Source organism: Amblyomma americanum, chromosome 4 (genome assembly GCF_052857255.1).
Source record: "Amblyomma americanum isolate KBUSLIRL-KWMA chromosome 4, ASM5285725v1, whole genome shotgun sequence".
In the NCBI taxonomy this organism is placed as follows: domain Eukaryota; kingdom Metazoa; phylum Arthropoda; class Arachnida; order Ixodida; family Ixodidae; genus Amblyomma; species Amblyomma americanum.
Window position 1 is genome coordinate 21,530,825 of NC_135500.1, and position 144,179 is coordinate 21,675,003.

General features: G+C 45.2%; 1 protein-coding gene and 1 pseudogene across 3 annotated transcripts; one reads left to right on the forward strand and one right to left on the reverse strand.

Annotated features, from left to right (window-relative positions):
* The first annotated feature begins 5,214 nt into the window (after positions 1-5,214).
* Positions 5,215-118,584, forward strand: LOC144127832 (transmembrane protein 117-like). 3 transcript variants are annotated; one of them, XM_077660790.1, is made up of 12 exons: positions 5,215-5,604; positions 14,608-14,683; positions 19,377-19,428; positions 27,498-27,587; positions 32,890-33,030; positions 37,377-37,636; positions 37,704-37,939; positions 39,033-39,293; positions 62,585-62,711; positions 70,066-70,221; positions 76,379-76,548; positions 112,702-118,584. In XM_077660790.1, the coding sequence occupies exons 2-12, from the start codon at positions 14,635-14,637 to the stop codon at positions 112,918-112,920; spliced, it is 1,761 nt and encodes a 586-aa protein (XP_077516916.1). In that variant the 5' UTR covers positions 5,215-5,604; positions 14,608-14,634; the 3' UTR covers positions 112,921-118,584. The 3 variants fall into 3 exon arrangements, with proteins under 3 accessions (XP_077516916.1, XP_077516915.1, XP_077516914.1); XM_077660789.1 differs by lacking the exon at positions 5,215-5,604 and adding an exon at positions 6,234-6,319; XM_077660788.1 differs by lacking the exon at positions 5,215-5,604 and adding an exon at positions 7,269-7,362.
* A 15,836-nt stretch (positions 118,585-134,420) lies between these two features.
* On the reverse strand, positions 134,421-136,198 carry LOC144127833 (uncharacterized; annotated as a pseudogene).
* Positions 136,199-144,179: the final 7,981 nt, after the last annotated feature.

Below are 144,179 nucleotides of genomic sequence, written 5' to 3' on the forward strand. Positions count from 1 at the left end.
GGGTAAGGAATTCCATAAGACTATTGCATGGGGGAAAAAGGAGGTACTCATTGCAAGGGTACGGGTGGAAATTCGTGCTAGAGACTGGCTGTGGCTTAAACGGGAAGATCTTCTTAGTGGTGTTGTTAGTAGCTCATGTCTGGACCGTGGGTGATAATAGAATGTGTGAAGAAGGCACAAACGAGATATGATGCGGCGTGATGTGAGGGACGGCAAGTCGGTCTCTTTTCATTGAGGTGACGCTGGAATTTCTTGAATAGTTCGAGGTGATAAATCGTGCTGCGCGGTTTTGAATGGCTTCGAGATTAGCGGCGAGGTATGATGGTGACGGGTTCCAGATGGCTGATGCGTATTCAAGCTTTGGTCTGACGAATGTGAGATATGCTAGTTTTTTAATGTCTGAGGATGAGTCGGAGAGACTACGCCGCATGTAGCCGAGAACGCGTGAGGCTTCGGAGCAAATGGTTTCAATATGTGTAACCCATGATAGCGATGGTGTCATGTGCAGGCCAAGATATTTGTATGATGATGTGTAGGCAACGGGTGTAGAGTTGAGGTAGTAGGGTGTCTTATACCCCTGTCACACGGACACTGTAAAGGTACTTTGAACTAATGCTCCATTACTCTAAGGACGAACGCGCGCTGCCACACGGACGCGCCAAAGGACACCTAGCTCAAAGGAGCTTCGAAACAAGGCAGCTCGAGTTCGTCCTTTGAGGCTTCAAGGGAGTACTCTCTCTCCCAGCGAGATAACAGCATAAATAAATTGAGAAAAGAAACGTTAAATTTTCATTTTATAAATTCACTTCATAAGATTAGTGGTGTTTTAAAATATAAGATCATTTGTTTTGTGGCAGTCTCACCACGCCATACTCTCGTTCCAGATATACGAGCCATTTGGGCTCAGTGTGGCCAGCACTGTGATGTTATGCTCTGTACTTGGAAAATCATGTCATTATTGCAGTTAAAATTGCATTGCTTTAACTAGAGTCACTAAATAAAGACTTAGAGTACCGGCACTCTTTTCTCTTATTGTTCTGTGCCGCCGCCACGATCATTGGTCAGTTTGCATCACGTGATATTTGTTTACACTGCGACGGTTCATGGGGGCTGCCATTTTGTGGCTTATGCGTTTTCAGTCGGGCAACTGTGGTAGTCCTAGTGCTGCGAGTGCTGCCGGTGACCGACTCAGTGACCAGGGATTCCGCGCCTCGCAGCATTTCAGCTGCACAAGAGCATACGAGGATGCCGTTTTGCTGCGTTGTTGGCTGTTTCAACTCGCAGAATGATGGAAAACGCTTCATGCGCTTTCCGCTTTCCATGCCGTACGGCTACGATCCCCGCCGCAGCGCAGGGTGGCTAACAGCGTTGTTTACAAAATGGCCGGGCCAAAGTTAGCGGCGAGGTCGCCGAAGCGGCAATCTACTTGTGCTTTTCCTCTTTCTAGGTGGTCTCTGTAGCGGTGTTTTCTTTGACAGATAGCTCGGCAGCAAAGTTGGCACCGCATCAGGTAAAAGTTCCGTTCCACGCGGGATGCGGACTTCTTTGCCGTCAATGATGTGTATAAAGTCCCTCACAATGCATGATGGCTCGAAATGTAGCTCACACATACAGCAGTTTTCGTCCAAAACCTTATCTTTTCGATGAAGGTTGCGTTCCCACTGCTTCCGTCGGTTCTCATCCTTTGGCACAGCGAAGAGCGACGGCTGATCGCCTTTCGTCCACTGGTATCCCGTTTTGCACCCGGGAGCAAAACAATGCCGTTGACGCCGACGATTCGGCATGACCGTAGTCTTAACGCCGCGAACTCACAAAGAGGAAAAATGCACCGCACAAAAAGCAACAAACAGCTGCAGGCAGCTTGGCGGGACTGCTAGCCGCGCGCGCGGGCGCGCCGAGCCTACAGCCCACGCTACAACAGCGCCACCGCTTACATCCGGGACCTGTCGACACTCGCCGCCTCACTGCATCGTATGGAGCGCGCCGGCTCCTGAACCCACTACCCATATTCTAGAGCACTGTACCGCCGTTACAGTGTACTAGAATAGGGGCAGTGTGTTCAGGAGCGCTTGCCGCTGAGGCGCTTCATGCAGAAAGCACGAGATGGCGCTACAGGAGCATGGGCTGTACGGAACCAACGGCGCAGCGCTGGCGCTGCGCGTTTTTAGAAGTGTTGTAATCATCCTCCGCCTCGAACAGACGTGCAAATGCTCGGAGGATGTGGAGATGCATGCTTGGAACTGACGTTCACATAAGAGATTAATTATATGTGTACTTTAGCGCATCACAACGCTCATTAGACGGATTTATTAACAAACCTGACAGCAAAGGGTTTGGAGACACCGAAATAGTGGGGTAAAGCCGTTAAATCTGTTGAGCCACGCTACAACGTAACCAGAAGTTATTCGAACGTAAAAAAAACATTGATTAATGGGTTTAATATCCGCAAGCAACACTCGCGCTTCAAGTAGCACCGTAGTAAAGGGCTTCGATTGAGTTGAAGCAACTCGGATTCCAGGTGCATTTTCTTGCGCAGTTCGCACTCATAAAAATGCAGCCGCTGTTGTAGAAAACAAAACTGTACACGGCCCAAAGCCAAAGGCCTTCCCTGCTTGGTATTTACCTTCTTTCGCGGTAAACATGGTAAACATTTGTCCCTCGTTCTATCCTCCGGTTCCGCGAATTACCCGCAATGACTGGATTTGCACAGTTTATTCGTGACTTTTATTTACGTCATGAAGAGCTCCCCAACGTCAGGCTCATGTACGAGTCTGAGACACACCAACATCACACATTTGAATGAAAGGAATAAAACAGGTAGGAAAGAGGCCAAGTAAAAGGGATTAAACACAGAAAAAGAGCGAGTACATTTCAATCCAAACAACGGAGACCTACAGCGGAATTAATAGCTTGCAGTATACAAATCCATTATGGCCCGGCACGTTGTGTGAACTCCAGTACACCGAAGGCACATCGAGAGAGCGAAGGCCTAACACAGAGGTTGCCTCAAACAGCTGCGGTTCAAGTGCGTCGCCTTGCAAATATGGCGTGTCAAGTGAAGCGAGTTCCTTTACAGCGTCATTGTGACTGTTTTGTTCAGTACAAGGCCTCTTGGGATCAGCAGAACACACCGTAGGGCTCTTCCGCTTTCTTGGCGCCCGAGGCGTCGGCGTCTTCTTCAATAAATAGCCCGGCGTGTTTGGTAGGAGCGTAGGTACGGCATCCGGCAGCAACTCTGGCTTTCCTCGCGGAATGCGTACCTCTTTCCCCTCTATAATGTGGACGTAATCCCGTAGGATACAAGAAGGATCGAAATGACGCTCGCAGACCGAGCAACTTTCATCAAGGACCTTATCTTTTCGATGCAGGTTTCGTTCCCAAACCTTTCTTTTTCCTTCATCTTTCGGCACGGCGAAGAGGGAAGGCTGCTCGCCTTGGGCCCACTTGTAGCCGGTGTCGCACCCCGGCGCAAAGCAATGACGTTGCCGTCGGCGATTAGGCATTGGCTCTCACTCGCGAACACCGCAGCAAAACATCACACTGCTAGCACTGCCCGTGCGGCCGAAACACCCCGTTTCTTCACAAGCAAGGTGGAGCGCAAGAAGCACGCTGCAAACCGCCGCAACACACGGAGAACGCGTCCGTACAGCCGGTGCGACTGCAGCGCCACCACATACATCCGGGACCTGTCTACGCTGCCGGCTTCACGACGGTGCGTGGCGCGCTCCGCCGCCTGAACACACTGCCCCTATTGTAGTACACTGTACCGCCGTGCTGCAGTGACGGTACTCTAAGTCTTTATTTAGTGACTCTAGCTTTAACATAATACGGTTATAAAACTAATTTACTAAAAAAATGTGACTTATGTATTTATATGTGCAGTGAGGTTTGCAATTTAAATAACGCTTTTCGCCGATGAGGGCGCTAAAAAGTTCTTGCGAAGGTCGTTCCGCGACCGTGTAGCACGGACGAACTCCCTTGAAGTAGTGCTCCTTTGGGAGCGTGTGACAGGGGTATTAATCTGGTTGCGAAGGCGGGAAAATGTCATGACTTTACATTTGGTCGTGTTTAAAGGCATGAGCCATGTTTCACACAAAAGTGAGATTTTTGAAAGTGTCAGCGATAAAAACGCACAATACTGTATTTGTTCTAAGAGTGTAAAGATAAAAAAGAATGCACGCGAAAGAGTTGGTGTAACTAATACAGCAAGAGAAGAGCACATTTTTTAACCGTCACGCCAGCCGTCTTAACGCCCGTCGAGGAAACCAACGACAGCGACGAGTATTCTCTAAAATCAAGGTGCTAATTAAGACCCGGCATCGTCAGATGCCGGATCACGTAAACAGACCTACAGCGTCCGCTGCTTTAGCAAAGCTCTCAACTGCACGATTTTCTCCTGCGTGATTCACTGCTAGGAATCGCACGTCCACGAAGATTAATTAGCCACTAGTTTGCGTACCAAATAACATAATGGAATGACTCACATTTTTCCTTTCCAGTACGACGCCCGCAAGAGCACGACTCGCTCACCCGCGTACATCAGCTCCGCCATCTTTAGACAGCAAGTTAGCCTGCATCGATGTGGACTTCGGCGAAGACTGCTTCGCTATAGTGTACTAGAATTAGGTACACTATAGCTTCGCCTTGAAATGGAACGCGTCCCAAGATGGCGGCTGTCCGGCTAATAAGACTTCTAAGTAGCCGTCTACTTGGGAGTATTGGAACGCAGCCATAGTTAAAGCCACTAACAGTGCGCTTTCGCCTTCAGGTGCCAGGGCAAAAAACTAGATAAAAATGCTTTAAGTCATCTGTGGCAGATGGCAGCACAACGTTGTATTTTTGCTGTTCTTTTTCGTTTTTGTCACACGTGCAAGAAAAATTACACAGCTTTGTCTGAAATGAAAAAAGCTTGTTTTATAATAATCTTTTTATGCACCTGTAGCGGGAGGCAACGTTGGAAGATTGTGGATAATTACAACGGGATAATAGTTTCATAAACTGTAGAACTGCTTTCGTTCACTCATGCTTGGTCTGCAATTAGTAATTGCCTTAGTGCCGCGTGTTTGGTGTATGAAAATACAAATTATTTCGTTCTGTCCGCTCAACCAGTGGGCCGGTGATGATTTAGAAGAAAAAATGTGTCGGCTTTCGGAAAGGCATAGAAAGCCATGGCGGTATTGGTGGCGCTGTGATCGAAAACTTTTGGAAGCGGTTGGCGACGCCGGCGGCGCCGCTGGAGTAGCAGAGAGTTTGCCTCGTCCGCTGGAACTTCCTGCGGTTCCGTCCTAACTAACGTTTTATAGCTACACTGCAACCGATCGTTGGAGGGGTGCCCCTTGAGCGTGTTGTGCACGGTATTTCTTTGCTGCAGGCTTTGTGAACTGTGCGAAAACTTCGTTATAAGCATGCGCCTTCATTACCTTCGAGCTACATCTCCACAGCAACACGTTGACGGTGCGCTTTGACCTCGCCAACTTTTGCGCCTAGGCAAAGTTCCGAACGGGACCAAAATGTTGAGAGACTTCGTTCTAGGTTCTGAAGACATGCTTGCCCACATCGCAAGGACGCCATGCCGGCGAAAGCACTACTCGGGGCCGATGCAATGTAAGTCCACTTAGTGCCGTAGGCGGTATTTGTTTTCGGAATAGGCTGTCGAGCAGCTAGTCTTCTGACGCAGTTTCTGTTCTGCGTTTTTGCGGCATCCAGAGAGGCATCGAAGCATTTTGTTAGCACTGCCGTTGGTCGGTAGCTGGTTTCCCAACATCAACCTTTGTTTTATGAAAGTGTCAGTTGAGAGCTTCAGGTCATGACCAGGCTTTAGCACCTTTGAGTATTGATGTTTACCTAAAGTAACTCCTGAGGTGAGTACGACCGCTTACGAGCCCATATTGGCCCTTGCGTGGGCGTTTGCAAAAAAAAAAAGGCAAGTCGCGGCACAGTTTGAATTAAAGGTCTGCAAAGACTATGCGTGCCGCTGACTTCACGGTGTTGCCACGATTCTTACCTCACGTGCCGCCGAGAAGCCGTCTTGACGCGCGTGTTGCTTCTGTAAGGGGGAAGGAAAGGCGCAGCAACCCTCTCCCTCAAGGCCTGTTCCCCTCAAGTGCGCTTACAGCACGTATGTACTGTATGGTCCATATCGGCGCGCGCATGTGTGTGATTCGGAGCTGGTGTGTTGCCGCGGCCGTGCAGTCAGCCGAAAAATGTGCGTTCGCGGTGAACCTGGCAGGACTTCCATAAGTCGGAGTACGTCAGCAAGCGGCGGCGACATCGCACTCAAGCACAGTGCCAGCACATACGTGTGCGTGCCCGAAAACACGTAAAAACCTGCTTGAATACTTGCTCCTCACATTTTCACCCTGCCAGGGAAGTTCTGGTTACGTCTTCGGCAAGAAGCCAGTTCAGAAAGCTCCACTATGTTGTCCATTGTTGACAGGTTGTCTGTATACACTCTTCCCCTCCTCTGTGTATCTATTATGTATTGCATGCACACTGTGCATTATGTCCATCGTCATGTCATTCTCATGTCTGGTCGACTTTGTAAATCCACTTCATTCTCTTCCTGCTTGCGTAGGCACTCAAAATGCCTGTGAATATAGAATGGCCATGGCACTAGTGCAGTCTTCCGCAACAATGGTCATACTGCAGTCTTATTGTGCCTTTTGTTCTCAACGCCTGAGCTATTTTGAGTGTTCCAGGGCCCGGCCTGTGCCTCATCTCGATCCTACAGCTTAGGCGCACAGCCACTTGAGCTGGCTGACGGCTGTGTGCAGCTAAGCAGCTTAGTTCAATTTGAATTGATTGTTTGCAAATGTCCAGCACCTAGTTCTGTGCAGCACTGCCAAGAGCACTTAGGAGCAAATGACTAACACAGTGGACATCCATGTCTCCATTTATTGGCACTGAGAGATGTGGGACTGGGCAGAAGACAGCAAGTGCATGTGTCAACTTCCAAGGAATTTTTATTCCGAAATGGCGTGATCTTATGCACTGCCATTCATTTTAATTGTGCAGCTTGAATATCCAGAGTAAATGTAACATGGTTAAGAGAGGAAAATGAAGTGACAAAAGTAGTGTGTATTCTGCATGTACTACCATGAGCAATATGAGCAGGAACACAGGAGCGCGTGGCAGATAGCCTCGAACCCTCCATGTTGCATGCACTGTGGCCGCTTTTCGCAACATTGTAGAAAGGGTTGTGCTGTGTTGCCAGCTTATGAAAAACTAATAATGTAACCCCCTTTCCACTTTGTTTCTGACAGCAGCCGCCACCGTATCGCTGCAAGTAGGGTTCGAGGCTATCGGGCATGCGCTGCTGTGTTCCTGCTCGTATTGCTGATGATAGTACCATACAAATTGCAGGTACAGCTCCTTTGCACAGTCTCCTTTTATCCTCGAGCTTGGATTTGCATCCTCATTTGTGGCAGTGAACACAGCTTTGTATGTATTGCTATGGTGCACAGGCAGTCTATTATTAAGGCACCTTCCTATCTGCCAGACACACATGTTACCGCATTTAATTTCATTTTTTACACTGTCGTGGTCTCTAAGGAGTTACAGAAAGGTGTAGGGAAACACAACCACATCAAGAGATGTCGTGAAGTCAAGCAATGGGTCACAGCAGATTTTAAAACTTGAGGGTTTCTAATGGGGACAACCGCAGCAGCCAGGATGTTTCAGTCTTGACTTGTCTTTGGCTCAAAGAAATGGCTCTGTCCAGCAGCCTGGCACTCCTGCTCTTGAATGGAGTGAGATGTGTGAGGGACCAGAGGTTAGCAATTCCTTAACAGCTTCATTACTACAGCAGACTATTTTATAAAAAAATGAACAGCCAAGGTATATAACGTCACGCTTTGGAAAGATGCGGCATATCTCCACCCATCAGTGTGCATCTTTCCGCATAATAGAGGTGATGTGTGCCCATCCTTTCTTCTCTTCATGCTACTGGTGGCTTCTTGGTGTTTTGTACCACAACCCCATTCTTGAGTGTCAGCTTTCTTGTTTAACATGCACATTGTATGATAATCCCTGGAGCAGAGAAAGGTAACATCAATACTAATCTGCTTGTTTTTCCTTTTTCAGTCTGTTCAAAAATCAATGGCAACATACAAGGCTGTAAAAGTGGCCATCATGTGGCTGTATTTTGCTTATCTTCATGTTGCATTGGAATCTTTATATGAGTAGGGATGTTTTCCATAGGATCTTCCGAATTTTATTTCTTTGGATATAGACCAGTATTTTTTGGATATAGACCACAGTGAGAGCTTACTTTTCAGCCAATCCGATTGCAAACTTAAGTGCCTTGACGTGGTTGGTCGCAGTGCAAAACACTGCAAAAGAAAGAAGACGACTGGCTTACAGTGTTGGGCATGCATGTCGAGTGGTAATTGTCATAGCAGACATTCTGTGCATACTGAAAGGAGGATGACAACACAAGTCTTTTAGTATGCCAAAAAAAGGCTCTCTATGTGCTCCTAGTGGGATTTGAACCCATGCTGGCCTGAAGCCAGTAGTAGCCCATGCGGCCATTGCCACCAGGATGCTGTTGATGCATCTAACCATCATTTGTATACACCTTCCAAAGCAGAAAATTTTCATCCGAACAGCCATTTCTTGGCTACACTTGAAAGCTGTATCTGCTACCGAGTGAGCATCGCTTCCTTCCTCCTTGTGAGCTTTCAAAAGGTGACGGACGGTTTACAGTGACAGTCAAAAGAGGGCAAGTGGATGCACATACATTTCAGCAAGTTCGTGAAGCACCTCTAAGCGCTTACAACAGTGCACTTACAGTTAAGCAACAAAGGGGCCTCTGATTCTCCTCTGTGCTTTAAAAATTTCATAACTTTGCCCACTTTGGGCATGTTCCCAACACGCAGCCACAAGTCAGAAATGCAGCAAGCGATATTCCAGTTATTTCTTAGAGCCCAAATTATATCCTACACTTCAGGCCACTGCAGCTGGTGGTGGGGCTTGGATGACTTGAGAGCGAGCAAGTGCCTTCGGAATATGGTGCGTGGCACAGGTTTGGTGTATCAACCACTCAGCAACTGCAGCGATATGTCCACCAAGTTATGTCTGACTGCTTTGATTGAAAAAAGAGCACATCAAATTTTGAAAAAAAAAATCATAAATGATGGGCCCTTCTTGAATGCGAGCAGTGACTGGGGCTACAACCAGCTGTCATTGTGTCGCGTGACGACAAGGAAATAGACTCTGCCTTGGCAGTACGTGCTACCCCCTGAAGTGTGTGTATGTCACCTGGCTCACCACAGGGTCTGCGTTCTATCAGGCCAATGCGCAAACATGCTAATGCTGCATTCTCAGAAAGCAGAGAGTGATCATGCACTCTCAGAAGTGTGATCTCACTTAGTTTTCATCTACATATAGCTATAATTTTAAAAATATGCTATAAAATCATTTCGAACAAATGTCCCAAAGTGTCCAAGGCAAACAAAATTGCATACTTTGTAAGCTGCTGACAACCGTTTTTATATTTCTGTACCAATTTAAGCATGTTATGGCAATCTGGATAAAGCAACAGCATGTCCGCATGCTTGTATGCATGTGTATGGCTGAAGTGCTCTACAAGTTCACTTGAGGACAAATAAGTGTTCCGTACATTTGCAAAGAAGTTGGGTTCCACCATAAGAGGGGAGCACAGATTGTACTCAGTTTGTGGTACCTAGCAGTCTTTTTGGCTGATCTATTTTATCCTCCATAAGCTCTTGCCATAGATGTGTTGTCATTTGTTAGGAGTTGCTGTCCCAGGTTCTCAAACTGGGCTTTGTAGAACTGCAGGGATTTGTGGACATCTTTTTTGTTTATTTATTTATTTAGAAATACTGCCAATTCCAATCAGGATCATTGCAGGAAGGGCAAAAACAGAATTGAACAAAGAAAGTACATAAAAAAGGGGGTGCAACTGTATGTGAACAGAGGCTGTTAAGTTAATAGCAATAATAATAATCGGTGAGGAATGTCATGGGAGTAACAATTAAAATAATAAAAAAAACAATAACGGCAGGATGTATTATACACTAGAAAGCACAATTTTCATTACTTAAGATAGAGCTCTGGAGCCAACGAAATGGTGTTCATAATGCACATTGTAGAGCTAGTAGATGTGCTTCATATGGCTCTAAAAATTTTTCTAAAGATGAGCTGGTTACGCTTAATGGTAGGTTATTCCATTCTCTAATGGGTAATGGAAAAAACAAATGTCTAAAACAGTCTGTGTTGAATCGATATTCTTCCAGTGATTTTGAGTGCTTATGTCTCATTGTTCTTGTTTCTGATTTTGAAACATACCTTGCACTATCTATGTTCACCACGTTGTGCATTAGTCGATAAAGTAGTTTCTGTCATGCAAGCCTGGAACGGTTTTGTAACGTGAGTGTCCCAGTGTTGCTTGTCAGTTTTGTGGGTAATTCAGTTTCAGATTTCAGTTTCAGGTTCAGTTCGCCAAGTATAGGAGGCCTTCTATATAACTGCAGCATGAAGAAAGATGAACACAATGAAAGGAAAGCACTCGCGACACTGACAATCGCTGCTCCGTGTCATTTGTCCAGACAAACGACACTGAGCAGTGATTGTTAATGTCGCGAGTGCTTTCCTTTCATTGTGTTCATCTTTTTTTGTGCTGCAGTTATGTTGAAGCTAAGCAACTAACTTGCCCAAAAGCTCGTCTTACTATAGGAGATCTGTTTTTCTTACTACCATGAATGTATTTTGCCGCTGTCATTTATATACAGAACTCTTAGGCAATCCTCGATGGATCGTTTGAATGCATTAGCATTTTTTATTCCTTCTGATTTTGTTGTAGCTAATGCCCATATATGCGGAATTGTTCATTTTATACTTTACATTCATTAATCGCAGGGAGTCCTCGAACCACTCCCGGCACAGTTGTGTAGCGGTTAAGTGATGCCCCACTGCCCAAGCAGGTGGCAGCCTGCTTGATAGCACGTTGTATGGATGGGATGAGGAAAGGGGTTTTCATTTTTGTCTCAATACAAAAAAAAATGGAATAGACAATGCAGTACAAAGCCTCGTCTCCTTAAAATTCTCAGTGTTAACTGTGGGAGTATTGTAAACAAGGCTACTGAGTTTGAAGGACTTCTGTTGGGTACATAACCCAGATATCTCTATTCCCACTGAAACTTGGTTGACCGATGTAATATACAACAGTGAATCTGTCCCACCTGAAATTAGTCTGTTTAGAAAAGATCGTGGCATCTTCCACAACCATTGTAGAGAAATTACGGGAATACATGAACTCATACATTAACTCATAAAGACGCTGATGAAATTATTTTGTTAGAAGATTTTAATTTATCTAATGCGAACTGGTCCTTTATGTCACACATCAGCTGATGCATCAGCTGATGCGCTCTCGGACATTGTCTTTGATTTTGACATAAGTAGTTGAAGGGCATATTGCGTATAGCTGTATGCGTTTTGTTCCAGTTGTTAAGAAACGAAAAGGTAAAAACCAGTGGATTTCCAGGGAGACACTCAAACTAAGTAGGCAGTTAAAGAGGTTTAAAAAGACAAAATATTGCTCGAACGCTTCACGTTATGGAAATGGAATTTCAGATTTGTCCTCTAAAGTTAAGAGTCAAGTGGCTGCAGACAAAAAACTTTACTGTGGGAAATAATATCGAATGCATTGAATGGCCATTTTAAAACTGTTTTTACTGAAAATGATGGCGCCCTACCATCTCTTGGTGTCTTCTTGTGACGTATGCGAGACCTCACAATTTCAGAACAAGGTATTTTTAACATGCTGTTAAAACTGAATGTAGACAAGTTATCAGGGCCAAACATCATCCTCAATTCGTTTATTAAAAAATATGCAGAGTAGGTTTTTAAGTATTTTCACGTTTTATTTACTAAATCATTACACGACGGTGAACGAATGACTGGGTGACAGCCAGAATCAAACTGTTGCATAAATGTGGAACGAAAGATAGCATTAACTGCTATCACTCGATTTCATTAACATCAACAGCTTGCAAATTACTCAAACACATTTGAATTAATCAAATGCTAAATTTTCTTGATAACCATAATTTTTTTAACGAAATATCAACGCTATTTTAGAAAAAGATTTTTGACGTGTACTCTGCTGATAGAAAAACAATCCACGATTTTCCAAGATCAATTAATAATAATACACAAATTGACGCTAATTCTTGGATTTCTTAAAGGCATTTGACGGTTCCTCACAGTAAGGTACTCCATAAGTTGAATAAAGTTTTCAAAAATAATCAGTTAACAGAATGGATCTCTGCGTTCCTAAGCCACAGAAAACAGTTTGTTTCCTTTCATGACAGTTTATCTGCATCAGTAACGGTGAATTCTGGTGTACCCCAGATTTGGTGTTAGGGCCAGTTTTGTTTCTCCTATATATTACTGATATTGTTCGAGGTATTCCAGTTCACATTGAACTTCCTGCCGACTACTGTGTTTTGTACTCCGAAATTGACACCAGATCTGACCAATGATTGCTGAACAGTCAGCAGCGCTTTAAAAGGGGCCAGTTGGTCATTCATTATTATAGGGGAGCGCTTAACTTCAGTACGGACAAAACAGGCAATACAACACCAGACACCGAGTGCAGACAATCAACTGAGTTTATTTTCGAAGGGGTTCATATTTATACACACCAAATCATAGGAAAAATCCAGGCGTAGAGCAAAAAACCAGCAAAAAAACCACAAGCGAGCATGATACCATGCGATCCGGAAGTGGCTCGACCTTTACCCACAAGTCATGCTTAACCATATTATGCTGCTAAAAGCTTAGAGCTTAGCTGCTTAGGTGTGTATAAATATGAGCCCGTTCAAAAATAAACTCGGTTGATAGTCTGCGCTTGGTGTCTCGTGTTGTATCATCCGTTTTGTCCGTTCTGAAGTTAAGCGCTCCCCTATCATAATACTGAACAGTGGACTTCAGAAGGTTCCTTCTTGGTTTCGCAAACGGCAGATGAGGATTAGCATTAAAAAAACTGCCTTTATGAGAATAACATATAAAAAGAAACCTTTGCACTTCGACTGCAGTATTACTAACACTTTCTCATCTGAAATTAGTAGCTGTAAGTGTTTAGGCTTGTGGATCTCGAATGATCTTAATTGGAGTACATAACTGCAGATGCTAAATGTAAACTTTTTTTCCTCAGACGAGCACTTGAGTTTTCTTCATCTGTTCGCCTCTTAACTTACACATTGGTTATGTTGCCTATGTTAGATTATGCAGTACTCATATGGGACCATTTCACAAAAAAGCTAGCATCGCCAAACTAGACTAGGTACAAAAAAAAACAAAGAAAAGCCGCACATTTTATTTGTAACACATTCACGAGAACCTCCGTTACAGAACTTTTAAAGAGGACTAAACTTCCTCCTCTGACACATAGAAATCGTTGTTCACGATTGAAGTTCTTAAATCACTAATTAAGGGGTATTGCATGATTGACATAACAGAAATCATATTCTTCTCATCCAGATACAGTACTTGGCAATTGCATAATCTCACTATAACTTCTTTTTCCTCGCATAACAACTCTTTCAAGTGTTCATTATTCCCATACACAATAGTGGACTGGAATCAGCTAAAAAATAACATTCTCTGTGCACCAACATTAATAACTTTTTTCTTATCATGTTCACAGTGACATTATTTTGTTTATATTGTGTTTGCAGTCACAATGTTTCAGTTCTTTGGTGTAACCTCATGTTTGATTTTTTTTTGTTAAGCCCAACCTGTACGCTTTGTATTTATTCAATATCAGTTTTATTACCCTGTGCATTTTTCTGTATATGCTGTTATATGTATTACTCATGTACCACACTATTGAAATCACCGCATTGTGAGTGCAGTATTTATAAAATAAATAAAAATAAATACAGCCACAGGTGGGGCTTGTGAGACCCACGTTGCTCTTCTCGAGCATCCTCTCGCCCCTAATCATTAATTTCACTGCCGCCTGCCACGGTGGGCAGTCACCCTGTCCATAAGGTGCACCAACCTGCCTTTTGGTTCGTTTGTGCCAAAACTTTGTGCCTCCATCACTGATGCCTACTTATTTAACCGTTTTACCACCAACCCCGAGCTGTACTGGTCTTGGCAGATTGCACCAATATTGCCAATGATGAGTCACACTCGTCCAGCCCTATGTTTTGCTGCTGCCACCACCAGAGACATGTTATGGTTGCAATATTCAATGCTATATAGCAGTAGTTGTCCATGAAAAACGTTTCACACCTTTAACGCATGTTTTAAGCCTGACAACAGTCATTTTCGCCAAAAACCGCTAATACATTTGGCAATTTTGGTGCATTTTTCGGGAATTAATTTGACGGTTAAAGGGTTACAACTGCCACATCTGGCCATTTTTTGTAAACCCGCCATTCGGTCCCCTCCTTTCTATGATGTTTTTGCGATTGAAAGAAAATCACTGTATAAATTGAATGCTGTTTAAGTTATTGAAATGTTTGAATAATTTTGAATGTGCGCAAAGCAATTCGTTTGTGAAATCAAACCAGAGGATCCTTGATTGATTGTTCAGAATGTGGTGTGACTGGTTGCGACGTATGCTCGATGCAGGCTGGGGGCAGCACGACACTGCTGGCCATGTGTAGGATGGAATGGCCGCCACGCACTGACCGGACCTTGGGTCAAGGTGAGCCCTCTTTGTATGCACTCTTGCTTGGTGCTTCTATTTCTGGTGCAGGCTCTGAAAGGGACCGACAGCTGATCAAAATGTGTTACGAAGTTATGGAAGAAACAAAAAGATTCTGACTCATTACAGAATTGGGCACTCCAGCAATGATGAAACGAGGATTTGGGGTTTAAAATTAGCATTTCAAATTGCATAGTTCATGCTGAAGCAACGACCTGCTATGTTGGTATGTTGGTATTATCGGTGTATCCCATTACATCACCACCTGCTGGTATATTCACTAAAACCTCGTTGATATGTTCCCGGTTCATACATTCAAAGTTGCAGGCAATAAAAATGCCTTGCTTGAAACCTTGACAATACTTTCAAATGTTTTTGAAATTGTGCGTGTCAAAATTTCGTGCTTCCTGCCATCGAAGAAAGGGATCACGTTTGGCTTTTGCACCGTGTGTACCTATGGTATCAGTTGACAAGAAACATGCACTCGCTACAGCTTGAAAGAAAAGAAAAAGCATTGACATTTCAGCACCCATGCAGGTACCTTGGTCGCAATTTGATGAAAGAGCAGGTCGATGCTTTATATGCGGATGGTTTTGCGGATGTATATCTCTGGGAGATTTGCCACATGTCTTGTTAATCATAAGTGGTGTTGACTGGATGTAGAGTGATTCCATGAACAAGCGTTTTGATTGTGCTTTTTTTTTTAGCAATCGCACGTTCTGCATCTTACTCACTGGTATGGTCTGTGTCTTTGTGATGTTCCGCCAAGGCGTTTGAGTGAGTATTACCTTAGGTGATATCACTCAAGGCAGTAGTCTCAGCGACCAGTATGTTTCATTATAGCTTTTCTCACTGTAGCCAAAGGTGGCTTGGCCTGGTAATTTTTGCTGCAGATCCAGCAAGGGCTGCAGGCTGCTTAGTTGATGTTCGGGGGAAAGATGGCAGGCTTCTTGCATTAAAATCCACATGGAACAGACAGGCTAATGTCATTAAATTCTGCTAAAACTTCCCTTCTTTCATTCCACCGCAGGCGCAACCACCAGGATGCAATTTATAGAATTAACAACCCTCCTATTAAAGGGGCCATGACATGGTCATTCTTCATATTGCAGTTTTCTGCTTCAGTAACTAATGCAAGAGCTTATGATTCAATTTCCAGAATTTGGTTGCCGTGGACGCGCTGTATTTTCCAAAAATACAATCGAAATTGAGACCGGGAGACTCCTCCCACCGGCAGCAACTGCCATATTGAAAGCTCTCGTGACGTCACTAGCACATGCACGGAGCAACGTTGCCTGCTCTCGTTGCTGAAATATCCTCAGCGAGGTCTTATTCCCCCATGTACTTTCGCGGGCGATCGAAGTAGCAGTCGTCCCCCATATATGAATGACTGGTACCGCAAAAGCGATAATAACAGTAACGCAGTTTTTCTTCGGTATAGGTAGGGGTCACACTATAGGCCGATGCGACGGCGATCGACGGTTGGTGGGCTGATCGGTACGCAAATGCCGTCACTGACGCACTGGTCTGTCACGCTAGACCGACAACGACGCCATCATGATCAACGATCACGTATCGTAGTAATGTTAAAGAGTCAGCTTAGTGGAAACCAGAAGAGAGTGGTAGCGGACTAGTTGGTATGACATTCTATAAACTTAAGAATTTTAAAACTTAGTGGACCTCATGCTAGCCACGGCGACATACGCGATGTGCGTGTACCAGCGAAGATGTGCTTTCATTCAGTGCCTGCGCATAGAACCGATCGGCGAGGCAAGCGACACGGGCAGAAAACGTTGCATGACAGTGCCGCTCGTCGCCATCGCCTGGGCTTGTGCGGCCGAGCGAAAGCTTCACGCCCGGTGAGGCGATGGCCAGAAAAACTGTGCTTGTGTACCTTTTCCGTATCGAAAAAAGCGAAACAAGCGGCTACATATCATATCTTCACACTTTGTTACTAATCACTGACGAACTTTTGCCATATTCTTGAATTTCGGTTGACGGTGGACCGCCGGCCCCTTTCTTGACGAGGCATGTAGAGTACGCAGGATTTGTGTGCACGATTTCTACGATTTCGAAGAGTGAATTCGCAAATTTTAGCGCCTGAAAATAGCTGGCGAGCGTAGTTTTGGCTACAGTGCCCTCAAAGCGATGACTGCCTACATTGCAGGACGCGAGTACAATAAGGGGAAAGTGCCGGTATATGTGACCCGGCCTGCATAGCATGTGCAGAAGGCCGCCGGCAGCAGCCGTCGGCGTCGACTGTGGACAACAAATCTGGTTGTTTTCATTAATTCAAGTAGTGTCCGAACGTATTTTTAGCTAAACCGATCTAAAATTAAATTTTGGTGACATAAGAGAAAGCAGATACAATTAGCAGAAAGCGCCGGTATATCCTACGCGAAGTGTTTCCCAAGGAGGCGATATAGCATCATCGACGTTTATTGCAGTGTTGTCATGGTGTGTAAATGAGTAAAAGTGCAATTTTTGAGCAAGAGTACGTAATATTTAAGATAAGGATAACCCACCTGGCTTTTTATGCCACAGAAACGAGCAGGACTGTTTGCGCATAGCCATGTAAACAACCTCAGCGTAGGGCTGCAGTTGTCGTAATCGTCGCACTCCTAGGGCACAATGAGCACGCACAGCAAAATGCTGTAATAATATTTCGAAGTGCTCATTTAGACGGCGGCGACTATTCATCGGTGCGGACAGTGAAAGCATTCGAGTCACTTAGGGTTTTGCAAACTGCTTGGTCCCTGGAAAAACGTTCTCTGAGTCGAAGGAAATTTATGTTTGACTTACAAACGTGTATATGCAGTGCGGAAGTCATCGCACTCGGCACTTTTCTGTGCTCCTTTCGTGTCTCAAAGTTACTGTAGTGCACCTTTTGATAATCGGAGTTTAATTGTCAAGCGATGAATAGCGGACAAGAACTTGGTAGCTAGCTACAAAACACCGCTTCGCACACGGCGCACATAGGCGGCACAGCACGTGCCGCTTTTCACATACGGGAGCACTTAACTGCTCAAAAGAGACCACACTCATAACAAAGGAACAGCATGCTTCTAAGCGTAAATAATAAAGCAGGGGTCCATCGATTTCTGTTTCCTCAACAATCGGAAAGTGGGCGCCACGAGCAAGTCTGCTTTCCCAAGGATCACTCGGCTTGCGTACTAAGTTGAAGGGTAGATACTTGGGCTTGTTGATTCATTTCAAGGGTAGAATTCATAGCGCAAAAAAGACAGGGACACAGAAAGATGACACCACAAGCGCTTGGAAGTTAGCGCTTGTGGTGTCATCTTTCTGTGTCCCTGTCTTTTTTGCGCTATGAATTCTACCCTTAAGTTGAAGGCTTCCCAAAAGAGAACACAGAAAATGCATTTTATTTCGCTAGGCTAAAAAAAAAAAAAAACTTTTTTAGCGACCGCTGTCTACGGTGTGCATGCAAGCACCTCAACAGCTCGCAGCAGACGACGCATGGCGTGTATGCGCTCGCGACGTCAGCGATCAGATGTTGCCAGACCAGCAAGCAGTTCGCAGAAAAAACGAAAAAAATTCATTTTAAAAATTTTTACTTCAGAGAATCAACTGAAAATTGGTGAATTGTAATTTAACCTGTTGGGAATTAAAGGCGATAAGCAGGGCATGCGTGAAAATAGGCTGTCATGGCCCCTTTAAATCAGTAGATTCTTATAAATATTTCGGTAAAAGTCTAACCTGGTCGCAACACGTTCACCATGTAACAAATTCAGCTAATCAAGTTTTAGGGTACCTGCGCCGTAACCTTGCCTTAGCACCGCATTCCATAGAATTGCTTGCCCACGTAACATCTGTACGGTCGAAATTTGAGTTTGCATGCGCCGCCTATGATCCTAACTTTGCTAACCTGATTGACACGCTCGAATCAGTCCAGAATCACGCTGCAAGATTCGTTTGTTCTAATTTTTCATACCACACTAGCATTTCCGCACTGAAGTCTCAGCTTAATCTCGCCACATTGGCCTGTCGTCGCAAGACCGCCCGTCTTTCCTTATACCATAAATTTTTCCATAGTTTTAATCAAGAAGTTATTCCTATCGCACGCGCTCATGGTATTTCCCGTAATTGTCACCCTAATGCCGTCTACCCTGTGAAAGTCCGCACCGAAACATATCGCCAGTCTTTTTCCCTGAAAACAACCCGAGACTGGAATGACCCTTCATCCGAAGTGGCAACCATCATCGACTACAGCAGATTCAAAACCGCCCTCGAACATCATCTGTATTCATGCTAATTGTCTTCTCAGCCCACCGTTCATGTAATGTCCCTCGTGGGCCTTTGAGGAACAAATAAATAAAAAAAAATAATAAGACAGGTGAGGACAGTTACTGACATACTTGACAACAGGTACATTTAGCATGGTGTGAAGGTTGCAGGCGAGCAATGCAGAGGTGGTTCCATGGACAGGCTTGCAGCAGTCTCCACAGTAGAGGCTACCATAGGTGTTCCAGGGGTGTTTTTTCAAAAGCAGCCTTGGAAACAGGTTGTGTAACTTGTCTTTCGGAAGGAACTGGAGAGGCCAGTTTTTTTTTTTGGCCAACCTCTTCTTGCTTCTGCCAGGTATATTTTGAATGCATTGATAGTAGAGCTGCCTTGGTGTATGCCCATATGAGAAGTCAGCACTGATATGTTGAATGTGGACTGTGTTTTGCAGGTGCCCCCGGTGCTAACCATGAGGCCTGCAGCAGCTCCAGTGGTTGCCCAAGGTGAGCAGTGGGCTGCCCACTCTTGGAACAGTTGGTAGCAACCGTCTTGTGCAAACACTCGCAGGGCTGTGGTGTGCACATGCCTTGGTGCCATTTGCAATCCTTCTATAACCTGCTGTTCTCATTTACCAGTGACAGCCAACATAAGGCAGCTTGTGTTGCGCACAGCATCACGCATGTAGTTATTAACTAGTTACGGCACTGGAATACGGTCTAAATCGTGTTGGGAAGAGCGCTAACACAGGACGGAGCAAGAACACAGCACAGTGGCGCTGACCAGCAACTGGTGTTTATTTCAGAAATAGAGATATATATGCACATACCGCAACCCCTCAATCAAGAAAAACAATCAACTTGCTGCGCGAAAAGATGGCGAAGAAAAAAAGGCACGTGCTCAGCTCATGACAAAAGAAACTTTACTAGAGATGAACCGGAAAAAGGTGAATGGGGGTTACAACAGGGTGAGCAGGAGAAAACAAATGAGAAAAAACAAAAGCAAGGGTAAAAAAATTATTACTGCTACAGGTGCGTCAAGGATGCACTCCAATAGATCATGCTCATTTCACCTAGATGTCCCATCTCGCACATCCAAAAGATTGCACAATCATCTCAGTTTTACACGCATCTATGGTGACACATTAGCTTTCAATTCATCAGCACTTCCGCGAACCATCAGATTATGGAATAACCTGCCAGACAACATCGCCTCACTGTCTAATCCTGATACCTTCCATCACCAACTCATTGCACATTTCACTGAAGCCATCTTAACATGTTGATGCAATCTCTTTTACGTTTTCTATTACGCATTTTGTTTACTTTTTTCTCTTTTTGTTTGTATTTCTGTTTCCAAATTTTGTTGATACTAGTAAACGCGCCATGTGCTTTTTAATTTTATTTTCTGTGTCCCTTTTTTTGGATTTATTTTGGTGTTCCTATGTCAACCTTACCTTTACTTATCATGCATTCCTATTTCGGTGTTCCTATGTTAACTGTTCTGTGTTATATTGAGGTGTTCCAAATTTTTACTGATCATGTGTAGTGCCTTGTCTCCCTATGTTTGCTTGTCCCCTTGATGTTTTGCCGCCCCCCTTACACAATGCCCTACGGGCCTGTAAGATATTTCAAATAAAAATAAAAAAGTGGCGAGGTGAATGGCACGTGCTCATTTCGAAAGGAGGAAAAAAGGGAGATAAAACGGCACCAAGAACGACACCTTTTTGGTGTCATTCTATCTCCCCCTTTTCCTCCTTTCGAAATTTGCATGTATCATTCACCTCGCCACTTACTTTCTTTTCATCCTTGACGCACCTGTAGCAGTAATATTTTTTTTACCGTTGTTATTGTTTTTTTTCTCTTTTGTTTTCACCTGGTCACCCTGTTGTTCCCCCATTCACCTTTTGCCGGTTCATCTCTAGTTAAGTTTTTTTTGTCATGAGCTGAGCATGTGCCTTTTTATCTTCGCCATCTTTTTGCACAGCAAGTTGATTCTGTTTTTCTTTATTGCGGGGTTGCGGTATGTGTATATATATCTGTATTTCTGAAATAAACACCACTTGCTGGTCAGCGCCTTGTTGTGTTCTCGCTCTGTCCTGTATTAGCATTGTTCCCAACATTCGTAAACCAACAAGCCCAACTCTCCACGCTTCTGACGGTCTAAATGCGAATCGGATTCTTGAGAGATATGTGCTCTAGCGAATGTAGGCAAAGCACTGTTGAGTGCATTATTTGAGTGCATCGTACAATTCCAGAACTGTCCTGGCCCAATGATGACCTATGCAAATGGCATAGAAAATAGAAGCGCGCAGTTATTTGCGGTCCACTCCCTATATATTATTCTGAGCCCACTTGTGAACTTTGGGATTCAAGAAATGAGTCGCATTTGCCAGTCATGTTCATGAGCTGGGATATAATACTGGCATCGACTGAGTTGAGCGCTGCAAAGAGATGGCTGAAAAGAAAATCCAGCGCAAAAAATTTGGCTCAGTTGATACTTATTGTAGCGAACAGGTCTGTAATCAGAATAGTTCAATAAAGCCAGAATTCGTAGCATATAACTTCGTCAGAACTGCCCACAAGAGTGGCACTGTTCAGTCAGCTAAATAATGGACCCTTGATATAAAAGTCGGAAGAGACCTTTTCCAAGTTTTTACTGCTGTTTCTAAAACACCAGTGTCGATTCCTCAGGCCTCGAAAGACAGAGCGTCAAGCACCAGATAAGGCTGCTTCTCCATGCAGCACCACCAGTGCACAGCAGTGCGGCATATTACCTAAGATGCGAGCTAGCTTCCCTACAAGACAGTTCATATTTGAACAGCGCCATAAAACAACGGGACACATTGAAGAAAGGACACCACAAGCGCTGACTCGCAACTAGATTTTTAATTCACGTCCAAGCATCTTAAATACTAAGAACGCCAAACACAAACAAGAGGGAAAAACCAAAAGAAAAACGACACAAAGCTGCTAATCATGCCCACAAAGGTGACAATCAGCACGAGCGCGAGACTACACATCTTGGCCGGATAAAAACATCATCTCTTTATCAGTTAGTGTGACAGAAGGATCACTAATGCAGCTATCAGGTTCCAAGCGGATGTGAAAAGCCTCCAAAATGTCCCGCGTTAGGCTGTCATTATGTTTTCCTAGGATGACGGTGTTAGACAACAGAGGGGTGCAAGTACCTTCTCTCCAGTGGCGGGCAAGGTTACAAGAAGACCCATTATCTCGGGAGCTGTGGTGCTCACTAAGACGAGCGTTGATGCAACGTCCTGTCTGGCCAATATAACTCAACCCGCAAGTGCACGGAACCCTGTAGACAACCCTCACATTACAGGGCACAAAAGGGCTCTTATGGTTGGTCTGACAACCCCCAGTCTTTTTCTTCGCGGTTGTTGCCTTAGCCTTCTCTTCCACCTGCCTGCAAACACCTCTAAGTTTTTTAGGCGCTGAAAAGACCACATCAACATCGTATCTCGCCGCAACATTCTTCAAACCATGTCCCACACCATGCGTGTAAGGCACCACCACAAACTTCTTTTTTTCCCTTTTTGGCTTATCCCCGCTCTTGATCCATCTAAGAAGCTTATCGCATTCCCTGGAAAATCACATGAGAAGGGTAACCGCTAGATTTTAATCGGCCAACTTGACGCAAAATACTTTCATTGATTCTTTCAAGACATGACTTGTTCATGGCAGATTTCAGGCTAGAAAAAACAATGCCATTTTTTACCAGTTTTGTGTGGCTTGATTGGTAATTTAGAAAAGACTTGGTAGAGCGAGGGAAATATTCCCAACACACATGACGCTCTTCCAACAACAGTCTTAAGTCCAGAAATTGAAGTACATCTTGTTTAGGAAGTTCAGTCGTGAAAGTTAGTCCCATCGCACATTCTCTGAAAACCTTCAGTACATCTACCACGCTACGCGTCAAGTAACCCCTCTTAACAAAAACAATATAATCATCGACATACCGAAAAATCCTCAGAACCAACCCGTCACATCTCCTGTCTATGGATCTGTCTACCCTGGCAAGGAAGATATTGGCTAACACAGGTGCTACTTTAGATCCTATGCACACTCCATCATTCTGCGCAAACGATTTCCCTTTCCATTCAATGACAGTTGAACGGAGGTAAAAAGACAGAATCTCTAAGAAGCTCTCAAGGGACACACCACATCTAGCAATAAAATCAGTTTCATTGTTGTAATCAGCGATGCACATTTTTACACTTTTCATGAGGTCATCATGAGGTAGAGAATAATATAGGTCTTGCACATCAATGCTGAAAGCATCACACCTTCCCGGGTTATTGGATTTTAGGGAGTCAACCATAGCACCGGAATTAGAGATGTGAAAAGGATCCTCAATTATCAAACACGACAAATGCTTTTGAAGATAGCTAGACACGAAGAACTGCCAAGTGCCGTGCTCAGACACGATAGATCTGCAGTTCAATAAAACATTTTGCTGGGCGAGTTGGTTCATTTTGCTCGAGGGGATGCTTGTAGCGCGACAAAAAACACAAGGGACAGGACGAACGGGACAAGCGCCACTCTCAACTGGTTTTATTCAAAAAACGATCGCAACATTTATACATTTCCCCTTCTACTTCAAGAACATAATCACCCGATCCCACATGCGAATGACACGCAAATATCACGCTTGAATCAAATCAGTTTATCTAAAAACCTGTACTCGTTAGAAAACATCGTCACCGAAGGGCTGCTGACGCATTCCGACCCTTTCTTTTTGATATGGAACGCCTCAATTAGTTCACGTGTCAGCGCATCTTTGCTTCTGCCAATGACCTCTGTTCTGTTTAAAAATGGTGAGCATTTGCATGACTTGCAGTGAACTACCATATTTGTTCCGCTCCCATTTTCGAGGCATTTTTCATGCTTGCGCAGGCGCTTGTTCAGGCATCGTCCGGACTGGCCAATATACACTTTGCCACATGAAAGTGGAATCTGATAGACAATTCCCACCTTGCAATCAACATATCGGTGTTTATGCCTCGTTTCGCAATCCTTTTTTGCTTTTTCCTCATTCACCTTAGGACAAAGGCTTTTGAGCTTGCAGGGCGCTGAAAAAAACCACAGAATCCGAGGACCAAGAACGATGCCTTCTCGACGGTGTGGACAGCCTCTCTAGAACTGTTTCAAAGAACGCGGTGCGGCGTAAGGACTCGGTGCGCGATGTTGTGGCCTATTTCAAAGACAATTCCCTTCGAATCCTGCAGAGTGACAAGGAAGGAGGTTTCGTAGTGCTCACAGCGGGGATGTACAACGAAAAAGCCATGTGTGCCGTCAAGAAGAACTTCATTGCCACGAAACGTAAGCCTGCTAAGGTAAAGACCGCAGCTGTTTCCCTGTGCACCAAATTTGAGCTGAATAAGCTTGCAAAAAGCATAGCAGATTGCAATGAGAATAGCTTAAAAATTTTTTTCACTGCTAAGACTCATAAACCGGGAATACCTTTCAGGAGTATCGTGAGTGAACGACACACTTGGCAGCAAATGCTGAGCCAGTACCTCCTCAGAAACTTGAACCCTCTCTGTGTCAAAGATCCTTTTGAGACCAGGAATTCGCATGTCATAGCTAGTTTTTTACAAGACAACCGTTCAATTGGCAGCATGTTCTCCATAGACGTTGAAGACCTTTATTATTCTGTTCCCCACGAAGAATTGTTTACCTTCGTTCAGAACTGCATTGAAGAGAATGGTGTGATAGCATTTCAAAATTCAGCTGGCATAAATGTTGGAAACTTCATGTCACTTCTTGAATTTTATCTGGGTGCAACGGTGGTTAATTTCGAAGGCAGAGCCTTTGTCCTAAGGTGAATGAGGAAAAAGCAAAAAAGGATTGCGAAACGAGGCATAAACACCGATATGTTGATTGCAAGGTGGGAATTGTCTATCAGATTCCACTTTCATGTGGCAAAGTGTATATTGGCCAGTCCGGACGATGCCTGAACAAGCGCCTGCGCAAGCATGAAAAATGCCTCGAAAATGGGAGCGGAACAAATATGGTAGTTCACTGCAAGTCATGCAAATGCTCACCATTTTTAAACAGAACAGAGGTCATTGGCAGAAGCAAAGATGCGCTGACGCGTGAACTAATTGAGGCGTTCCATATCAAAAAGAAAGGGTCGGAATGCGTCAGCAGCCCTTCGGTGACGATGTTTTCTAACGAGTACAGGTTTTTAGATAAACTGATTTGATTCAAGCGTGATATTTGCGTGTCATTCGCATGTGGGATCGGGTGATTATGTTCTTGAAGTAGAAGGGGAAATGTGTAAATGTTGCGATCGTTTTTTGAATAAAACCAGTTGAGAGTGGCGCTTGTCCCGTTCGTCCGGTCCCTTGTGTTTGTTGTCGCGCTACAAGCATCCCCTCGAGCAAAATGAACCAACTCGCCCAGCAAAATGTTTTATTGAACTGCAGATCTATCGTGTCTGAGCACGGCACTTGGCAGTTCTTCGTGTCTAGCTATCTTCAAAAGCATTTGTCGTGTTTGATAATTGAGGATCCTTTTCACATCTCTAATTCCGGTGCTATGGTTGACTCCCTAAAATCCAATAACCCGGGAAGGTGTGATGCTTTCAGCATTGATGTGCAAGACCTATATTATTCTCTACCTCATGATGACCTCATGAAAAGTGTAAAAATGTGCATCGCTGATTACAACAATGAAACTGATTTTATTGCAAGATGTGGTGTGTCCCTTGAGAGCTTCTTAGAGATTCTGTCTTTTTACCTCCGTTCAACTGTCATTGAATGGAAAGGGAAATCGTTTGCGCAGAATGATGGAGTGTGCATAGGATCTAAAGTAGCACCTGTGTTAGCCAATATCTTCCTTGCCAGGGTAGACAGATCCATAGACAGGAGATGTGACGGGTTGGTTCTGAAGATTTTTCGGTATGTCGATGATTATATTGTTTTTGTCAAGAAGGGTTACTTGACGCGTAGAGTGGTAGATGTACTGAAGGTTTTCAGAGAATGTGCGATGGGACTAACTTTCACGACTGAACTTCCTAAACAAGATGTACTTCAATTTCTGGACTTAAGACTGTTGTTGGAAGAGCGTCATGTGTGTTGGGAATATTTCCCTCGCTCTACCAAGTCTTTTCTAAATTACCAATCAAGCCACACAAAACTGGTAAAAAATGGCATTGTTTTTTCTAGCCTGAAATCTGCCATGAACAAGTCATGTCTTGAAAGAATCAATGAAAGTATTTTGCGTCAAGTTGGCCGATTAAAATCTAGCGGTTACCCTTCTCATGTGATTTTCCAGGGAATGCGATAAGCTTCTTAGATGGACCAAGAGCGGGGATAAGCCAAAAAGGGAAAAAAAGAAGTTTGTGGTGGTGCCTTACACGCATGGTGTGGGACATGGTTTGAAGAATGTTGCGGCGAGATACGATGTTGATGTGGTCTTTTCAGCGCCCAAAAAACTTAGAGGTGTTTGCAGGCAGGTGGAAGAGAAGGCTAAGGCAACAACCGCGAAGAAAAAGACTGGGGGTTGTCAGACCAACCATAAGAGCCCTTTTGTGCCCTGTAATGTGAGGGTTGTCTACAGGGTTCCGTGCACTTGTGGGTTGAGTTATATTGGCCAGACAGGACGTTGCATCAACGCTCGTCTTAGTGAGCACCACAGCTCCCGAGATAATGGGTCTTCTTGTAACCTTGCCCGCCACTGGAGAGAAGGTACTTGCACCCCTCTGTTGTCTAACACCGTCATCCTAGGAAAACATAATGACAGCCTAACGCGGGACATTTTGGAGGCTTTTCACATCCGCTTGGAACCTGATAGCTGCATTAGTGATCCTTCTGTCACACTAACTGATAAAGAGATGATGTTTTTATCCGGCCAAGATGTGTAGTCTCGCGCTCGTGCTGATTGTCACCTTTGTGGGCATGATTAGCAGCTTTGTGTCGTTTTTCTTTTGGTTTTTCCCTCTTGTTTGTGTTTGGCGTTCTTAGTATTTAAGATGCTTGGACGTGAATTAAAAATCTAGTTGCGAGTCAGCGCTTGTGGTGTCCTTTCTTCGTTGTGTCCCGTTGTTTTATTGCGCTGTTCAAATATGAATCAATACCAACTCGCCCAGTTCGCAGCTACAAGACAGTAATTGTCGCTTGGAAAATGGGTGCGTCAGACATAAAGTTAAACCGCATCAGGGTGGCACCACCATCACTCGTGTAGTGAGGCGAAGCCTGGTGCTTGCTGTCGGAGCGGGTGTGGCTTAAAAGTTCTGTCCAACCACATTTGTTTTATAAAGCAAAAATTTGCGCATATTTGTTTGGACAGCTTTGGATGAGTTCGGTATGGCAGATGATTCGGTATATGCATGTTTGACATATTGAAGTTTGAACATTACAGATGTGGGTTCCATCCTGGCCCTTCACAATTTCAGGCAAGTAAACTATAAATAAAATGGAAGGAAATAAGGAATTAACACAGCTAGGCTATTGGAAGTTGGTTCCGATTGTGCATTTGCAACTTGCAGTTATTTTTCTCCAGGAAAGAAAGCTTCTGCTTATGTGTGTGGGTCCCTGGTCATTGCGCAGGGTCCCTGCGGTGGCTAGCAAGCAGCCCCTGCGGTCGGTGCTGTTGGCCTGTCGCCATGCGAGCGCCCACGAGGATGACTCGGGCCTCGGGTGAGTACTAGCTGGCGTTCTTATGGAATAACAACAGTAGTTGTGCAACAGGTAGTGCGGTCTGGTGGAACCATTGTATTTTGCAGGAAGTTGGAACAGCGAAAACACAGGCAAGCAGAGCTACGTGTAGGTCTCCTGTTTTCATTGAAAGAGTCTCGTAACAGGAGCCTCGTGAGAGCATAGTTGCATACCAATTTTTTGGACTCTGACCGTGAAAACGAACCAGAAATCATGGCATCCAAAAAATCTAATTTTATGGAAAAAAAAAATCACTTTACTTCAGTTAATTGCTGATGTGGTGGAGGAAGTTGTCAACACTTTTATGCACATTCTGAAGCTTCACATAACTAAATTTTGTCGCGTGTACACACAGTGGGAAGTGACCGCTTTCATGAGCGCACTGTTCGATGATCATACTGCTGTTGGTGTATCGATGACGAATACACAAGCCAGGCAAAGTCCACACACCAAAGCAAAACTGACGCTGCAGGGACTGCGCTGCACCGACTGTGCGGAGGGTTCGAAACAAAAAGAATAAGTGTTGATAAAGGTGCAAGAAAGCAGAACTGGCAAATGGCTGATGCGGGCACTCCATTGGCGTTGGCCTTCGTAATTAGGCGTAGCAGACAGGAAGAGAGCAGAGTGGGTGAGGGAACAAACGCAGGTCAATGACATTCCTAATCAAAATCAAGAAGCAGAAATGGGCTTGGCCAAGGATGTAATATGAAGTCAAGATAACCCACGGTCATTAAGGGTAACAGACTGGATACCAAGAGGAGGCAAGCGTAGCAGGGGGCGGCAGAAAGTTAGGTGGGCGGACGAGTTTATGAAGTTTTGCGGGGATAGGATGGCCGCAGCTGGCACAGGACAGGGCTAATTGGAGAGATATGGGAGAGGCCTTCGCCCTACAGTGGATGTAGTCAGGCTGATCATGAAAGTGATGACTAGAGCTGAAAAGCTACTTCGAAACCTGCAATATGTTTATTGCATGCACTCAGCGGTGGTTTGTGTATAACTAGAGGCATTTTGTCAACGAAATGCTAGCTGTTGATGGCAGAAAAGTAGAGGCTGCGGTGTGTTTTGTCACAGCATGCATTCCTCGTTTTGAAAAGCACCTCTTTGTTTTCCGTAATGCCGTCTCTGCTAAGCCGTACACCTCCCACACACTTTTGCTGCTGCCGCTTCTCTTATTCGAGGTGAAAGTACTCGGCACAGATGTGTTCTGCGAACTACTACTATTCAAGTTGGTGCAGTGGATGATGTCCGAGAATGGTATAAGCTCGCAACCACGTGTGCTGCAGTGAGTGTGAATGAGGTTCGACAAATTGGGCAATCAGCTGCAATGCATCTGAAATTTCACCCACTCTTATACATTGCTTTTATGGGATATGTCATAGTGCTGCGAAAAATTCTGAATATTCAAGCATGCCCAAAAAACTGGAGGTCTGAATTTTCGACCAGTGACAGTATACATGTGGTGAACTCAAAATATGCCGTAACTAAGCCGTAGCGCTGCCAGCATGTGAACGTAGTCGACCATAGTCAACCGGTCACCTGAAAAGGGGCCGGCAAACAAAAGAACAAAACTAGTTGGCACCGAGATTCCAAGCCCCGTACTTACTGTGCTGTTCATGTGCTCGAGCGATTTATTTTCATATTTATAGCTCATTTAGCCTGTTTTCCCATGGTGAGAAAAGAGTGAAATGATCCTTTGCTTTTCGGCAATTGCACTGCCAAGGTCGTCCCTCGGCCATCTTGGAGAAAGCTGTGTCCACTATGCTGCTGGTGGCACGGAGTCATAAAGAGCACGCCCAGCACCTTTGGAGAGGCCCAGAAAGCAGTGAATCTCCTCGTCAACGACAAAAACAAAAGTTGCAGACGGGCACGTGTTGACAGTCAAGGCTGTGCGGAACAATCGTTTTTGTCTGAAATAAAATCAGATGAATGGACGTCACCTTTTCACACAAAGCTGTCACTTGCACTAAGAGAGTCAAGTGTAGATGCTGCAAAATCACCAGAAAACTACTGTTGTTGAGCAGGGTAGCAGCGAGATGAGGGCGCCACCTTGAGCACCATGCTTGCTGCAATCGGTCTGTGTTGACAGCTTTCATGCAAACTTTAAGAATACTCCCCCATAAAAATGGCAGAAATACCAATCCTGAAATTGAAGTACAGTCGTTTTAAAAGAGTGCGGTGAGGGGCTAGTTGGTACGACATTATGGAAAATATGAATAACTGTGCAAAAAGGACGGGACAAGAGAGAAGAAGCACAGAAACACACGAGACAAGCGCAGACTAACAACTGGTTTATTGCACCAACGCCTCCTTCCTTCGACAACAAAGCGCATGCACACCAACAGCAAAGACAAAAGCCATAATCATCACGCCAAACCAAGAAATTCCAACTCCTTGCGGTACAGGTGTATGGAAGCCTCGCTAACACATTTGTCAGGCCCTAATCTCGTGATTTCCAAGGCTTCACGGTCTTTCTTATCCCTCGCGCGTCCGATAATCTTAGTGCTGCCGAAAAGTGGAGTGCAATCTTTATCGTCATGCTTGCAGATCTTGCAATGGCTAGGCAGATGCTGCCCTCTGGAATCAGCTAAGGAATTGGCATGCTCTAATAATCTAATGTTGATGCATCGGCCAGTTTGCCCTACGTACACCTTACCACAGCTCAGCGGAATCTGATAGATTACATTCACTCTGCATTGCACAAACTTGTTCCTGTGGTTGGTGCTACACTCAATCTTCTTTTGCCTATCTGGTATGACCAAATTGCACAAACGCGACAGCTTGCAAGGTGCTGAAAAAAGGACCTAGAAAAGGCGCATAGAATTGCTGACAAAGTTCAAGGCGAAGAGAAAGAACGTTGCCATTTAGAATGTGTTGATATGATCCGCAACACTTTCAAAAGTAAGAAGAGAGGAAATTCCAAGGTGAGATATGTGGCAAGCTATTTTAGAAACTCTGACCTCGCTTTGATGATGGCCGATAAAGAAGGAGGCTTTGTGGTCTTGCCTCAGAAGCTTTTCAGTGATAAGGCCACGTCAGCTGTCTTAAAGAACTTTAGGAGCACAGATCTGAAGCCGTCCAAAGCGAAGGCAAAGGCGGTTGCCCTGTTAAGAGAACTGAAACTCGACCGGCTAAAAAGTGAAGTGGTGAAGAACAAGGGTCTTGTGCTCACTGTGTTCTTCAGTGCCAAGAGCCACAAGGTGGAGTGCCCTTTTAGAGCCATTGTTACGGAGACTGGATCCTGGCAAGCTGTGGTCAGTGAGTACCTTCTGCGCCATCTGGGAAGTCTGGCACCCGACGATCCGTACAAGGTCAGCAGCTCGGGCCGAGTGGCGCAAGTGTTAGGGGATAGCCTTTCTGCTGTTAACTCGGGCTTCTCGGTTGATATCGAAGAGCTATTCTACTCCCTTCCCCACGATGACCTTTTCCGCGCAGTCCGGAACTGTATCGAACGATCTGGTGCTGTGTCTTTCCAGAATGCGTGTGGTATTTCTGTGGAAGGTTTTTTAGAATTGCTTAAGGTGTATCTTTCTTCAACGATTGTGAGTTTTCAGGATAAATTTTACGTGCAGAAACGTGGCATTTGTATTGGTTCGTGTGTAGCTCCCGTTCTAGCTGAGATCCTTTTAGCTGAAATTGACCGCTCGCTATCGCGGGTACTTTCTGAAGATCTGAAGACCGTATCGTTCGGGTGTTCCGATACGTCGATGACTTTTTAATCCTTTTAAATATTGACCGCAACGATAACTTGACACAGGTGGCAATGGACGTTTTAGAATCTTTTAAGTCTGCTTTTGCCAGTTTTAATTTTACCATTGAACTTCCTGAAAATTCTTGTTTGCAATTCTTAGACTTAAAATTATTCTTTAACAATCCTGACCACTTATGCTGGGCGTACATGCCTAGGTCAAAAAAGGCACTCCTGCCCTTCAACTCGTCCCAATCAAAGCTGGTCAAGAGGGGTATTTCGTCAACTTGCCTCAGGGCTTCTTTAACCAAGTTTTGCCCTCACATGGTTAAGGCTAGCTTTGATGTACAGGTGGATCGCCTTCGGTCCGCCGGTTTTCCGCTGGTCCTCCTTCGGGGTGTTGCCGAGTCCCTGTTGAAGTCCTTCTGCCCAAACTCAAAGCCTCGTGGGGCGGATGCTCAGGAGAGGCGGAAGTATGAAGTAATTCCCTATGTTCACAGGGTCTCGCACGGCCTGAAGAGGGTCGCCGGTAAATTCGGCGTAGAGGTCCTTTTTTCGGCACCTTGCAAGCTGTCGCGTTTGTGCAATTTGGTCTAGGCAAAAGAAGATTGAGTGTAGCACCAACCACAGGAACAAGTTTGTGCAATGCAGAGTGAATGTAATCTATCAGATTCCGCTGAGCTGTGGTAAGGTGTACGTAGGGCAAACTGGCCGATGCATCAACATTAGATTATTAGAGCATGCCAATTCCTTAGCTGGTTCCAGAGGGCAGCATCTGCCTAGCCATTGCAAGATCTGCAAGCATGACGATAAAGATTGCACTCCACTTTTCGGCAGCACTAAGGTTATCGGACGCGTGAGGGATAAGAAAGAACGTGAAGTTATTGAAGCCTTGGAAATCGCGAGATTAGGGCCTGATAAATGTGTTAGCGAGGCTTACATACGCCTGTACCGCAAGGGGTTGGAATTTCATGGTTTGGCGTGATGATTATGGCTTTTGTCTTTGCTGTTGGTGCGCATGCGCTTTGTTGTCGAAGGAAGGAGGCGTTGGTGCAATAAACCAGTTGTTAGTCTGCGCTTGTCTCGTGTGTTTCTGTGCTTCTTCTCTCTTGTCCCGTCCTTTTTGCGCAGTTATTCATACTTTCCATAATATTTTCTATAACAGTCGTTTTGCAGCATACTTAACGACGTTACTTGTCCAGAGGCTGTCCATATTGCTCAGCAGGGCATTTTGTGTCATCGTTCAAATTCGCTGATTTGAATAGGCGTGGTAAGGAAAGAGTTAAAGTAGCACAAAAAGAATAAGGGCAACGAAGAAACACAGAAATAGCAGGACAACTGCTGTAATGCAGTTATAATTAAAATCTCTGTGAGCTAGTCAGTTGCTGATCACGAGAACTTGAGATGGCGTCAAAAAAAGAAAACAGACGATGATGAAGGCACCCAGAAATGGCAGGACAAGTGCACCGCTTGTCCCATTGTTCATCTTCAAGCTCATGCTGACCCCTATCCTTTCCTTAGCATGCTGTACTGTGTTTTGCTCCTCTGAGATATGAGGCTTTCTCTGAGCAATGATTGTGATGTTGGGTGTGGTGCCAGGGTTTCCGCGGGCACAGTGGAGGTACGGCACCTTCCCCCAGGTGTGCTGGTGCAGTTGGTGCCCCAGGATGAGAACCACTTCCACCTGGAGACAGCTGACACCCAGAGCGTGCTCTCGCTCTACGTGCAGAAGGACTTCCGGTGAGCACTGTTCTACTGACTGTTGGGTCGCTCAGAGAAAATTAAAAAAGAAAAAAAAATCCCCCAGCCCACCCACTCGCTTGTTCGGGCTCATATTTTGCATAGAGGTGGTGTTTGATTGCCTATTTTGTTTTATACTGTTTTGGTGTGGTACTTGCCCTATATATTCAATATTAATTGGAAATTTCCAAGGTATGCGGCGACAGCGAGACAAAACAGCTAGCTTTCATAGCAGTAATGCCAGTAGTGCCATCACGTGCCCTCCGGGCGAACGAGCGCTCTACCATGCTGGGAGGCTACAGAGAAATGCAAGTTGGGTGTAGGGGGCAGTCACATGCAAGCTATGTTTTCTGTACCCAATATTTAAAAACCAGTCGACATTAGTCGAGAAAATACTTTTGAACCAAGCGTGCAGCTGCTTTCTCTCCCTTGTATTTGTCCACAGCCTCAACAGGAGAGCGCTCGCTCCTCGGAGTGGTAAGTGGTGGCTTATTAAAATGATAGTAAAAAGGAAGGAAAAGATTTTTTGCTAGCCCCAGCATCTGCCATGGACACTGAGGCACTTGAGCTGGGGAAAGGGAAATAAAGGACAGCAGGCAGAATGAAGAAATGAAATGAAAGAGGTGAAGGGACAGGAAGAGAGGATGGGGGAAAAATTATATACACAAAAAACTATTTATGCAATAATAAATGGGTGCATGACAGTGCTACCGGTACCACTGCTGCTGAAGAATGCTGTTTGCGTCCGCTGCCACTGCACACTATGGGGATTTTCGATTGACTCTAACTGAATCAGGAAATTGCTCCACCAAATACCACCTCTGCATTAAACTTGAGCTCGAACCAGTGAGTAGTGAGGTTGAAAGAACATTTTTTTTTTTTCGATTTTCTCTGAGCAACGCAACAGCCAGTACTTTTGGCGCCGGCCATCTCATCCCAACTGCCCTGGTGGTGACTCATTCAAACCCTGGGTGAAAGAAATGCAATTTTGGCATTTCATTACAACTGTCATGCTCAAGAGGTGCTGCAGAAAGAAGTGGCAGAATAGCATATAGGCAAAAATGGTCCAAACTATGCTACAGCACAAGGCAGTAACAGTACAGTGCTTTACCGAGGTTGCTTGCGACGCGCAATGTAGGTATTCATGGCTGCTTTATCGGAGATAACCCTTTGGTATTGGACATAACAAGTCGCTGTGCTATAAGCCAGCATAAAAGCATCAGGTTTAATGGAAGCACAGCTGATGCTACTATGCATCACTAGAAACTACTGCTTGAGCAAGTAGGCCTTAACCCTTTCAGGCACCATATTCTATTTCAATTCAGAGCAAATATTTTCTTATATCAAGGCCTCAAGAACGCGAGTTTCCAAGTTTTCTAACAGAAAACACCAGTAGGTAGTTGTTACAGCGTTCACAAAATTTTACAGACAGTAAAAATAACTGCAAACTGCAATATTAACGTGCCAAGTTTATGAATTAAACACTATAAAGGATTGTGAAATAATTTTTTGTATCAGTGGTGTGCATGATGCAATAAATTGTGCGAAAAAAAGCTGTCATTAGTGCTGGTAACGAAATCTGTCAGCAAAAATATGGCGGAGGGTCTGCTGCCAAGCTGAATGTTTCATGAAATATTATTTGCTGCATTTAAATTCTAGCATATTAACTTGCGGGCCTTCTTAACCACTTTCCTAAGGAACAAAATGTGACAGCGTTTAAATGTAAAGCTAGGTTGCGCGAGAAAAGACATTCACACGTGATGACAAGACAGGACGAGTGTGAACTTAACCGAAGTTTACTCGAAGAACAAGCAAGTGTACATAGGTAGTTTTGCGAGCACAGGCTCAGAACAGTATCAAAAGCAGCTATGAGAAAAAGGACAGCTGCAACACTGTCCCTTTGAGGAAACATACTTGACTATTATAAAGTCTAACCGACGTGTCACTAATACAGCCTATGGCTCTTTTCTTCACAAATATGCTTCAAGAAGTTCTCATGCTGTTTTATCTTTGCACTTGCACAGAATCTCGATTTCTTTTAATAAAGGCTTGCATTTGTGTTCCAGGCAATGTTTCAGTAGGTGACGGTGCTCCTGGTCTGGAATTGTCCTCTCGTGCTCACCAATGCGAACACTGATTACAGCGAACACTGATACAGTCAGAAGAATTTGATAAACCACACCCACTTGGCAGTCCACATAGGGTCTCTTGTACTTTACACAGCAGCCGTTTTGTTTCTTTTTGGTAAAATCGCATCCATTTCATGCACATAGGCGGCTGAGCTTACAAGGGGCCAAGAATACCAGCCGGACACCATGCTTATCTCCTACTTTTTTCAGGCTGTGTGCAGTTATTGAACATAAGGAACCAGTACTGGCCTTTTGTTATCTATATCGGCCTGTTGTTTAAGATGTACCTTTAACTTCTTTCACCAGAGTTTCAGCAACTGCCAGAACAACCATATCGGGGAAACCAGCCTCCCCCAACCTTGAAATCTGCAAGCCAAACCTCGACTGCATGGCATATATCCAGTATTTTCTGAGAGCATTCTCTAAAATCTGTTTGCCAATTGCCCTTTTAATGGTTTTTTAGTGGGAAGAATCGGAGGACAACAGTTGCTTTCTTGAGAAGCGTGAATTACTAGGCGAGTTGGGTATTCATGTTCTATCAAAAAACAACGAAAATGAAGATGCAGGACAAGAAGAAAGCACACACACACACACACACACACACTGTTGCCAGACTTCTAACTGATTTATTTCTTGCTCATCCACATACTTGAATCCGTTTGCTTGTGCAAGCGCACATGCAAACGAAAAAGAAAGAACACAATCTTGAACGAAAGGGGGGGGGGGGGGGGGGCAAGAAAGTCATCAACATATATTAAAAAATGGCTGAGGGTTTAGCATTTTTAAGCAGGAAATATTGTGCAAAAGCATGGTATTTTTGTTCATTGACCCAGGGAGCCAGTTATGCACCTTTCCTCTCCTCAAAATCAGCAGCTGGTTTTGAGAAAAAGAAAGGCGAATAACTGCCTTAGTTTATAGGTGAATGCTACCCCCTACTGACAGTGTGATTGAGGTGCCCACTGACCCAGTGAGCCAGTTACACTTGCTACTCGGAGGCTTCACACACAGACCCACGTGGCTGAAATCCAGGGAGTGCAGCTAGAAGTGCTTTCGCCCTAAAACATGAACTGTGTCTTCACTCTTTCGTACACCAAACAAGGTGTGCTCAATGCTGGATATGTTGCATAAAACTGGTGCTGCATGACGCAATGTACGCTCCCTGTCTCTGCAGAAAAGTCTGGTTGTCAAACATAAGAAAAGTGCCATTCAGGTAAGATTCCAACCGAGCCATAAAACTCTATACCGAGGTGCCTGTTGCATTTTGCAAGCCTACTGTAGCATTGGCCTCATTGCAGCTATGCACAGATTCAAAAAGTGGCTGACGTGGAATGGCGCAAAATAAGTCTTCCACATCAACAGGAATTTCAAATCTAATTGAATCATTTGTCTGCTGGAGCGAAATGACGTCTTCAGAGTTCTTTGTCGCAAAAGGGTCCTCGATTTGCAACATGTTCAAGTGCTTCTGGAGAAAGAGACTGATTTTGTGTTGCCAGGTGCCTTTTTTGCTAACTGTGGCTCTCAGTGGCACTTGAGCCTTGTGCGTTTTAAGGACAAGAGCACTGACAGGCTGTCTTTCTCACTGTTGTTGATAGCACGAGACAGTTTATCTAGTCTAAGGCTTTGGCATAATGAAAGTGTATCGTTCTTTGCATATGTATGTTTGGCAGGCACCTGTTAGTCCTGAGCACAGCCACTGTTGCTTTTTCGCCAAAAAGTCCCATGGGCAAAACAACAAAACTGCTTGTTTGTCAGATTCGATGCGTTGGCGGTCATTCCTTCAGGGTCGCATGGCTTCGACCAATCGGGGAATTCCTTGACAGAGGATTCAAATTTCTTGTGAGGCGGCAACCTAAATGCTCGCGCATTAAAGACTGCAGTATTTTCCAGAATGATGTGAAGGTGGCTTGAAATAAAGAAAAGTGCAAGCTACAGAGCACACTGTCAGAAAGTTGCCAATTTGCAGTGTACAGTTGTATACTGAGCACCATAAAGGTTTAATGAGGTTTCACTGAATGTGCATGGCCTTGGAGTACCACTGCTATGGCAGGGTTGAGACTTGGGGCCAGCATGTTTTGCCAGTTTCTTTGTAGCATGTTTTGGAACATTGTCAGTCAAAGCATAGGTATTCTGCTTTGCTTGCAGCAAGGCAACCCCAGCTGGCAATTCCTTCACTTGGACTGGACAATTTCATCGGATCCTCGTCCTAATTCTGCGCAGGTACTTTCTGCAGCACCCGTACGCACGGCTCTTTGTGTCGTATTTTGTCATCTTCTGCAACTTCCTGGTGTTTGCCGAGGACCCCATCTCGCACAGCCGGACAGAGAGCGAGATCCCCGTGTTTGGCAATGTCTTCTCCTTTGTGTGCACCAAGTACCCCCCCGAGTGGGGCTGGCGCTGCGCCAAGGTGCTCCTTTGGCTGCTGGCCCTCTTCTGCGGGCTCGTCTGCGGCAAATACTTCATCCACCGCTTCCTGCTGCGTGAGTGTCCCTTGCAGCCACGTTTTCGGCTCTCGGCGGTAAGGGGCTGTGCTGCATCCCTTTGCAGGCAACCTGTTCCGCCTCAAGATGTTCCGTGAGGAACAGGGCACCTGGATGATCATGCTGTTGACGGTGCTGGTGTTTGTGTACATGCTGTCCCTGGTGTACAATGCACTGCTGCTGAGCGCACACCCACACCCGGATGCCTTCCGCATCAACGCCCTGATGGGCGTCACCAATGCCAGCTTCATGAAGGTGGCTGCCTGTGGAACCTGGCTCGGGGACTTCCTCACTGCTTGGATGGCAAGTGCCCCCCCGCTCTGTGCTTCAGCACCACTGCTAACTGTCCAGATTCCCCCGAATTAACCAAGTGCACTGGAATTATGTGGTACTGTTTCTGTAGACATTTCTCGTCCTCCTCTGTTAGCCTGGCACTGGTAAATCAGTAAATAAAAAAAATTACAGGTCATGCTCTACAAAAGCAAGCAGTTGACCACACTAATGCCTGCGTCGCCATTTCTCAAGCCACTGCAAACACCTTTTGTTGGCCATTGCAAATAGCTTGCTTTATTTTTATTTAGTTTTATTTTTTATTTATGTATTTTTTTGCCTGGCTCATGTTTCGCACGAGGTCGATATGACTGGATGACGCACGGAGGTTTTATAGGCAAGCGCGTGGTAGCTTTCCATGACTTCAACAGAGGCAGAGTTTATATACATCATCTACCTTCTGTTCGCTCATGCGCATAGGATGACGTCATGGAAAGTTCCACTGCTGCTGCCTTGCCGCACAGACTATGTTCACCTGTATCCATCAAGTAACACGGCACTTGTCATGGCTTGTGCTCGCTTCTCAGGAAAAATTCCTGGGTTCCAATCCGACCTGTGGAACTTCTTTTTCTGCGTTTTCTTTTTCTGTTTTTGTGATGCAGAAGGACCCCACACACATCACTGAAATTGCTCACCGTGGCCAGTAATGCTGGCGCATTAAAAACTGGAGGGGACACACAAGCTTTGCCCTAAGGGCATGATGCGATAGCAATAATGGGTGAAGCACATATGTGCAGAATTGGTCATTCTCTATTTTACGTTCGTAGATCCCTGGAAGTGGTGCAGTGGTCAAGCGGTGCGCCACTGCCCTGCAACTGCAGCTGCTGCCACCGGTGGGGCTTGTGTGCCCTTCCCGAGCAGTGTCTCATGGTGAATCATTAATTTAACTGCCACCTGCCATAATGGGAAGTTTGTTCACATCCGGTGGGCAGGTTGCGATGACGTCACGTGTGACGACGGTCGCTATTTCCACTTGCACAGACCCTTCTAGTGCTAACACATTAACAAGTGAGTGCTAGTTGCCAGCTGGAGCAGTCACCTCCTCCTCCCCCATGCATGTGCCCAGGTGACGGACATGATGCTCCAGGACGAACTGTACCCAGGCTGGGCGCCCACTCTGCGTGCCTTCTGGCAAAGCCATGGCCGCACGCGCATTGTGGTCTTCTGGTCGGTGGCGCTGCTGCTGTCAGCGCTTGTGGTCAGCCTCATTGTGAGTGACCGCATATCCTGGGACTACCTCAACCGAGAGTTTGTGGCCACCACGGAGCTGTCGCGTGCCTTCCTGGCCTCCTTCATCCTCGTCATGGACCTGCTCATCGTCATGCAGGTGAAGGAAAAATTCCTGCAGTTTCAGACAAGTGCCTGACAAGGCAGACTTGATGTCAGTTGGGTTGCATAGATTTAGTCAGATGGATGATTGAGCTGAGAGTTGAAGAAGAAGATTCTTACCCTCATGTGCTTTAGGTCTGTCTATGCTCCAACACTCTTGGTGCATAAGCATCCACTGGTGGTTGAAGTCAGAGACTTACACTGAAGCTGTTTTGATGCAGCGCAATGCCATGCGCTGGTGCAGGTTTGTCTGGCATGCCGTCTGTCATGAAATTCCCCTGGTGGCACTGAGCCAGTGACGAGAACAACTACACGGTGCATTCTGTATGGCCATGTGGGAGTGGCATGGGTTGCAGATTGTAGTCATGCACAAAGTGCCTGTGATGTGCAGCAAAGACTACGTCAGACTGGTTCATATATTTACCAACGACTGAGTGAGCACAAAACAAAAGCATTATCCAGATTGAATTTTTTGTGTGCATCTGATCATTCCAGGACATTAATAAATGCAAAACCATTAGTCTCTAACACTGTCATCTCAGCAAGGCGCAAAACTCAATTAACACACAAAATTTATGAACCTCACAAAATCATCAAACAACAAGGAAGACTGTATCGGCAATCCATTTATAGCCTTACAATGAAGCGAAGCTTAAAGGGGCTCTGAAAGTTACGGCAACTTGTAATCGGAGTCAACCTATACATGGAGCCATAAGGTCGACTTATATGTGAGGTCAAAAATGCATCTATACTCACGTATTGAAGCCACTCACATGGGGAAGCCATCCTCCACCTTTGTCGTTGAGAATTTGCTCTTTTTTTTTAGCATTAGCTTTTCTTAGTGAATTCCTCAGTTTTTTGCTGTCCACAGCGCAGTGCCTGGCAGTGCGCCAGTAACATCATGTGATGTTTAACTTTTGGTGAGAGCTACTGTGGGGATAGTATGCTTGGCGAACTTGGCAGAGTGCCAAGACGCTGTGTGCTCTTGAGAGGAGTGCTGGCTGCCAACTTACATGGTCTTTGTGACATTTTTCTCGTGCGGCATCTCTGCACCACTTGCAAATTGAGGTTATTACACGTGCAAAAGTAAAAATTAAAAAATGCGATGAAATCTCATTTCACTCACCTATTTCAGTCACCCAGTACCAAGGTTGGAGCTTCTAGTTAGGGCTATACCTTGCGCCCGCGTGGTGGAAGCTTGCATGCACTGTTGACTCCCTCTGGCTTTGGGGTTGGAAAACTACCACTAGTCCACCTTCTGTGTCCTGTTCTTCTCTTTCCACATGTTTGGCAGTGGCGGCCGTTGACCATTTCTCTCTCTTTTCTTTTTTAAGCAGCACTCTCCTACTAGATAATTTGAAATGAAATGGAAAATGTAGCCCATAACATTATTCTTATTAGTTTTTACCTGCTTGTAGTGCTTTTTTTAGTTTGTTGCCTATTCAAAAAGACCACAATAATCAGATGTATTTGATTTATTTCCTGAATATATGAGAATCAAGTACAAATTGAATGCACAACCAATCAAAAAGGCAGTGCCTAGCTCGACTGTTGTGTCAAATCTGCTTATTTATTTATTTATTTACTATAGAGACCTGCAGTGCCCGAAGGCATTATTGCAGCGGGGGAAACACAATAGCTTCCGCTCGATTAGCCGAAAGTACACGGGATAACAAAGATACAATGACACAGCTAACAATAGATGAGGAAAAGCATGCACTGAAGGAGGACAACTGCGCTCCTTAAATACCATGACACTAAAGAAATGAAAAGACATATGTGAGAGAACTGCGCGCCATGTCACACATCAGATAAGAATGCGCGGAATTGATTTTCCATGCAGCACTCAGTGGCGCCGGCTGGCAGCCTGTTCCACTCATTGATCGTCCATGGAAAGAACGAGGTTTTGTAATTATCTGTCCTACATTTTAATCTCTCGGATCTTCCACTGATGATCAAATCGTCTAGAAAAAAAGTGAGGTTGAAGCAGGTACCGTTCTTTGTCAATGCTCAGCTTTCTGAAATAGATGCGATGCATGATTTGCAACCTCAATTGTTTCCCACGGTTAGCTAAAGATCCCCATCAAAGGTGGTTTTTAAGAGAGACAAAAACTGCTGTGGCATTTTGACACCATTGGGCCGAAGCGAGTATTTCTGGAGGAGAATAAAATATTAATACAGTAGAACCCCTCTATAGTAAACTGACTTGGACCAGCAAAAATCTTTAATATATATCAGGGTCTTTATTAGTATATATCAGTTGTTGGTGATGGCATGACTCTGAAGATGCTGTCTGGTAAATAATTGGCTATGTAGTAAACATAGTGTTGGTTTATAAAAGAAACATTCACAAATACCTTCCATCCTGCTCTCATTGTCCTTTTATGTGGTAATTATTTATTTTTAGTTGCCAAATCTCATGGTATCACGTTTTCAATTTTGTCTTGTTGGAACTACCGCATTTGCACACATACAATGTGGCTACGATTATAGTGCGAGTTCGACTTCATGTGGACACCAAAGTTTTGCATAAACACGGCATCATTTTCCGCAGCGTCAGCACCATTTAAGGTGCAGTAGTTATAAGTGCGCGACACCGTCGAGCCACGGCGGTACCGCTCATGCAATGCCGCCGCACCTACATTTCTTTCTGCCGCTTCCCTGTGCTTCGCTCTGCCGTGCTGCGAATGTTCGCCCCTTTTAAAGCGAAAGCTACGCTGGCCTAGTGGCACTGATTTCGCCGTGGGCTGCAGTTTGACCTTGAACGTCCTTGCTATGCCGCTGCCATAGCAAGGCATCACGTGACTTCACCGCGACGCTGAGCCAAGTCTTCGCCGTCGTTGCGCCGGGGCTCCACAGACGCGGAGCGGCTGCTGTTGGACCACGTGATCTAGCTGAGCAGACGCGGCTCGACGTCTGTAACCTTGATTGCTGTTCCGCACCCTGGATAGGCAGCGCCCACCCTGCCACCCTGGCAAGTGGTAGTTAAATTAATGGTTGATCGCGAGAGGTTGGTCACCCAATGAACGTTTCGGCCTATTGCTGCAGTGCTGTGTGTCTGCCACAACCTTCTCAGTGCTGATGCATGCAGCCCACATCTCTCTCTCACCACCATGCCACATACCTCAAAGGGCGATTGAGGCGTCCACTGACCCAGGGAGCCAGTTATGCACCCTTCCTTTCCTCAAAATCATGGGCGTCTGGAAGGTTGTCAATGCTACAGCTTTTTCTTCGTATGTCCTGGATTAGCTAGGCTAATCCACATTCATTTTTTTCCCTTCCTTCCCTACTCTTCATTGCCCTTTTACTGCCTTTTCTTTGTCAGCGACCTGCACCGCCTTCTTTCTGTGTTCATAGCCAGCTTTACTTCTTTTTTTTTTCGTGTGCGCCGCGCGCTCTGCCTCAGGGCCCCCAAGGACGTCTAGAAGTTGGCTTCTCCGCAAATCTGGGCTTGGTGATGAAACTATCTCAGAGAGCATGGTCAATCGTCTTTGTTATCATTTGCCTCCGAGTGACTGCCTCGCGCGTGCCGCGTTGTCATTATTTCGTGGCAAGTACGTCGCCACGGACAGACGCTTTTTACTCTAGCCGTTTATCTGAAAAAAAAAAAAAAAACTGCAGTAGTGTTGAAATCTGGGTCAGTTGGTACATGTTCAGTAGTAAAAACAGTCAAAAGATGGGACACAGCAAAGAGACGAGGCACACACACGACGCAAATACTTTACTATAACAGAAAAAAAATGCAGTCTATAGAAGGTAAAATGGGACCACAGTTCACTTTACTATATCAGTTTTCTATAGCGGGGTTCTACTGTAAAGCTTTGTAGGGGGCTAGTTGGTCGTACATACTGAGACTAGGGAGCGCTACAATCAAGACAAGGGGACAACACCATATAAGAACACCACGAGACACAAGCGCAACAAAACTGTATCACTATTCAAACAGTCCCATTGTGTGTGGTTAAATGGCAACTCTGGCAGTTTTCTGATTTTGGCAGATGTCAGTGCAATTTTTATTGCAAGTTGTTCTTGGGGCCAAGGTTGTATGTGCCTAATGACACTGCTTAGAACTATTTAGTTTTCTCACAAAATAATTTTAGAGATTTGTGCTGTCAAAAAGGTGATTTTTACTGCTGGCCCTATGCTTGATGACATCACATTTGACACAGCCTTGGGTGGGGAGCAGGCAGAATGGCAGCCCAGCAAGGAACAGGTTTCTTGGATTTGGCTGTAGTCTTTGGCTCGCAGTTTGTGCGTTGTGGTGACCGGTGTTGTGGACTGCATGTGAGTCACTCAGAAAACACAGTAGGAGTGCTTTTGCGAACCAACTACTATTAAGAGGAAGGTTATAGAAACTGCATAAAAGGACAAGGACAGGAGGTAAAGAAACGAGCACGACGCCTTGGGCACAGACTGCCAACTGTTTACTCAAGAAAGTGAAAGCACAGGCTATTTAAGGGGGGACCCCAAGGCACACGACCACCTTTGTCACTAGCACATGTACAGATAAACACGGGAGAGAAATCTACAAAAGAACTGGTAACAATACTTGAGGCCAGGTGAATCAACATGGAAATATGAAATCACGCCACACATGAATTCGTGTAAGAACACTAAAAAAAAGTAAAAACAACTCTCAAAACAAAGATGTAAAGATGGTACATTGTCTCGTAACAAATAACTTGAGTAAAGGTGAAAAGTGATGAAATAAAAATTCTTCAATTTCTAATAAATTCTCCTCACTTAATTCTGCTAAATAAATAAATTTTGAGTAGGTGCTTTAATGAAGGAGCACAAGAGCACAACTTGGCAGTAATGAATAACTCTGGAGGCCACCTAGCCCAACATTGTAAGGGATGCGAAGGTGTGGTTGAGGGAAAGAAAAAGAGTCCTTGCGAATTGATCTTCGCAAAAACAACTTTTTTGTTCAGATTGAAAGACACAGCCAAAAGGGAGGTTGTGGAAAAATTTCATGTCGTAAGACAGTTGTGTCTGCAGACCGTTTATTTTGGTTCTACAGAACAATATTTCTTTTCTGGAAGGCCACTTCTAAATTTTTTTAACCTTTTACGCGATGTTTTGTCACCATTTTTTGTCATTATTGCTTCATTAGTTTTAGGCCACAGTGTTAATCTTTTACTTGTGTTTACACAGTTTAAATCTTTTACCTGTTTTTACACCCATTCATTTGCTCAGTGTTGTTACCTTGCCCTTATGCCTGTACTTGCATTTTCACATGACCTATCTGCCTCACCCTCACCTTCACTGAGAGGGCATAGTAGTAGCGCCAAAAAAACACAGGAACGACAGGATAGAAGTAGACAACTCAGGCGCTTGTGTGTTGTCTACCTTCACACGACCTTTGCTGCCTAACCTTCATCATTACTCTGGTTTATTGTTGTTTTACTTTCTGCCATCTACATAGTAATCTCGTGTGTTATTGCCTCAAATTCGCCTTTACTCTTGTTAACTCTTATTTTGCATTTTACCATTTCGGTTGGCATAGCACATGTTTTTATTCACTCACTTTTCTCCCTTACTCCATTTATTTGTTATGAGACAATATACCATCTGTACTTCTTTGTTTTGATTGTTGTTTTTAGTTTCTTTAGTGTTCTTACATGAATTCCTATGTGATGCGGTTTCATATTTCCTTGCTGATTCACCTGGCCTCAAGTATGGTTAGTTTGTTACCACTTCTTTTGTAGGTTGTTTTGTAGATTTCTGTCCCTTGTGTTTATCTCTACATGTGCGAGTGACAAAGGTGGTTGCACACCTTGGGTTCCCGCCTTACATAGACTGTGCTTTCGCTTCCTTGAATAAACAGCTGGCAGTCTGCGCCCATGGTGTCGTGCTCGTTTTTTTACCTCCTGTCCTTGCCCTTTTGCGCAGTTTGTAACCTTCGATAATGAGCCAACTAGCCCATAAGAATGTGCTCCTAAAGAAATGATTAAGGTGCTTCGCAAAAAGTGGATTTATGCTGTCCTGTCCGGAGACTCATCTGGTCCTCCACTCCAAGGGCACATGTCTGTTCGGAACATTTCATGTGGGAGTGCTACAGAGACAACATATTTCTGAAAAAGGTGCTCAGTTTCCTGAAGCTATTGCAGGAGGTTGCTGAGCTCGACCACTATTTCGATATTGTTCTAATCAGCGGTGCCTATAAGCTGCCTATTTCTCCAAGGGGCAGTTGTGAAAAAGAGCCGATCTGTGGCAAATTTAGCTGACAGTTAGGTGTCTTATTATGGTTAGCTGGCCTTGACTACGTAAATTACTGCAAGTAACAAACAGGCTAAACTACAGAAAGATCACTTGCGCTGAGACGGGAATGCCCGGGAAACCACATCTGAATGACACCTTGGAAATCAAATATTATTATTGAATTCAGTGAGGACTCTTGATAACTTTCAGTTACCATCATGCTCTTAATTAACAAAATATGCCATATCAGCATGACAGCAGGTGGAAGATAGTGAAGGCTTTCAAGAGCTTCCAGCCATAATGTTTTAGCTGCACTTAAAAGATTGCTTACTTATTTGCACCTTGTTAGATGGGCATGCAGGTTATTGTTTTAATCTTTTTGAAATGGTAGTACAGTGCAATCCACTTATAATTCTATTGAGAAAACTGGATAATCCTATCGTTATAACCGATTATTAGGGGTGTGCGAATATTGAAATTTTCGAATACTAATCGAATACGAATATGAAGAAAAAATGGCTTCAAATATCGAATATCTGTTCAGTAGAAAAAAAATTTCAGAAAACGATGAGCAAGCAAACGTTGTTGCCCTTATTTTTTTCAAAATAGTGTATGGTCTTTGCAACTAAAATAAAGAAAACTAGGCTACCTCAGTACCGTATAAAAAAACGATGTGCACAGAAATGTATACTACTTGATTAGACAGCATAACAGTATCCAAACTATAATGAGGTATTGCAAAACAAAATCCATGAAATGACAAGACTGCTGTAGGTGTTTGCAGCGCACACGAAACACGGACGGACAGAAAAGGCCTTCCGATTGTTGCCACGCCTGCCGTTACGCCCGCTAAAGAGGTGTGCACGTTACAATGCACCATGCAATAGGCGAGATTTTGACAGGATCGCTTGCCCTATTGTGACTACTCGTCACGCCCCTTCAGGAGTCTCCCGCGGCATTCCGCAAGTAGGCTTTTCCGCATAGCGTACTTTACAAAACGGGATAGCGGAAGTCACGCTCGGAGAGTTATGAAGGCGACAGGACGCATTCTTCGGATGTGGGCATTAAATATGTAACGTATTACCGAAAGATTAAAAAAAAGCGCGATCTCGCGTTGCGATTGTTCGAAGCGGGCCGTCGGCCATCTTGTTCGCAGCATGGGTGATATGTGGGAAAGCCCACTTTGGGAAATTCTCACGAGGTGAAGCCTTGCGATGTCGGGACGCGGTCGGTCCGCGTGAATAAACGGCGGAGAAGAAAGGGGATAGGGCCTCTGTATTGTTTTCCTGGAATTTCTAACTCGATTATCGGCTAATTTGCTTAGATGTTGTGGTTTTGCCACGGTCGAATTTATGAAAGTATGCGCAGTATACGATCGCTGGCGAGTATTCAGGGAATTTTCGAATAATCGGAAATTCACGAATATCAATTTTCGAATATGAATACGAATCGAATATCAAACATATTCGATTCGTATTCGAAATGTCGAATATTCGCACACCCCCACGGCGATTATCATTATGTCTGGATCGGCAAAAAAAGTGAAAAGAACACACCCATGTATTCTTCCATGCATGTAGGTATTCCCCATGCATGTTGCCACTGCAGCTCCTGTCAAGGGAGCACAGAGTCTTGGCGCTCTGCCAAGTTCGCCCAGCCAGCCACCCCCACCCCCTCAGGAGCTCCCTATCAGTGCAGCATCTTGGCACGCTGCCAAGGTCTGTGCTGATGGCAGCGCGAAATGGCCAAACAAAACTGCAAGAAAAGCGAACCCTTAAAAAAGAACTGTCGACCATCTCTGGAGGAAACTATGTTTGGGTGAAAGTGGGTGAGACAGCCGAGGGAGCAGCCATGCAAGCTCTTCCCTCCAACAAATGTGACCACTGTAGCCCTTGGTTCCCATTCCCAAGGCCCTAGGTGACGCTCCTTAGGGGATTTCCCTGCGCTGGTTCATTTGGGGTATTTTTACCTCATTCGCTTTCTAAGTATTTTATTATTTATCAAACTTTCTGGAAACTTTTGGTGGTAAACACCATCCGGGTGGCCAGAATCCTATCGTATCCGTTATTTCGCCGATAATTGTATCATTATATATGCTTTATTTTTACATGGGGGCAATTGGAGAACTGATAAATCTAAATAATTTGATCGTTATAAGCGATCTTTATAAGCTGTGAAAGACAAAACTAACTTTTATTGGGCGAACCTGTGCCCACAAAAAGAGGCTACACTTAAAGCACAACGGTAGCGGCGAAAATCTGATCCGCGGGTCAAGCGCGTCGGCTGTTATATAGCAGTCGTCGAATGTTCCAGACTAATCGTTGGGACCCGCGTGCCTTCCACAAAGTTCTACACCAATCGCGTCAGGCGATGAAATCAGATAACGTAAGGTTTGGCTACACCAGACAGCGAATAGAAGCATCGATGACTTGCCAGAAACGTCTGATAGATGCAGGCGCGTCCCACGCTGTGCGATAACACTTGTTAGGCGGTATTGTTAGGCGATATTGACACTTGTGTCAATATCGTTATATCGAGTATCATTATAAGTGGATTATAGTGTAGTACTCAGCAGTTACTTTTCTCCTACCTTGAAATCTCTCCGGCACTGGCATTTCTGCAGAGCAGTTTTCTGTCTAGGCTATGGGTCATCTTTGTGCTGTTTCCCCTATCTGCACTCCTCTTGCTTTACTTATTCTGTATTCAAAAAGCACCAACAGTGCCAGGGGCACTTTTGCAGGGGGCACCCAGCTTTGCAGCAACCATCCACAGAGTTGCGGCATACCACATGCGCAGGTAAACCATTCCAATCATCAGTGGTCTGAACAAAGAATGAATTTTTTGCAAGATTAGTCATAGAGATGTAAGGTCGAACTTTGCAGCTGTGCTCTCCTCAAGAAGACAGGTAGTGTGGGGAATGAAGATATGAGGATGGAGATATCCCCGTTTGATTTTGATGAATAGAATTGAAAAGTTTCAGCCTTAGATTTTTCTAACGTTCGCAAAGGGGCACTCAGCAAAAAATTTTTCTTCAACACAGTGGTACTCGGAAAGTGTTCGTACCTCCCAAGGACAAACCTGGCAGTAAGAGACTGAATTCTTGCAAGCGCATCAGTATGAACATAGTGAACCAGATCCCACACAGGGCAGGCATAGTCATGAATAGGCCTGACATAAGCATGGTATGCAGCCTCTTATCGTCTTACACATGTTCTTTAGATTATGTTGCAAGAAGCTGAGAGATTGCCCAGTGCTACTAATTACGCTATTAACTTGAGCTGACCATGAACTGTGTTCTGAAAGTAGCACGCGCAAGTATTTCTATGTAGGTTGTCTATTTAGAACCTCTCCGTGCAATTAATATAGATAAATTTGTGTTTTTTTTCATTTGAAGGAGATATGTACACATTTTTTCACATGCCATCTCAATTTTTTCAACATATATCATGATAAAATTCAATCGGTTGCATTGTACAAGAGAGCCTCTTTCTAAACCAATGTTTGTGATTATTTGAGAAACCTGTAGGGATCATGTGTTTCATTAATTCCAAAAACAATATGTATTCAAATATTTTACAACAGACAAGAGTAAGTGTAATTGGCCTGTAGTTGGAGATGTTAGATTTTGATCCATTTTTAAATATAGGTGCCCCATTTGCAGTGTTCCAGTTATAAGGTAGCTTACTCCCTGAAAGCAACTTTTTTATATATTAGACAGAGGTAATTTTCTTGCATTACATAGAGATAATGGGCTTTACCAGCAGAACAGTTTTTAAAACTCTCTGTGAGATGCCATCAGGACCGTAAACTTTTGGTTCAATGATATTTTCAAGCAATTTCGCTATACCGTTATAGAGCTAAACCTGATTCATGGGAACAGGCTACTTATTTTCAGGCTGCAAGGGAGGGTTGTTGCAAAGCAGAGGCGCTGACTGAAAATAATTATTAAACAATGCAGCCTTCCGATAATTATTGGTCACAACACGATCTTCGTGCTCCAGAGCAAAAAATACTACGTTATCCTTCCCACAACGTTTCATATATTTTCATATTTTCTTTTTGTTGCCACTTCTAAAACCTAGGGCAAAGTCACGAAAAAACCTATTCCGGCTCTCCTTTACATGGAGCTTATCAAGCAATGTTAAATCCTCCAATTTATTGAAGTTATTCACCGACTTTGTTCTGCAATATTGAGCCTTTCTTTTCTCTTGGATGTCTGGTGACCTTAGTCTGGCTGAAAAGGGGAGTGCTTTAAGTGAAAGAAAGAAAGCGAAATTCATGAATCCTTGGAAATCATGAGATTAGGGCTAGACAGATGTGTTAGTGAGGCATCCATTCACTTGTACCACAAGGAGTTGGAATTCCTCGGGTTGACGAGATGATTAAACCTTTTTTGCCTTTGTGTGGTTTATGCACATGCACTTTGTTGTTGAAGGAAGGAGGCGTTGGTGCAATAAACCAGTCATCAGTCTGCACTTGTCCCGTGTGCTTCTTCTCTCTTGTCCCATCCATTTTTCCTCAGTTTTTGTTTTTCAAGTGCATACCTTCATCCTTTTTGGCTTTCACATAGTTTCATTTCATTTCATTTTATTTCTTTAAAGGCCCTATGACGGGTATTACATAAGGGGTGGGAACTAAATTGTACATAATTTTTTACATTTTCAATGAGCTTGGATGAACAGGTGATGGTGGCAATGTCGCCTGGAAGGCCGTTCCAGTCTGCAGCTGTGCAGAGAAAAAAGGAATTGGCAAAGGTGACAGTGCGCGAGAGTGGATGGGCCACATGAAAATGGTGACTGGTGCGGAGTGAAATGCGTGCTGTGGGAGGGAGAATATAAGGAGCGGTCCGCACTGGGCTATTAAAGATTTTATGGAATAAAGATAAGCTGGAAGCGCGACGACGGAGTGATAAGGGCGGTAAATCGGATGCCGTTTTCAAGGCGGAAACGCTAATGTCATAAGCATAGGATGCGTGAATAAACATGGCCCCGCGATTTTGCACGGACTCAAGAGAATTAATGAGATAAGCTTGATGGGGATTCCGGACTGGTGATGCGAATTCCAACTTTGACCTAACCAACGATGTATATGCTAGCAACTTTACATGTTGAGGAGCGTGACGAAGATGTCGTTTTAAGAATCCTAACGTTCTGTTTGTTGATGATATTGTGTTAGTGATATGCAAACTCCAGGAAAGGTCACTAGAAAGTGTTACGCCTAAATGCTTGTGGGACTGAACTGGTTCTATGGACACATCAGAGATTACGTAGGAACGAATAAGAGGATTATGACGGCAGTGGACAGATAAAAGCTTGCACTTATGAGGGTTGAGTTCCATTAGCCATTGGTTACACCAGTTCTGGACAGCATTAAGATCACTTTGAAGAGATGCTTGGCTAGCGGATTTAGTAACTGCACGATAGATTACACAGTCGTCAGCAAACATGCATATATTATAGGTGGCTTGTGATGGCAAATCATTAACGTATATTAGGAAAAGTAGCACGCCGAGTACAGATCACTGAGGAACACCTGACTTTACCGGAAGAGAGTGAGAGTTCAACAAGGTTGAGGACTGGGCGAGTTGGTAAGTATTCATTTTAAACCAGCCAGAAGACGCGACACAAAGGAAGAAGCAAACAAGACGAGGCTGGACTAACAACTGAAGTTTTATTGAAAGGAAGAAAACAACGAAGACTCGCACTACTGTAGTTTATAGAAATGAAAAACAAATCTGTCGCGAGATAGTTGAAGCCTTCTACATTGCTAAGGCTAAGGACACGTGTGTGGCTAAGCCGTCGGTAAACCTTCACGCTAAGGAATTTGCCTTTTTAGATAACTTGTTAGTAAGACCCTGTCATTGAAAAAATTTTTTGTGTGCCCTTTCACTGATACGGCTTATGTGCGCACGCATCTCAGTGCGAGTCTTCGTTGTTTTCTTCCTTTCAATAAAACTTCAGTTGTTAGTCCAGCCTCGTCTTGTTTGCTTCTTCCTTTGTGTCGCGTCTTCTGGCTGGTTTAAAATCAGTGAGAGTTCTTATCTTTATCAGAAACAAATTTGGAGCGATTGTGAGGAAGGCTTCAAGCCACTTCGTTATGTAGGGGTGTAAATTTAACCTGGAAATTTATGTCAGTAAGCGTTTACGGGGTACTTTATCGAAGGCTTTAGCGAAATCCAAAAATATGACGTCAGTCTGTTGATTGGAATCAAGGTTTATATGCAGATCATGTAAGAAAGCTGCCAGTTGGGTCTCGCAGGAGTAGCCCCTGCGAAATCCATGCTGTGCCGGGTGAAAAAAGTTATCAAGGAAGGCCATGATATGGGTATAGATGACGTGCTCCATGATTTTGCAGGGTACGCTGGCTAGGGAAATGGGGCGGTAATTTAAGAGCGAATTTTTATCACTTTATTTTGTAGACTGGAACGACCTTCCCATGTTTCCAAAATCCTTGGGCAGTTGGCCAGTGAGGAGTGACTGCGAGAATAACAGCGACAAGGAAGACTCACATGTATCTTTGGTGTTTTTGAGTATTTTGGCATTGATGTTGTTGATGCTGGCAGAGGATGACAGCTTCATTTTTTCTATTAATGATGAGATTCCTGTTGGCGAGAATATAAGCGAAGGCATACGTTCCTTTGGTTTATGGGGGTTTAACGTCCCAAAGCGACTCAGGCTATGAGGGACGCCATAGTGAAGGGCTCCGGAAATTTCGACCACCTGGGGTTCTTTAACATGCACTGACATCGCACAGTACGCGGGTCTCTAGAATTTTGCCTCCATCAAAATTCGACCGCTGCGGCCGGGATCGAACTTGCGTCTTTCGGGTCAGCAGCCGAGCGCCATAACCACTGAGCCACCGCGGCGGCTGGCATACGTTCCATAATAGATGTCGGTTCTGAAGGAAGTGACATGCTAGCTTCTTTTGTAAACACAGATGAAAATGCCTCATTAAATAGATTGGCGCAGTCTGTGTCTGAGATGGGTTCACCTGATGCATTGGCAAGGGAAATGTTACGCGTGTGCTGTGGGTTGATGACTTGCCGGAATTTACGGGGGTTAGTTGTCAGCATTTTAGGCAAATCGGACTGAAAAAAAGCACGCTTGGTTTCACGCGTTTTTTTTTAGGTACGCTTTTTCTGCCACATAGTATCTATTCCAAGCGTTCTCACTGGGATGCAATTTCGCTGAGCGGAAGAGGCATTTCTTTTTGTTTTCCAGACGTTTTAGACAACTGTTGAACCATGGGTTTCGCGAACTGTTTCGTATGACTACTTTTGGAATAAATTTGTCTACCAATTCTTCAATTTTCTTTTTGAATAATAACCAGCTTTCATGAATCGTTCTTTGGTGAAAGTTGGGTTCAACAAAGACTAGGAAGGTGCGAAGTTCGTTATTAATAGCAGCATATTTTCCCTGATCATATAATCGGATGGTTTGTCTATTGGTTGCGCGGAGCAACGGTTTAATGGTGAGGCATGCATGTATTATTTTGTGATCACTAACACCTGGATAATACGTGATGGAATGAACACATTCTGGATGATCGGTTAATATTAGATCAAGGGTATTAGCGCTGTCTTCTGTTACACGCGTTGGCTCAGATATTACTTCTACCAGACTGAAATTAAGGCAGACATCAAGAAATTCATTAGCTTCACTGCTACCTGTAGCGGTTAGGTTCTGGCAATCAATGTTAGGAAAGTTGAAGTCACCGAAGACGAAAATGCCGGCGTTAGGATGCTTAGTTTTGATTTCATTTAATGCATTATTAAATTTGTGCGGAAAATTTGGGCTGCTATTATTGGGTTTATAGCAAACGCCAATGACAACTGACTGTGGTGAAGAGTGGAATAGGGTCCACAATATTTCGATGTCTGATGAAAGGTTGATGGGCATGCATGACAGTTCTTGCCTGGTTGCAATAAGTACGCCTCCTCCCCTCCTATCTTTGCGGTCATTGCGATAAACACGGAAATTTGGCAAGTCAGCGAGGACTTCGCTGTCAGATATGTCAATGTTGAGCCGCGTTTCAGTCAGGATTAGTAAGTTGCTGGAAGACTATGAGCCGAGATTAGAAATGATGTCCCGCTTTGAAATAAAACTACGAACATTCGTGAAGACCGCTGACAAGGAAAAAACGGGTTGCGGTGAACGTTTCAAACGCTTTGGCGAAATATGTTGCCGAGGTGATTGCTACTGCACTTCTTTTACGGTTTGCGATGTCTCGTCGAAGATGTAACGCTTTGGATCGATGTGTAGTGTTTTGAAACGCAAGGTGAATTTATCTGTAATTGACCGCGCATGGGCAATTTGCTGTTTGCGAACATGACGAACAAGAGGAGAAAAGTCTTCGCCATTGCTGTAGTCTGTCCCTTTTAAGTTTTTTTTCACTAGAGAGAATGCTGTCTTTAGTTTTGAACGACATGAATTTTACTACGATTGGCCGCCTGCGATCTGTCGAGTGGCGCCCAAGGCGATGAGCGCGCTCGATTTGATTAGGAAATATGGTGAAATCTAGGTGCGTAGAGCAATGGCTAATGACTGTTTTCTCTGAATCCGCAAAACTTTCAGAAGGATTAGTGTCGGGAATATTGTAAAATATTAGGTTGTTACGGTGAGAGCGGTTTTCAGCATCGTCTACATGTGCTTCCAATTTCACGATCTGTTGGCTTAGTTGGGTAAAGTTCTAAGGCTGTCTATTTCAGAAATGATTGCAGAAAGCGTAGCGTCGTGAGATTCCAGAGCAATCATGCGCTTGTTTAAATCGGCCAGAGTTGAATCAGTTGTTCTGAGCTGTATCTTAATGTCCTGTAAGACGCAGATTAGGGTAGTTTGGCCAGCTGTTAATTTCTGCAGTTCGGAAATTCTGGTATCAGAGTTTTTCGGCCCAGGATTTGTCTCCTCATCACCCGGCAGGAGTATAAGCACAGGATCGGGCGTAAGCATTCAACAACACTGGTGCAGTACTGTGGGCTCGGCAGCTGCATTAGTAAGTAATTGCTGGTTTTCTGAGCATAAAGAGAAAACTTATTGCCAACCTGCATTTCGAAGAGGAACGGATTAGTAGACTGCTTTCACACAACTGCCGAGCCCACAGAGCGGCGGCGACAGATGCGGCCCTTTTATAACTGGCGAAGCCGTTGATGATGACGTCGACAATGGTAGCCATTCAATGTCCGGGCGGCGATATTCCGGCGGTGGCACAGGCAAATCTAGTATCAGTGACGCAGTTTTTCCAAGATTGGTGCAATGTTTATCTTCTGTGATGAACGCGTGTGATGAAGGTCGAGGGGAAGCAGCCAGCAAAGCGGCAAAGACCAGTTGGGCGGTGACGGAAAGGGCCTGCATTGCGAAGAGGAACGGATTAGTAGACTGTGCTTTCACACAGCTACCGAGCCAACAGAGCGGCGGCGACAGATGCGGCCCTTTTATAACCGGCGAAGACGTTAATGATGACATCGACGATGGTAGCCATTCAATGTCCGGGAGGCGATATTCCGGCGGTGGCACAGGCAAATCCAGTATTGGTGACGCTGTTATTCCGAGATTGGTGCAATGTTCATCTTCTGTGATGAACATGTGTGATGAAGATCCAGGGGAAGCAGCCAGCAAAGCGGAAAAGACCAGTTGGACGGTGACGGAAAGGGCCTGCATTGCGAAGAGGAACGGATTAGTAGACTGCTTTCACACAGCTACCGTGCCCACAGAGCGGCGGTGACAGATGCGGCCCTTTTATAACCGGCGAAGTCATTGATGATGACGTCGACGATTGTAGCCATTCAATGTCCGGAAGGCGATATTCTGGCGGCGGCGCAGGCAAATCCAGTATTGGTGACGCTGTTATTCCGAGATTGGTGCAATGTTCATCTTCTGTGATGAACACGTGTGATGAAGGTCCAGGGGAAGCAGCCAGCAAAGCGGCAAAGACCAGTTGGACGGTGACAGAAAGTGCCTGCATTGCGAATAGGAACGGATTAGTAGACTGTGCTTTCACACAGCTACCGAGCCCACCTATAAAGGTTTTCGTTTAACCTAGACGTCACAAGAGTAGTCATCACTGATGGACAGATTTGTGCCTTTTAACTTGTGGTCTTTACGAAATATATTTGCATGATTTTAAGTCGACTCAAATGTAATTTGACCCCCCCCCCCCCCCCCCCCCCCAAAGTCACATTCCTGAAAAAAAAACAAAACGTGGAGGTCGTTTACGCCTGGCCTTTAATAATAGAACGCGATAGCACTATCCTGCGGTCTCCGCTTATCGCCAGCTGCTATCGGCTGCCGCGCGCGGGAGCGCCCGTGGGCACATTCCAAAACGAAAATGTATTGGTCACTGGACTACTTGTTCACACTTGCGCCATTGTCCTCACTAGCGCTGCCATCGTGATCGCTGCTGCGGTCCCACAGCTCGTCGTTCTAACATCATCGTGCAGTGAAATCCTGCACTTCGCAAACAGCCACCTGACGACATCGCGTGGAAGAGATAAAAATTTTGCCTCTCTGCAGCTGCCACCCTGTATCACCCGTTGCGAACGTCGAACTTGCGGTCCGGGGTGCAGTTTGTTTCTTCGGCGTTAAGAATGACAGCCATCTTGAAAGTAGCCGTGAACGAGCGCCGGTCGCTTATCGGACCTGTAGCACAAATGACGAAAAAATTGGCGGTGGTTTAGCTCTGGTTAAACCTGGAGTGACGCGATAGCTATGGCTGGCCGAGTGGAACTTGCTCAGTTGAATTGCAAAGTCAGTCAGTGCACTGCGCCGCCGGCAGCAGCAGCTGCTGCGCACCACGAGGCTTATCACGTGACCCATCAGGTGACGAACCACGTGATCAGCCACGGCGCCGCGCCGCCGGCAGCTGCTCTGCACCACGTGACCAACCATGTGACAGCGTGGTGGCGCCGCCACGCCGAAGTCTCGAAATCCTACTTTAAAGTAGCTATCACTACAAAACTTGTGAAACGCAGCCGGCAGTAGTCAAATGCGTCAGAGCCAAAGAGAAAGTACGCGTGAGTGGTGTCGTCTCTTCCTTCGGCTGCCGACACTCCCCGGCGCCTCTGTGGTTCCGAGTGAGGGTGCCGCCACGATTGGAACAGTGGCCTTTCCATGAACGCTTGACGCTCCCTTGAGTGCCGAGTGTGCGGTTGAAAGTAAAAAGAAAGAGTAGAAAGTGAATGCGTTATCGGACCGCCACTGCTTATCAGCAGGCGCAATCTGTGACCACATATGGGGAGTGGGCTGGTGCCGATTTGCGACAGCCACCATGGGCCGCCAAGCGCAGGGTAAGGATGCCGGTTCTGCGCGTTGACATGGCAGCTGCTCAAGACCAGCACCAAGAGCGATGCGACGGAGCTGCACAGCAAAAATGCAACCATGCTGTAGCGTGCCTGATATCTCATTTGCCTCACCTTTATTTATGGTGCGATGCTTTGGTTTCGATATTAAGTCAACCCCGGCCCCACGTCAGATTTTCAAATCTTGAAAAATAGTTCGACTTACAGTGGTGTAAATACTAGTTCAGTCTTTTCATCGAAGCTGAAAAACCGCATGTTAACTGGCCTGTTAGAGTCATGCCTTGTTCTGCTAACACAGTGCATTCTCTCAATGCTAGAAATTCTTACGCCAGTCTTAGTGCTAAACACAAATATAAATACCTTTGTTTCAACATTAAGGATGTTAAGGATGTACCCAAAAAACCTATGACTGGCTTGGCACCCCCCTACATACTGAAAAAGCAGCTGCAGCAGAAGGGCACGGACTGTACAACAACAAAAGGACTATTTTGCATAGCTAAACATTCCTTTGAAAGATTACAGTGAATGATGACAGTAAAAATAACATGAAAAAAGTTGCACAGATACTGATAATAGTAATAAAACAACCTTTGGAGAAAGTGCATAACTGGCAAAACTGCATAATAATGCCCTAGGAGTCGTTGTACAAATTAAGGTTTGGAATTATGAACCCAGGCATTTCATGCCCGTAATGGTTGTGATAAGATGGCACATAACAGACAATGTAGTTTCATGTTGAGTTGTAACAACTTTTGGGCTGTAAGTTAACTATATCATCTAAGAAGGTGTCATTTTTCCATTTTCTTTCGTACCATTTCTTTAGCAATAAATTATAGAGGTCATTCAGTGGTGTCATTTTCAATGATGTGTGTGAAAATGTTTTGTATGAGCCTTAACCGGAGTATTTGCAATGGTATGAAAGGCCTTTTTCTGTATTTCCTGTAACCTTTCTTTTTTTGATTTGTTGTGCCCTACACGAGGTGACAATTGGAAAGATTTGATAGAAATTGTGCATTATAAAATAAAAGTTCGACACTAAGAAGTAATAAAAGTCGAACTTTGCATAACTTGCCTGTGCATCTGCAAGTTTTTTGGCAAGATGATCAGTATGCAAGTCCCATGACAAATTACACTGCATTAGCCAAGCTAGGCATTTTATTGAGGAAGCTATTTCAGTGCATTGGGATGGGAACCTTTAACTCGTTCCGGCAGTGAAGCAGCTTTTCTGTTTCATCTCGAGTCAATAGATAACAGCAGTGTTACACCCACTGCGATTATCTCGGTCAGTAAATTGAACTCGCACATAGCAGCAGACAAACCTTCAGCCATTTTTTTTGCAATGCTCTATTTGTCGAGTGTATCCGGCCAAACATTCACTAAGTCTCAAGTCTGTCTGAGCTATAGAGTTGTCACGCATTTTTTAGCTTCTCCAATTGTTTCAAGTATGGTTTTCTGCCTGTTAAGAAGCGCCTGAACATCATTAGTCTCAGTACCTGGATTTGACTCTACAACTTAAGAAGGGACACTGGTCTTTGGTACCAAAAAAATGACCCAAAAATCAATTTTTTAAAAATGACATTTTTGGAGCATATAGCTACTATTCTTCAACTCTACCAGTTTTCTCCTCCAGGAAATCGGTATTTTGAATATAAAATTAAATTTAGATCACTGTGTGGGCTCAATTTGTGCAGGAGCAGGCGATTTAACAGCATGAAAATTTTGGACACCTGGCTGTCCTAGTACGTCAGTATCTCAACGTCTAGGACAGGTAGACATGTCATACTGTTTGCTATGGGAAGCTGAAGGCACAATGTATGCAATAATCGAAGCAGAATTGTTCAATCATGCTTCAAGAATTTATAATTTTGCAAAGTTTATCGATGCATGATATTCACACTTTGAATGCTGCTATTCTAAGTGCTGTAAAGTTACTAATGAGGGTAAAATGGAAAAACTGCTTTGATTATTGCACTCTTTACTCACCATACTATGTAGCCATGGGTTAAAAATTATTTTTTATTGAGCCATTTTTTTTGTACTGAGGTACTAATTAATAACTAATTAAAGCTAATTATCCTAGAAACTGATAAATTAATTAAAAAGCAATTCCATATTTGGAATCAGTATAAAAAACTGAGCACGGTGACACAGTTTCATTAGGATTGGACTAAAAATAAGGAAAATAGATCTAAGACCAGTGTCCCCCATTAAGAAGAGCACAAGATTAACTGGGATCAAGTAAAGATATTGACAACAGAAAAGAACACATCAGCACGGCAGAATCTTGAGTCCCTTATCATACAGACATCGTCTAACACATTAAACAGGAACGACGGAACTCTACATCCTATCTATGCTAAATCATTAAAAACGCTACTGGGTGCTACAAAAGGACGAATCCGTGCGCCGATTGCTTCATAGTGAACAAGGGAGCCGTAGTGCTCCCGAAATGTCTTTTCATCTCTTGACTTTGGCCAGTGACCAGCAATCTGCATCAACATGATTCCTGACCAGACGGTATGCCGTCAAACCCTCGACTACATCAACACAATCAGACATTCTCTGTGAAGGCTGTGGGCAAGGCAGCATCGCTAGGCATCGATAACTTTTCTTAACCTTAGATAATGAAGGTTTTTTACCAAATGGCAGTACATATATGAGTAGATTATTTGGTTTCGGCATGCTAGCGGTGCCACCTTGCCCAATGCCGCTGAAGTGAATGGGGGGCATTGCTTGAAATCTGTTTCTTGTGACGATATCATTGTTAGATGTCGCAAAAAAAAAAAAGGAACCAGAACACAGTGCTGCTAAAATTAAAGTCCTCCAGAGCACCTCGCTACACTCGCTTTATCTTTCATTTCAAAATCACAAAGACTTGGCTATCACGATTTAGAAAGAAAAAAAAGGTGTGACATGCTGCATTCGCTGAACATAGCCTTGATCTGGCCTTTTATAATAGCAGCAGGTCATAGGTAAAGGATGAGTCATTTGTACTGAACTCTGTGGAGTTGTCACTTGCACTGTCAGAGGACATGAAGAAAGAACTGTAGATTGGAGCTCATTCTTCATACATGCTGTTCCATTGTCGATTTGCTTCTGGTGCACAGTGCACGTGTAGTTCACTTGCTAAGAACAGTGTCATCACTGACATCACGTTAAGCAGCCCCCTGGGTTGCGTGCAGGAGTTTTGATTTCAGATCAAATTTTTCTGCTTATTTTTAATTATTGTTTGAGTGTCTTCAAGAACTTAAACTTGCGTACCATGATGAAAAATGCCTTGGCAATATAAATCAGCCATTAACTGACTGTGGTCAGAAGATCACCCAAGTTGCTCTTCAAGGCATCACGATGCTCCATACTATATGCATGTAAAGAATTAAGACCTCATGCTTGATACACATGGCAGCTTCTAAAATACTTGCGGTGTCAAAGCAACATAAAAGAGCCAAAGTTGCACGTTGTGCGCTGGCCAGTCAGCTCAGCACGGAGCCTGTGGGGGACCCACACCACCTCGCCTTACAGCGTACTGCGCAGCCTTCCTTGCATGCATTGAATTCGCTGCCACTCTGGTGCCCACATTCTTAAATGTTTTGGAGCCAAGTTGCTGTTCATAAAGTGTTCAGGAGAGCCGGGAGGCATAACCACTTGTAGGATGGAATGGAAATATGCACTGCAGGTTTCGCATCACAAGTAGGCCTCTAGTAATAGTGGTTTTTGGTTTCAAGTGAGTGGTAATTTTTTTTTAATAATTTCTAAGCGAAATTTTTTAACACTTCTGGCACAAAAGGAAGGTTCAGTGGCACAGTAAGCATTTTCAAAATTGTATTTAACACAACACACAAGATCATAACATGAAAAAAAAAAAAGAATGCATTGAAGCTTTGTCACACTCATTTAAGCTGTGTTGACTTTATTTCAAAAGTGGCCATCAGAAATAGGGGGAGCCAACCTGTGTGAGAAGCAAACGTATTTATGAGATTTGAACCTATATGTGGGATCTCTGGCTGCTAATCTAAACTGCGATTGTGTCATTGCGCAGTTGTTGCTTTTAAGTGGTGACTGCATGGTTGCCTGCTAGGCGTATTCACCGTGTGCTTTTGCGCCCAGCGTCACCCCGTGTCAGGCATTGAGAAGAGACACCCATCTTCAAGTGTCTCGTGCTAGCCACCTCGTGTGCTCGTGCCGTCACGCTTGATTAGGGATTTTCACGTCGAGAGTGGCAGCTGCAGTCACCTCAGACTCGTCCTGCGGAAGGCGAAAGAAGGAACCGCGCCTGATCCAATTGATGCACACCGCCGTGTCGGTTCTGACGCATATGCACCCTGGGTACCTGGTTGCAGAGACCTGACGTGCAGATCCGGGCACCACGCTTGTGTCTGCTCGCGTCTGCTGCCACGTGCATGCGCAGATCAGCTGCAACTTGGGAAGTGCCCATGTAGTCAAGGTAGCTTCACACGTGCTGCTGTGCCATCCCGGAGGAGGTACGCTGAACCGGAACCACACGAAGCAAGCGTTTGAGAAGCGTTATTCGGTCACTGAAGACGAATACTTCGAGATTTCGAATGCCAAACATTCGGATCAAGTCGAATATCACTTACTTTACTATTCGACCTAATGTTCGAAATTATTGAAATTTGCACAGGCCTAGTGACAAGCCATGCCAGCCATTGCTGGCTAAGACAAAAATTTTCAGGAAAACCCGTGACCAGACACGTGAACTTGAAGAGGCTTTTTTCATATGCAGAAAAAGAAATGATTGTGTAAGCAAGCCTTCAATTATCTTGTACAGAAAAAAAAAGACAGGCTTCTCAGCGCTGCATGACTGATGAGTTGTTTCAGTAAAATGAGGTTTCGGGTGAGCTGGTTGCATTCTCAAGATATTGCAGCAGCGCAAAAAAAGCTCATTCATAAAAGGAAGGAAACACGCACCCACATGGACGAATGCTGCACTCACAACTGTTTTATTGCAACAAGTCGCGATGAATATAAAGGCTGTGTTGCATATTTGCACAGAGAATACACTAAAAAAAAGACTTTTGCCGGTTATTGCAATGACTGCATGAGCGGTAAGTCAGTTTTCTTGTACAGATAGGAATTCGACCTTTCCTCCGCCACCGAGTAAGATGTTTTCTATGGTGTATGTTGGCTGTAGGTTTGCCTTTGGCACGTGTCTTTGTTTAGTGCATTCTGTCTGTGCATGCACAACACAGCCTTTATATTCCTCATGCCTTGCTCCATTAAAACAGTTGTAAGTGCATTCGTCCATGTATGTGTTTCCTTCCTTTTATGAATGAGCTTTTTTGTACTGCTGTTATGTCTCGAGAACATGAGTTGTTGGCATGGGATTTTAGGACATAAATATGGTTGGCACGGGATTTTAGGACATAAATATGCTTTTGTTTTTGGAATGAAATCAATGCACCTGTCTCATTGATTGTCTCATCCGCATCTGTTTTGCACAGTTCCTTTCTCAACGATGAGCAACCAGCTTGTCTAATAATCTTGAGGATATCATTACTTTGGTTAACAGTCTGCCGTAGGCGAATATTGAGCATTTAACCAATATAGATCGCTTTTTTTTCCCTTCTTGCGGTGTCTTAAGGATGGACTATGAGGCTCGCCTTAGTGGAAGGCTCTTCAGTAATTTACTTCTGGAGCTCTTTAGCGTGCACTTGGCCCTATGCCATCTTGGGTGAACAAAACGTGAACAGGCCAGCTTGGCCAAGCCCTTCTGCGAGGTGTGTGACTAGTGAGACTGAGCAGCAGCTGCATCCTGCTTTTTTGCCCTGACACAGGACTGGGACTTCCCGCACTTTGTGTGCGATGTGAACATCAAGTTGCCGGGCCTGCATGCGGCCTCCTTCAAGTACCATATGTTCCAGAAGTATGTGCATCTGCCCAAGATCGTCTTCCACATCAGTGGTGAGTGGCCTTCTCTACACATTTGTGGGAGAAAGAGTGCCAACGCAAGTGTGTATGTTGCTGGAAGACGAACAACGGCACACTGACAGGGAACAATGGTACATGTCAGAAGAGGCACGGGGATTTGCATAGCCATCAAGAAAAGGGCAGGAGCACAGACATGGGTATTTTTAGAGTCTGACCACACTGGTAGAAGTGGAATTGTGTGTGCAGCACATTGCTGATATGGGACTGAAAGTGCCTTGTTAGATCTGTTTAAGAATTTTTAATGTTTTTGTGCCACATGCACCATTTCCTTCCATTCATGGTTATATGTGCTGTCTTTAAAATTAAGCTTTATGGATTTAAAAGAAATACCAAGAGCACTGCAGAAAACCCATTATTGTAAGTGGGTTATGTGGCCAAATGGACACAAATAGTAATAAAAATTGTCATCATAACCTGAGTAACTAACTAAAATTTCATAATTAACTTTTTATTCACTGCATTTAGCATGCATGTTTATACTGAAAACTTGGAGGCAGTGGCATTTAAAAACTATTTTATTTTGTAGAATTTTAATAATGTGCCTGTGTCCTGAGATATGCATGTCTGAACTCCCAGCCTAAACCATGTAATTATTGACGCGAGACCTGGGCACTCCTCATGAGGTTCATACCTGTTGTGGTGCAGCTGTTGCATATGGCGCTAATAATAATAATAATTGGTTTTGGGGGGAAAGGAAATGGCGCAGTATCTGTCTCATATATCGTTGGACACCTGAACTGCGCCGTAAGGAAAGGGTAAAGGGGGGTCAAAGAAGAAAGGAAGAGAGAGGTGCCGTAGTGGAGGGCTCCGGAAAAATTTCGGCCACCTGGTGATCTTTAACGTGCACTGACATCACACAGCACACGGGCGCCTTAGCGTTTTTCCTCCATAAAAACGCAGCCGCCGCGGTCGGGCTCGAACCTGGGAACTCCGGATCAGTAGTCGAGCGCCCTGCATATGGCGCTCCTTCTGACAAAAATGTGAAGTTGCAGTCTACAGTGATAACTTTTTGCTCTTGGCCAGAGAAATCAAACAATCACTATTTCTTTAAGTGATTGCTTCTAGAGTGGGTGACAAGACATGCTGCCACTTTAGACTTCACATGCATGCACACTGCTGGCCAAGAACGGAAAGCTGCACAACAGCTGCAACACACCAGGGAAGAGCCGTATGCCTCATGTCGTGGTCTCGCATGGGCTGAAATTTCAGACACGCATATCTCGGAACACAAGCATGTTGCTAAAATTGTACAAAATAGAACAGTCTTTAATGCCACTGCCTCTTAAGTTTCCAACATAAACATGCACGCTCGAACTGCAGTGAGTAAAAAGTTAATGAATTTTAGTTTGTTACTCGGATTACGATTACAGTTTTTCTCACTGCTTGTGTCCGCCTGTTTGCGTAATCCATTTACAATAATGCCTTTTGTGCACTACTCTTGGTATTTTTTTTAATCTGTAAAGACTAATTTTGAACAACCCGTATAATTGCCCGTATCTCTTCTGAATAAACAAAATACGGTGCGAGGTTAAAAAGAGCCACTTCTCCCGCTCAGTTGGGAGTATAGCGCATGTCCCATTGTCCCCTGTTAGTATACTGTTTTTTGGCACTCCTCTTCATCCAGTGCTGAGATATTGCACAGCTGAGACATGCCTGCATGGCTCAACCTCCCTATGCACATCAGTGCCACCCTACAAAGCATTAGTGTCTGTTGGCAGATTTTAATGCAACTTCAGAGGAGCAACTGTGCCAGCAGCTGACCTGGGGTGCAGACTTGAGAATGGGTGCACCATATTGCGGCTTGCTCTGCCAGCTTCGGTCACTTTGCACCTGCATCTCATCTGAGATGCTGGCACACGTTGAGCAGGGTATTTGCTGCCCTCCGTTTTTCCACTGTATCACAGGCATAATCCCGCACTATCTGCTGCCCACTGTCAACTGGGTGGGTAGGTGGATCACCCTTCTGCTTTTGAGCCACCAGTCTTCCAGTCACTTTTCGCTAACTTCTGCCGTAGTCATTCACATGACCATTGTTATCTCTAAACCCTAGAGCTTTGGAGAGAGAGTATGTGTTTGTATCGACATCAGGGTAGATACCCCACATTCAAGTATGAGACATTCAATTGTTTCTACAGATTTACCACACAGTTTACATGCGTCATTTTCTTGGCTTAATTTCTTTTTCAGCTTCGCGTTTTAAGACGCACTGATCTAGCTTGAAAGAGTAGGGCAAAGCCTCTTGAGTTATCATTGAACGATTCCTTCCTGATATGCCCTTCCCAATTTCTGTATAACGTATTTACACAATTCTAAGTCGGCTCGAATGCAAGTCAAACCCTCCACATCACATTCCTGAAAAAAAAAAAAAAAGACTTCGAGGACGTTTACTCTTGGCCTTTAACAATAGACTGCGATAGCACTATCCTGCAGCCTCCTCTTATCACCAGCCGCTATCGGCTGCCATGCACGGGCGCGCCCGTGAGCACATTCCAAAACGAAAATGTATTAGTCACTGGACTACTCGTTCACACTTGCGCCATCGTCCTTGCTAGCGCTGCCATCGTGGTCGCTGTTGCGGTCCCACAGCTTATCGTTCTAACATTGTCGCGCAGCGAAATCCCGCACTTTGCAAACAGCCACATCACGACATCGCGTGGAACAGCTGAAAGTTTTGCCTCGCTGCAGCTGCCACACCTGTATCGCCCGTTGCGAACGTCGAACTTGCGGCCCGGCGCGCACTTGTTCGTTTCTTCGGCGTAAAGAAAGACATCCATCTTGAACGTAGCCATGAACGAGCGCTAGTCACTTATTGGACCCGGAGCACAAATCACGAATAACGCAACGCTACATTAAAAACTTGTGAAATGCGGCTGCCAGTAGTCAGATGCGTCAGAGCCAAAGTGAAAGTACGCGTGAGCAGTGCCAGCTCTTCCATCAGCTACCGACACTCCCCTATTCTGCTGCCGTTCCGAGTGGCGGTGTTGCTGCGATTGGAACAGCAGCCCTTCCATCAAGTATCGATGCTTTCTTGAGTGCCGAGTGTGCAGTTGAAAGTAAAAAAACTTTGAGGACGCATATTAAGAGTAGAAAGCGAGTGCGTTATCGGGCCGCCGCCGCTTATCAGCAGACAAGGTAAGTTGTTGGGCGAGTTGGTTTCTATACCGGCCGATGTATCAACGAAAGATTAAAGGAGCATGACTGTAATGTCTCGCGTGGCCCCATAGTATGCTATGTAGCCAAACACTGCAGAGACTGCAAAAGTGATGATGATATTGATGACGAAGATGACATCGATGCCTGCAAGCCATTGTACAACGAGTGCGTTGTGATAGGTAGGAACCGCGAGTCGCTGACGAGAAATTATAGAAGCCCACATAATAGCAAGGCTCCCGGAAGAATGTATAAGCACACCCTCCGTATCGCTATCAGAAAAAGAAAGACGATACCTCGACTGCGAATGCTGACACGCGTGTACTTTATTTCGAGTTTTTTTATATATTTGTGACTTGTGTGCATTTCCTTCCATTTCTGGCCGCCAGTCGGGTACTTATTCCGGCTGGCAGCTAATAAAGATTTTAGTTGTGAGTCGGCGCTGTGCTGTGTCCCTGCCTGTGTCCTTCTTTTACGTCCCGTTCGTTGCGCTGCAGTCATGGAGTGTCAGTAGACGCAATCTGCGGCCACGTGTGGGGAGTGCGCTGGTGCGGTTTGCTGCTTATCGACAGCCACCATGGGCCGCCGGGCACAGGGTGGGGATGTTGGTTCTGCGCATTGACATAGCAGCTGCTCAAGGCCAGCACCACGAGCGATGCGATGGCGCCGCGCAGCAAAAATGCAACCACGCTGTAGCATGCGTGATATCTCGTTTGTCTCACCTTTATTTATGGTGCGATGCTTTAGTTTCGATTTTAAGTCCCCACCCCCCCCCCCCCATTTCTAATTTTCAAAATCTAAAATATAGGTTGACTTACAACCGTATAAATAAGGTAGTTCTACACTATGCTTCTTTTCCATAATTAATCCGATTTATACCTTCCACGCTTATAACTTGTCGTTTATTACTTTCTTTCTCCGCCCTCTTATCTGGCATACTCACTGGATATTTTCCTAATTCCTTTCCGTCATTGTCAGTCAACGCTCTATCTGTATAGGTAATTAAATACCTTAGCTGCCCACCTGTTATCGTCCAAATTCCTCGGGCGTTCTTCGTCAAGTATTTTGCACTGAGCTTCCCGTGCTTCTAATGATGCCCAGCATCATTACCCACGCACATGTACCCACGCACATGTACCCACGCAGAAGCTGCGACACGCGTTGGTTACAGTGAAAGACAAGATAAAGAAGGAGAAGTTCCCGGGCATCGTGTATAGGGTTCCCTGCGCTGATTGTGAGCATGCCTATATCGGTGAAACAGGTGATTTTCGGAAAAGATTGCAGCAGCACCAAAATGATGTCAAGAACAAGCGCGTGGCAACAAACGCACTGGCTGATCATGCTATCTCCGAGGGCCATGACATCGACTGGAACGGCGCGAAGATAATCGGAAAAGAAAAGAGCAAGACGACAAGGCTTTACCTAGAATCTTTTTATATTCAGACGACGGCAAACACGCTTAATCGCAACGAAGGCAATCTACCCCCGATATACTCCCGCTGCTTGCGTCATACCATGAAACCTATATAACCTACCTTCACTATTGTCTTTCTTTCATTGTGAACAAGGCCCCCGTAAGCCGGGGCCGAAACGTCATCCTTTTTTAACGATTGGTCGGCGCTTGAAGATTTTCCGACATGGTAGTGCAAGGCAGCAATGCTGGAAGACGGGGTGTCCTCCTTGCTGTCTTGCACTCCTTGTTGTCTTGTGGCCTTCCTTCTATATTTATCACCGAAAGCATCAACAGTCGCGGTGAAAGAGGACAACCCTACCTTAATTCTGTGCATCCCTCGACAGTTGTCATACTTCGTATCCCTTCCATTGTAATTTAAACATTATTACCTCGATATATTTCTTGTAGGAAATCAATTATCCCATTCATGACCAATACCTTCATCTTTCAGTACGGTCCATAAGAGTTCCCTGTTCACATTGTCGAATGCACTGCTTATTTCCAGGAAGGCTAAATACAGGGGTTTGTTTTCTGCCCTAGCTATTTCTGTGCATTGGGTAAAGTGCTTACAGATGGCGGCGCCATCTGAAAGCAGCCAATGAAAGCTGTTGCCTTATGTTAGCAGTGTCTTCTGAAAAGCGTTTGTTTTTTTCTTTTATTTACTTCTTAATTTATCTGTGGACTGTTATATCTATGGATTTTTCTTAATGCATCTGTTTCACTGATTTTGTTGGCAGGCGGTGGTGCATTTATCAACTATCTCGAAGTTTTCAACTTGAACACAGTTTACATTATTGACTGCAAGCAGTGCAGCAATCCATAAATGCCCGAATTTTGGCCACCTCAGACCGCCGGTTTTTGATACATGGACCTTATGTGAAATTTCACCACTATAATATCAAAAAGCTCTACTGTGGACACTCTGCCCACTGCACTTCTTTCAGGGATTGCAAGTTTATCAAAGATGCCATGAGCATTGCATGCGCATATGGATAGGGCTGGATGCACCTTGCTGCTAACGGTCATAACACAAAAACACAGAGTGAGTAATGGCATGATGCAGAGAGCAACCTGCATCTAAATTTTTTTTACTTTACTGTGAATTGACATATTAAGTCGAGTCAGGAGAGTGAAAAAGTAAAAAAAACTCAGTGAAAGCACTGTAAAAGTGTGGTACTTTATTTACTTGCTTTAAGAACCGACTTTTTTTTTTTCCCCAAAAAAGTTGGCATCACTTTGGGAGGGAGGGTTCATTACATCGGGAAAAAAAAATTCCGGGATTTTTTTGTTGATTGAAATTTTGGATCTAATAAAAAGATTCTAGTATCAAGACGTACAACACACAAGAAAGAAGACAGAAGACAACACGGGCGCTTACTCACAACTGTTTAAGAGGTGAAAGCGATCGACATATATACCCTTCTGAAACCTCTGCGCATACACACACGTACAACACAACAGGAAAATACAACCAAAAAGTCTTGTCATAGTAGGCGTGAAAGGGATTTCTTCTCAGCATCGTAGAGATAAACAGGTTTGCCACTGACACAGTTTGAACCCGCATTTTTTATGTGAAAGGCTTCCAAGGCTTCACGAGCTGTTTGTTGTCTGCCTCTGCCCACAATCCTCACATCGTGGGACTGTAGTATACAGTTGGTGCAAGCCCTGCAGTGTTCACCAAGTCAATCACCCTCATTATTGTCTATATTTTATGTATGTTCCCTAAGTCGGCTGTTCACGCAATGCCCAGTCTGGCCAATGTGGGAGTTTCCACAAGGCAGGGGAATTTCTTTAGGCTACAATTGATGGCAAATATTATGAAACGCTGACCATGTCTTGTCTGACAGCCAACCTTTTGGTTTTCACAAGTTATGCAACGGCTTAGCTGAGCCAGCTTTCTGGGGGCCTTCTGTCTTTTTTTCTTGTGTGTTGTACGTATTGGTGCTAAAATCCTTTTATGATGTCTGACAACCAACTAGCCCACCAGCAAACTTTTAAATTTCGAATCATATGTCCACCCGCTCACCCGCTTGCCAGTTCACCCGTCCGTCTGTCCATTGTCAACATAAGCATGTACTAGTCAGCTTAGTTTGTGTTGCTGGTGTTTATCATCGTTTGCTTCAAAAGGTGTTTGCTGTATTATGGCGTGATCCGACAAATTTGTGATAGCCGACGGCACTGGCCAATGGCGGTGAAATAAAGCGAACGTGCTGAACACTGGCCCTGAAGATCAGGGGTGCGTTTTATGCGATGCTAAAAAAAAACTGTCATGATGGTTACGAGTGTGTAGCACGAATGTTTAAGCGTTAGCTGTGGTGTGAGAGGGGTTAGGCATTTTTGTGCCCAATCTAAAGCTCGCGAAATGGCTTGGGGATCTGAAGGCCCTGCTTCCTCCAGAGCATTTCAGTGTGGAGGATGTTTTATAGGATCCCAGTTAAGGCGCTCACCCATCTTTCTAAGTATGCATAGGCGCAGCCAGTGTACACTGTGGCCAAGTTCGCCGAGCGCGCCACGCCCACAGGAGCTCTCGCTAAAAGATAAACACACCATGATGTTATGCATGCTGCCAGCGTGAAACTGAGGAATGGGATAAGAAAGTTAACACTTAAAAAAAAAAATTCTCAACCACAAAAGTTGAGGTGGGTTCATTACGCGAGTAAATAAGGGTGCTGGCAGGAATAGCAGCAGCAACCAGGAGGGAGATGAAGTGTTGGCGTTTTGCAGGCAAGTGGTTCAACTATGGCATCATCGTAGTGGTGATGCTGCTGGACCTGAACATGTGGAAGAACCAGATCTTCTACCAACCAGCCGACTACGGCCAGTACACAGGCGCCGACCACAAAGTGCGCACGGTTGTCAACTATGCCACCCTGGCCACAGGTAAATGGGGAGAGCCACAGGACGCCAGGGAAATAGTCGTAAGCATGCTTCCTGTTGGTCGTTAGCCCCTTCCATGCATGTATATCAGTGCTGAAACAAATATATAGAAGTGCAAGACAACAAAGACGACCGATTTGAATACGGGACAAGTGCCAACTTTCTACTGATGGTTTATTCACGCAGAATGGAAGTATATACAGGTTGGTATGATAAAGAATCTGACCATGCTCACAAGGTGCTGTCCAATTTCGGAATCTTGCACTCCGGTGGTGTGATAGAAGGTGCACTAAATGCGCATGGTGCCAACTGCAAATGAAAAAATGGTTCTACTATCTCCCTGACAGTTTGATTCTTGGGGGGAACATAGCTTCACTGTCTTCTAACATTGCTCTACAGTTGTGTTCCTTGCAATGCAAGCTGCAATGCAAATTGTCTTGCACTGCTATGTGTATTGTCATGTAGCAGTGACGAGCCTGGTGTAGGAAGAGAGCAAAAAGGCCTTCCAAACGGAACTCCTTATTAGGCTGACTTGCGCCCAAAAAGAACTCGGCAGCAGCTTAGCAACAAGCGTGCTCGGCGGTATTCGGACAGAATGCCTGCCGCTTTCGGCCCTGCTCAATTTAAATCTGACACCGAACTTTCGATATATGGCGTGTAAAGTTACCACAACAGTCTGGCAGCATAGAATCGTCTCCGCCTGGATGCGATCAGTAAAGGTAATTCTGGCCGTGTCTTGCATCACAAATAAAGTGATAAAGCCGTGTGCCGGCAGCTTTGAAGAATGGACAAACAAACAGTACAAAGATTAGCGGCATTACTCCCTTCTCAAAGAGCATCGACCCGATGCTTTAAAACAAATAAGATGACTATAAATAAATAAAATGAACGGTGCACAATAAACACTGAGAGTGGAAACACAGCGTCCTATAGCACGCATAATAAGGCTTTAGACGGACGATATGGGCAACTTCTGGTCGTACATGGCGTCGCTGGGATGCAGTCATTTCCTCAGGGACAAGCTCATAGTCCAGTTCGCTTAGCTGACAGGAACCCTGTATGAACCAAAATAGCGGCGCAAAAGTTTCTCACTCAATCCACGGCATCAAATGGGCATCCAAACCTAGACTCTGGCTCCTGGATTGTATTATGCATTGTGTCTTCGTAGGTTGTAGCTCTGACGTCAGTCCGTTGCTCGTCTTTTATTTATGTATTTGTTTATTTATTTATTTAATATACCCTCAGGCCTTACGGCATTATAGAGGGGAGTGATTATACAAAGTAACAAAACATAGAAATAGAGCATAATTTTACAGAAGGTTGCTAGTTGTACAATGTTAGCTTATGCATTCTTGAAATAAACGGTGATTATTAATCAGTGCTAGTCGTGTGGGAAGGTGATCCCACTCATCGGATGTCCAGGATAAAAGCGAATGAAATTAGGTTTTCGTTCTGCAGAATGGTATTCCAACCTTGTGGTCGTGATCCGTCCGTGGTGACACATACTGTGGGGGTTAGGTAAGTTCTTTGCGCAGGTAAGAATGGTGAAGAATTTTATGAAAAAGGCGAAGACGAAGTGTTCTACGACAAGACGCAAGGGATGGCAGACCGAGACTAGCTTTCATGCTGGTTATGCTTGCAGTTCTGATGTAGTTAGAATGAATTGAGCAGCTGTATGTCGGACCGTCTCAAGTGAGCGTGTTAAGTTCTGGTGATAATGATCCCATATTGATGCTGCATATTCGAGTTTAGGTAAAATGAGTGTTTGGTATAGTAAAAGCTTCAGAGATGAAGGTGCTTTACCGAAGTTACGGCGAAGATATCCAAGAGTTTTGTTGCTGTTAACAACGTGTAACATGAGCAGTCCAGGTGAGGTCATTAGCAATGTTAATATCGAGGTATTTATAAGAGTGTACAGAGTCTAGAGACAAGCTGTTAAAGTGCAACTGAAGTGGTTTTAAAATTAGATTATTTTAAATGAGCCGAATGTGAAAAACTTGCAGGTAAAGTATGTGAAATCTTTTTGCGCTACCATTTGAAATAATAACATAATCACTGACTAAAGCGGCATCGGTGTTCTGGCTTCTCTGCAGTACACAGCAGCAGGCAGAGGCCGCAATGATGACGTCATGCACTGCGGCGCTAACTTTCCGGCGAAGAAGCAGTTGTTTCCAAGGAGAAAATTAATGCAGTCGAAGGTGAAGCTCATGAAGCACTGTTTGGCGGCATCGGAAGACTCACGGCAACCTGCAGACGTAGACAGCGGACATCTGAAATTTCGGCAACAATGACGTCACCTTTAGTTTCCACCAACGCAGTGAGGAGAAGCCTGAACATCGTCGCCGTTTTGATCGGTGATTACGTCACCAAATTAAACGCTAGCGCAAAACTACTTTGCATCCTTTATCTAGACACTTCGTAGATCCAAATTCTTGAATAACCTCGAATTCTCAAAAAACCATTTCACCTTCCCTTTAAAGTGATAAGAGGGCAAGTTATTAGTCAGTCGAGACACACGCATGAATTTGCACATGTTAACATTAAGGTACATTAGCCAAGATTTACACCAGGTTGAAATGGAGTCAAGGTCGGATTAAAGCACTAGTATGTCACCATTGCATGTTATTTTCCTGAATATTACGCAGTTGTCGGCGAATAGGCGAATGTGAGATGAAATGCAGGAGGGTAGGTCGTTAATGTAAATAAGGAGAAGAAGCGGACTGAGAACAGAGCCTTTCAGAACACCGGAGTGAAATACACTCGGATCCGAGGTGAGGTCATTAATAGAAACGAACTGTGGATGGTTTGTAAGAAAAGCTTCAAGCCAGGTTAGAATCTTTGGGTCCAGGTTAAGTTGCTGAAATTTGTATAGCAGTAAGCTATGACATACCTTCTCAAACACTTTTGCGAAATCTATGAACACGCAGTCAGCTAGTGAATTACGATCAAGAAAAACATGCAATTTGTTAGGAAAGGATACAAGTTGGGATCTACACTAATATGAGAATATGATTTGCGGAATCCATGTTGAAATCACAAGAAGAACGTTTGATTCTAGGAAGTTAGCTAGGCGCGAAAACTGGATGTGTTCGAGGAGTTTACAAGGAATGCTGGTGAGAGAAATTGGCCGGTAGTTTAGTGGAGAATGCTTGTTACCTGAGTTGTGGAGTGGAATCACCTTCCCGACCTTCCATGCGGCAGGTAGCAAGCCCTGGTCAAGTGACTGCTGAAAAATTTTTTGTTAGTATGATGGAGGAATAAACACTTGTATTTTTTAGAAACTTGGCATTGATTGGGTCGCAGCCTGGAGCAGCGGATATTTTAATGCTGTCATCAACAGGATACATGGGCATATAACCAAATGACGCTGTGCTAGGTGAGGGAGAAGCGGGAGGGAAGCTTGCAGTTCGGGGGGAATGATAGTTCCAATATTGTCGACAAGAGATATGCTATCGCTATCAGCCGGGTTAATGGTGCGCCCAAACTTTCGCAGATCAATGCATAGCATGGACGCAAGGGTAACTTGTAAAAATGTGTTCTTCGCCTGTTCTAGTGCTGTAATGTATTCACGTGACACAGTTTTGTAAGCATTCCATCGGTCATATAAGAATGTTTCGCACGTTTGTACATACGCTTTTACCTGTTTGACAACCGCTTGATATCAGTGTTCTACCAGGGAGCTGTGCTGTTAGAGGAAGTATACGGGTTGGTATGTACTTATCTGTTAAATCCTTAATTTTCACCACAGACAAGTCCCAATTTATTGAACACTGCAATCAGTAAAGCCATCCACGAAAGTGTCCAGGAATACACACAGCTCACTGTTTATGGCGTCGAAGTTGGCCTTATTGTAGTTATAAATTATTTTCGTTTTCTTCACATTTTTCGGCTGAGAGATGCAAACTCCAAAGGTTATGAGGGTGTGGTCGCTCAGGCATGGCAACTAATGGTGTCTTCGACTGGCCGCTCTCGCTCTGAGCGCATAGCGAGACTAGCCAAGCCGAATGGCCAGCGAGCTTGTAGAGCTGAAGCGCAGGAGGCAGAAGGGGGACATAACTTCCGGAACCACTACGCGGCACTGCTGCTGATGTCAACAGTAGCCGCACGTAAGGTCCCTTGATTAACTTAGCCGCACGTGGTCGCACACAGTTTGCATCGCGGTCGCCGCTTAGCCTGTATCGATCACTACCCCGGCTTTCCGTCCCACAGGACGCTCATTTTTCGAACATCATCTTGGGGATAGCACTGTCGTCCTCGTCTGAGCTGCTGCTGGAATTGCTGTTGTCATGCGACGGCAACACAGACCACGTTCCTAGCGTAGTTATCCGGCGTCTCTTGGACATTTTGCCTCACACAGCGCGGCACCCCCAAAACACAACTCAGCAGGGACGCTACTACTGCGTCAAAAGCCTACACTTGCTTCTGCCTGCGCGCAGGGGACGCCAAGGCCTCGCACCGCTTTCGCAAAATGGCGCAGGTGGCTCTGTGGCTCTAAAAGGCATCATCTGGGTGGTCTCCTGCACTGCAGTGTTGCAGGCAAAGGTGATGCAAGACAGGATAGCATCCCAGGTCTTATGTTCGGCATCGACGTACATGGAGAGCATGTCAGCGATGGTTTTGTTCAGGCGCTCCGTTAGTCCGTTGGTCTGCGGATGGTGTGCAGTTGTCCTCCGGTGGCTGGTTTGGCTGTAGCGTAGGATGGCTTGCATCAGTTCCACCGTGAACGCTGTACCTCTGTCCGTGATGAGCATATGGGGGTACTGTGTCGCAGAAGAATGCACTGCAAGAAAAATTTGGTGACTTCTGCTGCTGTCCTGTTTAGTAGGGCTTTTGCCTCAGCGTAGCAGGTCAGGTAGTCGGTTGCTGTGATGGTCCACTTTTTTCCAGACGTTGACTTCGGGAAAGGGCCAAGCAGGTCCATGCAGAAGATGAAAACTGCCATTGCGTTGTTCTTTAGTTTAATTGCAAATATCCCGATTTCTGCTATAACGACCACACTCAGGAACAAAAAACAATATGTGGGCAATGGCACGCGACAAAACAAAAATAGCCAAATGGTCAGACCATTTAAATAGTTGATATAAGGTCAAGTGGACCATGCTGTATGGCCCCTTGTGCATTCCTAGAAGGACATTATGTGGCCATAGGAAATCAGTCCCAGCTTATCGTTGTGGCACATGATGGAATGGCAGTCCTTTCTTGGCACCATGCGATCTTCTGCATGTGTCACTGCATGGTGCGCACAGGCTTGCAGCTTGTTTGTGTTTAGAGTGGTGTGCGCAGATGGGAGTGGGGGTGGGGGGCACTTGGTGCCAGTGAAGCATGGCTGAGTGGGACAACTGAAGCTGCCGTGCAGTTTATTTATTAGCAGTACTCTTGGGGAACAATTATAGAGGGAGGTGCAAAACAATGGCAGTGGATACAAAAAGCCTTCAAACCAAGCTAAAAGGGAAGCACAAGGAAGTCAAGATTCACAGAAACAAAATTAATATTCCAGAAAGTGCTGGATATTATGCTGGGAAATAAAAAAACAGTGCATAAAGAGAAACAGATGTAGTAGGTATATACTGCGAGTTCAAACATTCGTCTTGTGATGCAGTTTCAAAGGGAAAATTCAGTGTTTTTAATACCTTCACAGATTTTACTGAAACTTTCATGGTAAGTTCTCCAGTTTTCTGGCCACTTGTGCCAAATTTCACAGCTGAGTGACATCTTCTTGTAACATAAATGAATTTAAAAACTGCATTTCATGGCCTCAGTCGGGACGACTTCTATGGGCAACCTTGCGTATGTGACGTCATAGATAGGCCCGCTTGTCGACATTTGTTCTCTGTTTGCTGAAGGGCAAAATTTCCCGCTTGTTTTTTGATCACTTTAGACAAATAATTACCCAAGCTGTCACTTATAGTCGCTAGTTTATCCAGCCAACACCCACACGATAACTTCTGGGACGGTATCCATGATGCCACAGGTTGGTATGTTTTTTGTACCAGAAAGACGGGCCTGTAAAGAATGTGATGTGATTATCTCCTAAAGTGTTCAAAAAAGCCTCTGAAGTTGCCCTTTTAAGTTGTCAGTGCCTTTCTAGCTATGTGGGCAAGGGTTACTTGGAGCAGTTTTTGTACTGCAGTGGACGTAAGAAGGCTGCTGTACTGTGCAGGCAACCGGACGCTGTGGACGCTGGAGTACCGCCTGAACCAGCTGAGTGCGGCCACCAACCGCAGCCTGGTAGAAGAGGACATCCTGATGAACTCGCGATACCTGGGCTACCCCCTCTCGGTGAAGGGGCTCGCCTTCCTGCCCTCGCTTCTGGGATTCACCATGTTTGGGGTGGGTGCCTACCCATATATCCTCTCAATATGCTGAAAGGGGAACACGGGTGATGCCACAACTGAGCATGTACGCTTTACAAGTGACATGGTAACACAAAATTGGCCAGGAGTGCACGGAGCGAGTAGTGTTCGTTCAGTGGTGAGGGTCAGTGGAGCTTGCAGGCATTTTCTTGTTCTATTAGGATGCTGGCTAGTACCTTACTAGTACAGCGTGGCTACCATGGCGACACTATGATCACCTGTCTTAGCCTGTGAAGCAGCTTGAGAAGAGTTTGACACTGTAGTAGAGAGGGGAATTTGTAGCCTTGTAGTATTACAAAGGAGCGTGCAATTTGTACAGCATCAGACTTTTTTTTTCTCTTTTTGTAAGAGCACAGCGTGTTGAGTACAAAAGAAAGAAGGTTGTCAGCAGCTTGCAGTGCACCTCCTTTTACAGCAGTAGCTACATGGAGCTCTACCGTTTATGATGGTGTTTGCTACGGCAGAGTGAAGAGGTAAACCTCCTTGTCATGATGAAGTCAATTAGGGCTCTGTTAACCCTGGCCGTAGCTTCAATGTAGCTGTTAATGAACTTGGTCGCACCTGTTGCATGCAAGCTTTCATTCTCTCTCTATCCAGTTGGCTTGCCTGCTACTTGTTGGCTTCGAAATCAGCACAACTGGCATTTATTCTCTACGATGTGTGTTGGCACTGTTGTGGCCGGCCTACCCGTGCATTATGTGGGGAAGCCTTTTAAATGAGCCTTCGTGAGGGAATCTCCCCTGCAGGCGCCATTTTACCGCAGCCTGTACCAGCTTCAACATAAAAAAAATTGGCTGATTATTTGGAACAGCTCTCTTCTCCACTGCACTGTTCTTCCAAGGGAGCCCTAAATGTGTGCGTCAAGTAGCACCGATGTGGCCGATGATGGGTACACCTACCAAATACCGTGTTTACTTGCGTAATTTGTACACTTTTTTTTATTTAAAATAAGGCCTCAAAAAGGCGGTGCACAAATTACATGGAGATTTTGCAAGCACATTTTTAAAAAAACTAGTAGTGTAATCCCAGCTATGCCTACACTACCTCACTGCAGGAATGCATTGATTGGCAGCAGTGACAGCGCTGCACACAGAAGCTAATTTAAAATCTGCAGCTTGCAGGAACGCCAGGGGAGTTTTTCACTCGACAGCAAAGCATTGCTATCAAGCACGGCAATCATCATCGTGTCATCAGCTAGCCATCCCTGCATACTTGGTCTGATCGTCGTGTCAAGTGCTCTTAGCCGGACCACGTGACAAGCTGGACCCCGTGACACCCGACCGACATCTATAAATTCGCGGACATCGACAGCGATATGCTCATTGGCAGCAGTGACAGCACTGCACGCAGAAGCTAATTTCAAATCTACACGTTGCAGGAATGCCAGGGGAGTTTTTCACTCGACAGCAAAGCATTGCTATCAAGCACGGGAATCATCATCGTGTCATCAGCTAGCCATCCCTGCATACTTGGTCTGATCATCGTGTTAAATGCTCTTAGCCTGACCACGTGACAAGCTGGACCCCCTTGACACCCGACCGACATCTATAAATTCCAGGACATCGACAGCGATCTGCTCATTGGCAGCAGTGACAGTGCTGCACGCAGAAGATAATTTCAAATCTACACCTTGCAGGTTAGTGCACAGATCAATCAGTTTTGGGAATCTGGTTTTATTTTTCTCGCTGTCGCTGCTGCCTTGAGTGTGTTCTCTAGACTGCTGTTATTGCATTTTTTTTTTCACATGGCTAAAGAAGTTGCCAAGTTATTTCTATATTTTAGAAAGGAAGTGAAGGCAGGATTGAAAAATTTGAAGGATGCACTTGAGCGCAGTTTTAGATTCGAAATGAGAAATTTGAAAACTTCTTTCGACGAAATGAAAGGAAGCATGGACTTCATGAGCAAGTCGCTTGATGAGACAAACCAGCGGCTTGAAGTGAGCTTGAGGGAAAACAAAGAACTGAAAAAGGAGAACCAGATGCTTCAACAAAAGCTTTTCAAGGCCGAGAAGGACCTGGCGGAAATTCAAGCAGCGCTCCTTAAAGGGCCATAGAAAGGGGTGTTTGAGCTTGGCTTTAAAATGCTTGCACTATGTAGAGTACAGGCCACCGAGCGTGCATGCCGCATACGAGACCTCAGAAGTGAGCGGGAAATTTACAATACATTTTTAAAAATTCCCGCTTTCGCACCTCGCGGCGACGCGCGGTGCCGGGCTTTCGCACGAAAACCTGGCATACGAAGTCACGTCTTGCATATGACGTCAGCAGCCGGGGGTTATCATTGGTTCACAGCGCCAAATTCTTTCAGACGTCACGCGCTACCGTGGCTGCGGCCACTCAGCGCACGCCGCAGCCGGTGGAGGTAGGGGAGCGGCCGAGTGACTGGGGCCGCTCCGCCGCTTTGGCGTGCGAGAGGAGAGGGAAAGGTGCGAAGACGCGGAAGTTCAAAATTTGTCCGCATATAACTCAGCTTCCACAAAAGCATTAAAATAATTCTTGCTGGGGGATAATTATGAACCGTCGTCTTTTCACATCACAGACATATCACACCTTTATTGAGACATGCTTTCTGGGTCCCTTTAAAAGGGGACGAGGGTCTTGAAACTAACTTTTTTATTTATGGCTAGAATCTCATGAAATTTTGCACACAGATGTGTTTTTCGCTTCTGATTCCGAAAATGTAATCATAATGGAGCTGATGGTCTTAGATCAAAAGTTATCTTACAAAGTCTAGAGTGTAATTAGGTAATTTCTTATGCAGTTTTAATGAACTTTCTCATTGAGTTTTGTTGCATTTAATTGCATGAATTGACAGCTGGAGAATTCCCATACCTGATGACATTCTTCTATTTTCTCTGAAGGCATGTCATCCTGATATATTATGCCGAGAGTAAAAGGTCGCAGTATATGACACTGCAACTCATTAAGCTAATTGCAGATTGCGATTTATGCGTGGCCTCTGCAAAAAAAGTAAGAATGTCATCGGGTACCTTATTTCTCTCTGAAGCAAATGGTACCAAGGATATTCTTGTGAGGCAAAATGAAGTTATCAAAATTCTGCGTAAGGCTGAGGAGATCGACCAAAAATATCAAACTGAGAAAAATGCATTTGAAGTTTGACCGTATGTTATAAGATGAATGGTCATTAGCTTCACTGTGATATTTCCCACCAAAAATGACATGTTCTTCCCATTTCCAAAACTTTCTTCGGATTCTAAATATGTCAACTAAAAATGAAGATATCAAAGACAACCCACTGTCAAGATGGCATATGCCGTTAGGAATTCTGCAAAATTTGTGAACTTGAAAGCTAGCCAAGACAGTGGCAATAATTGATAAGTGTCTTTCTTGCCAGTTATTTTCATGAGAGCTGCAAAAGCTTAGTAACTAAACAGTTCTCGTCCATGAAGACGGTGATTTGCAGCTATCCCAGACTGTAGTCTGGAGTGGTTCATGTTGGTAATCTACGCATATCCGGGGCTGTAGTCTTGGGACCTGTCTCTACTGTGCCTCCTAGAAAGACTTTTTTTGCAAAAAGGCTGTTGTTTTTTTCTTCAGCCTTCTCTGGTCCTTTTCAAGGCTGCGACGAAGGATGTTGCAGTCTGCAGTGTAGCTGAAGCTGCGCTGCTGACTTTGCACCCATGCCGAGCTTCATCATGTCTGCGTGTTCCATGCGCGCGGCGATCTTCTTCGCTGTGTAGAACTCCGTGTCGTGTCGACAAAACGTGCTGGGACCGGGCCTGGATACTAGAGCAAATTGATCAGGTGTTGGGGAGGGCAATGCTAGCCGAGGCTCCGAATAATCTTCATCCGGCACAGTCGAACATCGCACAGGCGACGAAGCTGGCGACGCTCGCTGTAACTTCGAACAATCCTCATCCGGCACGGTCAAATGTAGGGCATACGATAAGGCAGGCGACGCTCACAGTGGCTGCGAACAATCATATGGCACATTCGAACGTCTCGACGTCAAACCGCGCTTCGCATTGGGCGGGCGACGCTTTCTCCCGTACGTACTATGCGCCGTCTTCTTCAAACGTACGTCTCCCGGCATCAGTTACTTTGTATTGACAAAGTATGCAATGTAGGAAAAAAGAATCTGCAGAAAAGATTTCGAGAAACTTTGCTAAGCGAGCAGCGCTACGCAAAAAGAGATAGTCAAATGTGCGAAGTGGTAACCAGGACGGCGCAAAAAAAAAAGAACAAACAAAATGGTGCGCCAGTCGTGTTGGCCAATGGTAGGCCTCGGACGAGACGCTTGTCTCGCGCTCGCGCCCTGCAGCTAATTAGCGGCCAAGAAAAGGCCTTCGGAAAACTGGCTACTGCGGTCGTTCTCATTGACCGCCGCTATTTTGAAATGCAGCAAAATGCGCACAAAGAAACAAGCTTCAAAACGAGCCCAAGATGGTGCCGATCGGCCGGATGCTTCGCCCGTGGCACGCACGGGAAGTTCGAACAAATTTCGCCCGTTTTGAGGCATTTCGTGGCTCACGTGATGTTCTGAAAGTCAATTTTGCCATATTTTCCGATTGAATTCAACGTTAATATTTTGAGGGTAGGTGCTTTGAATGTACAAACATTTCGAAAATGCGTTTTTCTCAAAACCGATTTTTTGTCCATATTTGGCCATTCTAAGACCCGTGTCCCCCCTTAAGTCTGAACAGTATTCGCGAAACAGAAACCTAGAAATAAATGGAGTTATCGAGGAGCCAAATGAAAATCTTGCACAGGTGCTTGAGAAAATTGGTGAAGCGATTGGCGAACCCATCATACGTAATGACAATAATGTGCGTCACAGGGTGCCGACCAAAGATGCAAGCAAGTAAAACATTATCATTCAATTTCAACGCCGTGAAAAATGTGACAAAGTTCTTCAGCTCGCTAAAAAGAAACGACTAACAAATGCTACCCTAGACCTGGCTTCAGATGAACCCATTTTCATAAACGACCACCTATGCCTAGCTACGAAAAAACTGTTAGGCATGGCTTCTGCCGCAAGTACGAGCATGGCTGGAAGTTCATATGGACACGAAACGGTTCTATCTTTGCACAGCGCAATGCATCATCCCCAGTCATTCCGATTACTCGAGAAACTTACCTAGACAAGATCAGCAGCAACGCACAGGACACTGTGTCACCAGCAGTCATCCTGAACAGCGATGCTTCTGCGTAGGAAGGTCTTCTGATACTTGCTTAAAAGGGAACAGCGTAAACACAGGATGAAGAGAGGAATGTTTTTTCTTCGTCCTGTGTTTGCACTGTTCCCTTTTAAGCAGTGTCAAACCAACTAGCCCGCAACAACAGCCTCGTAAACTTCTGATACTTATCTATTTTCATATCAGAAATGGCCAGTGCTTTCACTTCTCCCGAACACATCACTAAACTTATCAAACAAAACAACGTAGCCGAGAGGAGAGGAGGTGGCATGTTAATACTAACATTGTTATCGCATTGTGAAATTTTAAACAAATATAGCCTTATCACAGACGACTATGAAATACTTAGTGTGAAGAAAGATAAAAATTTGTTTGCAGTGGTGTACCGCCTCCCGCCGGTAAAGTTCGCTTATCCTTTGAGTTAGTCTTTGAACGCTTTCTTTCTTACACGAATGACTCGGCATATACATTAACAATTGGAGGGGATTTTTATATAGATCTATTCAAAATGTCTACCCAAGGCATAGAATTTCAATCACTACTCTAGTGCAATGGTTTTTATAATGTCATTTCAGTACCAACACGAGTCACTTCATCATTGTCATCATTACTTGGCTTATTCATTACAAACTCATCTGATAAGATAGTAAAGTCAGGATCTCTAACCTGTGGCATTAGTGACCACCTCCCCATATTTTTGTTCTTACGGTGCAAAGAGCCCATGTGTAAACACACACAGCTGATCATGTATCATTCCATATCACCTGAAGCATTAGCATATTTCAACAAAATGATTAGACAGGCTGATTGGACAGATATTTTTCGCATTTTAGGTATGAACACAGCATATGAAACATTTTTAGCCAGATTCCAAGCAATATATGCTGATTGTTTCCCTCTTAACCCTTAATTTTAGCCTAGGAAGGCTCTGAAGAACAAACATTATCAGCGTTTCATAGAAACACGCGGACTGGTAAAGTGGCTGGAATACAAAGCATTTTGTAATAAACTAAACAGCGAAAAAGAGAAATAAAAAAAGGACTACTACCACGGTATTTTTGATGCAGACTGTCTACAGAAAAGCGACAAAGTATGGAAGAAATTAAACAAATTATTAAACCTAACGAGGGCCCCGCACATTGAAAGCCTTATAATCAATGACAAAGAGACACATGGAACAGAACTTTCCGATTGTTTTAACAATTTTTTTTGCCGAAATAGGTGGTAACAGCGAGCGTAGCAGATCAACCACTTAAATACCAATAAATCTTAAATGCATATTCCTTCAGCCAACCTGTGCAAGCTAAGTCAGTACTGTATTCCAAAGCCTTAACAACATTCATAGCACGGACGCAGATGGTTTAGAGATAAGGCGTAATAAATATGTAATTGATCATATTGCACCTTTGCTAGCACATATATTTAATTCAGCACTCTCAGCAGCCGAAAGAAGACGAGGGACAAGAGGGGAACCTGCACAGGACAAGGTCCTGTTAGTCCAGCCTAGTCCTGTGCAGGTTCTCCTCTTGTCCCTCGTCTTTTTTCGGCTGGTAAAAATTATTCTTCAACATGTCATAAGGGAGGTGACAGAAACAATATAAATAACTACCGTCCAATCTCCATTTTACCAATATTTTCTTAAGGGCTAGAAAAAACGATCAATATTCGAATGGATAATTTTTCTCGAAAACATAGCCTGTTAACTGAATGTCAGTTAGGATTCAGAAAAAGGCATTCCACAGAAAGTGCTTTGCTGAACCAAAAAGACATTATCTTAGAAAGTATAGAAAAGAAACTAATGACTTTGGGAATCTATATAGATTTCAGCAAAGCCTTTGATCATGTTAATCACAATCTATTAATAGACAAGCTAGAAAAGTATGGTTTCCGTGGTAGGTGCACTCGACTAATTCGTTCATACTTATCCTCACGCTCACAGTTCATAGAACTTAAAGAGACTATTCAATGAATAAAAAGTCGCTTGTAAAGTTTTCAATGCTTAGAAATGATGCTAAGAAACATTCACACCAAGTATGAGTCTTCAGAACTAAGCCGGCAATTTATTATCAATTTCTAAAAACCGTGTTTTTTAAAATTCGCAAACCGATTGGTGTGCTCGTAGTGACCAATTTTGAAACTAAAATCGTGAAAAAAGACGTCACCAGGCCACCACACGCTGTCATTCGCTGGAGCCACGACAGCCACGAAGTCACGGGCACGCTTCCGGTAGCCGTGAAAATTGTCTGCTCGTGCCGCCGCGCGACCCTCTCGGGCAAATGCAAGCCAGGGCATTGCCTTCGTGCATATGGTTTCAATTTTCCCCTGCTGCCTCCTTCTCTCGGGAGTTCCGGAGCCACTCTCAGTGGCTCGCCGAGTCGCTACTGTCGTCGCTGGCATTCAGCCGGTACGGCGTGAACGCATACGGCTCGATGCCCATCGCGGCCGTAAGAGCGAGCAGTCGCACCTCGAGGTCCAGGTGCATACTGCTAACTACAACAGACGACAAGTAAAGAAACCCGACGCGCGCTGCAATCACGCCGCCTTCGCTGCTACTGGGGTGCTATGAGCGACAACCGGAAGTTGCAAAAGGAACGTCAGAAGATGACGTATTGATGGGCGGGACCCAGTCCCAGAGATGTTTTCTTTATTTTTGTCTGGTGCCCAGCGTGTACGAGTTGAGGGGGGAGAGGAGGAGCGTAATTTTTAATCGTCAATATCTTGGTTGTTTTTGATGCTAGCTTAAAAATTCTTGCGTTGGGGTGACGAGTGATGAAATGCCTATCTCTCGTCCACTTTACGTAATCTCAATTAATTTATTGCATAGTCCCTTTAATGACCATAAGTCACATATCCGATCTATACAAAGTGGTGTGCCACAAGGCACCATCCTTGGTCACTTCCTTTTTCTATTTTATATAAATGATCTACAGTATTTCCCACTCAATTTAATCTGAATGCCAGAATATTTAATCTGAGTGCCATTCAATTTAATCCAGGTGCCACCAAAATTAATCGAAGTGCCAAAGCATTTAATCCAAATGCCAGCGAAATTTATCCTCATGCATTCTCACGCTAGACCGCTCAAACTTAAAACGCGGTCTATAAATCCCAGAAGCGTTATCGATGAGCTGTTACTGACGAAGCATTAGATACCCAATAAGCAAGTAATAAAGTAATAACAACAACTTTTTTTAATCATAACAAATAAGGGCAGGGTATTTATACCACCCACCACATCAACTGAAATACAGGGTGAGTACGAAGCATATTGCAGATATGCATCCGCAGTGTCCTGCAACTCGCATCATCATGTCGCACCTTTATTATCCTGATAAGATGAGCGACTCACACTAGGTGATGTCTAAGATAAACTCCCTGTGATCAGCCGATAGTCCACTCACATGACTTCGCATCACTTGCAACCTGATGTCCCACATTCTCAACCAAAGTCATGAGGGATATGGAACGAAATGTTATGTCGAATGTAATGGCGCTATCACTTCGACACACCTTTAGCTAGCACATTCAATGTGTTCCTACATGGCATTAAAATAAACTGCACAAAGATGTGCAATTCTTTCCACCTTATAAAGTCACATGACTTTCAGCAAAGGGGAGGCACTTTTGCGACCCAACAACATTGGTATCGGATTACCCAGGACAGTACAGCTATCCTTTGCACACAGCTATTTCGTTGAGCCCACTCTCCTGTCTCACGCGACTTGTAGTATCATGCATCACATCAAGTCGCTATTGCAATGTTAGCGCTAACTCTAAACGCTTTCGCTGCTTCATTACAAGTTGTGAGGTCACAAGGACTTACTTTCATCATGATGGGACGTTATGGCAACCCTGCAGTGGTTGGTATCAAACGAATTGGTTTTCTCTGTGTAATAAGGCTGATGTGATGATGATACGTGTTAGCCAAGTCATCATTCGGCGTCATGTGACTTGCAGTATCATGAATGACGACACCGACACTCACTTTCGCAACCCTATGATGTTGTGTATGAAACGAATCGGTTTTTCGTGCGGAATAAGGCTGCTGTCGTTAGGTCGAAAACACTTTTTATGCGGCACTATGAGCTGTGATGTTACATGGATCGACTTTAATCATGACGAGACTTTATTGCTACCTTGCAGGGATGGGCATCAAATGGTTCTGTTTTCCCAGTTTTAATAAGGCTGTCGTGAATATGATACATTTTCCCCGAGTCATCACCCGTGGTCATGTGACTTGCAGTATCAAGCGTCATGACTCGTCACTTTGTCAACTCTATAAAAATCGGTATCAAACCAATTGGTTTTCCTAGTATAATAAGGCTGTCGTGAAGATGATACATTTTCCCCGAGAAGTCATCGCGGGTCACGTGACTTGCAGTATCATGCATCACGACAAGTCTCTTTGGCAACCCATGATGTTGGGTGTCAAACCAATCGGTTTTACTAGTGCAATAAGGCTGCCGTGAAGGTGATTCATTTTTGCCGAGTCATCATGCGGTGTCACGTGACTTGGAGGATTATGAATCATGACAGGCCACTTTGAAACCCTATGATGTTGGGTATCGAACCAATTGGTTTTACGTGCAGAATAATTCTGTCTTGAAAACAATACGTTTTCACCCGAGTCATCATGCGGGGTCACGTGGCTTGCAGTATCGTGAATCACGACACGACACGTCATTTGGCAACCCTGTGAAGTTGGGTATCAAACTAATAGCTTTTCCTGGTGTAATAAGGCTGTCATCAAGATCATGCATTTTCGCGAGTCAGCATCTGGGGTCACATGACTTGCAGTATCATGTATCACCAGGGTTACATCCCCAGTGCCGCCGGGTACCCACCAGTGCTACAATGGGTACAAGCTTTCCCCTGGCCTGGTGCTGGGCTAGTAAGGGGTGAAATGCTTGGAAAATGGGTCTTTGATCCCACCTTCAGTAATCGAAAAATACCTTGTGTTATGGCACTCTTTGGCTGTAGATGCCCTTGCGCAATAAAAGTTCATAATCATCAGTATCATGCATCACGACAAGTCTCTTTGGCAACCCTATGATGTTGGGCGCAGTGGGTGCTGAATAAATTAATTAATGAATCAAACAAATCGGTTTTTCGTGCGGAATAAGACTATTGCTACGTCTAAACACTTTCACTTCGGCATTACGAGCTGGGACGTCACATGGAGCAACTTTGATCCTGACGGGACATTATTGCGACCTTGCAGCGGGGGGCATTAGACGATTCGGTTTTCCCAGTCTTATAAGGTTGTCGTGAAGATTATACATTTTCGCCGAGTCTTCATCCGGGGTCACGTGACATGCAATATCATGCATCACGATACGTCTCTTTGGCAACCTTATCATGTTAGGTGTGAAAAGAATCGGGTTTTCGTGCGGAATAATGCTATCGCTGGGTCTAAGCACTTTCGCATCGCCTTTACGAGTTGTCGGGTGACATGAAGCAACTTATCATGATGGGCATATTAGCGACAATAGATTGGTATGAAATGAATCGTTTTTTTTTTTTTTCAGATTTCTGCTACTGTTTTCTGCTTAGGCAGTAAAAGCGAGATGTGTCATCAAAACGAGGCAATTCTTAAAATTGTCCTATTAAACTTAGCAAAAAGAAAAGTTTGTGATCTTTTGTCATCATTCTCATCTGTAATGCTGACCTTTTAATGTAGAAGTGTACGAATGCTCTCACGTGTTGGGATACAGAAGTGCCGCTGGCAGCGCAATTTGTATGGTTCGTTGTTACGGTCTTCTTGTGAAGCTTCAAACCAACTGTTCGCATGATGGTACAGAAAGCACACTCCACAATCGACTGACATGGAGACCGTCAAGAAATGAGGACGACCTAGAAAACTGCCTGGCGAGCAGAAGAAAAACTACTGGCCGATGTCCGCTACGGACCGGTCAAGGATCGTCGATGTGTCGAGGCGTGGTGGCGACCTCAACCAGCTCGCTGCCGCACTTGGTATAAATATAAAGACTCTTCGGTCAATTGAAACAGCTGATAGAAAAGAGGCATTTCTTTGCCTCTTTGCACGGTGGCTCAACCCAAAAAATCGGCCACACAGTCAACAGGGCTTTGTGCGACATTGTTAACAGCAATTCTGCTTCGACTCTAGATGAGATTAGAAACGCCCTAATTGAGAGGTTCCCGGAGATTCAGGTCAGCAAGTCCACTGTTGATCGCCTTGTCGACGGGCACGGCTACACACTGAAACTTGCAACGCCAAGGCCAGTTGAAAGAAACTGCCTTGACGTGAAGCGCGACCGCAGAAGTTACGCGCAATGGCTGCAGACCCAAGGAACCGCTCTGGCCCGCTACTATATGGAAGAAACGAACTACAATGTTTGGCGTTCACGAAGCTTCGTAAGAACCCAGCGCGGTGTGCCAGCTGTGCGACTCGTGCCAAGCACGAAAGGCGCAAACCTGAATATCATGGTTTGCATGTCGTCAGAAGGACTGCACCACTACAGCATAGTGTACAATGTTCACTGGGCCACATTCAACGACTTCCTTGCTGAGGCTTAGCGAAAGGTACGCGAACAGGACCCTGATACACAGGCAGTGTTCATATTCAACAACGCTCCAGCACACAGCCGTGCCGAAAGTGCAATTCTCGCTGCGGAAAGCCACTTTGTGAGGCGGCTTCCTCCATACAGCCCGTTTTTCAATCCCACAGAAGAATTTTTTTCAAAATTCAAATCCTCCGTAAAAGGCTTCTTACGTGAGCATGAACATGATTTGCTGACAACCCCAGCGAGTCTCACAAAGAAAGCCCATAGGCACGCAGTGCTGGCCAGTGCCGCAGAAAATGAAGCGTGGTACTGCAAGTCGCGTGGCCACGGATGATAACTCAGCGAAAATGTATCATCTTCACGGCAGCCTTACTACGCTAGGAAAACTGATAGGTTTGATACCCAACATCATAGAGTTGCCAAAGTGACGTGTCGTGATTCACGATACTCCATGTCACATGACACTGCATGATGACTCGACGAAAATGTATTATATTCACGACAGCTTTATTAAACTGGGAAAACCGAACCATTTGATGCCCATCACTGCAAGGCAGCAGTAATAAAGTCTCCTCATGATTAAAGTCGATCCATGTGACATCACAGCTCATAGTGCCGCATCAAAAGTGTTTTCGACCTAACCACAGCCTTATTCCGCACAAAAAACCGATTCGTTTCATACCCAACATCATAGGGTTGCGAAAGTGACGTGTCGTCATTCATAATACTGCAAATCACATCACGCCGAATGATGACTTGGTTAACACGTATTATCATCATGACAGCCTTATTACACAGGGAAAACCGATTGGTTTGATACCCATCACTGCAGGGTTGCCATAACGTCTTCCGTCATGATGAATGTCGCTCCTTGTGATGTCACAACTAGTAATGAAGCAGCGAAAGCGTTTAGAGTCAGTGATAGCAATAACATTGCAATAGCGACTTGATGTGATGCATGATACTGCAAGTCGCGTGAGACCGGAGAGTGGACTCAACGAAATAGGTGTGTGCAAAGGATAGTTGTATTGCCCTGGGAAATCCAATGCCAATGATGTTGGTTCGCGAAAGTGCCTCCCCTTTGCTGAAAGTCACGTGACTTTATAAGATGGGAAGAATTTTTTTTTTTGATAGCATTGTTTATTTCCTCTGGGCCTAAAGGGAGTTGGGAAGAAAAGAGAAAGGAAAGAAAAGAGTGGGTGGGTGTTAAAGCAGGAAAGGTGGGCCGATCTAATGAAGGTGAGGAGGGAGCGGTGATGTGGCCCCTGCATCCAATCAATATATGAGGACGGGTTGTCTGGGTGGAGACCCACTGCTGCCAGGTGGCGAATTCTAGTTGGCTTCAGTGCCGGCTAAACCCACAACAAGTGGTGAATGTCAGCCTCAGCTTCTTGCAAGCCGCAGACTGACATCCTAGGTGGGGATATAAGTGGCGAAATTGAGGCCACGTCTGAGTTATGGCAGAAGTGACAGCAACCCTGACCCGGATCCTCCGGAGCACAACCACCTCTGCACAGGTAAGACCGCGGGGGAGGGTTACCGCACACGGAGGGACGAGAGCACGTGTGCAACGCCGGAGGTGTTCCTTTCTTGTGAGGAGGGTAGCATCATCCATACTGACGAATTGAGGCATTGATGTGGGTATGGTTGGCAAGTGGGTTGCAGAATCCGCAGATCTTTGTGAATTGAGTAGGTGACGTGGGACCCACTCAATTCGAACGGCTTGCGGGATGCGAACCGCCAGGAGATGTATATTCTGGCACATTTCTGGGCTGCGGCTGACGCATCGGAGTAGACGAGTGGTTTGAAGGGCGTCAGTACGGATGATAATGTGGGCTGTAGGGAGCAAGGTAACTGCGACTACAGAGCAAAGCGCATCTTGTATAGCAAGCAGCTCAGCACAGAAGGAAGTAGGGCGTTCCGCAAATCGAAACCTGGCTGACTTGTTATGTGCAGGCTGGCAGGGACAGTAAAGTGCAGTCGTCGTTACACAGCCCTGGATACTGGCCTCAACATATATAATAATTGAGCCGCGGGGTAGGTGGCTATCTTGTTCCGCGATTCGCTCGCAAAGGGACGATGCTGCATAAGGTGAGGTTGGGTGGCATAGATCGGAAGGTTTCTTGTCGCTCAGCTGCACAAAGTCCCATGGAGGAAGAACTGACGGTGGCGGCGACAGTATGGTGTGTGATGAAGCAAAGGTTCGGAGTGCTCGCGGTGAATGCAAAAGGGTGGCCTTAACGCTACGAGCATCACGGAGCTGCTGCAGAAGCTCATCAGGGGTATTTAACTGAGCATTTTCTTGAAGTGCCACGATCGGTGTGATACGTGGAAGGCAAGTGATAGCTCTCATTGCCTTTTGATTGACGGCTTCCAGACGATCCCACTGAGCTCTGGTTAAGTGTTGGAACTGTGCTTGGTAAATGAGGTGCGGTTGCAAAACTGCTTTCACAAAATGTCGTGCGACATGGGAGCAGGCGCCGCCGGTTTTGGGAGCAATACGTCTGGTTAGGCCCAAAGTCTGCAACGCCTGCTTTTTAGCCTGAGAAAGCCAGGCAGTACCCGTTCCAGACTGCTGTATCGACAAACCCAGAATTTTCAGTGTTGAAGATTCTTGAACTGGGGTTCCAGATAGTTGGAGACAGATTGGCGTGGCAGTGAGTTTACGGCGTCCCCAGCGGTTGGCCACGTCACTGACGTGAACGTAGTTTTGCTCGCAGAAAGCTGTAGGCCGACAGACATAGCGTAAATGGCGGTAATATCTAAGGCTGACTGTAGGGCCGCCACTTGAGTTAGCAGGTCATGGTGAGTGCTTCATACTGTGATATCATCGGCGTAGCGTAAGAACCTAACGTCAGGGACACCATGTAAGAGCCATGCAAGAGGAATGAAGGCATTATTGAACAGTGTTCGTGACAGTACCGAGCCTTGGGGTACACCGCGAACAGATTCAAATGATCCAATGGAGTCACCACTGAGGCGTATGGCAAATCGTCTGCCTTCAAGGAAGGATTTTATAAAATTGCATACTAGAAGAGGGAAATGCAGCATGTCAATAGAATGCAAAATGGCAGCATGACTTATATTATTGTAAGCCTTTTCGATATCCGTGGGGAGGATGGTACATACACTGTGGCTGCGAGTTGTGACAGAACTTGCGACGCCAAGACAGCCAAACCCAACCAGACACGCAAATCTGTCAAAATGTTTAGTTTTCAAACCATCTTCAGTGCCGATAAATGGACGGAAGCCAATTTGGGCGGGGTGGTAAAAACCGTGGTGCTCCAGCCACCACGACAGTCGTGTGGCTAACATTTTCTCTGTCAGCTTGCACAGTGTTGATGTTAAAGAAATAGGCCTGAAGTTGCCAAGATCCGTCGGTGGCTTCCCTGCTCTTGGAATTGGGATCACAGTGGCCAATTTCCAGGTCTCGGGAACAGAGCCGATAGCCATACTGTGTTAATGGTGTCGAGAGGTTGAGGGAGGAACAGCAAAACATGTTTTTGTACACCTCATATCGCATCCGGACCGGGCGATGTCTTTCGTTTAGCCTCATCTATTGCTACAAGCAACTCAGGCATGGTAAAAGGAGACGCAGTACCCTCGGCATCTGGTGCCTTCATGAGAGATTGTGTTCGTATCTGCGAGCCTTAGCAGTAATATAGTTCAGTCTTTTATGTGCCTGTGCAGATGTGGGATCACGTGGGGCTGCCAGCTCGGCCTGTCGGCGAGCAGCCCACAAGTGTAGCAGACCGATATCTAGAACCGGTCGATCGATGTCTGCCCAAGTGCAGGTGGTAGCCCTTTTTAACGCGCATTGAATGCAGTCAACAAGCGATGGTGACAACTCTGCAGGGAGATCCTGGAGAATAGTACGGAAACAATCCCAGGTGCCCACCGTGCACTTGCGGCATAACCGGCGAGCACGTGATGGCTGGACACCAATGATTATAGGGTGGTGGTCACTGCCCCAACAGTCAGGCTCAAGGTGCCACAAAGGAGTGCCGGGGCCAGACCACCACATCAGATCAGGAGCATAGGTGGCACTGTGACGCATAGCCCGTGTTGCTGAACTGGGGTTATTCAGAAAAATAAACAACGCATCCGCGAAGGCATCCCGCACACGCCTGCCGCGGGGGCTCGAAGTAGGGTACCCCCAGTCTGGGTGTAGGGCGTTGAAGTCACCTCCGACTAAAATCGGACACCCGGGGTATTTCCTACGCACAGTCAATAACCAGCTGTGCTTAATACGGGAGGGAGCACCACCCGCTGATCTTACGTAGTAGGATACCATCACAACAGTTGCCTTGGGTAATTTTACAGCAACTGCAACTTCCTCCTGATACGAGGTGCACCAAGTTTCCAGAGAGAGGCATACGTGAGGGAAACGTGTGTTAACGTACACAGCCGCCTTTCCCAGAGGGGAAGCGGTGTGCATACGGTGGTCGTTCATCGAAGGCGACACGTAACCACTTAAGCCCGGAATTGCTGGCAAAGCATTGGTCTCCTGCAGTGACATGGCCCACACCTGGAGCTTGTGCAAGCGAAGACGGGTTTTGAGCTCTCCCACTTTTGTGGAGAGGCCTCTACAGTTCCACTGGAGCACACCAGAAAAGCCGGAACGCGCCATCTTCAGTTAGTAGCCCAAGCGTTGCAAGAGAACAGATGTCAGGTTGGATAGCAGGGATGCTGTAGAGTTATCTGGTAATGTAGCAGGTACTCTGGGAGGAGCGGTGAAAGAAGCTGATGGGCGGGACATGCTCGCTGCTGATTCATCATTTCTAGTGGCAGCGCAAGATCCCGCTGCATGTCTACGGCAGGCTAGCAGTTCACGGTGATGTCGGAGCCTTGAGACCTCTGCCAAAAAGCGTGCAATTTGGTCAACTGCTACCATGTCGTTGTTGAGAGGTTCCAGGATGCTACGCTGTTTTGTAGCCTGCTGATGTCGGCAGTCTTTAGGCACTTTATCGCTATAAGTCTGCTGGGTAACAGTTTCATGCGTGTGCAGCATGGGAAGTTCAGGCCACTCGTTATCATCCGACTGGAGAGCTGCAAACCGGTTGGAAGTCTGCACAAGAGGCGTATTCACATTCTCAGTCATTTGTTTAGAATACCCACGACGAATCTTTTCTGTTGCCTTCTACTTTGTGGGGCAAGTGGGCGATGTGATGTCATGGTCGTCAGTTTTGCAGAGGCCACATCTGTACGACGCTGCGCCTTCCGACGCAGGTTCCACTTGAGTTGTGAAAGGTCGCGATCTACGTATATGGCCAGGTCTGAAGCAACTGTAGCAGTAGACGGCGGTTGGTTTGTATGGCCGAGGGTGTAGAATGCAGCCATAATAGTACAAGCAGGCCAGCGGTGTTGGTGGGCCTTGCAGGGTGATTATGCATGAGCGCCCTTTTCCCATGTAACGTGCTTGGATCACTCGGTGAGTGGGACAATAAAGCTCGCGCGGAAGGGCGGCCTTGTCCTCATTAACATCGACGTTGTAGAGAACACAACGTTGTAAGTCGGATCCATCAACCAGGTGCACCTGTACCAGTACCGAGACCTCGCTGCTAACTGTAATGCACTGTAGCGTTTGCAGACGTTCCACGGCAGCCAAGGTCGGGAGCCACACAGCAATGGTATTGGACTTCTTTCTGGCTGTAAATCCGCGAAAACCTTTCGTTTCGAGACATGCATCCAGATTTGCCTGCAGAATCCTGGTTGGTATATCTGTAAGGCTTTTCGTTGCTAGAGATTTGATAGTGGCTTTGTAACTCACTGAGCCGTGGGTAAACACAACTGGGCGGTCTGTGGTTAGGCAGGAACGTTTGCCTTGTGAGTCACCGCTGGCCAAAGAGGAACCCGTTGCAGCGTCTCCCGAAGGGCGCTTTTGAGAAGAGCGGAGGGCCGGCGGCCTGATTGGCGGGGCTTTTGACAGGCTCATTGGAGTGCTCGGCGTCTCATGTAGTACTGGTAGAGGTAGATCCAGAAGTATAGGCTGAGCAGCCGTATCTGCGTTCTGTCCAGAGGGTAAAGCACTGACGAGCTGTTGTACATCTGGAGAAGGCAGGGCAGGCGCCGTATCTGATGAAACAAAGGCCCGATTTTGGAGGTCTGGCCCATGCTCAGTGGGCTATTGTACTGGCGGAAATGCCGCCGAGGCAAGCGGCGCAGGCGGAGCTACCCCCGCCAGCACGTCACTGGAGGCGCTAGGCCTAGCCTCGGTGCGCAGTTCAGGTCCAGGAATAACTGCATGACATTTGCTGTATGCGATGCAACCAGGCGGCGACTGGGCATCCAAAGCCTCCTTGGATGGCGTGAATCCAGTTCGTTTGCTATAGGGAACGTGGTTACGAGGCAGGCGAGATTTTCACAAGACCGATGTGAAGGCACCTTAACAAGGACACTTCGTCTTCCTTATTGCACATCTTTGTGCAGAATCACACATCTTTGTGCAGAGTATTAATGCCATGTAGGAACACACTAAATGTGCTAGCTAAAGGTGTGTCGAAGTGATAACATCATTACATTTGACATAACGTTTCATTCCATACCCCTCATGACTTTGGTTGAGAATGTGGGACGTCAGGTTGCAAGTGATGCGAAGTAATGTGAGTGGACTATTGGCTGATCATAGGGAGTTTATCTTAGTCATCACCTTAGTGTGAGTCACTCATCTTATCAGGATAATAAAGGTGCGACATGATGATACGAGTTGCAGGACACTGCCGATGCGTATCTGCAATATGCCTCGCGCTCACCCTGTACTTTGGTTGATGTGGTGGGTGGTATAAATGCCCGGCCCGTATTTGTTATGATTAAAAAAGTTATTATTACTTGCTCATTGGATGTCTAATTCTTCTTCAGTAACAACTAATTGACAACGTGTCTGGGATTTGTAGACCGCATTTTAAGTTTGAGCGGTCTAGTGCTGAGAAAGCATGAGGATTAAATCCTTTTGCACTTCGAATAATTTATGTGGCACCTGGATTAAATTGAATGGCACTCAGATTAAATATTCTGGAGTTTGGATTAAATTGAGGGGGAAATACTGTAGTGCTAATTGATAATTTATAGGGGTGTGCGAATATTGAAATTTTCGAATACTAATATGCAGAAAAAATGGCTTCGAATATCGAATATCTGGTCAGCACAAAAAATAAATTCAGAAAAGATAAACAAGCAAACATTGCTGCTCATATTTTTTCAAAATAGTGTATAGCCTTTGCAACTGAAATAAATGAAACTAGACTGCCTGAGCACCGTGTAAAAAAAAAATCATGATGTGCGCAGAAATGTATGCTACTTAACTGAACAGCATAACAGTATCAAACCTGCAATGTGGTCAGGCGAAATGAAATCCATAACATGACAAGTCTGGAAACAAAAATAACATGATGGCTAGTAAAACCTCATTATTTTGGAGTTCAAAGAACCACCACAGAAATGCCCGGGTTATTTGAACGTCGATTTATAAAATTTCCCGCGGCCCCGAAAAGAAAAACTACCGAAAATGCGGTAGTCTTATGGGGCGGCTCTATCGTGCAAACGCCTGCAATCATGTGACGAGCACCGAGTTCCGGCCTGCTGGAAGACATCGCGAACGTAAGCGAGATGGGAACGCACATTGACGTCGGAATGATGAGACTGCTTCTAAAAAGGAAAAAAAAAATTGACCAGCGACGCGTCAGTCAACGTCTGAAATCGGCACGGTGCTAAGATTGGACTACTGGCAAATGCGCAGGCCGACAGTTGCCATTGCTACGGGCGAGCGGCGAAGCTCAGAAACCAAAACTATACGCGGCCAGGTTATTTTTTTGACCTAGTGACGGGGGCCCTCCGAACGTTGTCACACCTGCCGTTACGCCCACTTAAAAGGTGCATGGGTTGCAGTGCACCATGCAATAAATAGGCGGGATTTTTACAGGATCGCTTGCCCTGTTATGACACCTCGACTCGCCCTTTCGGGAGCCTCACGCGAAATTCCGCAAGTAGGCTTTCCCGCATGGCGTAGTTGACCGAAACAAGATGGCGGTGGTCACGCTCAGAGAGTTAAGGTGACAAAACGGATGCCATGGGTGTGGGCGTTAATTAAATAACATATTACGGAAGAATAAAAAAATAAATGCGCTTTCGCGTTGCAGTTGTTAGAAGCGGGTCATCCCCCATCTTCGCAGCATGTGTGGTATGTGGGAAAGCCCACTTGCGGAACTGCGCACAAGGTGAAGCCTAGCGGCATCGGAATGCTATCGGTCCACACGATAAACGATGGAGAAGAAAGAGAACAGGTATTTTATATTGTTTTCCTAGAACTTTAAACTCTGTATTCAGATAATTCGTCCAGATATTGCGCTTTTGCCACAATCAAATTTACGAAAGTCTGTGCGGTATACGATCGCTGCCGAGTATTTGGGAATTTTCGAATATTCGGAAATTCACGAATATTATTTCTCGAATACGAATATGAACCGAATATGAAACATATTCGATTCGTATTTGAAATTTCGAATATTCGCACACCCCTAAATTAATTTTTCCAAATTTGTAATCTACACTGATGATCGTAACATATTTTTTAGTGGAAAAATCTGACTGATATTCTACCGCTCGCAAGTTCAGTTTGTTTTCGGTTGCAGGAGTGGTCTGAGAATAACAGCATCTTATTAAATGAATCAAAAACAAAATGTGTTTTGTTCCGTGCACCTGGTAAATGTGTGGAAATGCCAGAAAGCATTGTCATTTATTTCCTGCCAAAATTAAACAACTTTTATATAGTTCCTTGTTCCATTCCATGCTCAGTTACTGCGAACTGGTGTGGGGGAACACCAGTGCACAAAATTTAAACAATCTCTTCTTACTACAAAAAAAGCTGTTCGGGCAATAGGAAATGTTCCATTCAATGCGCATACTAAAACTCTTCTGCAAATACAAAATAATGGAAGCCGATTATACATGTACAAACTAATTAAAAGTTACAATAGAGCGATACAGGGCAAGTTAGACGCACCCTCTCACTCGCTAATCTCCACAAACAAGAATACGTATACCCTCATCGCCATAAACTGCCTTGGAAAGTTCCTGTCATGCGCACAAGTTATGGTCGCCAACGCGTTGAATACACACTCCCCCACACACTCAATGACTTCGCGAAGCAAGATATAGACATTACGGCACCTAATAAAGATGACACAGTGCATTTGTTTGTTAATGACCATTAGTGTAACTAGAGACTACTCTTATACACTCTTTTTCACTGTGATTTCTTTTTTCTTTTCCTTGTAAAATGAACAAAAAATTCAACTGTTACAGTACTGTCACTGTTGCCAGGGTGGTTAGAGCGTTGTCAAGCTGCTATTGTATAGCTTTTTCTCCTACCCCCCCCCCCCCCCTTTTCGTCATGTATATTTTATTTTGGTGAAAATAAAATTTGTTTATTTATTTATTTGTGCTGACCCATGGTTCTGCTTTTGAAGTGCTCTTGCTGTCGCTCCTCTTCTGTGGCAAAGGTCTTGCCTGTCGCTTCCGAAAGAAATCGCACACTCAGTGATTGGTAGCAGTTCTTGTGGAAGGTTCCACCGATATCGACGCCATTGTGTTAGGTCATAGCAACACAGTGTGTGAAATTTTAAAAGCCAAGTCAAAATAATCATATCGAGCACCAGGTGGAGCACTTTTGCTCCACCAGTGCGCACCCGCTGATTGGTCCTGATGCGGCAGGCGTACACCCACCTCGCCGACACATGGCACTATCTGGTGTTATCAAAGCAATTGTTGTTGAGATCCACACGCTGCCTGTGTGCACACTCTGGAAGCTCCTCGTGCCTGCCGCTGCCTGACATTGCAACAATTTCTTTTGGGATGCCGTAAGTGTCTGCCTTCCCAATGACTTTATTGGAGGCGATAATTTAAAGCCCTGAGTAGTTGGCCCAGCTGAAATCAGTGCTGTCATGAACTAATGCTTACAAGAAACAGGAAATGAGAATTTTGAACTTCATTCAAGCAGTGCATAGGGCAGTTATGCAGTTCTTAGAAGTGAAGCTTTGGACGGATGGAAACGGGACGGGCAGAACTTGCAGACAAAGAGCAGTGAAATGTTGCTGTTAAATCCATTCTTGCATTAAAACTCTACAAAGGTCATAACCCACAATATATACTCTGTAGTGTTTATACTTCAACCTCCGAACTGGCATCCCTTGCTGGCAGAAAAAAAAAAAAATTGACTCCAAATACTCTAGACTCTCACTAGTTTTTCAAGGGTTCAGAAATTTTGTTTGGATTATCAGATGTGCACCTTAATATGACTTGCGATTAAATATGATTTTCTTTATGGACATCTGTGCATACAAATAGTAATTTAGAACGCTTTCATCATGTTAACATAGCTAAATGCTTTAGCACAACATAAAATATGGGTGAAAGGCACTGATGTTTTTACTCAACCAGCAGTCTCTGACAGGTTGTATGGTTGAAAAAAGTTATAAATGATTCATCGATTTCCTAATAGAGTAAAGCCACATTTATTGGGACCTCAAGGGACTGAAAAAAGGCCCGAATTATTTGGAGTTCTCACAGTCGAATGACTACAAAAAACTTTTCAGAAAACAGTTTTGCAGCGCAACAAATTTAACTGATGAAAGGATAAACAATGGTCGTCTCCTTTCCAGTGAAAATAATAATAATAATAATAATTGGTTTTTTTGGGGAAATGGCACAGTATCTGTCTCATATATGTTGGAACGGCATAGTAAGGGAAGGGGAAAGGAGGGAGTGAAAGAAGAAAGAGGTGCCGTAGTGGAGGGCTCCGGAATAATTTCGACCACCTGGGGATCTTTAACGTGCACTGACATCGCACAGCACACAGCGTTTTTCCTCCATAAAAACGCAGCCGCCGCGGTCGGATTCGAACCCGGGAGCTCCGGATCAGTAGTCGAGCGCCCTAACCACTGAGCCAACGCGGCGAGTCGTGAAAACTGCAGCAATGATGATTTTTTGCAATTACGTCATGGTGTACTGCTTTCCCACTGTGATGAATATCGAAAGAGAATTGCTTCAAAATAGTCAGCCGCCTCCTGAACAGGTGCGACGCAGTAGCAGTAGAGCCACTACACAGTGAGCAGCTCGTGATGACCGCGCATTTTTGGTACATGGCCACGCGAGGGAAGTGAGAGGAATTTGCGCCAGAACAGAGCGACGCCTAAAATTAAAATGCCAGTGATGCTCAAATCAGTGTCCAATCTGGCACATAGCTGACCTTGGCTCCCTGACGCCTGATATCATCGCGGGCTGGTAGCGAAGCTCAGAAAATGAAACTATATGCAGCGGCGGGGCAACTCAGATTGACACATTCTCTCTCAGGCCTCATTCGAGCTAACCGGCTGAAGGGGCCGAATTTTGAGCTCACGTAGCACCGCAAACCTCACGTATCGACCTCGGCCGCCACTTTTTCACGTGCTGGGAGCATTGGAGCAAGCCAAGTTTTAATTAAGTGAATTTAAGAAAAACCATGGTATGAATTAGGCAGTATTAAAATACATTGAAAATGTAGCCAGCCAACTAAAATTTTGAAATTTGTTTGAAACAACGGAAAGTTCGAATTATCCGAGCTTAGATTATCGTGAGTCTACCGTATAAGTTGACGCATACCCCGCCCCCCTCTCCTTCCTGCCCTGCCCCACATTATGCAGTTCCCTGCGAAATGGCATGATGGCATGCATGCGCAGCTCAAAGCAATAAGTGCGCAGTGACACAATCACAAAGCCAGGACTCCCAGGCAAATAAAGACAAAAGGCAATAAAACGGTGACCCCGAATGCAGACAGGCTGACAGCGGCAAACCAAACAGCAAAGCATTCAGTAGTTTTGTATTCCAGTGCCACTGGAGGTTATCGGAAGTTTGCTCTCACAACTGTTTATCCGGGAAAGTGTCTGCCAGTGCAAGTGAGCCGGATAGCGGCATGCTGTTCGATTTTAATCCGTCTAATATCCGTGCCAAAAGACGATGCTGAATCCATCTTCTGTGCCTTATCAAGAAAGTTCCAAAAATGGGCTACAGCAGAACCTGCTCTACGTGTCGTAAAAAATAATTTCTGTAAAAGAACAACATGCAGCAAGATCTTTCCTCTACGAATACAGGTAATTAGAACTCGTTTGCAATATGATTTCTAGCACCCATTTTACATGCACAAATTTGGTTCGTTTTGTTCAGCGGAAGAGGAGCACATCAAGCTTGCACTATGCACTGCATAACAATTCTGTTACACACTGCAAGCTTGATGTGGACATCAACTGCTGCTATTCCATGTAAATGAATAAAAACAAGCGGTTACCATTCGCAGACCGGGGAAAAGGGCCTAAGAGGTCGACGATCACTTGCTCAAATGCTGTAGTCGGAGGTGTTACAGGGTGCAGCTGGCCTGGCGTACACGACATAGCGAGCTTAAAACACTGGCACTGGACACAGCTGGCTACGTATTGTTGAATCGTTTGACGCATTTTGGGCTAGTAAAAACGTTCTTGTGCGCGGTGAAGGGTCCGGGCAACTCCCAAGTGGCCAGACGTGCCATCGTCGTGCCTCAGTTGAAGAACAGGGATGCGAAGGGTTTCCGGCACGACGAAGAAACCGTGCACCGCCGGGCGTGAAATTCTTCTTGTAAAGCAAACCAGCGTGAATACAGAAACGAGCAGCAGGGGCATGACTGATGACATCGAAGAACGCCGTTTATGTCGTGTCCCTTCGCTGTTCAGTCTTGAACTGGTTAGGATCAGGAAACGTTGGTGATACAGAAACGAGGTAGTTGTCGAAGTTGCCGCCATCACAACCAGTGTCGGAAGCGGAAAGGGCGAGAGACAGTCAGCAGGTCTGTTCGATTCGCCTGCACTTCGTGAACTGGTTCTCGCGGTGCTGCATTTCGCCATTCTAGAAATGTTCTTTTGCGCAAATAAAACGACACACGAGAAAGGCGACACACACACACAAGCGCTTGGTGTGTGTGTCGCCTTTCTCGTGTGTCGTTTTATTTGCGCAAAAGAACATTTCTAGATCGAGATGAACAACCAACTCGCCCAACAGGAAGTTTTAATGAAATTTCGCCATTCGCTTCAGCGGTGCAAGATGGCGCCGTCTGCACGACGCCATTCGTTTAAAAAAAAGTGCAGATGTTGCGCAGGTCTAGTTCAGGAAAGTGCGGGGAAACTGTGCACCTCCTTAATGGTCAGTGCTGAAATGGTGCAGCTGTAGCCACCATGGAAGCAGACGACGGCTTGCGCGACGATGGCTTGCGCTTTGCGATAATCGGCGGATATACTCAAATTATTCCACTCGTCGATGATAACAGTGCCTCACACGGGCCCGCCGACTCTCATGGAACGTGAGTGGTCACCCGAGAAGGCGGCGACGGAGGTGGCGATGGCGGCCCTCGCCGGCATCTTGCATCTCTCGACCATCGTGCTCTCGACGGACCCGTAACCGGCGTCTTTCCTTTCTACTAATAAAGTTATATTAGTGCTCGAAGCCGGCTATGTTAACTAAAAAGTAAACACGTGCATGCAGCGCATGATGCACGTTGTTGCAACAACCGCTTAGCATGCAAGTCGGCGCGCGCACGTCTCAGTCTTGTTCAGTGAACACACGTGCGTTCTGCTTAGCTGCCGCAAGGTTGCATCGAGGCTGATTCATGGCAACACTTCGCTGCGATGTGCTGTTAGAAAATTCTCCACGCGGTTCGAGATGTTGCAAGGGTGGTAAAACGGGCTAGTTGGTAGCTCATATTTGGAAAAACAGCGCACCTTTAGACACGGACAGAGGCAGATATAACGACACAGATGTTGGCGGCCGTTGATTCGGGCGCCACGCTGCTGGCAGCAATTTGGTGGCGACGCCAAGGCTAGCAGACGACCAGGCCTGCACTTGACCATTCGTTTTGGAAGTAGGCAGCACTTGAACTGCTGGAACTGGCGCTGCACGCTCGCAGCACTGCCACGGTGCCGCTGCGGAACTTTACAGAACTGGTGCAGGGAGTGCAGAGAATCGAACGGACCCAGTGTCGCCGTGTTGACGACCGCTTTTGTACATGTGTCGCGAATCTCCAAATTTCAGAAGGGGAACGCTATCGCGTGCAGGTTCGAAAAAGAGATCAAAGAAAACAAAACGAAGCTGTATTTATAATTTAAAAGAAAACGGGTCAATAATAAAGGGAAACACCAATAAACACACACACACAACACGCGGGGATGCCTTGCAGAAAGGGCGAACGCGGGTCGATGTAGTACCACGCATCGCTGGCGATGCGTCGAAGGAAGCGGCGGAAGGGTGGTAGTAGCCAGGTGGTAGTAGGAGCGGAGAGGAACACAGGGAGACGACGATGGACTCACGTCAGCAGCCCGAAAAACTTGGCAGTAGCAGGAAAAACCGTAGGCAGATCTCGTCTACGGCGTCATGAAACGCCGGAGGTTTCAAGTAGGCTATCCAAGAGTGCCTTTGGCAGCATGGACCCTCAGTCCATAGGCTGCCACCTCCGCACTTGCAAAGAACGCAGTAGGCTTACGTTGGTGATCTAAGGGAGGTCACGGCAGCACGGACCCAACGTGCGACGGCTGCCACCTCCACGCTTGAATGAAACGATCTCCGCTGCGCTGTCCGACGCACCACTGCCGGCTCACCGTGTTCGAAAATCCACGATGACTTGGTGTGCACCTCAGATATGGCGCCCCTTCGAAAAAGATTTTCACAGAAAAAACTGCCGTCGGTGCACACAGCACGAATGTTCACGTGGGAAGCAGACAAACGCCGTTGATGCACGAACAGCAATGTTCACATGATAAGCGGACAAGTTAGACGCCGTTGAAGTCACCCAAGGCACTTTACACAGTGACACATGGAGGAACATAGTGACGCACTCAGGGAACATGTCGAGCCTTATACATGTGACAAAAGGCAAAATAAAAACAGTACAAAATATGAGACACAAAATATAAATGTCTGTACCATGAAGATGAATATGTGCACACTGAACAACCCATAGCCGGAGAACGAAGGAAAAAAAAATAACGTACAAACACTACCAAGATACATTTGCACAGGTAACAATTGCAAACACCGGATAGTAGCACTGTACGTTCGGCATCACCCTCCGGCACCTTAAAAATGACTCGTGCAAACAGCACCTACGTCTTCCGAGACTGAGTACCCTTTTCCGATTGCAACGAGAGATGACACCTGCCCAGTCTCTCGGGGCGCGCGCTCTTCGTAACGTTTCAGCATATTGATGTGGAATAGCTTCTTAGTGTGGCCCGAGTCGATCCAATAATCCACGTCATTCTTTTTGCCAGAAACCACGAATGGAACTTTCCAATGCATCAAGAGTTTATTGTGGCTATTTGGCAAAAGAATAAGGGCACGATCTCCAACCCTTAACTGCCGCTTCTTGCTGTTCCTGTCATAGTATCTCTTCTGAGACTGTTGGGCACGCAACAGATTTTGATGTGCCGCTCTCACCGTTTGCTCGAGACGTTCTCTTATATCGAGAATGTAACCGTATGTCGTCTTCGTGTCTTCTCCCAGCTCCTTCCTTCTCCAGAGCTCTCTCAGGATTGTGAGCAGTCCTCGCACGTGACATCCAAATATCAACTCAATTGGAGAAAACCCCAGACTCGCCTACGTCACCTCTCTGTATGCGAACAGAAGCAGAGCGATATAATGATCCCATGTTTTGGGCTGCTCTTGACTGAGCTTCCGCAGCATCTGCTTGAGCGTGCCGTTAAATTTCTCTACCATCCCATTGCACATTGGATGGTAAGGGGTCGTGCTGAGATGTTTCACCGCCAAGAGACCATTAAGCTCTCTCATCATTTCGGAAGTGAAACAGGAGCCCTGGTCACAGAGAATCTCTCTCGAGAAAACCTATTCGCGAAAGCCAAGAGATCATTAATCTCTCTCATTTCGGAAGTGAAACAGGAGCCCTGCTCACAGAGAATCTCTCTCGGGAAAACCTATTCGCGAAAGCAACTCCACCAAACCCTCTGCCACGGTCGCTTAATCTATCTTTGGCAGAGCCACAGCGTCAGGATACCGCGTGGCAAAATCGACGACAGTGAGAATATATCTATTCCTTTTCACCGATGTGGGCGACAGTGGACCGACAATATCGACAGCGACACGATCAAATGGAGTGTCGATAAGAGGCATGCGTCCCAACGGACCTTTCCCTAGTTTGCCTTTCGGGCACGTCCTTTGACAGGAATCGCACGACCTGACTTACCTCTTAATCTCCTCCTGCACTCCCTGCCAGTAGAATTCTTCCAGAACTGGATCTGCAATCTTCTTAATGCCCTGATGCCCCGCCAACGGGCTGTCGCGGGCAATCCTTAACACCTGTGATCGGCAAAACTTGGGAAGTACTACCTGTCGAACCTCTCTGCCAGAGGCGAGATGATAGAGGCGTACAGAAAACTCTCTTCAACAGAATACGAGTGCAAAGTGCCGTGCTTACCATGGAGCACCTTTCCTACTTTCACCCAGCATGCCTTCAATAACTCGTCGTCTCTTTGCTCTGCTTCTAACATTTCCTTGGTGACCGTCATGGGACCAACGCTTAAAGCAGTACTTTCCCTCCTTCATCCAGGAACTTCCTTTCCAGCCAACACCGCTTTTGGGCCCTCGCCCTCTCCATTTTCACTCGCAACATCATCATTGACTATGCCAGGACATAATTTAGGAATGCCCTCCGATTTCTTCCAATTGATACCTGGATTTGGCAGCTCACGGGCCTCTGGTATATTTCCAATTATGACATCGTACAAAGGTGTCCCCATGCACTTTACCAGGCTGTGCCAGTGAAATAAAGGGAAGCGATATAGACTTCTGCCTCGGGAACTTCCAGACTGCTGCCATCAACAATGAACACCATAGATATCGAGCCAATGAGAGCTGAGTCAAGAACTAGGGCCCTCCGCACCACCACTGTATTGCTCCCCGTGTCCCGTAAAACATGTACGTGTAGGCTTCGGAGCTCTCTCTCGAGGACAGGCATTTGTTGTGCGTCTGCAGGCTTTTTCCAGACAAGTCCGACCACCACCTTATCAGCTGATTCAAGCCTACCTGCTGTTGTGGACACCGTTTCAGGCGCTACACACTCTGGCTGAACACAACAGGACGATTTCTTCTGGTTTTCATGCTTCCTTGAGCAGGAACTTACATCATGCCCTGTTTTTCGACAATAAACGCAATAAAGCTGCTTTGGCTTAGACCGACAGTGGGCAGCCTTGTGTCCCGGTCGGTTGCAAATGAGGAACCTTCCTGACTGTCTATTTGAGGGAACATCCCTCTCTATCGGAATGCCCACCTCGAACGATCCTTTGAACGAAGACAAATTTCTTAGCCGCTGAGCGTCCAGAAAGTTGTCTGTTGCCTCAGCCATTTTGTCCAGCGTCGTGCACTCTCTTTCTCGAAGCAAAATTGCCAGACGACTATGACAGTTCCTCATGAACTGTTCGGCCACCACCAAGTCACTTAAATCATCGCACGTTGTGGCCGTTCGTGACATCCCAACCCATCGACCGAAAAAGACTGAGCAAACGTGCTGCGTATTGCTTGCCTGTTTCTTTATCAAGCGGCTTACTTTCACGAAACCTTTCATAATAACCTTCTGCCGTAAACCGAAAATGTTGGAGCAAGGCTAGTTTTGCCTTATCATAATCCATTGAATCTGGTGGGGACAGTCGACTGAACACACGGAGAACTTCCCCAGTCAAAGACATACTGAGTGCTGTAGCCCATTTTTCCTTGGGCCAGCTGTGCCCTTCTGCGATACGCTCAAAACGTTTTAGGCATGCATTTAAGTCATCCCGCCGGTCGTCGAAAGGCGGGATCAATTTGTGTGAGCTAAGCGCTGCTCAGGGCCCCATTGCTGGTTCATGATTACCCCCACCAGCTTCTGCGGCCTTAACTAGAGCTGCAATCTACGCTCTTTAGCTTCTGCTAGCGACTTTGCATGCTCGCGTTCAGCCTCTGCTTGCGCCTTGGCGTGCTCGCGTTCGGCAGCACGTGCTGCGCGTTCCTTCTCTTGTTCAGCAGCCACCTACGTGCGCAGCTCGGCGTCTTTCAACCCCATGCGTTCACCCAACTCGACCAAATCCTTTAGTGCTGCCATCGTTTCTTCTTAGGATCCCGAGGAAAGGAAAAAAAAACGGCTTTGTCCTGTCGCGGACGCCAATTGTCACGAATTAGTAGCGCGTCCCTGACTTCAGAAGGGGAACGCTATCGCGTGCAGGTTCGAACAAAAGAACAGAGAGATCAAACGAAAACGAAGCCGCATTTATAATTTAAAGGAAAGGGGTAAATAAGAAAGGGAAACACCAAGAAACACACACACACAACGCACGTACAACACTACAGAAGAGTTCACCAGGTACTGAGCGTCCCAGGTGAAGCAGAGATGCCTTGCAGACAGGGCGAATGCAGGTCGATGTACTGCGACGCGTCGCTGGCGTCACGAAACGCCGGAGGTTTCAAATAGGCTATGCAAGAGCGCCTTTTGGCAGCATGGACCCTCAGTCCATCGGCTGGCACCTCTACACTTGCAAAGAACGCAGTAGGCTTATGTGAGTGATCTAAGGGAGGTCACTGCAGTACGGACCCAACGTCCGACGGCTGCCACCTCCACGCTTGAATGACACGATCTCGCTGCACTGTCCGACGCACCGTTGTCGACGTACCGCGTTCGAAAATCCGCGATGACTTGGTGTGCACCTCACAACATGACAGTGAAGTTGAATTCTTGTAGTCGCAAAGCCCAGCGGGCAAGTCGGTTCCATGGGTCACGGAGGTTCACAAGCCAACAGAGCGAATGATGATCGGTGACGATGGTAAAAGCATTGCCATACAGGTAGGAACGAAAGCGCTGCACAGCAAAAACTACCGCGAGACACTCTTGTTCGGTAACTTTGTAGTTTCGTTCTGACTTGCTCAACAACCGGCTGGCATAAGCTATCACATGCTCACCTCTGCCGTGGTGCTGGATGGGCACAGCGCCAGCTCTTACACCGCTGGCATCTGTGTGAACTTCGATGGGAGCAGATGGGCAGAAATGGCGTAGGATAGGAATGAAGAAAATGGATGTCAGGAGAAATTTCAGGTGGGGGAATGTAGATTAACAGCCAGAGGTTCACTGGAATGCCACGTCTTTTTGTAGGATTCACGTGAGAGGATAGGCGACGTCTGCAAACTGCGGAACAAAACGGCGAAAATACAAGCATAGCCCTAAAAACTATGAAGTTCCTTGACTGATTGCGGCGCTGTGAACTTGGTGACAGCCTCAACTTTGGGGATCCGGCCAGACACTGTCCTTATCCACCAAGTGACCGAGGACAATTATTTGGCGTTCACCAAAGTGACACTTAGAGTTAAGGACCAGGCCAGCTCTTGCAATACAGTCGAGGACGACAGCGAATGGCTGTTATGTTCACTAAATGTCTTCCCAAATATCACAATATCATCCAAATAACACAAACAAATCTGCCACTTTAGACCACGCAAAATAGTGTCCATAAATATTTCAAATGTGGCAGGTGCATTGCATAGTTCAAAAGGCATAACGTTAAATTCATACAGTCTATCAGGTGTGACAAATGCCGTCTTTTCTTTGTCGTTCGGGTGCATTGGTATTTGCCAGTACCCTGCTCTCAAATGAACTGAGGATAAGTATGTGGCGGAGTGAAGACAGTCGATGGCATCGTCTATGCGTGGGAGCGGATACACATCTTTTTTTGTGATGGCATTTAGGCGACGATAGACTTTTTCAAGCACTGCAGCCAACACATATGGCAGTATAAGTGAATGCACAATGGCAATACCATCTTCTACACAGCACTCGAGCACACAGATCACAGCAAACTCACTACATGGCTTCGCATCATGACAGCCGCACCAAATTCGGCTACCACTGTTGTGAACATAGCCACCTTTTGGTCAACAGAAATCGTTTTGCACTTTCATTTCTCGCTCCTGTCGTTCATCTTGGACGTGAAATTAGCGGAAAGCAAATTGGTAGACTCAATGTGATATAAGCTCGTGATGTCTTTTTTGAAGAAAATTTTACTCTATAAAAACGAGATATTAGATAAATGGTTTTATGTGGTAGCTTCCTGTTTCTTTGTTCTGTCCCTTGTTCTTCCTTCATTATAAACCCTTTCATTATGGCAAGGTATAAGTTGTAGTGGTATGTGTTCTTTAACAGAAAAAAATTGAGCAATGTCATCACAACTGTACTCTCTGCAGTAGGACTGGAGCAGTGATTACCCGTTCTCTCCTCAATGGGACTTGAGTAGTGCACATGTAAGTCAGTTGCTCAAACGTGTGTTTTAGCAGAAAACTCTCTGATGTCATCGCTGTAGGATTGCCCTTGACGGGACTTGAGCAGGGCACACCTGGACTTTCTTCAATGGGACTGGAGCAGTGCACATGTAGTCAGTTGTTTGCATGTGTTTTAGCAGAAAACTCGCTGATGTCATCACTCCAGCATTGCCCTCAATGGGACTGGAGCAGTGCACACGTAGTCAGTTGTTCGCACGTGTATTTTATTGAAAACTCGCTGTCATCACTCCCAGGCTCTCCTCGATGGGATTGGAGCAGTGCACACCTGGACTTTACTCAGTAGGACTGGAGCAGTGTACACGTAGTCAATTGTTCGCATGTGTGTTTTTGCAGAAAACTCGCTGTCATGACTCGGAGACTCTAAATGATGGCACTGGAGCAGTGCACATGTCGTCAGTTGTTTGCGCGTGTTTTAGTTTAACACTCGCTGTCATCGCTCTCAGACTCTCCTCGATGGGACTGGAGCAGTGCACACCTGGACTTTACTGAATGGGACTGGAGGAGTGCACACGTAGTCAGTTGTTCGCACGTGTGTTTTAGCAGAAAACTCGGCGATGTCATCACTCCCGGACTCTCCTTGATCGGATTGGAGCAGGGAACACTTAATCAGTGTTTTCCACATGTTCTCGGAGAGAACTTAGTCATGTCATCACTCCTGTACTCTCCTCAATGGGACTTGAGCAGTGCACACGTAGCAAGTTTGCAAGTGTTTTAGCAGAAAAATCGATATTATCACTGCGGACTCTCTTCGATGCGATTTGAGCAGTGCACACATGGTCAGTTGTTCAGATTTGTTTTTTTGCAGAAAACTCGCCAATGTCATTATTGTGAGACTCTCCTTAATGGGACTGGAGCAGTGCACACATGGTCAGGATTACGCCTGTGCTTTCACGGAAAACTTGCACGTGTGTTTTCACACAAAACTTGCCAATACCATTACTCTGAGACTCATTGACGGTATTAGAGCAGTGCACATGTGGTCCGGTTTAGGCACTTGTTTTCAGTGAAAATTCACCAATGTCATCACCCCCAGACTCTTGTCGATGGGACTGGAGCGGTGCACGTGTGGTCAGTTTTTCACACGTGTTTTCGCAGAAAACTTGGTGATGTCATCACTCCCGGACTCTCCACAATGAGACTGGACCAGTGGATATGTATTCAGTGTTTTGCACGATTTTTCGGAGAAAGCTTGGTGATGATGTCTACACACCTCTACTCTCCTTGATGGGACTGGAGCAGTGCACGCATAGTAAGTTGTTCACATGTGTTTTCGCAGAAAGCTCGGCGATTTCATCACTCCTTGACTGTCCTCGATGGGATTGGAGCAGTGTGTACGTGGTCATGCGTGTGCTTTCACGGAAAACTCGCCAATGTCATTACTCCCGGACTGTCCTCAATAGGATTGGAGCTGTATGCATGTGGTGCTTTCACAAAAAACTCGCCAGTGTCATTATTCCTGAACTTTCTTCTATGGGATTGGAGCTGTGTGCACGTGGTCAGTTGTTCACATGTGTACTTTCACAGAAAACTCGCCAGTGTCATTACTCCCGGACTCTCCTTGCTGGGTTTGGAGCAATGCACACTTGCTCAGTTGTTCACACGTGTGCTTTCGCAGAAAACTCACCAATGTCATTACTCCCGAACTGTCCTCGATAGGATTGGAGCTGTATGCATGTGGTCAGTTGTTCATATGTGCGCTTTCACAGAAAACTCGCCAGTGTCATTATTCCTGAACTTTCTTCGATGAGATTGGAGCTGTGTGCACGTGGTCAGTTGTTCACATGTGTGCTTTCACAGAAAACTCGCCATTACTACCGGACTATCCTCGATGGGATTGGAGCAGTGCACACTTAGTCAGTTGTTCACATGTGTGCTTTTGCAGAAAACTCGCCAATGTCATCACTTCTGATCTCCTCGATGGGTTTGGAGTAGTGCACACGTGGTCACACACGTGATTTCGAAGAAAACTCACCAGTGTCATTACTTCCGGACTCTTCTCGATGGGATTCGAGCAGCGCACACTTGGTTAGTTTTTCACACAGGTGTTTTCGCAGAAAATTTGCCAATGTCATTACTGCAGACTTTATTCAATGGGATTGGAGCAGTGCACACATGGTCAGTTGTTCACACGTGTGCTTTCACAGAAAACTCACCAGTGTTTTAACTCCAGAACGCTCCTCGATGGGACTGGAGCAGTGCACACGTGGTCAGGTTTACGCCTGTGTTTTCGCGGAAAAAACTCGCCACTGTCATCACTCCCTTTAAGCACCAGCCTTAGCATTGCGACGCCAGAAGAGACGTGAAGTGCACGTTCTTGTGCCACAGCAGGAACTGCAGCAGATTTGCAGAAGACGAGCTCAAGAATCGCAGCACTGCTTGGAGTTTGGAAGAACACCATTGTGAACTATGTGGTTTCTTTGTGCTCTTGGTATGTGTTGCCTGGATTGCTGTTGTTTCCTTAGAGAGCGAGTGCTGGGAGCCCCTTGAAGCTACCTTTAATTTCTAAAAACCCTCCCCATTGGCTGCACAGTGGGACTTCCTTTTAGTGTGATATCAACCTTGGCGCTCATGTTTGGTGTTTCAGCCCACTCTGAAGTGCTTCTGGGTTCCCCGAGCAGCTGACTCCTTTATGCCTCAGCCTCCACCTTCCTTTATTTAGTTTATTCTGGTACTGACCATACTTCAGTTGCTCATAGCAGAAGTCTGCAGACAGCCAATATTATTAAATTTAGCCAAACTTTTGAGAGACTAAACTTCTGCACATTCTATTCTGAGTGCTAATTAGGCAACGAGGTATGGAAATGAACGGTCCGCATTGTGACAACTGCAGCTGAATGGAAACAGTGCACCATATTGTTTGAATGCCCAGCGTATGCCAACGAGCATGCTTACTATGAATATTTTATGGAATTGCTCATCCAGGTGCCTCTAACAGTGGACTCTGTGTTTGAAGTTTATTCATTGTTTTGTTACGAGGTCCCTTAGCCTAGTTTACTCAGTAGAGACATGAAACAAACGTTTTATTTGCCCATTTAAGTGACCTTGCTCTTCTTGACAAACTTTAATATCTACGTACATCTCGCCATTATGCACTCTTCATGCAATGATCTTTGTCAGCCCCTTTGTAGGGCATTGCATTTCAACATTTAATATCTCGTAGCATTACTCATTGGTGCATCTCAGCCCACATTCAATATTGATTTTTATTATTTTTTTATTATTTTCTTCTTTTACGTCTTTACTTTATAATTTTGCTTGCTTCTCTACTTCTGTCTTTCTATCCCCAATTCTGTTCCTCACGCAGAGTAACATGTGAGCGAATTTTACATGCCAGCTAGCATCAGTGCTTTTCGTTGGATAGTTTTTCCCTCTCCGAAGACACAAAACGATTACTCAGCATCTTTTACAAGCCATTGAGTTTCCCCGAGACTAAACTATTAAAACCCGTGTACTACACTGTTGCTGTTGCTTAGCCTACTGAAGTGGACTGTGATATGCTCAACATGCAACTGCCACGGCCCCTCAGTACTAAGCTGTGTCTTTGATGATTGATTCGTTGCAAGTCCGCACGGCATCATTTCTTGCACCATCCTTTTCATAACCAAGATGCAGCGCAAAGAAATTGTAAAGGCAGCTGTCATGAAGCAGCCTGATCCTGCTTCTGATTCTGCATGCTCCTGTGCTGACCTGTGCAGGCACTGGAGGTAATGCCCAGAGCAGGATTAGCACAGGAAGGCTCATATGAAGTAAAGTAGAGATCAAAATTTGAGTTTAGGGGATTCTGCAAAAGCCAACCTTGCCACTCCTCTGCTTTCGCAGCATTTAGGAAAAATTTTGCATGACATGGCATTCATTCACTCGCAAGGTGTTTCTCACACTCAGCAGAACGCTGTTTTGGAGACCTTGTGCCCAAAAAAGATGAAGCAGACGAGCAAACGATGGAACACGTACCAGGTGCAGTCCTGTCATTTTCTGTCTGGCTTTTAGTGCTTCATCTTCTTCCACCAACTTGCCCCACAGTTCTAGAACTCTCTGTGCGGATTTGGAGTGTTGGCCAAGAACTGAGAGGGAGGCCTTGTCACCTGGTGTGCAGGCGCTGACCTACCTTTACGGCCGGTTTCCGCCCAAGACAGATGCAACAGCGGGTGGCCGACTGCGCCCGTCGTTCCGCTCCAGCTGGAAGCAGGGCTCACGCTCTGCCAGCGGCCAGCAGCAGCAGCAGGCAGCACGACTCGTCGTCTGCTGGGACGTGCGATGTGGCCAGGCAGTGTCTTCAGCTTCCACGGGGCACGTCACCAAGTCCACTGATTGACCCCTCTAGGGGTCGACTGTGTCCACACAGTATTTTCTGCGTGGCCCATGCAGAAGTTGCAATGCAAGATGTGGAGGGGATTTTATTTATTTATTTATTGTTCTTTGGTGCACTACAAGAATTATGCAGACACTGCTTGGACCCATAGCCGGTGGCTAGTGATCTGTCCAATGGAGAAAAATACATGAATTGCTAGCCCATTTGGGCCCTTCTTGTGACAACTATGGCATTGTCATGTGAGCTGAGAGGCTTTTATTTATTTATTCTTTGTTGCAAAGGCAGTGGCCCTAGAGCGTCTAGCATGCTTTTTGCCATTGTCTTGATGCAGCTGGCAGTATGCTGCGCTATCCTCTAGCTCTTGACAGCAGTTACTGGAATGGGCCTACTTCCATGTCATGTTGGTTACACGATATAGCACGAGAGTTTGGCAACCACGTGCAGCCTGCCCCCGATGCTCCTATTATCCTTGCAACAGATGCATCAGGTGTCAGTTGCAACCATATGTGCGGGGCAGATGTCAGCCTTTTGCAGGACACATTTTAAACCTGTTAAGCTTGAGCAATCCATGGGATAAAGTAAAAAAATTTCCCTTTTTTGTCACTGGTTGCCGTACATTACAAATGTATAGAGAGCTTGGAAATTTATTTAATATACATTTACTGCTTAATTAAAATTAACCAATTCTGATAAGTTCTGGGTGTCTTTGAACGATGAGACATGGCACATGTACTTAGGCTCATGCCATACATCAATAACTGAATTCAAAAATGTTCCGTCACTTGCGCAGCAGTACAACGATATTAATGAATATGAAGAACGTTGCAATTTCCAGCTTCATTTTGGAACCAGAAATCATGCCCTTCAAGCTCTCAATCATTCTAACGCAGCTGGAACATCACCTGCTTCCAGCTGGAAGTGGCATTTTTCAGCTGGATTATGGAGCTGTAATTGTGTTCTGCTCGAATATTTCTTGCTTCCAGCTGGAAGTGCAGCTAGAATGGGTACCCGTGACGAAAGTCAGCCGTGCCTCCATTTTCATGGGGATAGTGTCAGGCTGTTCTGCCACGAGGGTCAGCTTTTGGAGTGACCTTCCAACAAGCATGAATAGCAGCTTCCACAGTGACCCTGCTTTGTGCAGTAATGTGGGGTATTTTAATTGTTGGACTTTATTTAGCCAATTCACTAGTTATATGATTTACCCTTTTTCTGATGGATGCCGGCACTAAGAAGCAGTCTTTTACCTCAAGAAGACTGGTGTCAAAGCACAGTCACTGGACAGGACATGCCATAGTGCCACCAACGACAAGAAGAGAGCACAGGGGCAGCTTTAGATGGCTGATAGCTCTGATCATACTAAAACCCTTGGAAAAATTGTTGCGTAAGATTATTCTCCGAAAGGCATGCTATTTTTCAACCCTGAAACAGAGGTCTCTTGAATGGTCACCTTGGGCAAGCCAATGTAATCTTTGCCCATGTCACTATGCCCTGCTGCAGTTGTGGAGCTGCACCCTGTGCTCCTCACTATTTAGCCACCAGCTTTGGTTGTCATCCGTGGCTTTTCTGGTTGTTTGCACTGTTTCGCTTGCCAGAAGCATTGATCCAAGTGTAGCCAGAAGAGCAGCGAGCACCGATTTTCCCCCTACCCAATTTGTGTACAGGCGACGCCAGCCCGGTGTGGAGTCACTGCCATAATTCGTAGAAGAGACATGCATCGCCGGAAAAACAGGGTTCCCGGCTGAAAGGCGGTCGCTCTTTGGGTGCAGCTGCTATGTAAACCGCCCAACCGCTGCTGTGGAGTTGTTGCGCCTCGTTCGACGCATGGGGGGGTCTGTGCATGCAAGAATAGAGGTTGCTGTGATCATGACTAATGGCATCACAGTATTCTTTCCACTATGTTTCCCTTCCTTTTCTGTAGGTTTCACTGTGATATGAGCTCCTGGCTCAGATGTGCTGAGGTGTTCTGAAAGGGGACGCGGCTTTCAGCAAAAATGTTTTAATTTCTTGATGTAATAACAGGAAATTTTGTGCGCATACTATTAGAAAATTATGTGACTACTCTCGCAAAATTTCGCTGTTATATGTCCAGAAAATTGTTTTCTAATATATATTTTTCCCTTAAATGTTGTGAAAAGGCTGCAGAGTTTTTTTTAAAATGTGGCAGAAGGCTGGTTCAACATTCATTGCATTCCTGCTGGTGTGCTTCAGGTCAATTCATTCTTAGAATTTTTTTTGCAGAGCACAAATATTGATTTTGAATTTTTTGCAATGCAATGTCCAGCGATATCTAGTGTCAGGAGAAAATTTCATGCAAGAAATATAAAATTTTAAGATTTGAAAAAAAAGTATGTCTTGACCTGCACTGTAATCATACGAATGCAAAGAAACGAATGGGGCCAAAATAGATCAAACATTCGAAAGATCTGATTAAGAAGCGCCAAAACATGAAGGCATCTAACACTACCGATAGAATAGAACTAACGGAGATATCAAAGTTAATAAATAAGCGCAAGGTAGCCGACATAAGGAAGTTTAATATGGAGAGAATCGAGCATGCTCTAAAGAACGGAGGTAGCCTAAAAACAGTGAAGAGGAAACTGGGCATAGGTAAAAACCAGATGTATGCATTAAGAGACAAGCAGGGCAATGTCATTAGCAATATGGATAAGATAGTTAACGTAGCCGAAGAGTTCTACACAGACCTGTACAGTAGCCAATGTAATCAGAACGCTAATGAGAAAGACAGCAGTGCACAGCAATGCGTCATCCCGCCAGTAACGAAAGATGAAGTAAAGAAAGCCTTAGAAGCAATGAAAAGGGGAAAAGCAGCTGGGGAGGATCAGGTAACAGCAGATCTGTTGAAGGATGGAGGGGACATCGTGCTAGAAAAACTAGCCACCCTGTATACGCAATGCCTTATGACCTCGACTGTACCAGAAGCTTGGAAGAATGCAAACATTATCTTAATTCATAAGAAGGGAGACGCCAAGGACTTGAAAAATTACAGGCCGATCAGCTTACTATCCGTTGCCTACAAAGTATTTACTAAGGTAATCGCTAATAGAGTCAGGGCAACGTTAGACTTTAATCAACCAAATGATCAGGCAGGCTTTCGTAAAGGATATTCTACAATAGATCATATTCACACCATCAATCAGGTGATAGAGAAATGCGCAGAATATAACCAACCTCTATATATAGCTTTCATTGATTACGAGAAAGCATTCGACTCAGTGGAAACCTCAGCAGTCATACAGGCATTGCGTAATCAGGGGGTAGAAGAGCCTTATGTCAAAATACTGGAAGATATATATAGCAACTGCACAGCTACTATAGTCCTCCATAAAGTCAGCAATAAAATTCCAATAAGGAAGGGCGTCAGGCAAGGAGACACGATCTCGCCAATGCTGTTCACCGCATGTTTGCAGGAGGTATTTCGAGGCCTGAATTGGGAACAGTTGGGAATAAGAATAAATGGAGAATACCTAAATAATCTGAGATTTGCTGATGACATTGCTTTGCTGAGTCACTCAGGAGGTGAACTGCAAATCATGATCAACGAGTTAGACAGGCAGAGCAGATCGATGGGTCTAAAAATTAACATGCAGAAAACCAAGGTAATGTTCAACAGCCTAGCAAGGGAACAACAGTTCACAATTGGCAGCGAGAGCCTAGAAATTGTGCCGGAATACGTCTACTTAGGGCAGGTAGTGACAGCTGATCCGGATCATGAGAGGGAGATAACTAGAAGGATTAGAATGGGGTGGAGCGCATATGGCAAATTCTCGCAGATCATGAGTGGCAGTTTACCAATTTCCCTCAAGAGGAAAGTGTACAACAGCATAATCTTACCGGTACTCACCTATGAGGCAGAAACGTGGAGGCTAACGAAAAGAGTTCAGCTTAAGTTAAGGACAACGCAGCGAGCCATGGAAAGAAAAATGATAGGTGTAACGTTAAGAGATCGGAAGCGGGCAGAGTGGGTGAGGGAACAAACACGGGTTAATGACATCCTATTCGAAATCAAGAGAAAGAAATGGGCTTGGGCAGGGCATGTAATGCGAAGGCAAGATAACCGCTGGTCCTTAAGGGTAACGGAGTGGGTTCCAAGAGAAAGTAAGCGTAGCAGGGGGCGGCAGAAGATTAGGTGGGCGGATGAGATTAAGAAGTTTGCAGGCAAAGGGTGGATGCAGCTGGCAAAGGATAGGGTTAATTGGAGAGACATGGGAGAGGCCTTTGCCCTGCAGTGGGTGTAGTAGGGCTGATGATGATGATGATGATGATGATTCGTGAAGAAACATGCTCCTCAGGGTGGACATCAAGGCGGTAAACCAAGAGGGAGAAAAGTTCCCATTGTTCGTGAGTTTCCCCGCAGTGCACAGTCGCCACGGTTCACGAAACAATTTTTTTAGAGTACTTCCCAGTCGATTTCGGGAGTGAAGCTTCGGAACAGCATAAAAAAAAGAAGGATATAAGCGGCTATAACAGTTTTCAAAGAAACTATTTTTTGGCCAATTTTTTGCGATTTCAAAGCTGTGTCTTTCTTGAGCTGCTCAGTTGGGCCTGTGCCTGCTAGCTGTACCCACACAGTTCTCAGTCTATAGGCTGGAGGATTGCTGCATGCCTTTTCTCACATCAGTGGGCCACATGTGCTGTGCCTCGTTGCACTGGCTGCAGTTCTCTCTTCCCTAAGCTTGGTTTGCAAAAAAAAAGAATGAATGGTTAGTTATCTTTCACAAACAGTGTTACCTGCCCCATGAAATCAGTGCTGGCACAGTTACACTCACCTCATTGCAGCTGGAATGAGAGGTCATGGTCTATCGGGTTGGTGATAGCATTGTGTGAGGATATCACTGCTTCAGGCACACGCAGCTGCAGACGCAAGTTTCAGGCCACGCATTCACCCGTGAGCCCGCGTTGTTGCAGTCTGCCAGCTTGCTTCTTCATTCGCATTTGCTGTGTGGGGCCTGCATGCAGAGTTTAGCTATGAACCTAGTGACTGAGAAGAAAGTGCACCAGTTTGCTTCACGTGGCCGGAGGAATTAAATGATCCTAGAAACATACTATTGAGCTGCGCTATGCCTGCCTTAATCCACACAATAATATACGTTGTGGGGCTAGTTGGTTCATACTCAGACTTCTTTTATGCACACAGAAAGACGACACAAAAAGACAAGGTAGACAGGACGGACACAGAAAGACGACACAAAAAGACAAGGTAGACAGGACGGAGCGCAACTTTCAACTGTTTTATTCCAGAAAAAGTACATGACATTTATACCAAAAAGAATGGATAGTTATCAGAGCCACGTGCCGGCCAGAACCCGGGAAAAGCACACAGAAGGCACCGGCGACTCACCTCATATGTAATTTATCTAAAAAAGCAAAATCTTTATTATATATTGTCACAGATGGTGCACTAACACATGAACTACCGCTTTTTCTTATATGGTAGGCTTCAGCCAATTCTCGCGCAAGCGTGTCAGTACTCCTGCACAAGATGCTGGTGCCTCGGAGCGTTGCATCACACAGTTTTTTTGCTTTCTGTTTTATGTCGTTATCTTTTCCACACTCACTGATGTGCGCCGGCAGGTGCGAACCGGTACCGTTCTTCAAAGACAAACTGTGTTCCCTTAGCCGCTCATTAACACATCGGCCCGACTGTCCAATGTATACCTTCCCACACTTCAGCGGAATTCTGTACACTACCCCTTTTTCACACTTCACAAACTTATTAACATGTTTGATTTTGCAATCTGAGTAGCGGCTACCATCTTGCGAAACTAGACGACACAGTGAAGAAAGTTTCCTTGGGGCCGAGAAAACCGCGGGTACCTTAAACTTGTTAGCCACACGCTTGAGGTTATGAGCCACTTTATGCTGATATGGGATGACCACAGGTTTCACTTTCTTTTTTGCAACTGCAACCATTGTCTGGTTCCTACTCCTTTCTTGTTTAATCTTCTTGAGAAGAGCTTCAGCAACTGAACTCACTACTATCTGGGGAAAGCCTGCATGTTTTAGCTTCGCGACCTGATCATGAAAGCTTTCCTGCGCCATGTGACAACAGGACTTTCTTAGAGATGACTCAAGGCACATCAAAGCGATAGCACGTTTAACAGTTTTTGATTGCTTGGAATCAAAAGGCAACAATTTCTTCTGTGCACGCGGTTGGTACTTTCAGCAAAAGCCTGCGTCCTTAAGGGTTATTTTCAAGTCTAAAAATTGCAAACAGCTGTCATTGGCGACTTCACAAGTAAAATTCAAACCTTTGGATAGTCGTCTAAAATTAGTAAGAATGTCCTCCACGACTTGTGGATAGGTCAAAGGTGATTGTTTCTTCGAAACAATAAAAAAGTCGTCTACATATCTAAAAATCTTTAGCGTGCTACCGTTTTCAAGCTCCTCGGCCATTGATCTGTCCACATCTGTGAGAAAAAAGTTGCAAAGCACCGGGGCCATGCACGATCCGATACAGATTCCATTTCTTTGTACATAATTATACCCTTTAAAATAAACAGTGGTGGAACTGAGGTAAAACTCCAGGAGTACAAGGAAGTTGTCAACCGACATACCAGTGCTGTTCTGAAAAGACACCGCTCCGTTCATTTCTATGCACAACCTGACAGCAGCCAACATTTCGCTCTGTGGAGTAGGATAAAACAGGTCAACAACATCTACAGAAAACATGTGGCCTTCAGAGTTTGTTTCATGCAAAAATTCAACAACCGCAAGACTATTCTTAATGGCAAACGGGTCGTCTACTACAAGTCTGTTAAGTTCCTTTAGCAGGAACCGGCTTAGTAGGTTATGCCAGGCACCCTTTTCGCTGACAATGCGCCTAAACAGAACACTTTCTTTGTGGTTTTTTGCAGTGAAAAAAACCTGCAAGCTATTACATTTGGTGTTCTGAATACTACTGGCTAACTTCTGTAGACCAAGGTTTTCGCATAACGCAATGGCTCGGCTTTTTACCTTTGCTGGTTTTTGTTCTGTTTTTTCAAAATTCTTGCGGATAGCCTCCGAGCCTTTCTTGTCGTACGTTCCCGGTGGCATAGAGACAAAGCCCCCTTTCTTATCCGCCTGAACAAGTTGCAGGTCGTTGTCCTTAAAGAAACGCACAATTTTTCTTGTTGGAGTCTTGATGCGGGGCCCCCTAGAAGGCACGGTCCTGATGAGAGAGTCGACTCCCTCCAGAAGACACCTTTCCTTATCCTCCGGGTCGGCTTTGTTGGAAATTCTTCTCATCAGTGCCAAGAGCTCATGACCTTTAACTTCCGGCTCAAAGCTGTACTTTGGACCTTTCCTGAGGACGCTAGCGACGTCCTCCGGAATGTGGATTTCGTCAAGAACCTGGAGAGCAGAACTGTCTTCTTTACTTTCTTTCTCTTTTTTTCTTCCTTTGGTTATCACTGCGAGAGATTGCGTCCACAAAAACTCTGTCAACTGGGCGGCCAGCTTCAACATAGATTGAAGCTTCCTGGCGACGATATGCTCGGTGTCTCGGGAAAAGCACAGCAAGCGAAGCCAATCCTTGAACAGGCGAACTTGTCTCCATAGCTCAGACCTCAAGACCCGGCACACTCTCTTCACATGGCCGAGGGACGGTTTAACACGGCCAAACAAAACCGAGATGTCAGGAGGCACCAATCTCTTCCTTATGCAGAATCCGAGCAACCTCGCACGGCACGTAGTCAAGGAAATGTGAGCAACAAGGCTCGAATCTTGGAAAGGATGTGGCGAAACACTCACAAAAGGGCCCACTGTAGAAGAAAGGTAATCCAGTAATATAGGTTGTGGGGCTACATGGTTCATACTCAGACTTCTTTTATGCGCACAGGAAGACGACACAAAAAGACAAGGTAGACAGGACGGAGCGCAACTTTCAACTGTTTTATTCCAGAAAAAGTACATGACATTTATACCAAAAAGAATGGATAGTTATCAGAGCCACGTGCCGGCCAGAACCCGGGAAAAGCACACAGAAGGCACCGGCGACTCACCTCATATGTAATTTATCTAAAAAAGCAAAATCTTTATTATATATTGTCACAGATGGTGCACTAACACATGAACTACCGCTTTTTCTTATATGGTAGGCTTCAGCCAATTCTCGCGCAAGCGTGTCAGTACTCCTGCACAAGATGCTGGTGCCTCGGAGCGTTGCATCACACAGTTTTTTTGCTTTCTGTTTTATGTCGTTATCTTTTCCACACTCACTGATGTGCGCCGGCAGGTGCGAAGCGGTACCATTCTTCAAAGACAAACTGTGTTCCCTTAGCCGCTCATTAACACATCGACCCGACTGCCCAATGTACACCTTCCCACACTTCAGCGGAATTCTGTACACTACTCCTTTTTCACACTTCACAAACTTATTAACATGTTTGATTTTGCAATCTGAGTAGCGGCTACCATCTTGCAAAACTATACGACACAGTGAAGAAAGTTTCCTTGGGGCCGAGAAAACCACGGGTACCTTAAACTTGTTAGCCACACGCTTGAGGTTATGAGCCAATTTATGCTGATATGGGATGACCACAGGTTTCACTTTCTTTTTTGCAACTGCAACCATTGTCTGGTTCCTACTCCTTTCTTGTTTAATGTTTTTGAGAAGAGCTTCAGCAACTGAACTCACTACTATCTGGGGAAAGCCTGCCTGTTTTAGCTTCGCGACCTGATCGTGAAAGCTTTCCTGCGCCATGTGGCAACAGGACTTTCTTAGAGATGACTCAAGGCACATCAAAGCGATAGCACGTTTAACAGTTTTCGATTGCTTGGAATCAAAAGGCAACAATTTCTTCTGTGGACGCGGTTTTATTGTTTCGAAGAAACAATCACCTTTGACCTATCCACAAGTCGTGGAGGACATTCTTACTAGTTTTAGACGACTATCCAAAGGTTTGATTTTTACTTGTGAACTCGCCAATGACAGCTCTTTGCAATTTTTAGACTTTAAAATAACCCTTAATGACGCAGGCTTTTGCTGGAAGTACCAACCGCGTGCACAGAAGAAATGGTTGCCTTTTGATTCCAAGCAATCGAAAACTGTTAAACGTGCTATCGCTTTGATGTGCCTTGAGTCATCTCTAAGAAAGTCCTGTTGTCACATGGCGCGGGAAAGCTTTCACGATCAGGTCGCGAAGCTAAAACAGGCAGGCTTTCCCCAGATAGTAGTGAGTTCAGTTGCTGAAGCTCTTCTCAAGAAGATTAAACAAGAAAGGAGTAGGAACCAGACAATGGTTGCAGTTGCAAAAAAGAAAGTGAAACCTGTGGTCATCCCATATCAGCATAAAGTGGCTCATAACCTCAAGCGTGTGGCTAACAAGTTTAAGGTACCCGCGGTTTTCTCGGCCCCAAGGAAACTTTCTTCACTGTGTCGTCTAGTTTCGCAAGATGGTAGCCGCTACTCAGATTGCAAAATCAAACATGTTAATAAGTTTGTGAAGTGTGAAAAAGGAGTAGTGTACAGAATTCTGATGAAGTGTGGGAAAGTGTACATTGGGCAGTCGGGCCGATGTGTTAATGAGCGGCTAAGGGAACACAGTTTGTCTTTGAAGAACGGTACCGGTTCGCACCTGCCGGCGCACATCAGTGAGTGTGGAAAAGATAACGACATAAAACAGAAAGCAAAAAAACTGTGTGATGCAACGCTCCGAGGCACCAGCATCTTGTGCAGGAGTACTGACACGCTTGCGCGAGAATTGGCTGAAGCCTACCATATAAGAAAAAGCGGTAGATCATGTGTTAGTGCACCATCTGTGACAATATATAATAAAGATTTTGCTTTTTTAGATAAATTACATATGAGGTGAGTCACCGGTGCCTTCTGTGTGCTTTTCCCGGGTTCTGGCCGGCACGTGGCTCTGATAACTATCCATTCTTTTTGGTATAAATGTCATGTACTTTTTCTGGAATGAAACAGTTGAAAGTTGCGCTCCGTCCTGTCTACCTTGTCTTTTTGTGTCGTCTTTCTGTGCGCATAAAAGAAGTCTGAGTATGAACCAACTAGCCCCACAACGTATATTACTGGATTACCTTTCTTTTACAGTGGGCCCTTTTGTGAGTGTTTCGCCACATCCTTTCCAAGATTCGAGCCTTGTTGCTCACATTTCCTTGACTACATGCCGTGCGAGGTTGCTCGGATTCTGCATAAGGAAGGGAATGGTGCCTCCTGACATCTCGGTTTTGTTTGGCCGTGTTAAACCGTCCCTCGGCGATGTGAAGAGAGTGTGCCGGGTCTTGAGGTCTGAGCTATGGAGACAGGTTCGCCTGTTCAAGGATTGGCTTCGCTTGCTGTGCTTTTCCCGAGACACCGAGCATATCGCCGCCAGGAAGCTTCAATCTATGATGAAGCTGGCAGCCCAGTCGACAGAGTTTTTGTGGACGCAATCTCTCGCAGTGATAACCAAAGACAGTTCTGCTCTCCAGGTTCTTGACGACATCCACATTCCGGAGGACGTCGCTAGCATCCTCAGGAAAGGTCCAAAGTACAGCTTTGAGCCGGAAGTTAAAGGTCATGAGCTCTTGGCACTGACGAGAAGAATTTCCCAACAAAGCCGACCCGGAGGATAAGGAAAGGTGTCTTCTGGAGGGAGTCGACTCTCTCATCAGGACCGTGCCTTCTAGGGGGCCCCGCATCAAGACTCCAACAAGAAAAATTGTGCGCTTCTTTAAGGACAACGACCTGCAACTTGTTCAGGCGGATAAGGAAGGGGGCTTTGTCGCTATGCCATCGGGAACGTACGACAAGAAAGGCACGAAGGCTATCCGCAAGAATTTTGAAAAAACAGAACAAAAACCAGCAAAGGTAAAAAGCCGAGCCATTGCGTTATGCGAAAACCTTGGTCTACAGAAGTTAGCCAGTAGTATTCAGAACACCAAATGTAATAGCTTGCAGGTTTTTTTCACTGCAAAAAACCACAAAGAAAGTGTTCCGTTTAGGTGCATCGTCAGCGAAAAGGGTGCCTGGCACAACCTACTAAGCCGGTTCCTGCTGAAGGAACTTAACAGACTTGTAGTAGACGACCCGTTTCTCATTAAGAATAGTCTTGAGGTTGTTGAATTTTTGCATGAAACAAACTCTGCAGGCCACATGTTTTCTGTACATGTTGTTGACCTGTTTTATTCTACTCCACAGAGCGAAATGTTGGCTGCTGTCAGGTTGTGCATAGAAATGAACGGAGCGGTGTCTTTTCAAAACAGCGCTGGTATGTCGGTTGACAACTTCCTTGTACTCCTGGAGTTTTACCTCAGTTCCACCACTGTTTATTTTAAAGGGTATAATTATGTACAAAGAAATGGAATCTGTATCGGATCGTGCATGGCCCCGGTGCTTTGCAACATTTTTCTCGCAGGTGTGGACAGATCAATGGCCGAGGCGCTTGAAAACGGTAGCACGCTAAAGATTTTTAGATATGTAGACGAGTTTTTTATTGTTTTGAAGAAACAATCACCTTTGACCTATCCACAATTCGTGCAGGACATTCTTACTAATTTTAGACGACTATCCAAAGGTTTGAATTTTACTTGTGAACTCGCCAATGACAGCTGTTTGCAATTTTTAGACTTGAAAATAACCCTTAAGGACGCAGGCTTTTGCTGAAAGTACCAACCGCGTGCACAGAAGAAATTGTTGCCTTTTGATTCCAAGCAATCGAAAACTGTTAAACGTGCTATCGCTTTGATGTGCCTTGAGTCGTCTCTAAGAAAGTCCTGTTGTCACATGGCGCAGGAAAGCTTTCACGATCAGGTCGCGAAGCTAAAACATGCAGGCTTTCCCCAGATAGTAGTGAGTTCAGTTGCTGAAGCTCTTCTCAAGAAGATTAAACAAGAAAGGAGTAGGAACCAGACAATGGTTGCAGTTGCAAAAAAGAAAGTGAAACCTGTGGTCATCCCATATCAGCATAAAGTGGCTCATAACCTCAAGCGTGTGGCTAACAAGTTTAAGGTACCCGCGGTTTTCTCGGCCCCAAGGAAACTTTCTTCACTGTGTCGTCTAGTTTCGCAAGATGGTAGCCGCTACTCAGATTGCAAAATCAAACATGTTAATAAGTTTGTGAAGTGTGAAAAAGGGGTAGTGTACAGAATTCCGCTGAAGTGTGGGAAGGTGTACATTGGGCAGTCGGGCCGATGTGTTAATGAGCGGCTAAGGGAACACAGTTTGTCTTTGAAGAACGGTACCGGTTCGCACCTGCCGGCGCACATCATTGAGTGTGGAAAAGATAACGACATAAAACAGAAAGCAAAAAAACTGTGTGATGCAACGCTCCGAGGCACCAGCATCTTGTGCAGGAGTACTGACACGCTTGCGCGAGAATTGGCTGAAGCCTACGATATAAGAAAAAGCGGTAGTTCATGTGTTAGTGCACCATCTGTGACAATATATGATAAAGATTTTGCTTTTTTAGATAAATTACATATGAGGTGAGTCACTGGTGCCTTCTGTGTGCTTTTCCCGGGTTCTGGCCGGCACGTGGCTCTGATAACTATCCATTCTTTTTGGTATAAATGTCATGTACTTTTTCTGGAATAAAACAGTTGAAAGTTGCGCTCCGTCCTGTCTACCTTGTCTTTTTGTGTCGTCTTTCTGTGCGCATAAAAGAAGTCTGATTAATCCACACCTTTAGGATGCCCTAACAGGGAGCTGCCACTTGAGTTGCCGGTGATCAAAGTGCGGAGAAAATGGACCATGCCTTCAAGGCATACTAGCATGTGTGGGCAGCAGGTCGTTCTGAATGGGGAGACTTGTGTATAGGATGCTTTTAGGTTTAGTTGCCATTGCGCTGTAGAAGAGTGGGTTCCCCTGAACTTAAGGGGCATTCATCAAGATGCATATCTTCCAGTGGTGTGCTTTGTTCGACACAGAACGCAGCTGGTTGCAGAGTATGACAACGCTGCATCCACACCGTGATGCTACTGGACATTGCTTTAGCATCTGCTGCAACTTGCAGTCGGGCTCAACAGCGCACTGAGAAATTAATCTTCTGACATCTAATCAATGCGAGTCCAAAAACATATTTTAAATGATATGAAATGGTTTGAACAATTGAGCAACGCTTTGGCTCAGTCTGTCGCACTTTGCTGACAATATTAAAAGAGGGTCGCCCATATTCGAGCTGCCCTTTCTGTGAGCACATGTGCTGTATGGATGCCTTGAAGTGTCGTTGGTTTATTGGTGCAAATTGTATAGGAGCTGTACCTTCGCTGTTGTGTACTTGGCATTTCGCACTTGTGCGGTGTTGCTTTTGTTGTTGCACTTTGCCGAGAAAGCTGCGCGCTGAAAAGACAATGAGTGTAGTAATTGCCCTGTCTAATTTTCTCATGCACAGATGCCTCCTTAGTTTGGTTGGCACAGCTTCACTATAGAAGTAAGAAATAGAACTGCATTGTTGACGCTGAAGGCATTTGTAAACGCAAGGTGTGGGCTGTTAATGAACGCACGAAGACTTCCATGATTGTGCGGGGCTACTGCCGAACCCTTCCCCGCGTGGATGGAAGTGGCTGCAGGTTTGTCTTCTCTCAACAAGTGCTGGACTTCAGCTGGAACTTACCTGATGTTGTGGCTGACTGCAAGAATGTTATGATGCAGTGGACACGCTGCATTTTGTGCAAAATTAAGGGTGGGTAGGAATAAAGTTTGTTGCTTTTGCTGGTGTAATGGCGTGTTGTGGTTGTTGTATGAGATAGAGTGTACAGTCATTTAGTTTCTTGGAACTAAAACACTACCGTGTGCAGTTCACAAAGCAGAAGACAAAAATGTGCCTTCAGCCTGTTAAAGCATTTGGTGACACCAACCAGCAGTAAGGTCAGGCACCTTGGTGTGCACGTGCCAAAACGAGAATGTATTAGCCACTGGACTACTCGTCCAGACTTGCGCCATCGGCCTAGCACTGCCGTCGTGATCGCTGCTGCGGTCCTGCAGCTCGTCATTCTAACATCGTTGTGAAGCGAAATCCCGCACTTCGCAAACAGCCACATCACGACATTGTATGGAAGTGCTGAAAATTTTGCCTTGCTGCAGCTTCCACACCTGTATCTCCCGTTGCGAACGTCGTTACTTGCGGTGCGGCGTACAGTGTCTTCGGCGTAAAGAATGAGAGCCATCTCGAATGTAGCCGTGAACGAGCGCCGGTCGCTTACCGGACCCGGAGCACAAATGATGAATGACGAAGTGCTACATTAAAAACTTGTGAAACGCGGCTGGCAGTAGTCAAATGTCTCAGAGCCAAACAAAGAGAAACTACGCATGAGCGGCGTCGGCTCTTCCATCAGCTACCGACACTCCTCGGCGCCACTGCAGTTCCAAGTGGGGCTGCTGCCACGATTGCAACAGCGGCCCTTCCATCAGCTATCGACGCTCCCTTTGAGCGCAGATTGCGTGTTGAAAGGAACCAAAAAAACTTGGACGACCCCTATTAAAAGTAGAAGAAAGCGAATGCATTATCGGGCCGCGCCGCTTATCAGCAGACGCAATCTGCGGCCACATGTGGAGAGTGCGCTGATGCGGTTTGCTACTTGTCGACAGCCACCATCGGCCGCCACGCGCGGGGTGGGGATGCCGGTTCTCCATGTTGAGATAGTAGCTGCTCAAGGCCAGCACCAAGAGCGATGCGACTGAGCCACGCAGCAAAAATGCAACCACGCTGTAGCATGCCTGATATCTCGTTTGTCTCGCCTTTATTTATGGTGCGAAGCTTTGGTTTCGATTATAAGTCGACCCCCCACATTGGGTTTTCAAATTTTGAAAAATAGGTCGACTTACAATTGTGTAAATACGGTGTAGTATTTAACTTGGTTCTAACTTCACTGTTAGAGCCATCAAAATCATCATCATTTATTGATCCCTTAAGGACCCTTCACAGGGTATTACATAGGGGGGGGGGGGGGGCAACGTACGTAGGACAATACAAGAACAAAGTCAAAGAGGTTGAAAAAAAAAGAACAAATCTAGTAAAACATATATATATATATATATAAACGTACAATGAGGGCAATTAGGACGACGAATACAATCAGTAACATCAAATGAGAACACGATTAAAACAGTTACAAAAAATCAATCGAGTAGAGAAGGGGATTTACAAACGAGTTGCTCAAGCACATCAAACTATGGGCGAGAAAAGAAATATAAACAAATTTAATGTTCAAAGACAGACAGTAACCGGTCTTTGAATTTTACAGGGTCACTTTCCATGACAGTAGGATCTGGCAATTCATTCCATTCCTGTATTGCGATTGGTGGAAATGACTTATTAAAAGCAGACGTTGATCCATGCAGGCGCTGTATACTTAAGCTATTGAATAAGCATCGAGATGAACGTGCTGGTGGATGAAGAAAAGGTTGGCGCAGATGCGTGAAATGATGAATATCTTGTGAAAGAGGCATAGTCGTGATATCTTGCGGCGAAAGACCAATGAGGGGAGATCCAGTGATGATTTTGTACTGCTGATACTAATTTTGTAGTTGTATTTTGAAGACATAAACCGAGTGGCGCGGTTCTGCACAGATTCTAAAGAGTTGATGAGATAAGTCTGATGTGGACACCAGATTGCGCATGCGTATTCGAGTTTGGATCGTACGAAGGTTTCATATGCCAGTTTACGGACGGCCGGGGGCGACAACGATAACGTTCTTCGAATAAAGCCGAGTGCTTTGGAGCACTCGGCGACCAGTTTAATTATATGCTCGGACCAATTTAGATTGCTTGAGATTAGGATACCGAGGTAACGATACGTTAGTACTTGTGAAATATTGACTGAGTTTAAAGAGTACACGTAGGTGGTGTTAGAGCGTTTGCACGAAACTTGCATAAACTTACATTTTGAGATGTTAAGCTGCATCAGCCACTTATTGCACCAGTCATGTATTAAAATTAAGTCATCCTGAAGCGCGGTCTGATCGGTTTGAGATGAAATTCGGCGGTAGAGGACACTGTCATCTGCGAAGAGACGTATTGATGATGAAATGCCACAAGGAAGGTCGTTAATATAGATGAGAAAAAGAACCGGGCTAAGGACTGAGCCCTGTGGAACGCCAGAAAGAACCTTGGTTGAGGCTGAAGGATTCCCTCCTATGACGGTGAACTGAAAGCGGTCGGTGAGGAAGCATTTGATTAATGATAAGATTAATGGGTCTAGGCCGAGAGAAGAAAGTTTACAGATGAGTCGCAAGTGAGGAACACGATCAAAAGCCTTTTTATCAAAAGCCTTACTGTATCTTTGAACATTAAATTTGTCTATATTTCTTTTCTAGCCCATAGTTTGATGTGCTTCAGCAACTCGTTTGTAAATCCCCTTTTCTACTCGATTGATTTTTTAGCCTTAGAAAAGTCTAAGAATATGACATCAGTTTGAAAAAATGAATCAAGGTTTAAATGAAAATCAGTCGTGAATTCAAAAAGCTGCGACTCACAAGAAAGACGAGAGCGGAAAACGTGCTGATTAGCAAAGAAGAATGCGTTGTTATCAAGGTGTACGGCAACTTGAGAATAAATGATGTGTTCCATTATTTTGTAGGCGATGCATGTTAAAGATATTGGGCGATAATTTGATGGATCAGACCGGTTGCCACTTTTAAATACAAGAACTACTTTGCTAATTTTCCAATGTGTTGGAAGAGCACTTTGAGCGAGGGACTGGGTAAATATTATCTGCAATACACGGCTGGCTGGGACTTTGGTGGCTTTAAGTATTTTGGCAGAAATGCTATCAGGACCGGGGCTACTTGATAATTTCAGCTTGTTGATAAGCTTTTCTATACCTTCCACAGTGACTATAATGGGCGGCATCCGTGAAAAACTGGTACCAGGAAAGTTGGGAATATTATCTTTCGGCTCATGGGTAAAAACTGAAGGAAAGTACGAGTTCATTCCATCGGATCGATCGTCTGGCAGCACATGTGAACCATCCGAGTTAGAAAGTGATATGTTGTGCGTATGATGACTAACCGGGCTAAGAAGATTCCAAAACTTTCGGGGATTTTTGTTATTTATGTGCAGAAGATCCTCGTGGAATAACTTCCTTTTGAACTGCTTCAGTAGGCGTGCATAGTCTTTGAGACACGTAAAATATTTTTCCCACCTGATGGCAGAGTTGGATTGCTTAGCAATGCAAAAAAAGTCGCTTTTTCTTACGTGAAAGCCTCTTTAGGGTACCACTGAACCATAACTTACCTGCATCACCACGAATGGAAATGACTGGGACGTGTGTTTCAATTAATGTCAAAAGTTTCCGCTTGAATAATAACCAATTTTGGTTGACAGTTTTTGAAGAAGCAAGCTGTTGGAAAGTGTGTAAGAAGTTGTCCAATTCGGCGTTTATAAGAGGGAAATTTGCCCTCTTATAATCACGGATAACTTTAGTGGAAGGGTAGCGAAGCGGCTTCGGCACTGCTACATTAAATAACATTAGGTTGTGATCGCTGAGACCATTCATAGAAGACATTGAGTGGATCATTTCTGGATTCGACAAAAACAAGGTCAAGCGTGTTGCTGATCCTAGTTGGCATGTTAACTGTCTGGGTGAGGTTAAACAAAAGTGCAAGATCAATGAATTCTTTGGATTGACGAGAAGTGGCGGTTAAATTATCCCAAACAATGTCTGGGTAATTGAAATCGCCACAAAGTATAAAATTTGCTCTGGGAAAGCGGCTGTTTAAGTCGAGAAGTATCGAGTGCAGTTCATTGACGAAGGAAAGATCACAATCAGGTGCTCGATAGCACGTGATGAGTATGATAGAGCTTCCAGGAAGGGATAAGTTTACGCTGAGGATTTCATGATGACTTTCAATATCAATAGTAAATGAAGGCATGGTTCGATTAACGAAAACTAGGATGCCACCGCCTTTGCGTCCCACTCTGTCACGCCTGTGTATAGTAAGTGAGACATTATTCAGCAGCTCTTCGGATGAGATTTCAGGGGTTAGCCAAGTTTCCGTAAAAATAGCAATATCAGTGAGGTTATCTTCGAGGATGGCTTCGACGAAGTCCTTTTTGGGTAAGTAGCTACGGATGTTTGTGAGAACAGCTATTTCATGGTGCGCAGCTGCGCGGACGCGGGATTTTACCGGCTGATACGATGCAGATTGAGGAGGCTTTGAACTATTCAGTGAACGCTATGATTTCAACTCGTGGACAGAATCTGACTCGGCATCGTAGGTGTACTGCTTTTTTCCCATGACTAACTTATCGAAGCATATCTTAAAAGGTAAGTTGCTATCAAGGCCATACGAGTATAGTTCTGCTCAAGCTTTACGTACACGCGCTGAATAATCTTCCCGAATTGAAGAAGTAGTTCCCTTTAGCTTAGATCCCATGGAAAGAATGTTTGACTTGGTTTTAAAGCTGGATAGTTTAACAATAATGGGACGTTTTCTATCTTTGTGGAAGCGGCCAAGTCGGTGAGCTCGCTTAATATCTGAGCTCTGGATGGGTATTTCAAGGTGCTCAGCGCAGAAAGATACGACTTCCGATTCGGACTTCGCCTACGTTTCGTCACTGGAGTCAGGGTTTCCGAAAAAAAGCAGATTGTTGCGGCGAAGGCGGTTCTCGGAATCGTCGCATTTCCCTGCGAGCACCTTAACTTCGTCGGTCAGATTTTCAATGACTGTGCTAGCAGTAGGTTGGTTGTCAGATTGGCCAGCTTCCACTTTTTTTTTCTAGTATGTCAACACGGCAGGAAAAGCAGCTTACAAGGGATTCGATATTTGTCTGGGCAGAATGTATCAAAGCATGCTCAGACAACAGGGTGTTTTGTGAGAGCTCCATTCGTGAAATGGCCTCTGATATGGATTCAAGCGTTGGTGGTCCAGTGTTCAACTCAATGTCACCAGACAAAGCAAGTAAAAGCAAAACCAGGTGTGCATTGACACAGAAAGAACAAAGCATCAGGCCTAACAGATTCCGCCAACTGTCAAGGGTGTCAAGGGGGCACGACACCGTAAGTAAGAAAGGGTCATTACACCGAAGGCATTTAGCGTTCGGAAGATAACTGACCTGCAGCAGAATAGGCATCTCTGTGACCTTCAGATATGGTCCTGGGTAGAAGAACTCTAGCAATGTGAAGAAAACTCTAATGGTTGAAACTGTTTCACAGTATTTACAACAGTGGTACTGAATAAAAAAGCTGTATATACGTAATAAAGAGGCTCATTACATCTCAGATAGCAAATATGAAAAAAAAACGAACTTGCAGGACACTTAACGAGTGTGTAACACAAATGTTTGGGCGTTATCTGTGGTGTGAAATGGAATTTTTAGAAGGTGTAACTTTGTTGGTTTTCTTTATTTTACGTTAGCAACAACAGCCTTGTGATAGCCCTGCAGAGTCCTGGCAGGAAATTTGTTCGGTGTAGTGATTGCCACCAGCAAGCTCAATAAAAGAAACACAGTGCTTCCATTCCTGGGCCAAGTGCAACATTCTGTGCCAAACAAGATTTGCTGTATCATCCAGATAAAAATCATCAAAATTGGCAGTGTGTGCCAAAAAATGTCCTTGCCTTTAGCGAAATTTAGCAACCCATTGAACTGTATGAAAAGCTAACCAGAATTTCACATAGGTTAAGCTTAGGCACGGTTCACGGGTTGGAAATATTGCATAGCGATTCTGTCAAGTCAAGTGGCTATTGGTTGCTCGTACACATTGGCTGTATTAATTGGCGACATTAATTGGTGGTACCAATTGGTACTTATTATAGAGCCGGAATTATAGAAATAAGCTCGGCTGCTTATTTCCTCGACAGTTGTCTTTCGCCTCCAAAAAGTTTTCATGGGCAACGATCGAACGCTACGAGTTTTCCTTAACAAGCAGGCTACTTCAAGACTGCCTTGAAAATCTTTTTTCGGTGGTACGCCTAATGAAGCCAGTACCGGCAGCATATGATTTAAAGTGTGCTCTGAGGCTTGTGAGTGTGAGCCAGTTTCTACATAAACCGGGAACAAGCTATGAGCTAGATGATCAAGAGTACCTCGTCGATCTCCTTTCCCAAGCAAAGAAGCAGTGCTCAGAAAATTTGCCTGAAGAAATAGACGACTCTGAGATTTTGTTCATTGAAGAGACGTCAACGGAATGTTCCATTTTATACTACCTTGGAGGCTTCATCTTGAAAAGTGTCTTAAAGTCCGTATCTTGCTCCCAATGCGAGGATGCTTTCATCGGAACAGCAAGCAATGAATATGCCTCTTTGGCAATTCTCAAGGAGTATGTAAGTGATGGGCGGAACTTGATTTATTCGAGCAATGAAGTGATCCGCACTCTTAAGAACTATGAAGTACTTCACAGGGGCTGTCACGTGGTGTATAAACAAAATACACATGATGAAGTCCCCGCTGAAATCGCTGGTACCAGGCATGGCTGGTAGACCAGCCATGCCTGAACACATGCGCAGATCACAAGGAAGCAACAGGCAAAATGCTGATAGCCACCTACACAACAGTGTGGCTACGCATTCATCGAAGTCAGTACCCGGCCTTACGTGCTGGTGGTCACGGAAGCAAAACTTGTGCTGGTGTTAGTCTTCCTTGAAGACGCTATAATCAGCATGGACTTTTGGTGTACATGCACATAAGTGTGAGAGAAATATAAGCTAAAGAATCATAAGCTGCATTATACTTGCAGTGAATCGTTGTTTGCAATCATTTTGCAGATATTGTATTTGTGCATCGAGGTATTAAATCATTGTTCTTGCGTGCGCCTAAGTCTGTTCTGATTGCATAGTGTATGCACGACAGTGTACCACCAGAGCATAATAGTGTAAGTGGACGTAAGCATGCCATGCATTCATACTTGAATATGCAGTTGTTCATGTGGCGTACTTCACCTTCCACTATATCACACGTAAGCGCAATGATAGCAAGTTCACGGCGCCGGTATGGCAACGACAGTGAGCAGTTGCCCGCCGTGATTACCTAATCGCAAAACAGATATCCCCTATACTTTCACTAATCGTCTCGAAATAGCGTATGCATCACCGAATCTTTACTCTTACTTTTTATTTTATCTTTAGAAATGGAATTATTATCAAATGTAAAGTCCAATTCAAGCTCCCATCACAAGCGGGGCCACCTCTATCTAGGCGCGTCACGCAGCAAACGCGCGCCTCGCAACCAGCGGATGCAAGAAAATGGCGGTCGCGCTAGCAGACGACGCGGTTGTCCTCACCCTAAGCGGAGAGCGGGCGCGCGCAACACCACCTAGACCTTTTAAGGCCTCTCCACGTTTGCGTGACGTCACCGCACTGCGACGGCCCAGTAGGTTCGGCTTCCGCGCTCGCACGCATTTCGCGCATTTCAAAGTGCTGATTATGTCTCTCGAAAAGAAAATTACTTTTTTTTTTAAATCGTGTCTTGCTTGCCCACACCCTAACCGAATGTTTTTTTTTGTTCTTGTTTCTTTGAAAGTATAAGCAGTTACATTTTAGCAGACTTTTACTGACTTTATATCAAAACGCGCATGTGTGAAGATACGTTCGTAATATTTCTTTTATTGAAAATGAACAACGCAGAGGACTTTCACAAGTCGTATTTTATTTTCAGATGAGAAACACGATCAGTAGGAGTAGGAGGTAAGGAAACTGTTACAGCACTGAATCATAAAATGCAGTAAGTGAAGCCAACAACAGAAAAGCTGTAAACAGAAAGCAAACAAAAGAAAATATGCAGAATATATAATAATACAACGCAAAAACTGGTTTCGAAACTAAAAAAACTAACAAAAACAGTCACAAGCACACAGAGTAGTCAATTCTTCAATGTCTTCAATTTTCTCTCTTTTTCTTTTGCAGCCTTTTCAACTATAAGTTGATCATTTTTTCTTTTACAAAGGTTATTTAGAAGCGTGTTTGCTGCTGCACTTAGGACATAGTGCATTACCAACTGCGGAGTGTGCCTATTCTCACACACATCAAAGTCAATGCCATCGTTTCACACATCATGTGTGAGTGCCAAGAGAGCCTCCTTTTGATTTGGTAGTGCATGAAACTGTGTCGCATGCTGTTCGCTTCTCAGTTTGTGAAGAACTATCTCAGCAGTAAGAACGGTATTTACAATGGCAGGCTGTGGAAACTTGAGACTACCACGAGTCATGGCCTTGACTAACTCCCCACTTTCTACTTCAATTTCATCTTCTAGCATTAAATTTTCTTTGCAAGTCATGCATGACAGCTTTTTGAACGCAGCGTGGGCACAATAGCCAGCAACTTAAGTGGTTGCTGGGAGATTTGGCGCCTTCGCATAATCGTCGTCCGTTACCTCAATGTCAAACACTTCAAGTACTGCATCGTTTACTGCCACCGCATCTGTTGCAGCCTCAAACTCTGGGCGCTCCAGAATGTTCTGCAGACGAAGCTTTCGCTCCGACTCATAGACTTGTCTTATGGAAATGTGGTATTGCGCACCGGAGAGTTGGCGGTATTTGCCAAACCTCTCTTCCAAGCAATCAGTCTGAAGCTTTCCTAAAAGTACATACTCGAAGTTCATTTCATCTAGGCAATACCTAGTCACCTTTACCAAGGTGTCTGTCGTGAGTCGGAGCGCACTGTGAGTCTCTCTTGTAAGTATGCCTGTGTCAAATTTGAGAGACTGCCACAGATCTAGCCACTCCACTATACTTAACAGAAACTGGATCTGTGGTCTTGACGCTGATGTAATCGGTGACTGCAGCTCATCACGAAGTCGAGTACCCTTGTTGCATGTCTTTACATTTACAATGTTCCACCACTTTGTTATTGTTTCAAGGAACTGTGCAGTACCAGACACATGATCTAGCTCAAGTCTGGGCCCACATGCTCGCAGAGCTGCTGCCGTAGACGGGCTGAAAATCCTTAGCACAAGCTTGACATTCTGTCGCTCAATATTTGATGGGTTCAGAGATTTAGACGAAAGTGTTGGTGCTGATTTAATCAGCTGACCCTGTTCTTTCGAGTGAAGTTCTCGAAGTATTTTAAATGAAGCTGTAAGTATAGGTGGCTTTATATTAGGTCCTGTGGGGCTAGGAAAGAACATGCATGTTCCAGCATTTCGCTGATTGATCCAGTTATTCCTGACGCATTTTATTAAGTGTACAGGATCAATCAGAAAAAAGAGAGGACGATTAGAGTCTGCATGGTGTGGATACACACTCTGAAGTTTGCAGGGGGCCCCAAAAAGTGATTGTTTTCCGGTTGATTGAGTTATTGTCAGCTATGACTGCGATTATACGCAACCCAACATGCTCTAGCTGAGTAATGATGCTATGCAGAATAGTGTGAAGCTGCTGTGCGTTGATGCGCTCTACTGGCAGTATGTGCACAACATTCTTCTGACGCGAAAGCAAGCTTTGCATCATAAAAACATGGGCTGTTTTTGCTGCATTAGGGCTATTTGTAGCCGCACCAACAATTACTCCTCCCTTATAATCAAAATACGGCTGCAGGTGAATTTTGTCCATCATGAGTACAACAATTTTTTCATGCTCCGTCATTGCTGCGACAAGCTTCTTTGCATACGATAGGAAAGAAGTGCCTTGCTGTTCAGCTGCCGGGCTTACGCTGTAGGAGTTACATATACGACGTATTGTAGATTGATGGGGTAATCTAAGGTTTCCGGAACTGTGAAGGAACCTATAAGCATGCGGAGAAACTGTAAATAAAATGCTTGATAATACCAGCAACTCTGCAGAATACCGGGATGACCTGCTATGCCTGACAAGAAGAAGAGAAACTTGCTCTTTCAAAAAACTAACTGCATTGGGTTGTTCAACATCTGCCAGTTCACAATTTAAGGCATCTTCAAGCAGGGAAAGTGCCAACTTAAGCAAACCATCAATTTTTTCTTCATGCTTAGGCAACAATTTTCCGTTAAACGACTCTACAGCATCCAGCAGACCTATCAAGCAACGGATATCATGTACTGTGTGAGGGATGGTATCTATGCCATCAATTGTAGTCAGCTGCACATTTCGGTAATGAACTTTCACCGTGAGGTTCTCTAAGACCGTGACTGACGACAAAACACGAGGGACGTCATCAACAGCAAGATTGAGAAAAAGGACGCAGGCAGGTCGAGAAATAACATTCCAAAAATCAGAAAGCTTGATTTGAGGAAGGCACTCCAGTAGAACTTGGAAAGTGTCAATCTTCTTCTTTGCTTCTTCCTCCTCGTGTGTCTGGAGTGACATGGCGATGGCATCTCGTAAAGAAGCTGCTTCAAGACGCATTCTCTTTTCAGTCGGTGCTTCTCGGGACGTAGTGGCGGGCGCAGAAAGGTACGCGGGACAGTTCGGGAATACACTGGGAATGGCGTCGGAGCTGAGACGAGCGACCTTCAATTTTGCCTCGACGACTTTGACCGTTTTTGAGTCCACATACTTGGAAGAAGTCCGAACGTCTGATTCTTTAAAGTGCCGCTCGCAGACCTGCAAAGCCCAGCGCAGATAAGGTTAGCATATTTAAGATGATTAATTCCATGGGTGCAATAGCAATTAGCGCAGTTAAATATTTCAAATTTAGAATATTTCCAGCTCGCCCACTAAGCCATGTTGTAGCGCATTATGTACACACAGCTACGTCGCGGAATAAGTATCACGCTTTTTCGACTTACCACTGAGCGCTTTCCGGGTTCGAAATCAGCACGTGGAATGGCTTTCAACCATTGCCTCCTTCTGTCAGCATCAGCTGGGAAAGTGAAGACGCGCACAGTCTTTTCTCCATCGTAATTCCCGCGGCAGCCGGGAACACAACAGTGTCCTGGTATTTTAACAAATGGCTCAGGAACTGTCACACGCGCACAGCACTTTCACAGACGTTTCCCAGGATTGCACTTCGAGTATTCACAGCCCGCAACGAAGCTTCAGCAAATGACACAGAAAGAAAGAACGGCGGAGGAACAGCATGTAACACACGACACGTGCAGCACATGTTCACACAAGACGGTAGTGATGTTTACAGCAATCGCGATGTCTCCTTTCAAATGATTGCTTTCAAAGAAAAACTGCACAAAGTAAGCTTTTAAAAAATTGAACAGTTTCCAGAAATGCGAACGAAGATTGTTACATTGAACGAGATATCTTTCATGTCTTTTAAAACGGTGAAATTCATTATCTTCAATTTGCTATACGCAAATTCGCCTCGGAGGGCGCCGCACTTCAACAATTTGAAACAGCGCTACAGTATTCTAGAACGGCGGCAGCGGCCGCCAGGAGGTGCTGCCGCAGCGGTCGGCGGTGGCTGCTCCCGCGTCGTAGTGCGGTGACGTCACGCGTCGGAGGAGAAATCGTGGAGAGGGTGGTGTTGGCGCGCGTCGAGGCACCCTCAGGTAGAGAAGCTCGTCGGCCTGACGGCCTGACCGTGCTCAGCTCTTCATCCCGGTCGCCGAACGTTGTAGATAGACGCCCCGGTATGCGCTCAGTGCATGCTGAGTATGTAGCAGTTTTTGTGGAGGTGCTGGGTAGCAAGACGGATCCCTCTGGTCCTCGACGGAGCCATAGGCCTGTTGGATTACCCCTCTCCCCCCTTCCTCTGGATATGCCTCAGCACGGGGACGCCGACCAAGCAGGACCTGCGGCGAGCCACTGGCAACATTACCTTGGACATTAATTTTGGCGGAAAATCTGATGAAGACGTCGACGAGTGGCTCGCAAATTACGAGCTGCTGAGCCGGTACAATCGATGGGATGCTACCGTGAAGCAAGCCAACGTCGTGTTCTTTTTGGAAGCAACTGCTCTGATTTGGTTCGACCATCATGAAGACTCCCTCATTACCTGGGACCATATTCAAGAAGAAATCAAGATGTGATTTGGTGAACGATCTGCCAAAAAGAAACGCGCTGAGCAAACCTTGCTTCAACGAGCGCAATTACATGGTGAGACTTGCACCACGTACTTAGAAGACAAAGTTGTGCAAGGTAGTGAATCTACGGATGTCGGAAGAAGATGTTTATACCTTCCTCATGAGTAAAATTTGAACAATACTGCTGACATCAGGCACTTGTAGAACGTTCAAGGCCTTAAAGCTTCGTCATATCGTCGGGATTTTTGAGCGACTTGCGAACGTCATATCCGTCGCGAGTGTTGACGTCGCTGCTGATATGATGCAACAAATTGTGCGTGAAGGAACTTTTTTGGCATCAGGACCCCGTGCGTAGTCCTGACGCATCCCATGACGACTGCGCACTGCTGGTAGAGCCTGCGACCCTGTCCGCTTCTTGGACACCACCTCGCAGTGCGCCGAACCTCGGCACTCGAAGATCCTCTGGTCTATCCAACAAACACAAAACCTCCTCAAAATCTCCCAGAAATAACCCATCAGGACATGTGGAATCTCCCCAAGAGGTTCTCATTTTTCCCGAAGACGTCCAAAAAACCTCCCCACAACTAGCCGTGTCCAAAATGTTGTGCGTCCCAGGGACATCCCCAAAAGGTTAATGCTAGATTTCTCGGCTCTGGTTCAATAAAATTTCTTTTTCATGCAGACTTCAGGCATCTAAGCGCACATATGTGCCAAATTTCAGGCACATGCTTACGTTACAGGTGGTGTAATACAGCGAGAATGCTTGCTGGCTGCTAGGCCATTCAGACTTACCTGTTTACATGAAATGTGCTTTAACAAGGTGAAAATTTGGGCTGGTTGGTGCATGATCTTGTGACTGGAGCAGCGCAGCACGATACAAAGAGAGAGGCGAGACACCACCCTGAATAACAACCAAATTTTTAATGCACGTTCGTCGAATATATACATCTCGCTCGTATAAGAAGGAAAAGAAAGAAGCATGAAAAACGCATAAGACGTACACGTGGTGAAATATTAAGACATCGCACGCAGATAATCAATTTCTCTGTCACGAAGCGCTATAGAAGGTATGCAGACGCATATGTCGCTCTTTGGTCGGATCATAATGGAGACAAGTTTCGCAGCATGAATAAAACACACACAGAAGACAAGGAACAAACAATACAGGACTGTGCTGCACTTCAACTGATTTTATTTGAAAAAGCTCGATGTTTAAATACATTCAGTTATCATGAGGTGAAACCTAATCACAATCATCCAAAAAAGCCATTTCATTCTCCAGCAATGACAGTGAAGGCGTGCTGACGCAATTGTCACCGGCTTTCCTAATAAAAAAAGGCTTCGATAATTTCACGCTGAAGCTTGTCCTTGGCGTGACCCAGAAACTGCGCCTTCTTAAACATAGGTTTGCATTTGCACGACTGGCAGTGTACGGCAAGATGGCCGCTGATACCATCTTTTACAAGATTGAAGTGTTCTAGCGCTCTTTCATTAAAACAACGCCCTGTTTGGCCAATGTACACTTTTTTACACGTAAGAGGAATGCTATAAACGACCTTCGTTACACATTTTGTGAACTTTGTGACGTGCTTAATACTGCACGGCGCCTTCTTCTTTCCCGTTATCATTGGGCAAATTTTTGATAGCTTGCATGATGTGGAAAATACAACGATAACGTTGTATCGGTTGGCGATCTTCTTCAGATTGTGAGATATCTTATGTAGGTACGGTATTACCCGAGTGTTATTCTGTTTCTTTTATCATCCGTTCCTTTACTTCGCTTTCTTTTCTGCATTAGGCTCTCACAAACAGCTGAGATACCATCATCAGGGAAGCTGGACATGCGTAGCCGCTCGACTTGCGTAGCCGCTCGACTTGCTGATTGACACTATCGGTCATTTGATGCGGGCAAGTTTTTTCTAGGGCAGCATTGATACAGTTCATGGCAATTCCGCGTTTAATTATCTTTGAATTAGCGCTGTTAAAAGGGAGAAGGGACTTTTGTGACCTAGGGTTATATTTACAACATATGTGGTTCGTTCTGAAAGTAATTCTGAGGTCTAAAAACTGCATGTCGTGAGCGCAGGGAAGTTCGTACGTGAATTTTAAACCTCTTGCTGCAGCTTTAAAAGCCGTGATAATTTCTGCAACTGCGTCGTCAAGGGATGAAATATGCGAATTGTCAAGAATCACCAAGTAATCATCGACATATCTAAAAATTCTTTTAACTTAAAGGCCCTTTACTGAATAGTTAACGCGCTTATTAACAAAACTAAGATACATGTCACAAAGTATGGAAGCTACTGATGAACCGATGCAAATGCCAGCCTTTTGGGTATAAAAACGATCATTAAAATTAATGGCCGTTGTTTGAAGATAAAATTCTAAAAGCGTTAAAAAGTTATCACTGCTGACACCTGATAAATTACGAAAAGACACATCTCCCTTCTCTTCAACCAACTGTCTCACTGGTTTAAACAGTTCATCGTGCGGTACGGAGTAATAAAGTTCCTCAACGTCTATGGAGAAACCGATGGTATCAGAAGAAATCAGGTTGTGCTCTTGGCTGAGTTCTTGGACGATCTCGTGCGATCCTCGAACCAGGAAAGGATCTTCAAACTTCAAGCTTGTTAACTGTCTTTGCAGGTATTGTCCAGCAGCAGATTGCCAACAGTTCTTTTCTGAGACGATGACTCGAAACGGAAATTCCGGCTTGTGTGTTTTACAAGAGAAGAATGGTTCTAGGCTTCCGTTTTCAGATTTCTTGACTATAGACTTGCGACGGAATCGGGACGCATTTCTTGTAGGAGACGACCTGCAGTGGTCTTCTGGGATTTCTTTTTGAATTTCGTTTCGTTGAAGTTCTTCTGTATAGCTTGAATAGCCTTTTCTTGGTACATGCCTTTGGGCAAAACTACAAATCCTCCCTCTTTATCGGATTGAAGTACCATTAGGTCATGCTCTTTTAAATATGGGACAACTTTCTGATGTTGAGGAGGGCGATTTGAACTGCGACTCACATTTTTTATCACGGATTCGGCTCCTTCCCAGGTGGCTCGGTCTTTGTCGCGCTCCTTTGTTCTTCCAGCGATGCTACGTGCCATGGCCAGGAGTTCATGCTTTTTTGACACAGGATCAAAACAAAACTTTTGCCCCTTTTACAGGATCCCGCGAATCTTGTCAGACAGTTGGGCGTCGCCAAGTACGGTGACCTTGCTAGGAGCAATGTTGATTCTTTTTCTTGGCGGAAGAAGTCAATAAATCGCATAACGTTGTTTTCTGGGAGTTCACTTGTTATTTCTAGTCCTAGTTCTTCTATTCCTTAGCAAAAGTAGCAGTGAGAGCCGCATTGACGAGATCCTGTCATCATGAAGTTCGAGGAAGTTTTGACGCCCAGAACAGTCGGCTGAAAGCAGCAGTTTACCCGACGAGACTGCTATCCAGTGTCGCAGAAGGGATTCTGCAAGCACTTAGAGGCAGAAAATATGTCGCAACCACATCAGAAGAAAGGAAGCCGTACGCGGTCATTCCTTACATTAATGGCATTTCCCACAGGCTCAAAGAGGTAAGAGCAAGAGCTGGTGTAAAAGTGCTGATGTCAGCCCCCAACAAGTTCAAAAGCCTGTGCTCAAAAGTCAACAGCGAGCAAAGAAAAAATCAATGCAAGAAAAAACACCTGAAAAAAAAACATGTGATATGTGTGAAAAGCGGGGTTTAGGAAATACATCTGTCATGCGGACGCACCTATATTGTTCAAACAGGGCACTGTTTGAATGAATGGCTTCGAGAGCACAAAATATCCCTAAAGGGCGCCATCAGCAGTGAATTAACAAAGCATTGCAGAGAGCATGAATGCACTTTGCAGCTTATCAACACAGTGGTCATCCCGTCGTATTTTAATCAACGGACCGCCTTCAACATCCGGCAAAAGAGCGACGTATATGCGTCAGCATATACTTTCGATAGCGTTTCGTGACAGCGAAATTTGTTATCTGTGTGCGTTGTCCTAATCTTTTACCATGTGTGCATCTTATGCGTTTGTCATGCTTCTGTCCGTTCCTTATTGCAAGAGCGAGATGTATATATTCGATCGAACGTGGATTAAAAATCTGGTTGTTAGTTAGCGTTGATTCCCACCTCTCTCTTCTTTGTTTCGTGCTGCGCTGCTCCCGCCACAAGAACATGAAATGTGCTAGCATTTTACACACAAAAGAAATATTAATTCAAAAAGTCGCCCGATCCCGCCCATATAACAGGAAATAGCAGCGCAATAAAGATGTAATTTCAGTTTATTAGATGTGCTCTTTGCATTTAAATGAACACGAACAGGAGACGCATATGTATGCACCATTTAACACACAATGTACGGAGCACTACGACACCAGCATATAATAATGGCCAAAATTTTCTCTAGCTCTGAGAAATCTGAAAAAAAAAATGGAGCAATAAAAACATAATACAGGCTGAAAGTTGACGCACCTTAAGCAAACATTCTAAAGGGTAAAAAAGCATATAGGCATACGCAAAAGCAGACGCATGTAAAGAGCAACCTGGGTGCCAAAAGAAAAGACGATATGGGCGTATGATACAGATACACGGTGTCAGGTTACGGATATTTTGTAGGGTGAAACCTCCCTCTCGCTTTGCCTCTCGCACGAGCCTCAGGGTAATCTTGAGCGTGTTATCAAAACAGGAAAAAAATTAATTCTCATGGCCAGGATTCTGGTTCATCCGCTCCTAGTTCACAACGCCGCCACCACGGGCCGCATGAAGTTGAGCTCCTCCTCCTTCTCTTACATTCTTCCTCCCGGTTTGAGAGAGAGACGCTAGTAAGCTTCGCCCATTGTCCGCTTTGTGTGTCCTCCCCTCAAGCCAAGCTCCTCGGGAGGGGGGCACCCTTCGCGTTTCTGTTTTTTTTTTCCACCCAGCGTGTTCGAAACGGGCTGACTGTGCGGCTCCCCTAGTCTGTTCCTTTACTGCGGTGCAAGAAAAGAAAGCAGTCGGGTAGGGGTTGAAGCGGTGTACACGCCCCGTCTTTGTCCGACTTTGAGGGGCCATTTGTCAAAAACTACTGGCGGTATATATGCACATCACACAAGATATGGCTAAACGTTCCAGAATTGTGCCAAGGCCCAGCTATCACTCAGTGAGTCCAGAGCATAATGCGTGGAATAGAATTTTTTTAGCGCTGCACCCAACTTCTCCCCGTGGGACGGTCTGTGTCTTCATGGTAAATGGTGTTTTGCTGTACAGAAAATCTGATGACTGGTGACAGAACAGAACTAGCGGCCGTATAAGCATCAGTAAGAACCTTGTGTTGCGCATTTGTTTACACGTCAGTGTTTTTATTTTTTCGAAAGAGTTTGCAGTTATAACCTGACTCACCATAATTGTCAAGTTTTTTCGCAACGGGGAAAAAATTACGGACAAGAATTAAGTCTACTGACGAGCTGTGAAGGAGAAAGCTTGCAGCGTGGTGTTCGGCTGCGGCGATGGCGT

Coding starts and splice junctions, on each gene's coding strand:
- LOC144127832 (XM_077660788.1), top strand. CDS start 7,339: ATGATAGTACCATACAAATTGCAG. Junction 19,429..27,497: donor AGCTCCAGTGGTTGCCCAAG/GTGAGCAGTGGG, acceptor GTCATTGCGCAG/GGTCCCTGCGGTGGCTAGCA. Junction 27,588..32,889: donor GAGGATGACTCGGGCCTCGG/GTGAGTACTAGC, acceptor GTGTGGTGCCAG/GGTTTCCGCGGGCACAGTGG.